The sequence below is a fragment of the Vicia villosa genome, linkage group LG6 (genome assembly GCF_029867415.1).
Source record: "Vicia villosa cultivar HV-30 ecotype Madison, WI linkage group LG6, Vvil1.0, whole genome shotgun sequence".
Taxonomy (NCBI): domain Eukaryota; kingdom Viridiplantae; phylum Streptophyta; class Magnoliopsida; order Fabales; family Fabaceae; genus Vicia; species Vicia villosa.
This window is the reverse complement of record NC_081185.1, coordinates 124,718,282-124,862,460: the sequence shown is the minus strand read 5'-3', so window position 1 is coordinate 124,862,460 and position 144,179 is coordinate 124,718,282. Positions and strand designations below refer to the sequence as shown.

The 144,179-nt window shown below is 35.6% G+C and overlaps 10 protein-coding genes, 1 long non-coding RNA gene, 6 other non-coding genes and 2 pseudogenes across 27 annotated transcripts; 14 read left to right on the top strand and 5 right to left on the bottom strand.

The window, feature by feature from the left end:
- Positions 1-8,056: 8,056 nt before the first annotated feature.
- LOC131612287 (uncharacterized) lies at positions 8,057-9,068 on the top strand. Its single transcript, XM_058884094.1, has one exon. The coding sequence runs from the start codon at positions 8,245-8,247 to the stop codon at positions 8,866-8,868; it is 624 nt and encodes a 207-aa protein (XP_058740077.1). The 5' UTR covers positions 8,057-8,244; the 3' UTR covers positions 8,869-9,068.
- A 28,523-nt stretch (positions 9,069-37,591) lies between these two features.
- On the top strand, positions 37,592-38,938 carry LOC131614595 (uncharacterized). The gene is made up of 3 exons (XM_058886159.1): positions 37,592-37,922; positions 38,250-38,801; positions 38,934-38,938. The coding sequence occupies exons 1-3, from the start codon at positions 37,592-37,594 to the stop codon at positions 38,936-38,938; spliced, it is 888 nt and encodes a 295-aa protein (XP_058742142.1).
- A 6,638-nt stretch (positions 38,939-45,576) lies between these two features.
- Positions 45,577-46,368, bottom strand: LOC131614594 (protein SRC2 homolog). Its single transcript, XM_058886158.1, has one exon. It carries the CDS (start codon positions 46,366-46,368, stop codon positions 45,577-45,579), a length of 792 nt encoding a protein of 263 aa, XP_058742141.1.
- Positions 46,369-53,112: 6,744 nt separating this feature from the next.
- LOC131612286 (DNA cross-link repair protein SNM1) lies at positions 53,113-56,752 on the top strand. Of its 2 annotated transcripts, XM_058884091.1 has the most exons (9): positions 53,115-53,815; positions 54,212-54,392; positions 54,537-54,776; positions 54,886-55,030; positions 55,199-55,333; positions 55,440-55,506; positions 55,637-55,714; positions 55,803-55,855; positions 55,983-56,746. In XM_058884091.1, exons 1-9 carry the CDS (start codon positions 53,227-53,229, stop codon positions 56,079-56,081), a joined length of 1,587 nt encoding a protein of 528 aa, XP_058740074.1. In that variant the 5' UTR covers positions 53,115-53,226; the 3' UTR covers positions 56,082-56,746. The 2 variants fall into 2 exon arrangements, with proteins under 2 accessions (XP_058740076.1, XP_058740074.1); XM_058884093.1 differs by lacking the exon at positions 55,199-55,333 and having other exon boundaries at positions 53,113-53,815; positions 55,983-56,752.
- Positions 56,753-58,940: 2,188 nt separating this feature from the next.
- LOC131609861 (uncharacterized) lies at positions 58,941-65,633 on the top strand. Of its 7 annotated transcripts, none has more exons than XR_009286337.1 (3): positions 58,941-59,065; positions 59,407-60,079; positions 61,366-65,633. It is a non-coding gene; the product is annotated as an uncharacterized LOC131609861 (long non-coding RNA). The 7 variants fall into 7 exon arrangements; XR_009286341.1 differs by having other exon boundaries at positions 58,946-59,065; positions 59,874-60,079; XR_009286338.1 differs by lacking the exon at positions 58,941-59,065 and adding an exon at positions 59,070-59,208.
- On the top strand, positions 59,564-59,714 carry LOC131615267 (U4 spliceosomal RNA). The gene has a single exon (XR_009287694.1). It is a non-coding gene; the product is annotated as a U4 spliceosomal RNA (small nuclear RNA).
- Positions 60,307-60,423, top strand: LOC131615272 (U5 spliceosomal RNA). Its single transcript, XR_009287696.1, has one exon. It is a non-coding gene; the product is annotated as a U5 spliceosomal RNA (small nuclear RNA).
- On the top strand, positions 61,093-61,209 carry LOC131615271 (U5 spliceosomal RNA). Its single transcript, XR_009287695.1, has one exon. It is a non-coding gene; the product is annotated as a U5 spliceosomal RNA (small nuclear RNA).
- LOC131615270 (U4 spliceosomal RNA) lies at positions 61,587-61,708 on the top strand (annotated as a pseudogene).
- LOC131615274 (U5 spliceosomal RNA) lies at positions 63,129-63,245 on the top strand. Its single transcript, XR_009287698.1, has one exon. It is a non-coding gene; the product is annotated as a U5 spliceosomal RNA (small nuclear RNA).
- LOC131615269 (U4 spliceosomal RNA) lies at positions 64,802-64,968 on the top strand (annotated as a pseudogene).
- On the top strand, positions 65,470-65,630 carry LOC131615262 (U1 spliceosomal RNA). The gene has a single exon (XR_009287689.1). It is a non-coding gene; the product is annotated as a U1 spliceosomal RNA (small nuclear RNA).
- A 1,017-nt stretch (positions 65,634-66,650) lies between the features above and the next one.
- On the top strand, positions 66,651-66,767 carry LOC131615273 (U5 spliceosomal RNA). The gene has a single exon (XR_009287697.1). It is a non-coding gene; the product is annotated as a U5 spliceosomal RNA (small nuclear RNA).
- An 11,223-nt stretch (positions 66,768-77,990) lies between these two features.
- On the bottom strand, positions 77,991-79,327 carry LOC131609859 (uncharacterized). The gene has a single exon (XM_058881675.1). It carries the CDS (start codon positions 79,116-79,118, stop codon positions 78,216-78,218), a length of 903 nt encoding a protein of 300 aa, XP_058737658.1. The 5' UTR covers positions 79,119-79,327; the 3' UTR covers positions 77,991-78,215.
- A 796-nt stretch (positions 79,328-80,123) lies between these two features.
- LOC131609860 (syntaxin-22-like) lies at positions 80,124-83,281 on the bottom strand. Its single transcript, XM_058881676.1, has 7 exons — positions 82,990-83,281; positions 82,793-82,886; positions 82,378-82,517; positions 82,017-82,085; positions 81,647-81,804; positions 81,436-81,536; positions 80,124-80,806 (listed from the first exon to the last, which is right to left on the bottom strand). The coding sequence occupies exons 1-7, from the start codon at positions 83,160-83,162 to the stop codon at positions 80,741-80,743; spliced, it is 801 nt and encodes a 266-aa protein (XP_058737659.1). The 5' UTR covers positions 83,163-83,281; the 3' UTR covers positions 80,124-80,740.
- A 6,933-nt stretch (positions 83,282-90,214) lies between these two features.
- On the bottom strand, positions 90,215-95,307 carry LOC131609858 (ATP-dependent DNA helicase At3g02060, chloroplastic). 2 transcript variants are annotated; one of them, XM_058881673.1, is made up of 13 exons: positions 94,592-95,307; positions 93,897-94,122; positions 93,489-93,734; positions 93,191-93,325; positions 92,977-93,101; positions 92,751-92,890; positions 92,512-92,582; positions 92,256-92,417; positions 91,870-91,956; positions 91,416-91,634; positions 90,963-91,319; positions 90,748-90,878; positions 90,215-90,618 (listed from the first exon to the last, which is right to left on the bottom strand). In XM_058881673.1, the coding sequence occupies exons 1-12, from the start codon at positions 95,179-95,181 to the stop codon at positions 90,777-90,779; spliced, it is 2,460 nt and encodes an 819-aa protein (XP_058737656.1). In that variant the 5' UTR covers positions 95,182-95,307; the 3' UTR covers positions 90,215-90,618; positions 90,748-90,776. The 2 variants fall into 2 exon arrangements, with proteins under 2 accessions (XP_058737656.1, XP_058737655.1); XM_058881672.1 differs by having other exon boundaries at positions 90,215-90,878; positions 94,592-95,306.
- A 5,704-nt stretch (positions 95,308-101,011) lies between these two features.
- LOC131609857 (histidine biosynthesis bifunctional protein hisIE, chloroplastic) lies at positions 101,012-104,699 on the bottom strand. Of its 2 annotated transcripts, none has more exons than XM_058881670.1 (6): positions 104,544-104,699; positions 103,149-103,322; positions 102,047-102,292; positions 101,843-101,938; positions 101,594-101,745; positions 101,012-101,472 (listed from the first exon to the last, which is right to left on the bottom strand). In XM_058881670.1, the coding sequence occupies exons 2-6, from the start codon at positions 103,290-103,292 to the stop codon at positions 101,256-101,258; spliced, it is 855 nt and encodes a 284-aa protein (XP_058737653.1). In that variant the 5' UTR covers positions 103,293-103,322; positions 104,544-104,699; the 3' UTR covers positions 101,012-101,255. The 2 variants fall into 2 exon arrangements, with proteins under 2 accessions (XP_058737653.1, XP_058737654.1); XM_058881671.1 differs by having other exon boundaries at positions 103,149-103,317; positions 104,544-104,696.
- Positions 104,700-119,386: 14,687 nt separating this feature from the next.
- LOC131612285 (uncharacterized) lies at positions 119,387-122,125 on the top strand. Of its 2 annotated transcripts, none has more exons than XM_058884089.1 (4): positions 119,387-119,937; positions 120,025-120,204; positions 120,343-120,973; positions 121,066-122,125. In XM_058884089.1, exons 1-4 carry the CDS (start codon positions 119,503-119,505, stop codon positions 121,830-121,832), a joined length of 2,013 nt encoding a protein of 670 aa, XP_058740072.1. In that variant the 5' UTR covers positions 119,387-119,502; the 3' UTR covers positions 121,833-122,125. The 2 variants fall into 2 exon arrangements, with proteins under 2 accessions (XP_058740072.1, XP_058740073.1); XM_058884090.1 differs by having other exon boundaries at positions 119,389-119,937; positions 120,343-120,841; positions 121,066-122,119.
- Positions 122,126-134,622: 12,497 nt separating this feature from the next.
- Positions 134,623-135,849, top strand: LOC131614593 (uncharacterized). The gene has a single exon (XM_058886157.1). It carries the CDS (start codon positions 134,623-134,625, stop codon positions 135,847-135,849), a length of 1,227 nt encoding a protein of 408 aa, XP_058742140.1.
- The last annotated feature ends 8,330 nt before the right edge of the window (positions 135,850-144,179 follow it).

Sequence of the window (144,179 nt, the reverse complement as noted above, 5' to 3'; positions counted from 1 at the left end):
GATAGTGATTTCTCATATCTAGATAGTGATTTCTATGTAGAAGTTGCACGAGGTAGTGATTAGAAGAAAAATTGTAAATTGAAACTGTTTAGGATTTTAACTAATACTATTATAGTGGATTTCCTTCCTGGCTTGGTATCCCCCAAATTAGGTGTTGTTGCACTGAACTAGGTAAATAAATTATTGTGTTATTTATCATTCTCAGTTTATTTCAGTTTTGATATTTGTGTTGTCTATGAACAGATGTTATAACATATGTCTTGATATTATGTGGTGTTAGGACATCACTCTTGACATTTATTTTGTAAGTGCCAGAGTTTCATAAATAGCAAAAATTATATTTGAGATTTGAAATATCTCATATTACCTTCCAACTCTACACCTCCTTCTTGATAGACCAAAGTAAATCTCCAAGATTACAAACTAAATCATTAAAGACAATATCATTCGTATGCTTTCATATACTCTAAATTAAAGCCAACCAAAAAATACCTTTCTTATCCTTCTTGATTTTCTTTTTCAAATTCCTTTTACTGATATTGAAACTTCTCCACGAAGGACCTTCCTTGCTCATTAGAGGAGTAACCTAATTCTTAACCTCGACCCAAACCTTCTGAGCTACAGGACAACTGAAGAATAAGCAGTCTAAATCTTCATCCTACCGGAAGCATAAGACACAAGTGGATTTATGATTAGTATCTAAAATTTCACTTATGCAAAGTTGATCTTTAGTTGGTAGACGATTTTAAAACATCCTCCGACCAAATTTTTGGAACTTGATAGGTACTTGGACTTTCTAGAGGCTCCTAAAAACTTCTGCTTGTTCCTCATCTAAGTATTCCTTGTTTTTATCAACATCTAAAGATCTGTAACAAGAGCTAACTGAGAACTTTTTCCTGTTATCATCCTTCCATTCAAAGTTGTCCATTACACTTTTTTGGCATATGCTCCACCAAGAGGTCTAGAAATTGTAACCTACAAGTCAAGATATCAGTTGACCAATCTCGACCTTGCTCAAACTGATTCTAGACCTAAACAGTATTAATCCAATGGCCCGTCTACTTAACAGTGCACTCTTGATTAATACTTCTAGAATGCAAATTAGGGTATCTATCCTTTAAGGCCTCCCCTCCACACCAAGTTGTTGACCAAAAAGGGATGTTTTTTCCATCTTCCAACCTGAAAATGACATTTCCTGTAAAACCTATAGCATCCTTAGTTGGCCTACCGCATAATCTGGCTAGGTCCTTCCACCAAATCGACTTTGTTTTTGTGCCTTTGATCAAATTTCCCTCCAAAATTATCTTTTCAATGTTGCCGTACATGGTTCTCAACAAAACAGACCAAAAAACTTCCTTTTCATCCAATTACTGCCACTTCCATTTACACAGAAGGGCCTTATTAAAATCCTCAATATTCTTAACACCTAAGCCCCCTTGAGATTTAGATTTGCAAATAAGATTCCACCTGACCAAGTGTACTTTTCTTTTCTCATCAGAACTTCCCCAAAGAAAATTTTGTTGAATTCTAGAAATCTCTTTCAAGACCTTCATAGGGGCCTTATAGAAAGATAATACAAAAATTAGAAGGCTATTTAAAGTTGAGTTGATCAAAGTGACTCTCCCTCCTTGATACCAAAACCTACTCTTCCAACTAGCCAAATTAGCTCTCATCTAATGAAGAATAGAGTTCCACATCTTGATTCTTATATGATTGGATCCTATGGGGATTCCAAGGAGCTTGAAGAGAAATTTTTCATTATTTCAATATAGGAAAGTTGATGTTGCTTGGATGAAATGATGATTCATGTTGAAACCATAGATCTTACTTTTGTAAAAATTTACTCCAAGGTCTGAAACTAGTTCAGAGCCTCTCATAATTGCCTTTAAACTCCACATATTCTTCCATATTCCTTATCCTATTAACTAGGTGTCATCAACAAATTATATGATATCAAAGGAGACTCTATGCTTTATTCCTTGGTAATCTCTTGCTTCATTTTGTTTTTTGACTAAACAGTCTTACCCTTCAACTACTAAAACAAAAAAGAAAAAGTGATAGAGGATCACATTGTTTCAATCCTCTACCAACTTCAAAGTCTAGAGTGGGACTACAGTTACTAGAACAGACATATGGCTAGTAAAAACACATGCTTCCATCCATTTAATCCATATTGGACCAAACCCCTTCCTCTTCAACATGTAACTTAGATAGTTCCAGCTCACTCCATCATAAACTTTCTTAAAGTCAACTTTAAAGAGCAAACACTCCTTATTTTCTCAAGTCGCTAAGTAAATAATCTCATTTACAACTAACACCCTCATCAAGCAATTTCCTCCCATGGACAAAATTTAATTGACTAAAGGAGATTAGATTACCAAACACCCTTTTAAGCCTAGAATCTAATAATTTAGCAAGAAATTTGAAAAGGAACCCTACCAAGCAAATAGGCCTAAGGTCTTTCAAACCTTGGGGATTAATGCATTTAGGAATTAGGGTTAAGAATGAAAAGTTTATGGCCTTGGTTAGCTTAGCTTTACCATGAAAATCTTTCACAAACCTTACATCTTATTTTAATAAACCCCGACAGTTCTTAATTAAACCAAAGTTGTAACCATCGGGGTTCATTTAGGAAAAAGGCTCGATGTTGGATCGAGCGTTATTTTTGTACATTTTTTTAAATGGTTGATTTTATGATAGTCTTGAATTAGCAATTAAATAACACAATAAGGACAAAGGAAAGCAGTAAAATTATTACACGTCATGGGAATGGGGGTACATTTTGTCGAATGGGGATAAAATAAAACGATTAACATACAAGTCCATTAAACAAGTAAACAAGTGAACTAATCATTCAATTAATTAATTAAAAATAGATTAAATCAATTAATTAAGCTAATAAAATTAATTAGTAAGACTAAAAAATTTTAATTAACATAATCAACGAACTAAAACAAGATTTAATTAATCGATTAAATGTAAACAACAAGGAGCTCATTGTAAGAAGGCTCAAGAGAAATCCAAGGGACCAGAAATAAACCAAAATTGAGTATCGAGTTTAGCTCTATGTTAAGCTAACTTATAGTGGATTCATGTAGGAATCACTTTAAAAGAAACCGGGCAAAAATATATGCTTACATACACGTTTGAAAGCTAAATCAAGTTTAAACTCCAAAATCGCAACGTAGTGCAAAAATACATCAACACAACTTGAATATATATAATAAATCAAAACTTAAAGTACAGAGAATTTAGCTCTATGTTAAGCTAGCTTAGTTTGGGTTTTTCATATTCACAAAAAGAGAATAAAAAGGACACGCATAGAGAAAATAATTGAGAGTGACTTAGACTAAAATACATATGTCGCATCGCTAGCATGTAAAATTTCTCTTTCATATATAATGCAGTATCAAATATGAAGAGAAGACATTTAATTAGGTTGGCATCTCTAACTCTAACCATATTAACAATATTTTCAAAGTTAAATATTATAAAAAATTACAAAAGCAAACAAACATTAAAGAGAGAATAGGTCAGAACTATTGAGAAACAAGTATGAGAGAAGAAAGTTCCACATTATTTAGAAAAGTAAAAGTTGAATACTTTATAAGTGAGATGATCAATACACCCATCATCTTAAATTCTTGGGTGAATATGTGGTGTCTCTCTCACTTGTTTGGGTGAGTCTATGACATTTACGTGAGTGTTTGACCCAATGTAAATGTTTCCTCTTCGTGATGATCTATCACTAGCATCAGAGTCTGGTTCGAGTAAGGGTATTATGGTAAAAATCTAGTAAAATTTTAAAAAAAATTGAAAAATCTGGTAAAAACTCGTAGGATTTTGAAAAATCTAATAGTGTATTTGAAAAATTCGGCAGTTCAAATCCGGTCATTTTTAAAAAATCCAATAAAAACTCATGAGATTCCCCAAAAATTCGGTCGAAACTTATAGATCCCCCAAAATCTAGTAAAAACTCATGAAATTTAAAAAAAAACTGGTAAAAGCTCATAAATTTTCCAAAAATCTAGAAAATACAATTTTTCAAAAATGTAAAATATCACTAAGGGTATTATGGTAAAAGCCCCACAATTGTGGGGTGTCAGGTCAATGTGTGGGATTGCAGGATAAAATCTCACCACGAACATACTCGTGATCTAATCATATATGAAGTCTAATAGCGTGTGGCCCAATAAAATCAATTGGCTATTGGCATACTCTAGTGACGTCAAACCGGTGATGTTAGGAGAAAAATGCCCTTTCTACAACTGCAGACCAAAGGAAAGTTATAAGAATTCGAAATAAGCGTAGACAAGACCTAGGATGCCACTTAATTGAAGAAAATGTGTGAAAAAGGATTGTTAGATAACTGGACGAGTTATATTTTACCATTTGTCTATTTGGACGATATTTTACAATAGAAGATTTTACACCTACAAAAACCTTATAAAGCCATATATAAGGGACCACAAACATTAAATCAAGGTACAGACAATTTTCTAACCTAAATAACTCTCATATATGATAATCACTAACTTTTGAGTTCGAGTTTGTAGGTACCACTCCCCTCACCTCATACTAGTGGGAGCCAGAGTTCCATACATATGACTAACTTCACGATCTTATGAATGATTCGTTACCAAAAGGATTGTTGGAAATGTCTATGGAAAAGAAACTTAGCATTCAGCCACCTATTCAAACATTATAATGATAAACCGAGGAAAAATTACTCATAACCACAACCGTCTAGGATATGTTGCTAAAGAAGTCGTGAAGAGAAATCACAACCATGAAGAGGGATTCACGATGTCCTCCTCAAATTCAGAGAATTAAATTCAACCTTCGCCAACTATTGGAACAATTTATGTCCTTCAACTAAACAATAAACCTCTTGCACCGATGAAAGAAAACTTAGATTCATGCTAAGGGAGGGGCAACAACGCATCTTCGTTTTTATTCCCATAGACCAGACGACAAATATTGAAAAAAAACCTACTGAGAGACCTGCTCACGGTGGTCAATAAACATTCCATAGATTTGGAGTTTTATAATGAATAACTCCAAAGAACGGAGATTTCAAGTCTTGACACTTCACCAAGACACACTTCTTGACCACCACCATATTAGGAAGACTTTTGATACAAGGAGTCGGTCCCTTACTCGAACTAGGCTCTGATACCATTGATGGATCAACATAAAGAGGAAACATTCACATTGAGTCAAACACTCACATAAATGTCAAAGACTCACCCAAACAAGTGAGAGAGACACCAGATATTCACCCAAGACTTTAAGATGATGGGTGTATGGATCATCTCACCTATAAAGTATTCAACTTTTACTTTTCTAAACCATGTGGAACTTTCATCTCTCATACTTGTTTCTCAATAGTTTTGACCTATTCTCTCTAAAATGTTTGTTTACTTTTGTAATTTTTTATAATATTTTACTTTGAAAAGATTGTTAATATGGTTAGAGTTAGATATGCCAACCTAATTTAATGTTTTCTCTTCATATTTGATACTCCATTATATATGAAAGATAAATTTTACATGCTAGCCGGCGTGACATGTGTATTTTATTCTAAGTCACTCTTAATTATTTTCTCTATGTGTGTCCCTTTTATTCTCTTTTTGTGATTATAAAAAAATGAGAATGATAATAGGGGAAAACCTGATTAGCGACATCTTCTAAACTGTAATCAAGATCTTCATATGCTTGTTGTTTCTAACAAAGAGCCTAGTTTACCTTCATCAATCTCGACAAAATCTTCTTGTGCGTGCTGTTCCTATGTCATTCCAAACCTACAAAGCAAAACTTAACAACTTGATAATACACACCAATATGAAGTTCTCAATATATTGGAATACTCTCTGGAGCTAGTTGCAAGTCTTTAACAACCTCAAACCTAAATTTGTTAGTTGTTTCAGCTACATCAGTGTAGCTTCTAAACTTACGCAAAGCATCACATCTTTCAATTCCTTGAATAGTCTTAACATGCTCAGTGTTTTCTGATATGAATTTTGATCATGGGCAATCTTAGCGTCACAGAGAAGAACGGGTTTTGTTTTCATATCCTTCAATTGATTCATAAGATCTAGGTTTTAGCAATTTATACAAACCAAACTAACCACCGAATATACTTCATACTCAGAACTTTTCTAAATGAAACTTATATAAATTGAAACGAAACTTTACAGCAAATAAATATCATATTTATAACTCCTCGCATAAAAACTTAACACGAACTGAAACAAAATGACACTTATAAAAATTCAAACGAAGCTTAACAGAAGATATGATGTTAACAACGGCACTCATAACAACTTAACTCTCAAGTCGCACATGAATACTCCGACCAAATCTCAGATCCGGCAAATACATACACTGAATCGCATCATCAACCACTTCCCCCTCCTCAAAACTCACAGATTCAAAATCTTGCAAGAATTTGGTTATTGTCCACCATCTCATTTCTCGTTATTCAAATATCTTCAACTGCCATATGAGATCAGACGAAGCTTCAGAACCAGATGAACATGAAAAATGATTTCCACCACAAAACTAAACCAACTATTGAAACAACTTACCCCAAACACAGTCAAGCCGCTATGAAGATGGAAGAACCCGACGAAGGTTAATGGTCAAGGTTAAAGGTAGAACAAACCTATGAGAGAGACAAGATGAATATCTGAAGCATGAGAGATGAGAAATGTATTTGTTTGATGGAAATGTATTGAAAGTTGAGAAAGAGTACTACTTGGGTAAATGCATGAACCTCTAGAATGGAGATATATTGAATTTGCAAAATGAAAAGAACCGCCACATGTATGAAAGAAATATTTTGATTGGTTCAGAGTAGTTGATTTAGTCAATTATATGAATGGGCATAATTTAGTGTAATTAATTTTTGTTAGGAAGAGTATATTAGAAAGATCATTAATATCCTCCATACTTAAGTAGATAGTTGACAAGGCGAGATTAAGGATTGATTGTACAAGACAACAATAAAATAATTGAACAAGGTAGGCAGAATTTAAAAAATGGACATTGAACTGCTACAATATATTTTTGTATTTCAATTTCTTTAAAAAGTAAAAGTTTCTATATGAATACAACATGAGATAATTTTGATTTGAACCATAGTTGTCCAAAAAATTTAGGAGATTTTTAACTATATTTTGAGAGGTTTGTAACTCCCGCAATCTCCTGTGTTTTTTGTAGTCAAATAAGATGTTGACTTTAAGAAATGTGGTGTGTCACGTCAGCTTTTGTTAGAAAAAATAGACAGCAGGGACCAAAAGTGTGGACGGTAAATATTAGAAGGACGATTTTTTGAAGAAATTTTTTTGAGAGATTAAAGGTAAAACATTCAATATTTAGAGTGACTAAAAATATATATGACCCTAAGATAAATTGGATCTCAACCAAATTTGAAAGAAATTTGATCATTTCAAATTTAAAAAAAATAATTCTTGTGGTGGGTCATTTCATACGGTCTTTTGCTTTTCTTTAAACAGAACTTCTACTAATGAATAGTGAAATTAATTTTCATAAATTAGTCGGTTATAAGATCGGATATCAAAATTAAAAAAATATATTGTGTCTGTATTTTAAATAACATAGCAACAACATATAAAATACAAGAACCACTTCTTGAATTAATAACATTAGTCTTTTTTTATTACAAAAAGATCATTAGTCTTAATCAACAAGGATGGGTTGTAGGGGAACACAACATTAACATAATTTTATATAAACAAAGGTGACTTGTGTCTAAACAGATGTCTTAGTTTCTTTGATAATTCCATTTCTTAACCAACCAATGAAGCTTCTATCTATTTTCCATGACAGAAAAACAACAGAACCAATGGGTCCCTTTGTTTGCTGTTCACTCTTTTTGCCAGTTCATAATTCAGCCGTTGAATTATTCTTTCAAAACGAGTATACACTTTAGCTGTACTTGAACTCAACAACACATCAACCACTATTACTACATTCTAACACTTCGTAACGTTACCATTAATTTAATTTCCTAAACCCTTCATTCGTTTTTTAAATACTTAATTTACATTTTTTAATAGGAGCGTTGCTGGGTCAAATTTGAAGACCATTCCATTTTCCTTAACTACTATATAATCCATACTCTTCTTCTTTAAAATTCTCACATTTTGTTTCTTTTCTTCCACGAGGTTCAATAATCTCAACCTTTTTAGAAAAACAACAAACCCGATAAATACAAAAATGGAGACACATTCATCTGTTGTAGCGAAAAGAATGTGGAATGTGTTAAGAATCGCGTTTTTTATGATGAGAAAAGGTTTTATATCAAAGAGGAAGATGATTATGGATATGAATTTGATGATGAAGAAAGGGAAAGTGCTAAGAAAATCATTGAGCAATCTAATGTCATCATCACAAAATCGTCACCGGAATAAAATCGGTGGTGGATTTATGGTGCATGATTATGAATTTTCTTGTAGTAATAGTCCAAATCCTGGTTATTTCAACCTCTCAAAACGTAAGCATCACTTCAATTTTCCTTGTATTAATTCTCCTGAGGTTATTGAAGATGAAACCTTACCTTGTTATCAATTGTCATCTCCACTTGAATTTGGAAGTGAAAATGTGTGTAAGGATAGTGTGGCTATTGTGCCTAAGACTCCTGAATATACATTCAATTTTAGGTTTGATTCATCTGAAGAGAGAAAAAGCCCACGTTTTTCTGTGAGGGTTTCTAATTATTCTGCATTGGAGGAAAATGAAGAGATTGGAAATTGTCAAGTTGATGATGAAGCTGAGGATTTCATTAGAAAGTTCTATGAACAGCTAAGGACGCAAAGCCGTGTGCAATTGCCGGGGTTTTGAAAAACAGCCTGCGACCGTGACCTCGAAATTGCGACATTAGTCGCGTTGAATTTTGTCCGAAAAATGCAGCATCAATCAATGTAACATTGTTATTATGATTGCAATTTTAAACCTAGTGAAATTGGAAATTTCTGTGATACCAAGAGATGTAAAGACAAATTGAATAAAGATATATAAAAATCTTATTTGTATTATGAAATGGAATGCTCATCATTGATCAACTAGTTCTTGGAGAGCATCTCTAAGAATATGTTCTATAAGAAATTTCTTTTTACTTGCGTATAATTTTTTTATATAAATTTTTTTTGCATAATTATAATTTTTTTTCATTGATTATTTTTTCCATCGATAAATGTATTGGTGAAAAGACCATCAAAAAATATAGATTTAATTATAGTATAGAAAGATCCCCTATTTTACTGATTCAAAAAATTAATTCTCTATTTTAAATTTAATTTTATACTTTTATACTTAAAATTAATTATTTAATATTTTTTAAATATAAATTATTTACTAAACATGATTAATTATCATGCATAAATTTTATATATATAAATATAAGTTAAAAAACAAAATCTTATTAATTATTATAAAAAAATATAAAAAATAATTAAATTTTTTGAATTTAAAATATATGGATTAATTTCATAAATCAAATCAAAACTATAATTTGACAAAAGTGTAACATATAATAAGTACTTGTTAAAAATATATGAAATTTATCAATTTAATAAAATATTTATCGGGACTTAAACAACTTTCAAAATTTTAGAAAATAACATAAACTAAAATAGCATGCATAAAAATTTTGTAAGACAAGAATATATCATTTTTAATAGAAATAAAAAAAAATAAAAAAATTATAAAGACAAAAATATATTTAACTCAAAATTAAATAATATGAATAAATAATTTTTTTATTTAACTTTTTCTTTGTATGTATCCGCAAAATTTTTGATGTGGAATTGTACCAGAAATCTGCTATTTAAAATCTACCTACAGACTTACCGGGTCTTATATTTGCAAATTCCAGCCACCTACCGGTCAGTACTTCACGTGTTGGTAACAGTCAGTCTACTTTTTTTTTTTTTTTATAAAAAAAATCCGTCTTCTTAACGCTTAATAAAATCGTGGTTGGTTGACAGTGTAAAACTTTTTTCTCTTTTCTCTAATGTTAAACTAAATCAATTAAATAAATTAAATATAAGAGAAAATATCAAAACTAAAACTTTTTGTATTTCATTGAATAAGTTCATTACATTTTATGAGAATAACTAGGAATATATTTTTTTAATAATTATGTTTTTTTTAAAAATATAAAACAAATTAATATTTAAAAAAAAATTATTCAACGTAACTAACTATTTGGAAGTATTTTTCATGTAGGCGCCATCTTACATGGCGACTCTTTTTTTTTTTTTAATTCAGTTACCTGTGAATTTGGCATTACCTGCGGAAATATTTAATGTTTGGTCTACAGGTAAATCCGCAGGTTGGATGACTCTGATTATTCAATATCTGACACAGGGGACCCTTCCCGAGGATACCGATCAGCAAGTGTCAGGTATTTGCGCCAGTTATCCACACTCTGGCCGAGAAGTTGCATTTCTTCTATTCGTCGTGGCCGTTTTGCCAATGGGGAGCCGACATACTTAGGTCATTCCCTATTGCGCTCGGACAACTCAAATTCCTAATTGTAGTTGTCGACTACTTTACAAAGTGGATTGAGGCAGAGGCTCTTACTTGAATATCCGCTGAAAAGGTATGTCGCTTTTATTGGAAACATATCATATGCAGGTTTGGCCTCCCCAAAGTTATAATAATAGACAACGGGACTCAGTTCGCAAGCGCCTCCGTGGTGAGCTTTTGTAAAGACATGGGCATACAAAACAGGTTCACGTCAATCGAGCATCCACAAGCCAATGGACAATCTGAAGCTGCAAATAAGGTTATCTTAGTGGGGCTGAAGAAAAAGCTTGATGAAATGAAAGGGTTGTGGGCGGAGTATTTGCATGAAATTCTCTGGTCATATCACACAACACTTCATTCAACCACACAGGAAACACCTTTTTAGCTTGTGTATGGGGCAGACGCCATGATTTCGGTCGAAATCAACACGCCAACCTGGAGACATGAGCATTTCAATGAAATCCTCAATGCAATAGAGCTTGACAACTCAACCGACCTGATCGAGGAAATCCGGGAAGCATCTCACATCAGAGAGATCGCGACCAAGGTCCGGCTAGCAAAAAGATTCAGCTTGAATGTCAGACAAAGAGGTTTCAACCGAGGTGATCTAGTCCTCAAGAAGGTGACAGATCCAACAAACAAAGGCAAACTTTCTCCTAACTAGGAAGGTCCGTACCGTGTTCGCCAGAAGTTGAATAATGGGGCTTATAATTTAGAGAATCTAGAGGGGAGGAGGTACCTAGGACTTGGAATGTATCCAACATTAGGATTTATTTCAGCTGAAATGTATGTAAGCGAACAATATAATTAATAAAATAAGGTGCACTCTTTTCCCTTGCAGTTGCAAGGATTTTTAACGAGGCACCCAAGTAATAATTTGTGTTCAACTATACAACTCGGTCAACCTCGTCAAGGCTCTCAAACCGTTCTCGGTGAATCCTTGCAAGGGGCTCTGAACCCTCAAGACGGTTAAGTCTCCGGACCTCTGCCCGTGTAACGCTCCGATTTTCGATATTTATTTTATTACGTAGTTGTTTGGTGTGTTTGGTGCTTAAACTTATGTTTTAATTATTATTATATTAGTTTAGTAATTATTTATAAGTAGTAAAATGATTAATTAGTTATTTGGGTCAAGTAGTGGTTAGTAATTGGGAGGGTGTGTAGTAAGCCCAGTAGCAAATTAAGGATTAGTGAAGGATTAATAAAAATAAAGAAAATTAGAAGGAATAGTTTCTTTTGGCAAAAGAATTGTGAAGAACGTAGAAACAGAGAAAGAGGCTAGGGCAAGAGAGAAAGGAGACTTCCACCATTGTTGAAGGATCAAAGCTCAATCCTAAGGTAAGGGGGGAGAATGGGCTCTTTAAATGGTGATAACAACATGAGAGGGTAGTGAGGGTTCCTTTCCCTCTTTAGGATTCATAATTTATATGTCTAATTCCTTCTTTGATGTGTGAATTGATTTGATTTGTATGATGTTCTTCATGACTAATGAGTATTGTATGATTGTGGATGAAATTCTGTTTGGATTGATGAATTATGATGTGGTGTTGGGTGTTGGTTGAGTTGTTGTTGTGCTCATAAGAGGAACTGAATCTGAATGTGAAACTGTCCAATTTGATGAGTAGGAATTGAGTTGTCATCATGTTAAAACTGATGTAGTATAATAGGTTAGTGAATCTAGAGGAAGGGAGTGAGTTAATGGGTGAAAATATGATGTTTTGGACCTGAAATCGCAGACTGGAAGTGATGAAAACGAGTGAGAACGAACTGGTGCGAGTGCAGACTTTGACAGACAGTTTTCCTGTCAGTTTGCGTATGATACGCGTATGGGTTGGGACCATACGCGTATGAGGGACACACCCAGGGGGCTATACGCGTATGATACGCAGCCCTGTCCCAGCATAGCACAACTTCTGGTGAAACGCGTATGGTACGCGTATGGAAGGGAGGCCATACGCGTATGGAAGAGTGATACGCGTATGGGAGAATTTTTAGTGCAAAACTGGTCCTGATGGTACGCGTATGGGACGCGTATGGGGAAGGGGCATACGCGTATGGGATAGCTATACGCGTATGGTTACGCTAGTGTGCAGAATTTTCCATTTTTGTGATTTTCTTCTAATTCTTGAGTGAGATGAATACCTTTATGAGTTCCTTGAATGGTAGGGCTTAGGTAAACATAGAGAGACTGTAAAAGTTATGCTTCGGACCTAGAATAATGTGATAAGTTTGTGTTGATTGTTGTGAATGTAACTTCAAGGAAATGAAATTATAGTTGCATGTTGTTGAGTTGGTTGATAGCCTAAATGGCAATGAGTTGAGGGCTGAAGCCTTGTGTTGTTGGGTTGTGTTGATTGGATGTTCATATTGCATACATATGTGGTTGAGGGCTTATGCTCTGTTGTTGGCCTGTATTGGCGTTGTTGAAGGCTTATGCCTTGTTATTGCCTCTAAAATAATGGCAATTGTTGGGGGCTTATGCTCTGTTGGTACCACATGCATGTAGAGTTGATAGTTGCATTTTCATTCATCTGATTGACTGTAAATGTTGTGTAACGATGTTGAGGTGTAATTGATGGAGTGAGAATCTGTTTATGATTGTGTTTGTGCGTGGTGTAGATACTACTCCTTAACCATGTGATATTTCACCGTGTATTTATTGAATGTAATTCTCACCCCTTTTCTGTTGTTGTGTCTGTGCTTCTTCGGGAGTACAGATAACCAGGTACCAGAGTAGTGCTTGGATTGTCGAGTGTTACCTGATCGAGTCTTAGGAGTCGCTCTGATACGTAACACGGGAATGTTGGGATACGCTGTGCTTTGTTTTCTTTTCAGTAAAATGTTAAATTGTTACGTATCTTGATTTTGACATTATTGTTGGACCACCTGTTTAGTGGATATGATTTATTTGTTGAGGCCGTGGTGCCATGAAAATTAATAAGCTGTTTTAAATTCCGCTGCAGTATTGAATATTCTATTTTAATGAGGAACAATAAAATAAAATGAATGTTTTAGTGAATTGTTTAGAAGATGTGACATCCTACTCGCATTACTCTGATTATTTATGTATTTATAATTCGTTATTTTCAATATGGGAAAGTGGGGTGTTACAATTGGTATCAGAGCAGGTCGGTCCGTCCGACCAAGTAGTTGAGTCGCTAACAAATCGAGTATGGTTAAAACTCGTCATCTAACTATGTTTCTGTTGCAGTGTTTAGTTGAAATGGCTGGGAGAAACGATGCTGCGATTGCTGCTTCTTTGGAGGCTATGGCTCAAGCTCTGGAACATCAACCTAATGCTGGTGAGAATGCTGGGTCTCGCAGTTTGGCTACTTTCCAGAGGGAGAACCCGCCGGTCTTCAAAGGCAAGCATGACCCTGATGGAGCCTTAGAGTGGTTGAAAGAGATCGAGAGGATCTTTCGTGTAATGGATTGTACTCAGGCACAGAAAGTTCGCTATGGGACGCATATGCTAGCACTCGAAGCTGACGACTGATGGCTAGCAACACGTTAAAGACTAGAAGCTACAGGTGAAGAGATCACTTGGGATGTGTTCCGAAGGGAATTTCTGAGAAAGTATTATCCGGAGAGCGTCCGTGGTAAGAAGGAAATTGAGTTCTGTCATACCCCAAAATTTGCCCACAATTTTTGAAATTATTTTCAAAATTGGATTTTATAAAATATTGGGTTCATTTACATTGACATCCTGAATTTTATAAATATTCGATTTAAAGTCTATTTTAAAATATAATAGTTTACTATTAAATTGTTATATTTTAATAAATAAAAAATGTTGACCAATGCTTCACATACTTTCAATTGGCTTTTTATTTCAAATAAATAACATAGCTCAGTTGGTTAAGAAGTAAGAGTTGCAAGTAAAAGGTCATGGGTTCAATTCCTGCTTGTTGCATTTTTATGTATTTTAACTTTTTTTTATCTTTTTTACACCTGGACGTACCTGGACACAAGTATGTCCAGATTCTTAATCTTGTGGATCAAGGAAGGTCCATGGGCCTCTAGGTTGGATTTTTTCCTTATTTAGACCGGTCTTGACCTAATTCCACCCTATAAATAGTGGCTCTCCACTCTCTCATTTTCACTAACAATTATCTAACATTTTCACAAACTTTTTCTAACACTCTTTTTAATCTCTTTTCAAAAAAAAATTTTTAAGATCTTGTTGTTTTGGCCGATGATTAACATATGAGGCCCCCCTATTTCCTTTCTTTGAATTTACTCAATTATTATTATTACTGTTTGATTTATTCATTCATTAATCAATCACGTAAAACTCTTATTTATACTTTTGTACATGGTTAGATATAAGAACAAATTGTTAATCAAGCTTCTATACGCTAAAATCTCACAAGCTTGCCATCTTTTTTGTACTTGTTAGGTGTTTTTTATATTTGTATCTTGTATTCCATTATTATATCAAAATTGTACGTCTAAGTTTCTCTTAAAGAAAATAGATTATTAGAATCCCTTGCCCATTCACTTACACGTATTCATTTGCAAGAAAGCTAACAATTTCCTTCAAAATCATGACTCCATCAAATGAATCATAAAAAGGGTAAAAAAAAATGTTCCAAACCTGTGGTAAGTAAATTGTTAATATTTTTAACCATAAATAACCCGAGTTTTTTTTTATACACTAACAATCTAACATTAAACTCCTCTAAAGAATTTTCAAGCTTTACATTAATTTTCAATCAAAACTCAATTCTAACAAGGTTCACAAACATGATATGAGACCAACAATAAATTCATATTGTAAAAATTTTTTGATACAGAAAACTGCACAAGTTTTGAATCATGGTTTTTATCATTCACTAGCATCACAAACAATATCATCATTTTCTCATGACTGGGTTCGCAACAACAACAACAAATCACTGCCGTCGCAACCCTCCGGATCCCCTTCCGACGACCACCACTGACCGCAAAGAGCCACCGACGTACGCCTAAGACACCGCCCGAGTATCCCTACCTCCGACGAAGCCTCGTCCACCAGCCACCGCGGATCCAATGCCGAACGACGCCCGCCTCACGACCGCGAGCGTGCCGCCCCTTGAGTTCGATTTCGACGACACCCATTTTGTGTCAAAGGGTATTATCTCTTTTATTTCTACGATTCTTTTATGTGGTAATTATGCTTGTAATTTTGTCTTGCTGCAAGGTGAAAACAAGAAGAAGAAAAGCCATGGAAGTTGAAAGAATAACAAAGATAAAAAGAAAAACTGAATCGTGAAAAAGGACTGCAGGGAAAAGGATGTATCTCTCACTCACTTTAGGTTTTTCTTTTGACTTGATGATTTGGGTTTGAGTGTGGCCCAATCCGATTTCATTTATGCACCCCACACCCGTGCGCTATACCCCCTCCTGAATTTATCTTTGGACCAAGTTAAAGGCCCAACAACTTTCTTCTTGACGCTTTTCTTTTATATACTTTTTGACCATTTTTGTTAATTAAAAATAGGTTTTGATTAGTTTTTTTTTAGGGGTTTAATATTTAAAAATCAATTTGACACTTAAAATTTAGTTAGATTCAATTAGATTTAATGGTATGTAATTAAATTAATTAATTAGATTAGATTAGGATTTAATTTTTGTAATTCACTTAGTAATTATGGTTCATATTAACTTTAGGTTAGAAGTAATTAAACATATTTTTTTTTCTTAATTATTTAATTTAGTTAGGTTAATTATTTTAATTTTAATTTCTTTTTTTTTAATTAATAATCATTAGAATTAGGAATTTTAATTAGTTTCAGACTCGAATTATTTTCCGATTTCTTCTCCCATCTCAAATCCCTTGTATGACGCGTGATTGTTAATTTTTCGATTTTTATTATGCTATTAGAATGTATATAGGTCGAATGTAAATATATAGTAAAACCCTTTATTTTCCCGCATTTTTAATTTCCGTATTTTTATTATTTATATTGCTTAGATGTATGCTAATTAGGGTGTGTATGGCAAGATAAATCAAGCGTTAGCTCACTAAAGAATACAAGATAAACTATAATCGAATCAAACACACGTTGCACGCACTCACCCTTAGGGTACGCCCCTCTTGGTTGCCTTCGATTAAAAAAAAAGAGGTCGCGTCCCTCGAAATATAGAGGTACCTATTAGCAAAAGTCCCTCGAATTAAAAAATCATCAAAGATCATGGTCCCTCGATGTTGCCTATAAATACATGGTCTCGTCCCTCGAATGGTCGCCTAACGAAAGATGATTGTCCCTTCGATATTGCTAAAGGTACCTCTACTTGTTGCCTTCAAAATGACCTCGATGACCCACACGTCCAATATAACAATGATTTCCTACTTCTATATAGTATGGGTAATCCTGGAAATCGTAAAAAGCATAGAAAAAGACCAGTTAATTAAGGTAGTTCTCGTAACCTGCCTAGCTCAATAAAAAACATCTTTTCAAAAACTTTTCCAAAGGCGAAGGCTACGCATTTACGCTAAAGTCCTTACGTCCCCTTTCAATTCAAAACAAACAAAACATGAGCTAAGCAAGTTAAGAGCCCGTAGATAACTACGGATGAAAAGGGTGCTTGCACCTTCCCTTTTCATAACTTACCCCCCGAGCCCGTTTCTTTTAAAAAGGGTCTTTTTCTGTACTTTTTACCCTTCCTAACATTGGACAAAATAAAAGTCGGTGGCGACTCATGCTCACCGCAACATTGTTGCATATTAAAAATAAAGTCAGTTCACCGAGTTACAGAACTGGCGACTCTGCTGGGGAAAAATTAAAAGAGGGGTTACCTTAGAGCTTAGTTCATATTTATATTGCTTGTTTGTTTTGTTTGCTTTACTTTTAAAGGGTACTGCTCGGGAATGTTCTTGTGTGAAAGATCCTACACCCGGATCTAGTGTACCTTAGGTATGTGGCATGAGACCAGGGAGACTGTACGACATGTATCGTTATGGTTGAACTGGTGGCCACCGTTAGTACGATGCTTTAGTTTGTTCTGATGACCCTTGAATGTGATTGAGGAGACATTTGGCTACCGCGTGGTGTCATGAGCACTAATTCGCCTTAGAACCTTAGTGAACTTGACTTTGGCCTATAGGAAGTAGCGAGATGGCTGGCTTTGGATTCCTGACTGAAGCCGGTTGATACTCGATGCTACACTCATTGAGATTGGACTCTAGGGATGTTTTTGGCTGGCCGATTGAGTGCCATGTTGAGATAATGCCCGCGAGAAAGATCATGGATATGAGCACCATAGAACCCGGTTACTATTGTAGGACAGGTTGAACCAACTAAAAACTTCAGTGGGGAGGGTACTTACATATGGACTTCATGCAAGCCTTTAAACCTAAGGCTACTTGTGTGACTTGTTTGTGTTTATTATCTAACCGTTTGGTTTCCTCGCAGGATTTGTTTATACCCTAACCGTTTGGTTTCCACGCAGGATATGTTTATACACTAACTGTTTGGTTTTCTTGCAGGATTTATGTGTACGTTAATAGCTTGAATTCCTTGCAGGATTTGTGTGTACGCTAACAACTTGAACTCTTTGTAGGACCTACTCATCCTCATTACCTAACTAACCTTTTTCAAGGATCTCAAGTATTTTGGGCGCGCAATTCCAGGTGCCATCATCAAGAGCCAGATTCCTATCAAGGGGCAAGAGGATTTATCTTCCTCTAGCCAGATGCCTTCAAACTCAAGGGTACAATTCCTATCAAAGGGCAAGGGGATTTATTTTCCTTTTAGCCACATGCCTTTAAGCTCAAAAGTATCGTACCCCGAATCAGAGGCTATGACCCACTGGATATGGTGAGCTTGATTCTTATAGAAGGAGGTTCAAAGACGAAATTCAAACTTCTTCAGAAAAAGCTGCAACCAAGTTCAATCTCTAATGTTGCAAACTGGATTCTATAAAGATCCTTGGAAACATTTCATATGCATTTGCATACATATTCATTGCATAACAGAATTTTCTCCCTAGAAATAATCTGCAGTTTTAGATACGAACGCTTGGTTTGTTTTCCACTCTGGGGCACTTGGTCAGTCGATCGAAGATTGTCAGCCATTCTAAACTAAGGTTCATAACCTAGTTGATGCAAAGGTTATCACATTCATACCTGCAATCCAAGTTTGAAGTCCTCCTTCGACTCAACGAGTTTTCTGAAGCAATAAGTCCATACGGAGAAAATCTCCTCAACTTTGACAATCTCTACATCATCCTGCATGTTCATGTGTAGTCTTTCTTGTTTTGATTCAATACTGTTTATATGCAATACTTGTTTATTTTTGAACTATAATAATGATGCATTGAATATGTTTGTCTTGAAAAAATCCATTCGCTCTCGCTCTAATATGTTTTTATTTGTGATACCAAAATCTCAGTGATAAAGCATGATGACTTTGAAGGGAGAATGACGAACATATAATACTCATAATCTCAAATGGTGTGCTTTCAAGTAAAACCCTGTTGATGATGTACAGGCATTGTTTCAAATTCCCAAACACTGGAGATATAAGGAAGTTAATCCCTTGTCAACCCCTTTGAGCCTTGAAGTAGGAGTTTCTATTCGAAAAAACCCTCACATTTATCCCAGGGGCAGGGTAGTGTTCAGTTAATCTGATCGAGCGTTCAAAATTCATCAGGAGTGCACATCTAAGGATACAACAATGGTTATCCTTCAAAAGGTTGAGGACAATAAAAAACAATGGTTATCCCTCGTCGACCAAGAAATGAGGTAGTCACAATATTTCCAACAAGTCAAAATACTCATGATCACACGGCTTGTTCAAAAAAAAAAAAGAAGAACGAATTGAAAAAAAGAAAAGAAAAGAAAGTCCGCTAGGTCAATAACTTGAAAGAAAATGACTTAGGCAAAAGTTAGGGCATCCCGCTGGACTTCAAACTCGGAATTCAAAAGAATTTGTCCAGGCAAAAGTTAGGGAAAAACGAAAGTATTGCAAAACAAAAGATCCTTAACAAAAGAGCAAAGTCGTGTGATCAGACACCAAATACAAAAGGTAAAGTGACTGTCATGTCCAAACACCTCATCGATTCCTCAGTCGTCTCAAACTCTTCTTGAAGTATGAATACTCGCATCGAGTTAACTGAACTTAGGTTGGAGAACATCACGAAGGGGGTGGGCACCAATAAAATTTTGAGCCTAAAAATCCTTTTCTTTCTAAAAACCGTGAACCTGACCACGTTACAACCCTCAAAAGTCCTAATTGAAGCAGGGTTAATTCGAAAGCATGTTGTAACGAGAATATGGTAAACCGAATCCTAGGAGTTTTGCTAAAACACTTGAGTTGGTATCACACTACCTTTCACGAAAAAATCGATGTTTTGACATCCTTTCAAAAGTTTTCAAAACTTCAAGACAAACATGCACTTTGCATTAGAATTATATTTCTCATACTAAACATTCTTTGCATATGAATAAGTACTTGACACCAGGAAAGTTTCCATCGTGAACTGTGGATGAAAAATTTAATCCTCTCAAGAGACAAGTTGTCTTCAGAACTCCGTTGAGTTCGAGCGAGAATATCTCAAATACTGATCACCCTCAGGGGCACAAAAAACAAAAAGTAGAATACCCTTTTGAGTAAGAATTCATATATCTGGGGCAATTAGTTCACGACTCAAAAACTCCCTCAGAAATGTTGATCAATCAGGGGCATTGTCCCTAAATTCATGATACTGGGGCAAATTGCTTATAACAGCACAAATATCAGGAAGCCCTCCCGACAGACAAAGTAGCTTCAAAAGTGCATCAAAAGGAGAAATATTTCCTATGCTTGACTCAGTCAGCTAAAAAGGGGCATGATGTATTAACACTCCATCTACCAAGGGCAATCTGACCACAGTTCATAGAATCTCTCAAAGGCACTGAACAACCAAAGAGGTTAGTCCATCACTGGGGCATGATGCATCAGTCACAAATCTCAGCAAAAGCTATTTGATTGTTAGCATCAGGTGGCGTCAATATCTATCTATCCTTCGAAGTTCTGGTTCCAAACATCTCAAGCGTTAGGTATACCAGGCTACTCATCCCAGGGGCAAGCAGACTTCCCCATGCAAAGGGACACATATGGTTAAGAAGATGTTTTTCAACAGCAAGTGACCCGGGGGCAATGAAAATTGAAATCTCGAGGGATCTTACCCACAAAGTTGTTTTCACAACAATATCCCCACAGAGTAATCCTCGAGGAGTTATCTTCAAGTAATCTCTTCCCAACAGAGACTTAGCTCCCCAACACTACAAGCTCTCTGATACAATCTTCTTCTCCAACAGAGTTTATTCAAACTCACTGTTCCCAGTAAAGTTGGCAGTCACAGTGGAAACTTGGTCAATTATCCATCTCTCTCATACCCAGTCAGGGCACATCAGGATCAAATCACCCCGAAGCGGTAATAAAAATCCCCAACTAGGACATTCTAAGATCAGGATGAAGAAAGATTGTCATCATCTCCTGCAGCATACAGAGATTTATTTTCTCAATCAACAATTGCTATACAAAGTTACTAATATGCTTCGACTATATAGTCTATCCTTGCATTATTCACACTACATACATAACATTCATCATTCTCGTTTATTTCGAGAATCTCATTACACAATACATGCATCATGTCATCGCATAAAACTAACTCTACTTTTCAGGTTGACCAATTGTCCAAGAAAATAGCATCAACAAAAAACCAATTTCTATCAAATATACAGTCTGGAAGCTTGAACCCCAGATTCTCAACAGATATGTTCCAGAAGCTTGAACCCCGGATAATCTGAAATCTACGACAGAAACGTTCCGGAAGCATGAACCCCGGACCATCTGAATTCTACGCCAGAAACGTTCCGGAAGCTTGAACCCCGGATGTTCTGAAATCTACGACAGATATGTTCCGGAAGCATGAACCCCGGACCATCTGAATTCTACGCCAGAAACGTTCCGGAAGCTTGAACCCCGGATGTTCTGAAATCTACGACAGATATGTTTCGGAAGCTTGAACCCCGAATGATCTGAAATCTACGACAGATATGTTCCGGAAGCATGAACCCCGGACCATCTGAATTCTACGCCAGAAACGTTCCGGAAGCTTGAACCCTGGATGTTCTGAAATCTACGACAGATATGTTTCGGAAGCTTGAACCCCGAATGATCTGAAATCTACGACAGATATGTTCCGGAAGCATGAACCCCGGACCATCTGAATTCTACGCCAGAAACGTTCCGGAAGCTTGAACCCCGGATGTTCTGAAATCTACGACAGATATGTTTCGGAAGCTTGAACCCCGAATGATCTGAAATCTACGACAAATATGTTCCGGAAGCATGAACCCCGGACCATCTGAATTCTACGCCAGAAACGTTCCGGAAGCTTGAACCCCGGATGTTCTGAAATCTACGACAGATATGTTTCGGAAGCTTGAACCCCGAATGATCTAAAATCTACGACAGATATGTTCCGGAAGCATGAACCCCGGACCATCTGAATTCTACGCCAGAAACGTTCCGGAAGCTTGAACCCCGGATGTTCTGAAATCTACGACAGATATGTTTCGGAAGCTTGAACCCCGAATGATCTGAAATCTACGACAGATATGTTCCGGAAGCATGAACCCCGGACCATCTGAATTCTACGCCAGAAACGTTCCGGATGCTTGAACCCCGGATGTTCTAAAAAACTACGACAGACATGTTTCGGAAGCTTGAACCCCGAATGATCTGAATTTTACAACAGATATGTTCCGGAAGCTTGAACCCCGGACCATCTGAATTCTACGCCAGAAACGTTCCGGATGCTTGAACCCCGGATGTTCTAAAAAACTACGACAGACATGTTTCGGAAGCTTGAACCCCGAATGATCTGAATTTTACAACAGATATGTTCCGGAAGCTTGAACCCCGGATGTTCTAAAAAACTACGACAGACATGTTTCGGAAGCTTGAACCCCGAATGATCTGAATTTTACAACAGATATGTTCCGGAAGCTTGAACCCCGGATAATCTGAAATCTACGACAGAAACGTTCCGGAAGCATGAACCCCGGATGTTCTGAAAAAACTACGACAGACATGTTTCGGAAGCTTGAACCCCGAATGATCTGAATTTTACCACAGATATGTTCCGGAAGCTTGAACCCCGGATAATCTGAAATCTACGACAGAAACGTTCCGGAAGCATGACCCCCGGATGTTCTGAAATCTACGGCAGATATGTTTCGGAAGCTTGAACCCCGGATGATCTGAATTCTATAGTAGATATTTCGGAAGCTCGAACCCTGAACATCTATCCCAGATATACGTTTGGAAGCTTGAACCCCAAACATTCTGAAGATCTATCATATACACACCCTGGGAAGCATGACTCCCCACTCAGCTAGATGGCATTTCTAAGCCCATCTCCGCTAAAAATCCCTGCATCCGCAAGGGCAAATTTCTTGGTATTCTAGTGTTCAATCCTCTTCCATCTTCAGATTTCGACTGGTATGCAAACCACTCTACATCCTCAGATTTAAGAAGATTGAACAGGGACAGCTGTCATACCCCAAAATTTGCCCACAATTTTTGAAATTATTTTCAAAATTGGATTTTATAAAATATTGGGTTCATTTACATTGACATCCTGAATTTTATAAATATTCGATTTAAAGTCTATTTTAAAATATAATAGTTTACTATTAAATTGTTATATTTTAATAAATAAAAAATGTTGACCAATGCTTCACATACTTTCAATTGGCTTTTTATTTCAAATAAATAACATAGCTCAGTTGGTTAAGAAGTAAGAGTTGCAAGTAAAAGGTCACGGGTTCAATTCCTGCTTGTTGCATTTTTATGTATTTTAACTTTTTTTTTTATCTTTTTTACACCTGGACGTACCTGGACACAAGTATGTCCAGATTCTTAATCTTGTGGATCAAGGAAGGTCCATGGGCCTCTAGGTTGGATTTTTTCCTTATTTAGACCGGTCTTGACCTAATTCCACCCTATAAATAGTGGCTCTCCACTCTCTCATTTTCACTAACAATTATCTAACATTTTCACAAACTTTTTCTAACACTCTTTTTAATCTCTTTTCAAAAAATTTTTTTTAAGATCTTGTTGTTTTGGCCGATGATTAACATATGAGGCCCCCCTATTTCCTTTCTTTGAATTTACTCAATTATTATTATTACTGTTTGATTTATTCATTCATTAATCAATCACGTAAAACTCTTATTTATACTTTTGTACATGGTTAGATATAAGAACAAATTGTTAATCAAGCTTCTATACGCTAAAATCTCACAAGCTTGCCATCTTTTTTGTACTTGTTAGGTATTTTTTATATTTGTATCTTGTATTCCATTATTATATCAAAATTGTACGTCTAAGTTTCTCTTAAAGAAAATAGATTATTAGAATCCCTTTCCCATTCACTTACACGTATTCATTTACAAGAAAGCTAACAATTTCCTTCAAAATCATGACTCCATCAAATGAATCATAAAAAGGGTAAAAAAAAATGTTCCAAACCTGTGGTAAGTAAATTGTTAATATTTTTAACCATAAATAACCCGAGTTTTTTTTTATACACTAACAATCTAACATTAAACTCCTCTAAAGAATTTTCAAGCTTTACATTAATTTTCAATCAAAACTCAATTCTAACAAGGTTCACAAACATGATATGAGACCAACAATAAATTCATATTGTAAAAATTTTTTGATACAGAAAACTGCACAAGTTTTGAATCATGGTTTTTATCATTCACTAGCATCACAAACAATATCATCATTTTCTCATGACTGGGTTCGCAACAACAACAACAAATCACTGCCGTCGCAACCCTCCGGATCCCCTTCCGACGACCACCACTGACCGCAAAGAGCCACCGACGTACGCCTAAGACACCGCCCGAGTATCCCTACCTCCGACGAAGCCTCGTCCACCAGCCACCGCGGATCCAATGCCGAACGACGCCCGCCTCACGACCGCGAGCGTGCCGCCCCTTGAGTTCGATTTCGACGACACCCATTTTGTGTCAAAGGGTATTATCTCTTTTATTTCTACGATTCTTTTATGTGGTAATTATGCTTGTAATTTTGTCTTGCTGCAAGGTGAAAACAAGAAGAAGAAAAGCCATGGAAGTTGAAAGAATAACAAAGATAAAAAGAAAAACTGAATCGTGAAAAAGGACTGCAGGGAAAAGGATGTATCTCTCACTCACTTTAGGTTTTTCTTTTGACTTGATGATTTGGGTTTGAGTGTGGCCCAATCCGATTTCATTTATGCACCCCACACCCGTGCGCTATACCCCCTCCTGAATTTATCTTTGGACCAAGTTAAAGGCCCAACAACTTTCTTCTTGACGCTTTTCTTTTATATACTTTTTGACCATTTTTGTTAATTAAAAATAGGTTTTGATTAGTTTTTTTTTTAGGGGTTTAATATTTAAAAATCAATTTGACACTTAAAATTTAGTTAGATTCAATTAGATTTAATGGTATGTAATTAAATTAATTAATTAGATTAGATTAGGATTTAATTTTTGTAATTCACTTAGTAATTATGGTTCATATTAACTTTAGGTTAGAAGTAATTAAACATATTTTTTTTTCTTAATTATTTAATTTAGTTAGGTTAATTATTTTAATTTTAATTTCTTTTTTTTTAATTAATAATCATTAGAATTAGGAATTTTAATTAGTTTCAGACTCGAATTATTTTCCGATTTCTTCTCCCATCTCAAATCCCTTGTATGACGCGTGATTGTTAATTTTTCGATTTTTATTATGCTATTAGAATGTATATAGGTCGAATGTAAATATATAGTAAAACCCTTTATTTTCCCGCATTTTTAATTTCCGTATTTTTATTATTTATATTGCTTAGATGTATGCTAATTAGGGTGTGTATGGCAAGATAAATCAAGCGTTAGCTCACTAAAGAATACAAGATAAACTATAATCGAATCAAACACACGTTGCACGCACTCACCCTTAGGGTACGCCCCTCTTGGTTGCCTTCGATTAAAAAAAAAGAGGTCGCGTCCCTCGAAATATAGAGGTACCTATTAGCAAAAGTCCCTCGAATTAAAAAATCATCAAAGATCATGGTCCCTCGATGTTGCCTATAAATACATGGTCTCGTCCCTCGAATGGTCGCCTAACGAAAGATGATTGTCCCTTCGATATTGCTAAAGGTACCTCTACTTGTTGCCTTCAAAATGACCTCGATGACCCACACGTCCAATATAACAAGGATTTCCTACTTCTATATAGTATGGATAATCCTGGAAATCGTAAAAAGCATAGAAAAAGACCAGTTAATTAAGGTAGTTCTCGTAACCTGCCTAGCTCAATAAAAAACATCTTTTCAAAAACTTTTCCAAAGGCGAAGGCTACGCATTTACGCTAAAGTCCTTACGTCCCCTTTCAATTCAAAACAAACAAAACATGAGCTAAGCAAATTAAGAGCCCGTAGATAACTACGGATGAAAAGGGTGCTTGCACCTTCCCTTTTCATAACTTACCCCCCGAGCCCGTTTCTTTTAAAAAGGTTCTTTTTCTGTACTTTTTACCCTTCCTAACATTGGACAAAATAAAAGTCGGTGGCGACTCATGCTCACCGCAACATTGTTGCATATTAAAAATAAAGTCAGTTCACCGAGTTACAGAACTGGCGACTCTGCTGGGGAAAAATTAAAAGAGGGGTTACCTTAGAGCTTAGTTCATATTTATATTGCTTGTTTGTTTTGTTTGCTTTACTTTTAAAGGGTACTGCTCGGGAATGTTCTTGTGTGAAAGATCCTACACCCGGATCTAGTGTACCTTAGGTATGTGGCATGAGACCAGGGAGACTGTACGACATGTATCGTTATGGTTGAACTGGTGGCCACCGTTAGTGCGATGCTTTGGTTTGTTCTGATGACCCTTGAATGTGATCGAGGAGACATTTGGCTACCGCGTGGTGTCATGAGCACTAATTCGCCTTAGAACCTTAGTGAACTTGACTTTGGCCTATAGGAAGTAGCGAGATGGCTGGCTTTGGATTCCTGACTGAAGCCGGTTGATACTCGATGCTACACTCATTGAGATTGGACTCTAGGGATGTTTTTGGCTGGCCGATTGAGTGCCATGTTGAGATAATGCCCGCGAGAAAGATCATGGATATGAGCACCATAGAACCCGGTTACTATTGTAGGACAGGTTGAACCAACTAAAAACTTCAGTGGGGAGGGTACTTACATATGGACTTCATGCAAGCCTTTAAACCTAAGGCTACTTGTGTGACTTGTTTGTGTTTATTATCTAACCGTTTGGTTTCCTCGCAGGATTTGTTTATACCCTAACCGTTTGACCCTCGCAGGATATGTTTATACACTAACTGTTTGGTTTTCTTGCAGGATTTATGTGTACGTTAATAGCTTGAATTCCTTGCAGGATTTGTGTGTACGCTAACAACTTGAACTCTTTGTAGGACCTACTCATCCTCATTACCTAACTAACCTTTTTCAAGGATCTCAAGTATTTTGGGCGCGCAATTCCAGGTGCCATCATCAAGAGCCAGATTCCTATCAAGGGGCAAGAGGATTTATCTTCCTCTAGCCAGATGCCTTCAAACTCAAGGGTACAATTCCTATCAAAGGGCAAGGGGATTTATTTTCCTTTTAGCCACATGCCTTTAAGCTCAAAAGTATCGTACCCAGAATCAGAGGCTATGACCCACTGGATATGGTGAGCTTGATTCTTATAGAAGGAGGTTCAAAGACGAAATTCAAAATTCTTCAGAAAAAGCTGCAACCAAGTTCAATCTCTAATGTTGCAAACTGGATTCTATAAAGATCCTTGGAAACATTTCATATGCATTTGCATACATATTCATTGCATAACAGAATTTTCTCCCTAGAAATAATCTGCAGTTTTAGATACGAACGCTTGGTTTGTTTTCCACTCTGGGGCACTTGGTCAGTCGATCGAAGATTGTCAGCCATTCTAAACTAAGGTTCATAACCTAGTTGATGCAAAGGTTATCACATTCATACCTGCAATCCAAGTTTGAAGTCCTCCTTCGACTCAACGAGTTTTCTGAAGCAATAAGTCCATACGGAGAAAATCTCCTCAACTTTGACAATCTCTACATCATCCTGCATGTTCATGTGTAGTCTTTCTTGTTTTGATTCAATACTGTTTATATGCAATACTTGTTTATTTTTGAACTATAATAATGATGCATTGAATATGTTTGTCTTGAAAAAATCCATTCGCTCTCGCTCTAATATGTTTTTATTTGTGATACCAAAATCTCAGTGATAAAGCATGATGACTTTGAAGGGAGAATGACGAACATATAATACTCATAATCTCAAATGGTGTGCTTTCAAGTAAAACCCTGTTGATGATGTACAGGCATTGTTTCAAATTCCCAAACACTGGAGATATAAGGAAGTTAATCCCTTGTCAACCCCTTTGAGCCTTGAAGTAGGAGTTTCTATTCGAAAAAACCCTCACATTTATCCCAAGGGCAGGGTAGTGTTCAGTTAATCTGATCGAGCGTTCAAAATTCATCAGGAGTGCACATCTAAGGATACAACAATGGTTATCCTTCAAAAGGTTGAGGACAATAAAAAACAATGGTTATCCCTCGTCGACCAAGAAATGAGGTAGTCACAATATTTCCAACAAGTCAAAATACTCATGATCACACGGCTTGTTCAAAAAAAAAAGAAGAACGAATTGAAAAAAAGAAAAGAAAAGAAAGTCCGCTAGGTCAATAACTTGAAAGAAAATGACTTAGGCAAAAGTTAGGGCATCCCGCTGGACTTCAAACTCGGAATTCAAAAGAATTTGTCCAGGCAAAAGTTAGGGAAAAACGAAAGTATTGCAAAACAAAAGATCCTTAACAAAAGAGCAAAGTCGTGTGATCAGACACCAAATACAAAAGGTAAAGTGACTGTCATGTCCAAACACCTCATCGATTCCTCAGTCGTCTCAAACTCTTCTTGAAGTATGAATACTGGCATCGAGTTAACTGAACTTAGGTTGGAGAACATCACGAAGGGGGTGGGCACCAATAAAATTTTGAGCCTAAAAATCCTTTTCTTTCTAAAAACCGTGAACCTGACCACGTTACAACCCTCAAAAGTCCTAATTGAAGCAGGGTTAATTCGAAAGCATGCTGTAACGAGAATACGGTAAACCGAATCCTAGGAGTTTTGCTAAAACACTTGAGTTGGTATCACACTACCTTTCACGAAAAAATCGATGTTTTGACATCCTTTCAAAAGTTTTCAAAACTTCAAGACAAACATGCACTTTGCATTAGAATTATATTTCTCATACTAAACATTCTTTGCATATGAACAAGTACTTGACACCAGGAAAGTTTCCACCGTGAACTGTGGATGAAAAATTTAATCCTCTCAAGAGACAAGTTGTCTTCAGAACTCCGTTGAGTTCGAGCGAGAATATCTCAAATACTGATCACCCTCAGGGGCACAAAAAACAAAAAGTAGAATACCCTTTTGAGTAAGAATTCATATATCTGGGGCAATTAGTTCACGACTCAAAAACTCCCTCAGAAATGTTGATCAATCAGGGGCATTGTCCCTAAATTCATGATACTGGGGCAAATTGCTTATAACAGCACAAATATCAGGAAGCCCTCCCGACAGACAAAGTAGCTTCAAAAGTGCATCAAAAGGAGAAATATTTCCTATGCTTGACTCAGTCAGCTAAAAAGGGGCATGATGTATTAACACTCCATCTACCAAGGGCAATCTGGCCACAGTTCATAGAATCTCTCAAAGGCACTGAACAACCAAAGAGGTTAGTCCATCACTGGGGCATGATGCATCAGTCACAAATCTCAGCAAAAGCTATTTGATTGTTAGCATCAGGTGGCGTCAATATCTATCTATCCTTCGAAGTTCTGGTTCCAAACATCTCAAGCGTTAGGTATACCAGGCTACTCATCCCAGGGGCAAGCAGACTTCCCCATGCAAAGGGACACATATGGTTAAGAAGATGTTTTTCAACAGCAAGTGACCCGGGGGCAATGAAAATTGAAATCTCGAGGGATCTTACCCACAAAGTTGTTTTCACAACAATATCCCCACAGAGTAATCCTCGAGGAGTTATCTTCAAGTAATCTCTTCCCAACAGAGACTTAGCTCCCCAACACTACAAGCTCTCTGATACAATCTTCTTCTCCAACAGAGTTTATTCAAACTCACTGTTCCTAGTAAAGTTGGCAGTCACAGTGGAAACTTAGTCAATTATCCATCTCTCTCATACCCAGTCAGGGCACATCAGGATCAAATCACCCCGAAGCGGTAATAAAAATCCCCAACTAGGACATTCTAAGATCAGGATGAAGAAAGATTGTCATCATCTCCTGCAGCATACAGAGATTTATTTTCTCAATCAACAATTGCTATACAAAGTTACTAATATGCTTCGACTATATAGTCTATCCTTGCATCATTCACACTACATACATAACATTCATCATTCTCGTTTATTTCGAGAATCTCATTACACAATACATGCATCATGTCATCGCATAAAACTAACTCTACTTTTCAGGTTGACCAATTGTCCAAGAAAATAGCATCAACAAAAAACCAATTTCTATCAAATATACAGTCTGGAAGCTTGAACCCCAGATTCTCAACAGATATGTTCCGGAAGCTTGAACCCCGGATAATCTGAAATCTACGACAGAAACGTTCCGGAAGCATGAACCCCGGACCATCTGAATTCTACGCCAAAAACGTTCCGGAAGCTTGAACCCCGGATGTTCTGAAATCTACGACAGATATGTTCCGGAAGCATGAACCCCGGACCATCTGAATTCTACGCCAGAAACGTTTCGGAAGCTTGAACCCCGGATGTTCTGAAATCTACGACAGATATGTTTCGGAAGCTTGAACCCCGAATGATCTGAAATCTATGACAGATATGTTCCGGAAGCATGAACCCCGGACCATCTGAATTCTACGCCAGAAACGTTCCGGAAGCTTGAACCCCGGATGTTCTGAAATCTACGACAGATATGTTTCGGAAGCTTGAACCCTGAATGATCTGAAATCTACGACAGATATGTTCCGGAAGCATGAACCCCGGACCATCTGAATTCTACGCCAGAAACGTTCCGGAAGCTTGAACCCCGGATGTTCTGAAATCTACGACAGATATGTTTCGGAAGCTTGAACCCCGAATGATCTGAAATCTACGACAGATATGTTCCGGAAGCATGAACCCCGGACCATCTGAATTCTACGCCAGAAACGTTCCGGAAGCTTGAACCCCGGATGTTCTGAAATCTACGACAGATATGTTTCGGAAGCTTGAACCCCGAATGATCTGAAATCTACGACAGATATGTTCCGGAAGCATGAACCCCGGACCATCTGAATTCTACGCCAGAAACGTTCCGGATGCTTGAACCCCGGATGTTCTAAAAAACTACGACAGACATGTTTCAGAAGCTTGAACCCCGAATGATCTGAATTTTACAACAGATATGTTCCGGAAGCTTGAACCCCGAATGTTCTAAAAACTAAGACAGACATGTTTCGGAAGCTTGAACCCCGAATGATCTGAATTTTACAACAGATATGTTCCGGAAGCTTGAACCCCGGATAATCTGAAATCTACGACAGAAACGTTCCGGAAGCATGAACCCCGGATGTTCTGAAAAAACTACGACAGACATGTTTCGGAAGCTTGAACCCCGAATGATCTGAATTTTACCACAGATATGTTCAGGAAGCTTGAACCCCGGATAATCTGAAATCTACGACAGAAACGTTCCGGAAGCATGACCCCCGGATGTTCTGAAATCTACGGCAGATATGTTTCGGAAGCTTGAACCCCGGATGATCTGAATTCTATAGTAGATATTTCGGAAGCTCGAACCCTGAACATCTATCCCAGATATACGTTTGGAAGCTTGAACCCCAAACATTCTGAAGATCTATCATATACACACCCTGGGAAGCATGACCCCCCACTCAGCTAGATGGCATTTCTAAGCCCATCTCCGCTAAAAATCCCTGCATCCGCAAGGGCAAATTTCTTGGTATTCTAGTGTTCAATCCTCTTCCATCTTCAGATTTCGACTGGTATGCAAACCACTCTACATCCTCAGATTTAAGAAGATTGAACAGGGGCAGCTGTCATACCCCAAAATTTGCCCACAATTTTTGAAATTATTTTCAAAATTGGATTTTATAAAATATTGGGTTCATTTACATTGACATCCTGAATTTTATAAATATTCGATTTAAAGTCTATTTTAAAATATAATAGTTTACTATTAAATTGTTATATTTTAATAAATAAAAAATGTTGACCAATGCTTCACATACTTTCAATTGGCTTTTTATTTCAAATAAATAACATAGCTCAGTTGGTTAAGAAGTAAGAGTTGCAAGTAAAAGGTCACGGGTTCAATTCCTGCTTGTTGCATTTTTATGTATTTTAACTTTTTTTTATCTTTTTTACACCTGGACGTACCTGGACACAAGTATGTCCAGATTCTTAATCTTGTGGATCAAGGAAGGTCCATGGGCCTCTAGGTTGGATTTTTTCCTTATTTAGACCGGTCTTGACCTAATTCCACCCTATAAATAGTGGCTCTCCACTCTCTCATTTTCACTAACAATTATCTAACATTTTCACAAACTTTTTCTAACACTCTTTTTAATCTCTTTTCAAAAAAATTTTTTTAAGATCTTGTTGTTTTGGCCGATGATTAACATATTGAGGCCCCCCTATTTCCTTTCTTTGAATTTACTCAATTATTATTATTACTGTTTGATTTATTCATTCATTAATCAATCACGTAAAACTCTTATTTATACTTTTGTACATGGTTAGATATAAGAACAAATTGTTAATCAAGCTTCTATACGCTAAAATCTCACAAGCTTGCCATCTTTTTTGTACTTGTTAGGTGTTTTTTATATTTGTATCTTGTATTCCATTATTATATCAAAATTGTACGTCTAAGTTTCTCTTAAAGAAAATAGATTATTAGAATCCCTTGCCCATTCACTTACACGTATTCATTTGCAAGAAAGCTAACAATTTCCTTCAAAATCATGACTCCATCAAATGAATCATAAAAAGGGTAAAAAAAAATGTTCCAAACCTGTGGTAAGTAAATTGTTAATATTTTTAACCATAAATAACCCGAGTTTTTTTTTATACACTAACAATCTAACATTAAACTCCTCTAAAGAATTTTCAAGCTTTACATTAATTTTCAATCAAAACTCAATTCTAACAAGGTTCACAAACATGATATGAGACCGACAATAAATTCATATTGTAAAAATTTTTTGATACAGAAAACTGCACAAGTTTTGAATCACGGTTTTTATCATTCACTAGCATCACAAACAATATCATCATTTTCTCATGACTGGGTTCGCAACAACAACAACAAATCACTGCCGTCGCAACCCTCCGGATCCCCTTCCGACGACCACCACTGACCGCAAAGAGCCACCGACGTACGCCTAAGACACCGCCCGAGTATCCCTACCTCCGACGAAGCCTCGTCCACCAGCCACCGCGGATCCAATGCCGAACGACGCCCGCCTCACGACCGCGAGCGTGCCGCCCCTTGAGTTCGATTTCGACGACACCCATTTTGTGTCAAAGGGTATTATCTCTTTTATTTCTACGATTCTTTTATGTGGTAATTATGCTTGTAATTTTGTCTTGCTGCAAGGTGAAAACAAGAAGAAGAAAAGCCATGGAAGTTGAAAGAATAACAAAGATAAAAAGAAAAACTGAATCGTGAAAAAGGACTGCAGGGAAAAGGATGCATCTCTCACTCACTTTAGGTTTTTCTTTTGACTTGATGATTTGGGTTTGAGTGTGGCCCAATCCGATTTCATTTATGCACCCCACACCCGTGCGCTATACCCCCTCCTGAATTTATCTTTGGACCAAGTTAAAGGCCCAACAACTTTCTTCTTGACGCTTTTCTTTTATATACTTTTTGACCATTTTTGTTAATTAAAAATAGGTTTTGATTAGTTTTTTTTTAGGGGTTTAATATTTAAAAATCAATTTGACACTTAAAATTTAGTTAGATTCAATTAGATTTAATGGTATGTAATTAAATTAATTAATTAGATTAGATTAGGATTTAATTTTTGTAATTCACTTAGTAATTATGGTTCATATTAACTTTAGGTTAGAAGTAATTAAACATATTTTTTTTCTTAATTATTTAATTTAGTTAGGTTAATTATTTTAATTTTAATTTCTTTTTTTTAATTAATAATCATTAGAATTAGGAATTTTAATTAGTTTCAGACTCGAATTATTTTCCGATTTCTTCTCCCATCTCAAATCCCTTGTATGACGCGTGATTGTTAATTTTTTGATTTTTATTATGCTATTAGAAGGTATATAGGTCGAATGTAAATATATAGTAAAACCCTTTATTTTCCCGCATTTTTAATTTCCGTATTTTTATTATTTATATTGCTTAGATGTATGCTAATTAGGGTGTGTATGGCAAGATAAATCAAGCGTTAGCTCACTAAAGAATACAAGATAAACTATAATCGAATCAAACACACGTTGCACGCACTCACCCTTAGGGTACGCCCCTCTTGGTTGCCTTCGATTAAAAAAAAAGAGGTCGCGTCCCTCGAAATATAGAGGTACCTATTAGCAAAAGTCCCTCGAATTAAAAAATCATCAAAGATCATGGTCCCTCGATGTTGCCTATAAATACATGGTCTCGTCCCTCGAATGGTCGCCTAACGAAAGATGATTGTCCCTTCGATATTGCTAAAGGTACCTCTACTTGTTGCCTTCAAAATGACCTCGATGACCCACACGTCCAATATAACAAGGATTTCCTACTTCTATATAGTATGGATAATCCTGGAAATCGTAAAAAGCATAGAAAAAGACCAGTTAATTAAGGTAGTTCTCGTAACCTGCCTAGCTCAATAAAAAACATCTTTTCAAAAACTTTTTCAAAGGCGAAGGCTACGCATTTACGCTAAAGTCCTTACGTCCCCTTTCAATTCAAAACAAACAAAACATGAGCTAAGCAAGTTAAGATCCCGTAGATAACTACGGATGAAAAGGGTGTTTGCACCTTCCCTTTTCATAACTTACCCCCCGAGCCCGTTTCTTTTAAAAAGGGTCTTTTTCTGTACTTTTTACCCTTCCTAACATTGGACAAAATAAAAGTCGGTGGTGACTCATGCTCACCGCAACATTGTTGCATATTAAAAATAAAGTCAGTTCACCGAGTTACAAGTTCCATGAATTGAAACAAGGGAACATGTCAATGACTGACTATGCTGCTAAGTTCACTGAATTGGCCAAATTTTATCCGTACTATGATGGAGAGGGCGCAGAGTTTTCAAAATGCGTTAAGTTTGAAAATGGGCTACGCTCTGAGATCAAGAAGACTATAGGGTATCAGCAGATCCGCGTTTTCCCTAACTTAGTAGACAGCTGCAGAATCTTTGAGGAAGATAATGCTGCTCACTATAAGACTGTCAGTGATAGAAGAGGCAGGCAGAATCAGCAACGTGGCAAGCCTTATGACACTCCAGCTGGCAAGGGCAAACAAAGAGCTGCTCCGGGCCAGAGAACAAGTGGGGGAGGTGCTCCTGCTCTGATTGTGTGTTTTAAGTGTGGGAAGGCTGGTCATAAGAGTACTTACTGCACTGATGACGTTAAGAAGTGTTTTCGTTGTGGCAAGACTGGTCATATGATGTCTGAATGTAGACATAAAGAAGTAGTGTGTTTTAATTGCGGCGAAGAAGGACACATTGGAAGTCAATGTCAGAAACCAAAGAAGGCACAAGTTGGTGGAAAGGTGTTCGCATTGACTGGTACTCAGACAAACACGGAGGACAGACTCATTAGAGGTACTTGCTTCATCAATAGTATGCCTTTAATTACTATTATTGATACTGGTGCTACTCATTGTTTTATCGCTGCTGAATGTGTTGAAAGATTGGGTCTTATGCTATCTTCGATGAATGGCGAGATGGTAGTTGAGGTTCCCGCTAAAGGATCTGTGACTACATCTCTTGTTTGTTTGAAGTGTCCGTTGTCGATCTTCGGCAGGGACTTTGCTGTTGATTTAGTATGTTTACCGTTAGCCGGGCTAGACGTAATTTTGGGAATGAACTGGTTAGAATATAACTATGCTCACATCAATTGTTATAACAAGACTGTGAGATTTTCAACTGCCGAAGAAGAAGAAGTTGGCTTAGTGTCGTCTAAGCAAGTACGACAATTGCTGAAGGAAGAAGTAGAGATGTTCTCGTTGATGGCAACATTGTCAATCGAGAATCAGAACATCATCGATGATTTACCGGTGGTAAGAGAATTCCCTGAAGTTTTTCCCGATGAGATTCCTGATGTGCCGCCAGAAAGAGGAATTGAGTTTACGATTGATCTTGTACCTGGTACCATACCTATTTCTATGGCACCGTACAGGATGTCCGCATCTGAGTTGACAGAATTAAAGAAGCAATTAGAAGACTTACTGGAGAAGAAGTTTGTCAGACCAAGTGTATCGCCGTGGGGAGCTCCAGTGCTGTTAGTGAAGAAAAAGGATGGAAGCATGAGACTTTGCGAAGATTATAGACAGCTGAATAAAGTAACCATTAAGAACAAATACCCGCTACCGAGAATAGATGATTTGATGGACCAATTGGTGGGTGCGAGTGTTTTTAGCAAGATCGATCTGAGGTCGGGTTACCATCAGATTAAGGTTAAAGATGAAGATGTTCAGAAGACAGCATTCAGGACAAGATATGGACATTATGAATATTCAGTGATGCCATTTGGTGTTACGAATGCGCCAGGAGTATTCATGGAGTATATGAACCGTATTTTCCATGAGTATTTAGACCAGTTTGTCGTGGTGTTCATAGACGACATTTTGATATATTCTAAATCAGAGCAAGAGCATTCCGATCATTTGAAGACAGTATTGCAAGTGCTGAAAGAAAGGAAATTGTATGCGAAGTTGTCCAAGTGTGAATTTTGGTTGAAAGAAGTTAGTTTTCTGGGACATGTCATATCTGGTAGTGGCATTGCTGTAGATCCATCTAAGGTAGATGCTGTGTTACAATGGGAGACTCCAAAATCAGCTACTGAGATCAGAAGTTTCTTGGGCTTAGCCGGTTACTACAGACGGTTTATTGAAGGATTTTCCAAGTTGGCACTTCCTTTAACTAAGTTGACATGTAAGGGTAAAGTGTTCATATGGGATGCACAATGTGAAGAAATTTTTGTGGAATTGAAGAAGAGATTGACGACAGCTCCGGTTTTGACATTACCAAACCCAGGAGAACCTTTTGTAGTTTATTGTGATGCTTCTTTGATGGGTTTAGGTGGTGTACTTATGCAGAACGGTAAGGTAATTGCTTATGCGTCGAGGCAACTGAGAATTCATGAAAAGAACTACCCTACACATGATTTGGAACTCGCTGCTGTTTTTTTTCGTACTAAAGATTTGGAGACATCATCTCTATGGTTCTAGATTTGAAGTCTATAGTGACCATAAGAGTCTGAAATACCTGTTTGACCAGAAGGAGCTGAACATGAGACAACGAAGATGGTTAGAATTATTGAAAGATTATGATTTCGGATTGAATTATCATCCCGGTAAGGCAAATGTTGTGGCTGATGCCTTAAGCCGGAAAACCTTGCACATGTCGGCTATGATGGTTAAAGAATTAGAATTGATCGAACAATTCCGAGATATGAGCTTGATTTGTGAAGTGACCCCGCAGAGTGTTAAGTTGGGAATGCTCAAAATTGATAATGAATTTCTGAACAGTATCAAAGAGGCTCAGAAATTGAATGTGAAAATGGTGGACATTATAGTTGGTTGTGGCAAATCCGAGAAGAGTGATTTTAAGGTGGACGCGCAAGGAGTGTTGAGATTGCGGAATCGAGTCTGTATCCCTGATGACAATGATATGTAAAGGATGATTTTAGAAGAAGGTCATCGAAGTAACTTGAGTATTCACCCCGGAGCTACTAAAATGTATCAAGACTTGAAGAAGATATTTTGGTGGCCGAGGATGAAAGAAGATGTGGCACGGTTTGTATATGCTTGTTTAACTTGTCAAAAATCAAAGATTGAACACCAGAAGCCTGCAGGGTTGATGCAACCGTTAGAAATTCCAGAATGGAAGTGCGATAGCATTTCGATGGATTTTGTAACAGGGTTTCCTAATACTGCAAGTGGACACGATTCAATATGGGTGATTGTTGATAGGCTTACAAAATCAGCCCATTTCATACCTATTAACATCACGTATCCGGTGGCGAAGTTAGCCGAAATCTACGTCCGAGTGATTGTGAAGTTGCATGGTATTCCCTTGTGCATTGTGTCGGATAGAGATCCGAGATTCACTTCTGATTTTTGGAAGAGCTTGCAAGAAAGTTTGGGTTCTAAGTTGAGGTTGAGTTCGGCGTATCATCCTCAGACGGATGGTCAAACTGAAAGGACTATTCAGTCTCTAGAGGATCTGTTGAGAGCGTGTGTTCTCGAACAAGGAGGCTCGTGGAACGCTCATCTTCCATTGATCGAGTTTACTTATAATAACAGTCATCATTCTAGTATCGGGATGGCACCTTTTGAAGCGTTGTATGGTCGGATGTGTAGAACTCCGCTATGTTGGCACGAATCTGGCGAAGGTGTAGTACTTGGACCGGAAATTGTACGAGAAACCACAGAGAAGGTAAAGATGATTCGGGAAAAGATGAAGGCTTCACAGAGTAGACAGAAGAGTTATCATGATAAGCGAAGGAAGGAGTTAGAATTTGAATCAGGTGACCATGTGTTTCTAAGAGTCATGCCTGTGACTGGTGTTGGTCATGCCCTGAAGTCAAAGAAGCTGACTCCACGACTTATCGGTCCTTATCAGATTTCAGAGAGGGTTGGTACTGTCGCTTATAGGGTGGCGTTGCCGCCTAACCTATCAAATCTGCATGATGTGTTTCATGTGTCGCAACTTCGGAAGTATGTCCCGGACCCATCTCACGTGATTCACATGGATGATGTGCAAGTGAGAGAGAATTTTACAGTAGAGACGATGCCGATTCGGATCACGGATCGTGAGATAAAGTCCCTTAGAGGTAAAGATATCCCGTTGGTGAAAGTAGTATGGACAGGGACTACCGGAGAAAGCATGACGTGGGAAATGGAGAGCAAGATGCGGGACTCCTATCCCGAGTTGTTTGAACGAGGTAAGATTTTCGAGGACGAAAATATCGTAAGTGGGGGAGAGTTGTAACGCCCGATTTTCGATGTTTATTTTATTACGTAGTTGTTTGGTGTGTTTGGTGCTTAAACTGATATTTTAATTATTATTATATTAGTTTAGTAATTATTTATAAGTAGTAAAATGATTAATTAGTTATTTGGGTCAAGTAGTGGTTAGTAATTGGGAGGGTGTGTAGTAAGCCCAGTAGCAAATTAAGGATTAGTGAAGGATTAATAAAAATAAAGAAAATTAGAAGGAATAGTTTCTTTTGGCAAAAGAATTGTGAAGAACGTAGAAACAGAGAAAGAGGCTAGGGCAAGAGAGAAAGGAGACTTCCACCATTGTTGAAGGATCAAAGCTCAATCCTAAGGTAAGGGGGGAGAATGGGTTCTTTAAATGGTGATAACAACATGAGGGGGTAGTGAGGGTTCCTTTCCCTCTTTAGGATTCATAATTTATATGTCTGATTCCTTCTTTGATGTGTGAATTGATTTGATTTGTATGATGTTCTTCATGACTAATGAGTATTGTATGATTGTGGATGAAATTCTGTTTGGATTGATGAATTATGATGTGGTGTTGGGTGTTGGTTGAGTTGTTGTTGTGCTCATAAGAGGAACTGAATCTGAATGTGAAACTGTCCAATTTGATGAGTAGGAATTGAGTTGTCATCATGTTAAAACTGATGTAGTATAATAGGTTAGTGAATCTAGAGGAAGGGAGTGAGTTAATGGGTGAAAATATGATGTTTTGGACCTGAAATCGCAGACTGGAAGTGATGAAAACGAGTGAGAACGAACTGGTGCGAGTGCAGACTTTGACAGACAGTTTTCCTGTCAGTTTGCGTATGATACGCGTATGGGTTGGGACCATACGCGTATGAGGGACACACCCAGGGGGCTATACGCGTATGATACGCAGCCCTGTCCCATCATAGCACAACTTCTGGTGAAACGCGTATGGTACGCGTATGGAAGGGAGGCCATACGCGTATGGAAGAGTGATACGCGTATGGGAGAATTTTTAGTGCAAAACTGGTCCTGATGGTACGCGTATGGGACGCGTATGGGGAAGGGGCATACGCGTATGGGATAGCTATACGCGTATGGTTACGCTAGTGTGCAGAATTTTCCATTTTTGTGATTTTCTTCTAATTCTTGAGTGAGATGAATACCTTTATGAGTTCCTTGAATGGTAGGGCTTAGGTAAACGTAGAGAGACTGTAAAAGTTATGCTTCGGACCTAGAATAATGTGATAAATTTGTGTTGATTGTTGTGAATGTAACTTCAAGGAAATGAAATTATAGTTGCATGTTGTTGAGTTGGTTGATAGCCTAAATGGCAATGAGTTGAGGGCTGAAGCCTTGTGTTGTTGGGTTGTGTTGATTGGATGTTCATATTGCATACATATGTGGTTGAGGGCTTATGCTCTGTTGTTGGCCTGTATTGGCGTTGTTGAAGGCTTATGCCTTGTTATTGCCTCTAAAATAATGGCAATTGTTGGGGGCTTATGCTCTGTTGGTACCACATGCATGTAGAGTTGATAGTTGCATTTTCATTCATCTGATTGACTGTAAATGTTGTGTAACGATGTTGAGGTGGAATTGATGGAGTGAGAATCTGTTTATGATTGTGTTTGTGCGTGGTGTAGATACTACTCCTTAACCATGTGATATTTCACCGTGTATTTATTGAATGTAATTCTCACCCCTTTTCTGTTGTTGTGTCTGTGCTTCTTCGGGAGTACAGATAACCAGGTACCAGAGTAGTGCTTGGATTGTCGAGTGTTACCTGATCGAGTCTTAGGAGTCGCTCTGATACGTAACACGGGAATGTTGGGATACGCTGTGCTTTGTTTTCTTTTCAGTAAAATGTTAAATTGTTACGTATCTTGATTTTGACATTATTGTTGGACCACCTGTTTAGTGGATATGATTTATTTGTTGAGGCCGTGGTGCCATGAAAATTAATAAGCTGTTTTAAATTCCGCTGCAGTATTGAATATTCTATTTTAATGAGGAACAATAAAATAAAATGAATGTTTTAGTGAATTGTTTAGAAGATGTGACATCCTACTCGCATTACTCTGATTATTTATGTATTTATAATTCGTTATTTTCGATATGGGAAAGTGGGGTGTTACAGCCCGCAACTCGGTTAACCTCGCCAAGGCTCTCGAACCGTTCTCAATGAATCCTTGCAAGGGGCTCTGAATCCTCAATAGGGTTAAGTCTCCAGACCTCTGTCCGTGACTTGGTCAACCTCGCCAAGGCTCTCGAACCGTTCTCGGTAAATTCTTACAAGGGACTCTAACCCTTAATCCGGTTAAGTCTCCGGACATCTGTCTGCAACTCGGTCAACCTCGCCAAGGCTCTTGAACCATTCTCGGTGAATTCTTGCAAGGGGCTCTAAACCCTCAAATTGGTTAAGTCTCTGAACCTCTGTCTGCAACTCTGTCAACCTCGCCAAGGCTCTCAAGCCATCCTCAGTGTATCCTTGCAAGGAGCTCTGAAGCTAAAGTCCATGCGTCCTCAGTGTATCGCTCACCAAGATGATCAATACCCCTAAATATGGTTACTTGGGTAGTTTTTTGAAATATTAGCTTCTTTTTTTTTTTAATTTGGTTATTTAAAAAAAATCTTCAATAACTAGTGGCTATTTATATAAGTTATGGAGTTAATTATCCTCTAACTAATTTTTGTTAACCAACTTAATCAAATTTTAATAGACTTTCCAAAAACAGTTACAGTGTTTTGGTTATCTCTAACACTCCCTTACAAACTCATAGTTAATTAAGGTAAATAACATTGAGTTTATTTTTCATATTTTGAAACATAATAGTTGACACTGGCTTTGTGAATGCATTTGTTATATGTGTTGAACCAAGAACATGGTAAATGTTGAGTTTGCTAGTTACTACTCTCTTACAAATAAGGTGGATATCAAGTTCAATGTATTTGATTATAGGATGAAATATAGGATTATGAGATGACATAACTTTTGAAGTATTATGACATGTTGGATAATTATACAACATAATCATGCACTACGTCAGACAAGATTCCTTATCATTAAGCTCATTTATAATTATTTGATTTGCACATACATACATTTAAGTTTTATAATTGTCTTTAATTATCTTACTCTATTGATGGTACCAAAATTGGTTGATAATATGTTTGATTATCAAATTTGTTGATGGTACCAAAATTGGTTGATAATATGTTTGATTATCGAATTTGTTGATGGTACCAAAAAATTTCGTGTACAAAATCATGCAGATTATACATACTGGCAACATCAGGATAAGCTGACCCTACACACCATTATCTCCTTAGTCGATCAAAGTATCATTACCATGATCGAGAATGTCACAACTTCCAAACAATAATGGAACATTCTTAACAAGATGTTTGCAAGCAAAACCTGCCCTTGCATCATGCATCTTAAAGAACGCTTGTCTCAGTTCAGCAAAGGTACACAATCGGTGGTAGGTTTATCTACAAGCAATCAAAGTTATGTCAGATGAACTAGCTATAATCAACTTTCTATTGGATGGTGTTGATATCATTATTCATACATTGAATGGCCTCGGATCTAAGTTCAAAGAAACCATTGTTGCTCTTCCTGCTCCTGAAAACTTAATTGAATTTCATACACTCCATGACTAGCTGATTAACTATGAAAGTCATCTCAAGAGAGATGAAGATGCATCTCTCATAGCATTTGCTCGTGTTGCATACAATGGAAAACAACACTACCAAAAACATGGTTACACTAATAATCACGCCACTTCATCTCAACAAGACAGATATGCGTCTCCTGGATCCTCCAAGAGAGTCACTTGTCAATACTGTGACAAGCCTGGACAAGCAACAAAAGTCTACTACAAACTGCATAGATACTCACCTAAAAACAATTTTGGCTCATCAGCTCATCATGCTCGAGCAAACGCTGCAACTCCAACAGATTGGATCTTGGATTTGGAAGATACACACAATCTCACCAATCAAATTGATAACCTTCATCTCCAAAGTAACAAGAACAAACATAATCATTATCGGTGATGGATCCACAATTTCGATAACTCATACAGGTAAGCTTATTATTCCTACCGAATTATATAACTTGCATCTACCTAAAGCTCTCCATGTTCCTCATATTTCACAAAATTTAATATATGTTTCATCTTTATGCCAAACTAACCCCATCTCAGTTGAATTTTTTCTAATCATTTCTTAATAAAGGATCTGAAAACAAGGGCATTGCTTCTCAAAGGATTGCATAAAAATGGACTCTACCACATACTGCCTCTTACCACCTCTCCCACTGCCTTCCCCATTATCAACTCATTATCCCCACTATGACATCATATCTTTGGTCACCCATAAGAAAGAACAATGAGACATATCTCATTTGTCAATAAAAAAAGACAAGTAAGCATCTATACCATGCATCTCATGTAGTAGTTCCAAGAGCCATAAGTTGTCATTTACTTTTTCTAGTATAGTTAGCAAGAGACCACTTAAAATTATTTATTTCGATATATGGGGTCTACTCCTATTAAGTCTTTATATGGTTACTTATATTACTTGATCATTTCATTAAATAGATTGTTGTATCCAATTAAAAATAAATCACATGTCTCAATTATCTTTCCTCAATTCAAAGTTATTGTTGAAAATTTTTTTAACTTACCTATTCTAGTGTTATACTCGAATAATGGAAGGGAATCTATCAAATTAAAACCATTTTTATCTTCCAATGGCATATCACATTACACCACCCCACCACATACACCTGAACTCAATGCTACAGCTGAACGAAAGCATAGACATATAGTAGAAACAGCATGTGCACCTATGCATCATGTTGAACTACCTAATACATTATAGTCATTTGTTTTTTGTATTGTAACATGCTTAATAAATAGATTATTCATCCTAAATATCATTATGGAGACTCCATATCAAGTACTACACCATACTCAACACAACCCTAACAATCTCCATTCTTTTGGATGTGTTTGCTTCCATTGGTTGAGTCCTTACAATAGCAATAAACTACAACCAAGAAACCTGCGTATATTCATAGGTTACTCACCTTCATAATATTCCTACCAATGTCTTAACCCCACCATCAACCGAATTTATACATCTAGATATGTCACCTTTTATGACAACCATTTCTCTTACAAGCACCTAACCAAACCAGCACCACATCCTATAGATCCTCCAAGCATCAACCACATTCCTCCAGACTATATAGTTCCTATTGAACCCATTACCAATACCAATACAAATCCAAAAACTCCTAAACCATAACCAACATAAATTCTGCAAGAAGCACCCTTAAATTCAGACACATCATCAGGTAATGACATTCAAATGTGTGGATAGAAAATATTTGGAAGATCATTCTTTGAAGGAAATTTTTAAAGAGACTAAAAACGAAATTGACAATATTTAGAGAAGAAAACTTATTTAACTCAAAAGATTATCACAACACTCTCTCCAATCAACACATCGTCCAACAACCTCCCTGCCTTCAACCTTTGAACCACTGCCTGCCATCGACCGTGAGTGGAGCAGTTGGAGAAAAAAATAGACACGTTTAAGATCTTTACACCAATTAGTGTACATATTAATATTTGGAAACTCAATGAACATCCATGGAAGAACAGGGCACAAAAACTCAAATGAATGAATAATGTGTTTGTTTTTAGGTTCATTTGAGCATCAATTGTTCCAAAACATTTTTTTGTGTGTAAGTTTATATATTTATGATTTAACTATCAACATATTGATGGTTGAACAACATCTCTATTCCTTCACCAACATCTGAGTGTCGGTGTCAGTGAGACAACAAGCCACTGATGGCTCTAATAGGGATTATCAACACGGAGAAGAAAGGAGGGGTTATGTTGATTCTATTTTTGTTTTAAAAAAAATGAGCATGTGTCTTAAATTTGTTGATTTAATTGATCAAACTAAGAGCATTTCCAATGGTGCATCTTACATTTGAGTTTTTTATGGGACCCACTAAGCCACATCATATTAAAAGAATTTATTTAATTTTAACTTTAATAAAAATCTGATATGGGTCCCACAACTTTACCTCATAACTTGATTTGATTGGGTACTACAATCATTTAGTTGTTGCATTGCAATGCAACTCTATTATGACATGGCAAATTTTTTAAATATTTAATTATTAAATTAATGGTAGAGGTGGAGAACTCAATAGAAGAAACTACTATTGAAGATGATCTAATAAAAATTGTTGAAAGGTAAAGTACCTTTCCCCGCCTTAAAGGCAGGTAAAGTACATTTCTTTAAGGAAGGTAAAGTACATTTCCCCGCCCAAAGGAAAAGAGACTAATATGTCCAAAGAGCCATCAAGACACAGCGTATGGAGGTCTCTCTAAATTGAAATTCGATGCAATTCAACACATATATTTATTTTTATAAATTCAAATAATAGAAAAATAAATATTTAAATACATTTAAAATTGATTAATTTTGTAATAAATTAACTAATAAGTAAAAAATATTTAACTAAACAAACAAAAATTAAGCAAAAAATATTTAATTAAACAAACAAAAATATGAACAAAACTACAAAATCTCATTCCCCAATGTAAAAAAAACAAACACAACCATGAAATTTTCTCAATTATCAAAAGTTATGCTTTCTTTCTACTTTACATTTTGGGCCAAATTATTTATGTCCAGCCCACTAAACTACTCACCAGCCCATCACCACCGGTTTTCAAAATGCGGGCCGGACTGCCAATAATGGGCCTCAGGCCCAATAGGTGGGTAAAGCCGCTCCCTCGGAGGAGGCGGAGGAGGATACGGATACATTGACGGCTGCGGCGGTGGATAATAATAATTACAATCTCCGGCAAACGGATATGAAACAGGCGGCGGCGCCGTCGCCGCAACAGGTGCGTAAAACGGTCCCTCCGGAACAGAATAACAACACGGTCTCTCGATTTCCGATATCGGATATTGCACCGGAGCAGGAGCACAATCCTCCGGAGTCAGAACAGGATATCCCGAGATTCTCCCATCGAGAATCTGTGACGATTGATTCTGAACACCCTCCAATTTATACGAAAAATCGAAGATCCCGTTCGGCTTTCCCTCAGCCGAACGAATCTCGTAACTAACAAACCGCGTGATACCGTCGACATCGTTAATCAGATCCGTTATCGGAACACGGCTCTGGCCTATGAATTTGTCCCCGAGGATGACGCCGTCGTGACGAAACTCGAAACAAATGAAAAACTCGGTTGGATCTGAATGTGAGGAGAGAAAAGATAAATCGAAACGCATGTCATGGTTCCATTCGGGGTTGGTTCCGTCTTCTTCGGGGTTTCTGTGTGTTGGTGTTCGTTGTTGCTGCGTGTTTTTTTCGTTGAGTTGGATTCTGGGGTTGTTGGAGGAGATTGAGGCTTGTGCGTAGAGGGTTAGTTTTTGGAAGAAGTTGAAGGCGTGAATGTCTTTGCATGAAATGAGCTTTAGGTTTATGAAACTGGATTCCATTTTGACGTTGGAAACGTGAGCTGATTTGGTGTTGTTTATTAATATTTTTTGTGTTTGTTTTTGTTTTGTTTGATTTGTAGGTTTTATATTAGTTTGATTGGTAGATTTTTTATTTTTGTGTGGGTAAGAAAAGCAACAAAGAAGAAAGTAGATGAAGGAATTGGTAATGAATTAATGAGTTCTTCTTTGTTGCTTCTGCCTATACTTCAGCGTTAAGGAATGTAAAGGAATTTAAATGTGAAGGTTCGTTAACTGTATACTGGCGTCGTGTGCACGGTTAGAGATATTCATGGGGGAGGTTGTATTAGGACCGGTATGTGGCTCATATCAATATCACTCGCTTCGTTTTCAATCTCTTTCTTTGTCCATCTTTATTGCTATCTCTTGCCACACGTACTGATGCATGTAATGTTTTTGGTGAATTCTTATCTACCCAACTTTTTACCTCCTATATAAAATGTTTTGAAAATAATAAATAATTATAATATTTAATAAATAATTAAATGTGTTAAGATTATATGGCATCATGTAATTGGTGGAAGGTACCCTACCCAACTTTTTGTGATGGGTAGGGAAGTTGTCCCCAATGTTTTTTATTAAACTCATGCGACACGTAGTAAAACATGAAGAGTATTTTTTTAGCTACAAAATATAGAATTAATTTTATTTTTTTTAGTTTTTTTTAAATGATTCTCGTTATAGGAAATATAGATTTATTTTAGATATTTTATCTTTTTATTTTAAATATTTTTATATTAAATTTTAAAAATATATATTTAAATTTAAGATTATGGTAAATAATTTTTATACAGGATGACATGTGAGCGTCTCTCGTTGGGCCTTTGACCAACCCAAAATAGTTGTGCTTTAGACGTGTCAAAAAGTGTCGAGCAAGGAGTCTTTTGAGTTCAAGTGGACCACCAACAACCAGGGAGAGCTCTGAATCCGGTCGCAAGAGATAGGTGTATTAAATGTTGTTCTTATTGTCCCATCGCTTCGTATGAATTAATACATGTGGCCTCTCATTTCGCATGCTAGGGTATTCGAGTGCACTTAAGAGTCGTTTGTATTTCCCATGCATAAATCTGATTGTTGATTTCCATACCCGTCATCCTGCAACTTGGATCTTTGATTGGCTTGACTCACTCTCTTATATAAGGGGGTTTGGTTTTCAAAAGAACTTTTTGTTCTCATTAACCCTTGGAACTTGCTGTTATCTTGTAACCTTGTTTCTCTTGCGAACAACAACAACCTTCGGGTCTTTTCATCGCCTTGTTGATTTAGGGCTTGTAGCTTTAAGCTATTGCGTCGTTTCAAGTTTTCTTTGTTATTTATGCACTTTTGACTTTTTCCTCTTTTTCTTCGAATATCTCTTTGTCTCTTTACCCATATATCGTATCTTTCCTTTCCTTGTAATGGCCAACCTAGGGAATGTTCTTGCAAATACGTTAAACGACTCCGATGGTGGAAATTCTTCGTCGTCATCTGAGGTTGACCATCCATATCTCTTAGGGTTTAGAAGTTGATTCTCAGGTTCATGACCCAAATGTACTCGGAGATAGCCCTAAGTCTAGTTTGGATTCTGAATAGAAAGGTAGTGATTCTAACGTAAGGAAGGTCGTTGCTCGTATTACCTATCTTTCTCAAACTTATTCAAATTTGGTTGTTGCTTTGGTTGCCCATGAATAGTGTCATGCCAGCTATTCTATTTGATCCCTTGGACGAAAACTAGAGGGGTAATAACATCTTACTTCACATGTTGCCTATAAAATATTATTAGTTATGTGTAATAACAAACTCTCCCTTTAGTCAATTTTAGGAAAATCAAAACATGTAAGATGTTATACAGATTCTTAATGACATTCTTCCAAATAAGTTTCATCTTATAAACAGACTAGCACAATAATTCCTTACAGTCAAAACATGTCGACCAACATGCATCAGAATACAACGAAGTTAGTAAAGAACATGTTAAAAATAAGGACCACACATAATAAGGGAACCACTTGCATAAAAGGAAGTGTGTTTTTATTCTCTCTATTTGCCACAAATTGACAAAGGATGAAGACAAATTATCCAACCCTTAAGGGCATACACATCGCAAAAACAAGAACACTAGCCCACACAAGGGCATAATAGAACATAACCATTATCTTGCCATACATATCGTTTTTAAGAACACATTATCAAAACAAAAAAAACAAAAATCTTCATCATCAAATTGCAAATCTTTCTCATCATTTTGACTAGCAGCCCGAGAAGTAGATACAACATCATCATTCAGGTTTATCATCTGGATAAGACCATCAACAACACTTTTCCTAACGGTTGAGGTAGCTATCATTTCTTGCAAGTCTTTTGACTTCTAGATAAGAACATTAAGAATATAGCATCTAACATCCCCAAACATGAGTGAGACTTCAATAATATGATCTCTGGTAGGCATAACAGATTCACCAAAATTCGAAAGGTTGGCGAGAAAAATGTTTGAGACATATTTCCCAGCAAAATGCTTGTAAATAAAATTCAGAGGACTCGGTGGAACACTAATAACATTATCTTCGGTCACAATATAAAGTTTTTACTTAATTAAAATACCACATATTAAAGACTGAAAACCAATGGAAATCTTAATGACAAAATAATGTACATGTTTCAACATTTGATCAAACACATGATCTCTAAAGTCAAAAGCACCCCTAGTTCCTATTTGGTAAAGTAAACTAGCAAGACTTGGAGTTATACCTGATCCATGAATTATCTATGCCCAGTTAGTAACCTTTATATTGTATATGATGGCATACTTTACACTCAAGTTGGAGGCGGTAAGCAAACCCTTGGACGACCAGTCATCATGGGTGTTACCACTAATTTCTTGAGTGGTTATCTCAATTGAGGGGACACGATCAACAGTGGTAAGTTTTCCTCCGCCCAGGTACTCATTGATAATGGTTGGAGAAAAACCAAAACAGTATCCACGAACATAGACTTCACTATACTCAAAACTCCTTGCATCAATGAAACATTTTGGAAGGTTTACAATGAATTCCCTTACGAGTCTTAGGTATAACGTACCAACATCGACCACATTCTTTTAAACATGTGTGTCATTCAATAATTCCATAATTTTTGAACACTTTTGGGCTTCTTTGGACATTTCTTTCTCTATGTGGTGTTATACGCCTATGGAGGACATACTTCCACTTTATGAAAATCTCCTTTGAATGGAAGGAAACATTTTTTAAAGGCATAACATGTACATTAACAGGCAGCTCCTTTCTACCTACAACTCTCTTGCTCTTTTTAGTAGTAGGGACCAATATGTCATTAGGAATTTTTGTAAGATCCTCTTAAATAACTTCCTTTTTAGGGAGCTTCTTCCTTTTCAAAATAACCCTATCCTCTATGGTAATCTTATTTTTTGCAGCTTTCTTTCTCATTTTATTAGATTTATTTTTCTTCAACACATATGCATTTTCCTTCAAAATTCTTTTTTTTTACTTTGAGTAACAGACTTCTTGGTGGTAGACTTCTTGGGCTTCAACACAAACTTTTTCTATTCAGATGTCTTATTGGACCTTTTAGGAGTCCTTTTGGAGGTTCCAACTTTAAAAACAACAAAAATAACTTCTTCAACATTGTTAGTGACATTGCATTTGACAATTGATATCTCATTATTCTGATCTTCATCAGACACATATTCTTCAGCTTCAACAAGACTTTCATGGATGTTAGAGACATATTTCTCTACATCCTTCTGATTTACCTCAGACTTCAACATGTTTTCTAAATGATTGTTAACATTTGTCAGAACATTTGTACTATTAGTTACATCACCTTCCACAATAACACCTATAATGTCATTGGAATCTTTACTCACATCTTTACAGGTGTCTTCCTTGCTTCCTTCAATTTTAACACCCACTTGGTTGTCTTCTTCATCCCCTTCATCGTTGTCTTCACCATCCTCGGTACCTTCTTTAGAGACATTTTCTTTATTCTCGTCAATATCGCCCTTAGGTGCATTTTCTTTAGTCTGCGAAAGGTCATATGCATTATTATTGACAATCTTTAAGACATCGTGGCCATCATCTTGAATGGCTTCAATTTACTCCTCACTAGACCCCTATTCTTTTATCATAGTTTCAGACATGACATTTTCAACATCACGAACAACATTCCTACAAATGAATTTTGGGTATATATCAACCATAGTTTCATTCATAGGTTTTTAGGAATAGTTCCTTGACTGAAGAGCTTGTCAATGTTGTTTTTTCTAAGTTCTAATTGGATTGTCACATGCATTAAGGATTCTAATAATTTTAGTAATATTGTCAAATTCATCAGCCATAACATCGTTAGTTCCAATACTAGGTTAAGTGATCCTCACGGGTTCAAATCCCAGAACTAACATTTTTGGTTTTTTACTTATTTTAAGCCACTTTTCATCATAGTTGGAATTCCAACTGTGGTGAAAAGTGGCGTCTAGTCATGAGTTTGAATTCCAGCACCGACGTTTTTTTATTTATTTTTAAGCCATTTTCACCCCAGTTGGAATTCCAACCGTGGTGAAAATTGGCATTTTTTTAAAGATATATAACACTTTTAATTCATTCACTTTTGCCCTAGACGTACTTAGACAAACTTCATTTTCTGCCTCTAAATTTATTCCATTTACAAAATATTATTCCTCCATTAAACCAAACTTGAAAACATCACTTCTTCCATAAATGAAACTAAAAATAATTTATTCCATTAACGAGTTTCACAACTCCATTGTCTCTTCTCCAAATTGAACGAGACATGGAAAATAAGGATTTAGCTTAGCAACGTTAGTTGTTATTGTTTTGTTAGGTAAAATATTCTTGTTTAATTATTCTATTTATTTACTTTGTTGTTATTTTTCTTCTTGTTGGTGTTGTTGTTGTCGTTGTTATTGTTATTGTTGTTGTTCTTGTTGTGTTAAAAATATCTAATATTATATATTGTGATGAAAGTTCAATTTAGTCAGGTAAAACATGTGGTAAAGATGAAAAATGTTGATTGATGTTTCACCATGGTTGTTTATTACAATTGTGACTATATGTAGCGCGCTTCCATCTTATTACCACGACCAATAGACCGTGGTTGTAAATAGCACACTTACAACCACAAGCTACCTCACCATGATTGTTCAATCGTGATTATATGTGTTTTTAGTAGTAGTGCCTATTCATCCTTGGGGTTGTGCCATCCGACTAGGATTCCTTATAGCTGATCCTAATGCTAAGTATTAATTAAGAGGAGACGCAATAGTCATTGCATTATCCATATACGTAGATGCATTAGTTTGTAGGTATGCCATCATTGCAGTTGGCATGCCTTATGAATATTCCCTGCTACAAGGGGTATCATACAACTTGGGAGAAAATAAGGTATATGGTCTCCTATAGTAGTTTGTGTAACCCTTGGAGTAATTGAAAAAGTGGTTGGTTGTTGTGGGGGAACCACCACCTCTAGAAACATCATTGAAACTGACCATTGACTTACAACAAGAACGGTTACTCCAACGGACGTTGAAGTTCCTGAACCACCAATCGTCGACTCGATTTGGTTGTTCTTCTACATTTGGAGCGTCGTTTTGGGAAAGGGAAGGATTTTTCGACGAATGACGAGTCATCTCAAGAACTTTACCACTCTCAGACGCATAAACACCCAGGCGTTGAAAATATTGCATGCATGAAGAACAAAACAATCAATAAAAACATAAACACTTTTCTGCAAAAGTTTAAATTTCTTGCAAAAAGGGTCCCACAAATCACACGTTTTAGTTTACTAGTATTTTTAGTAAACAAATCACACGTTTTAGTTCACTTAAGAGATTAAGTTCAAAAAAATCCTAAGGACAATTTGTACAAAATAGTTTTAAAATAATCCTAAAGACAATTTGTACAAAACAGTTTGAGAAAACAGCTTGATAACTTAGCGTTTGAATGTAGAACAATTGGATAGAAATCTCAAGAAGTAAAATGCAGAAGCTTGAAAGGGTGAATTTAATGAAGAGAAACCATAAAAGAACTCTAGTAAAAATGTTTAGGTTAAAAGTGAGACGCAGATTCATACATTTCTCACAAATTCTTTATCTCTTTAACTTGGATGTTTGAATTCTATAGAGAACAACAATGCAAAATGCGAACCTCAGGCACATCGACGAAATCCACTTATATACTATGTACATTAATAATTTTCGACAACAATCAACTCTCTAGCACTCGATACGTACATTATTACGTGGCCTTTTGTCATCTTCTTTGCTTCCACGTATCTTCAGGTCCTCCAATTGTCCTTGTCGAGAATCAATTTGCCCATTGTCGAATCCTTATGATTTTGGCATCGAAAATAAGATTTGGCCACCTATGCTTAGTCTGTGTATTTATATCACATCCTCACTCTTGTCGAATATGCTTGAGTCGAAAATCACATACTAACACCGAAATTCAAGTACACTTGTCATATTTTAATTGATAAATAATCATAAATAGTTTACACCATACATAAACAACTATAGGTAAATTTTTTCCAAAAATAAATCTACCCGATAAAATAATGAATTTCTTTTAGATAAAGTTGTAAAATTATTTTCCATAGACTATTATCCCCTAATTTTAATGTATCAAATTAGTCTTACTACTTCACTTTCTTTTCTATATTTTAAAAATAACTCAATGACTAATACTACTAAAAAGCATAAGACAATTTAAACATTTTACTATATTTCAGATACTAAAATCGGGAGAAAAATAATCATTAATTGTTCTTCCCGCTGGTTAATTTAAAAAACTAAATCCCCTTTTCACTTTCAATGCTTTTCGCGCCGGTATGAAAGAGACGTCGTTATCCACCGCCTCCCCTCCACCGGAGTTAGAAGACGGATGCTCACGTCACGACGGCGACCGTTACGACATAAACGACGAAGGCGCTTCGTCCGATATCCTTTTACTGGACGATGAGGGCTTCCCGTCACAACTCCCTGGAGAAGACGCTTCACCAAACGAATCTGAGAAAAGCAGTTTCGCCGCCGATTTCTACCGCTCCGGATCCGATTGCTCGTCTCTGTTGACACCAGACGTTAACCGACACAGAGACCTCGCGCTCACGTTCACGCCTGATTCGTTATCTTCCGGGAAGAAACTGAAACAGGCCAATTTGTTTCAGATTTGGGGATTCAAGAGAAATGTTGCAGTTGGTTCTGTTGAATTTGAATCCAAACAAGGTGGTTATTGTGGTGATATAGGTGAGGGAAGTGTTTCATCTGAGAAGAAGAAGATTGTTACACCTGGAAGTTGGGGTTCGATTTTGGGTCACAAAGGGAAAGTGATTGAGAAATCAAATTCTTCTAGCAAGAGAAAGAGTTTTCATGGAGAGAGTAGGGTTACACGATCGTGTCCATTTTATAAGAAAATGCCAGGTGAAATGGAATTTCTTCTATTTTATTTGTAGTTTGATGCAATTTTGTTACTTTTTTAGGTTACATATGAATGACGCTTAAACATCTGACACGATACCGACACTAACATGTAAACACGGATAAAGTAATTATAATACAAAAGTGATTGAATGTTGCTACATGTGTCAGTATCGTAGAATTGGGCACTCGGGCATGCCTTCATACTGAAGTGTTAATGTTACATAGCTTAAAGCAGAGTTAAATCTTGAGTCGCTTGTGTTAGACTAGATGATTGTGTGAGTGCAGAAAATCTAAAGAACAGATAGCCAATATTTACACGTTGATATGTTTTTTTTGGTTTGTTATGGGAAGAAAAAACTGTGTAGTTTCTGAAGTTTAGTCTATTTGCCGATGCAGGAACAAACTTCACAGTTGATGCTTTTCGTTATGGATGTGTTGAGGGGTGCTCGGCTTACTTTCTTAGTCATTTCCATGCGGATCACTATGGAGGTCTTAGCAAGAAATGGTCACATGGTCCCATTTATTGCACTCCTCTTACCGGACGGCTAGTTAAAATGTGTCTCTATGTAAATCCTTCGTAAGAACTCGGAAACTCTTCTATCTTCTATGCCTTCTGTTTAGATTACTTATACGAACCGAAAAATCAAAGTGCACTTGATCATGATTTTTCCTTTTCCATTTCAATAAAGTGATTAGTTTTTCATACTATTTGTTTGTATAGGTACATATGCCCTTTGGAATTTGACACTGAATATGTGATTGATGGTGTCAAAGTGACTTTGATAGATGCTAACCATTGCCCTGGTGCAGCTTTGATTCACTTTGAGCTCCCAAATGGACAATGTTATTTGCATACTGGGGACTTTAGAGCTTGTAAAATGATGCAAGACTACCATCTTTTTGTTAATAAACGTGTGAATGTACTATATCTCGATACTACGTATTGCAACCCAAAATACAAGTAAGACACTGGTCATGTTAAAAATTTGAATAAATTTGTCATCTGGTTACTATATATTTGGCTCTTTAAACATAAATTGATGGTTCTTAGTACCAAATTTTTGCTTCAGGTTTCCTTTCAAGGAAGATGTACTAAACTATGTTGTCAAAATTACAAAGAACCACCTCAAAACGCATCCCAGAACTTTAGTGGTTGTTGGGGCATACAGTATTGGCAAAGAATGTGTATATCTTGCAATTTCTAAGGCACTCGGGGTAAGTGTGATTTTTTTGTTCTCTAGAAAAATTTCTGTTAAGAATTATCAGGTGCCTCTTCATGGGCTGTAGATTGTTTTTGCACCCAAATTATACATGGCTTTAGGGTTGTGTTCTCCTAGACTGTTTGATTCATTATTACATATCTGTGGCTCTTACCCGATTCAGGTAAAAATCTATGCAAATTCTTCAAGAAGAAGGATTTTGCTAGCTTATGATTGCCCTGACTATTCAGATAGGCTCTGTACAAATGGAAATAACACCCTTCTCCATGTTATGCCCATGTCATCTCTTAGAATTGAGGTTAAACTTTGTGCCGTTACATTTTAATATAAGAAGTTTATGTTTTTCTTATAATTCTATTCTGTTATCTCTTAATTCACCATCCATATCTTTCTTGTTGCATTAGACTTTGAAGGAATATTTGAAAACCTACAAGGACCAATTCACATCAGTATTAGCATTTCGTCCAACCGGTATGTTACCAATAATTTTAATGAAAATGACTTCTTGATCGTCTTCGTATTTTTTCAAGTATTCTCTAGAGAGGCTATTTGTGCGGATAGAGTAGTTCTAGTTTTGATGCTATATCTTTTGTATTCTCAGGTTGGACTTTTAGTGAGAAGATAGGCAATGATTTGGAACTAATTAAACCTGTTTCCAAAGGAAATATCACGATATATGGTAAGATTAAATGTGGTTCAAGGGTCACACTTGATATAAAATACGAAATTGCTTACGACTCCCTTTTCTCCTTTTTCTTTCTTTCTAGGGGTTCCCTATAGTGAGCATTCCAGCTTCACAGAAATGCGAGATTTTGTTCAGGTCCGTAACTGAATATGATTATTACTTTTTTTATACACATTTGATAACTTACTTTTTTATGGTATCTGTATAGTTGCATTATTTTCTGTCTTGGATTTTAAGCGGATTTATCTTTATCTTCCAACAGTTTTTGAGGCCTGACAAGATAATTCCTACTGTGAATGTTGGCAATGCTGCTACTCGAGAAAAGATGCAATCTTACTTTCGAGACTGGTTGAAGGGATAAAGTCCTCCACAGTTCTTTAAAACGATCGATTTTATAATGAGATTTTCTCTTAAAAACCAATTTATGGAGACTTCACCTTTAATGTTGTTTGAAGAGAATACTGACAAGAAATCCTCTTCCCTTAACTGTTATGATTGCATGCTTCATCAAATGGTGGTGGTTTTCCTAAACTTTTATGGTTGAGTTTCATCATTCTTCCCAATTGTCGTCTCTGCTAAAAGTTTCCTTGGAAGATTCTACTCCGCAGGATATGCAACAACTTTTCCTCAACCAAAATAGAAAAATATACAATGAATTGTTGTATTGTACTTAGGCAATTAAGCAACTTGCCCATTTTGAACATTCTTACAATGATGCCAATTATTTAATCCCAAATGAGGCTCAGATAGTAATTGTAGGAGTTCTATTGTATAGAACCTTGTTATATTTATGGCTGCTTTGGCTAAAGTCATTGGTATGGGGTGGACTTTTTATTTTATAGAATTTTGAGAAAAACACCATTAACATATAAACTTCTTTTCTATATTCGTGCTTCGAAATTTTATGACTATTACAAGGGTAAGGCATATAGCTTGGATTTTGAGGCTTTTAATTTCTTAATGTTTTAAAACGGAGAGTTTCTTGGGTATTTATGATATAAGGATCTCATAAACTTCAAGGTGTACTAGAATACTACCTCATAATTACAATGCAGAACTTTAATTTGACAGTCGGTATGCAAATTCATTGAAGCATATGTTAGCAAACTCCTGGTAGTTTTTCCGGCCATCACTTGATTTTAATATTCATAGATAGAGTAGCCTCAAAGACAGCATCCGAGATATAGAGTGCACCACAACTACAACTAATCATATTAGAAGACAATTTATAGATAGAGTAGCCTCAAAGACATCATCCGAGATACCGAGTGCACCACAACTACAACTAATCATAATAGAAGACAATTCAAATTCAATATGAGTAGTTTGGATTTCAATTTTGGGACATAGTGTGACAGAACATCGATTTTAAAATCCGAATACAACATACATATTTTATCAACATAAACGAGGTGATCCAAAGCAATAATTATTGTAACACATATTATCTAAAATTTCAACTCCCTTTGTTCATTTTAATGCCAAAATACAAAAGAATATTATTTTGAAGGAAAATTTTTGAGGGACAAATGGAAGGAGAATATTATGGGATTTTTAAGAAAAAATGTGTCATGATCATGAAAAACATGAAGAGTGATACGAAGAAACGAAAAACACAATAAGGGGGGTTGGATTGGATTTTTGAACAAATTAAAAACTTATGACACATTTGGTTATCCTGATTCATTTGAACTCAAACTACTCCACTCCATCCTATTAAGATGATTTCGCCTCTCTCTTACGAGGTCTTAATCCACTAATCAAAACGATGACTACAAAATCACTTAAACTACTGTTTAAGTCTTCTCAAGAACAACCACAATCCGGTTTTCTTAAGGTAACACTTATACGATTACAACTTTGTGTTTAAAGAATTGCTTATAATAAGCTATATCACAACTGTGATGTGTACATAATTTTAAGCGCAATATATAAATATGAATACAATAAAATGATAATGAAAATTTAGAGCTCTTGAACTCGTGCGTGCGTAAGTTATCTTTTTCTTCATCGATGTCCTCTTTATATAGTGTGAACTTTTTGATCCGTTGAGAGACAACTTTTCTTGTTTTGGAATGTTTGATGAATTGTTGATTAATGTTGTTTCCAAAAATAAAGATTCTGCCCGCTGTAATTAATTTTCAACCGTTACGAGATGATCTTGTATTTGACGATTGTAACGTTAGATCTTCTGATCATCAGAGATTTCTTTGCAGCTTTTGTTGGTGCTTGAATCGTTTTAAATAACAGATTTTATGACCTTCTCATTTGTCTTCAGAACTTCTTGTTCTTGTAAACTTACTTTGATCTCTAGAACTTCTTGTGCCTGTATACTTCTCTCAACGTCCATAACTTCTTATTCTTGTAAATTTCTCTCAATGCAGCCTTCTGGTTCTGAGAAATCACTTTTACATTCTTCAGAACTTCTGCAATTTAAACAATACGATTAGAGTGCATATTTGTTCTTATTGAAAATTATGAGTTTGTTATCATCAAAACTCTTTCGAAGATGTAGAACCAAATATGTTCTAACATGATGTACATGCAAATGTAAAGTGACAACCAAATTCATTTTCATACTTGAAATTTCGGATATTAATAGTCAGACTTTGGTCGGAGATTAAACTTCAAACATATTTTTAACAAAAATGGATGTATCTCAATCATCAAGTAATTTTGATGTAAAATGAATGTGCTTGGATATTAGAATACAAACTATATTAATGACATTTTAAATTTGCGTAAATGTATGATCACTACATGGGATATACTAAACAGCACCATTGATGAATCACATGAACTAAAATGATTAAAAGATGAATCAAAATAAGCACACACTCCACTTATGGATGCATATTTTGTAGTCATTAGAGTTTAATTTCTTAAAAGACTTTTTTACTTGATCTTTCATGCTCCGTCCGGTTCAAATCCATTGCCATGGTCTAAGAATGCATGGGTTTAAAGATACAAAGTCTAATAAACCAATAGGTGTGTGACCTACTGGTGAAGTCTTACGTCTTGAGACTATGCTCCTCTCAAAACCTCAAATTAAATAATAGCATGATATTGAATATATGTTTTAAACGTTGTAATCCAAAACACTTTTACTCAAATCAATTTCATAAAATATATTTATATATTATATAATTTCAATATAAGGATCATAAGTAACAATATTAAAATCATTGTTGTTTTGAATATAGTTACTACGTGGCAAGTGGTAAATCACAAACGAAAATAGTAAAACACTTTACGAAACCAACAAATAGAGGGAAAAAATAAATAGAAAAGGCAATATGGAGCGCGAAGCTACAAGATTCTTCCATGTTTTCTTTGTGAAGCAAGGTAAACAAATCTCATTCCCTTCTCAAAAAAATCTATTTCTTTCTGATTTTTTGGGCGTTTTTATTCGGGAATCATTTCGGAGCAGCGTTTTCTTGGACTTTGAAAATCATAATCAAAGCACTATCTGATTATTACAAAATAAGGTGTATAACTTCATAGACCATTGTTGTCTTGATTTATTGATTATAATGATTTGTTATCTGTTGATTACTAGTGTTCTGGTGATGGTAGTTTATGCAATTCCATGTTTGCTATATTCACAATCAGTGTATACAAACCCAATGTAGAAAGTTTTTGAATATGTTAAATCTCTCTCAACTTTATTTTTTTGCATGTATCAGTTGTTGCCAAAATTCCCCCCACCCAGGTTTGTTGTTTAAGGAAAAGAATGTCGAGTGGAGACTTTGCAAGCAAAATTTCCCAGTCCCACATTGCTAATGAGAGAAATTTGATGACTTTCAAGATATATAAAACGAGGTTTACTGTTTATTAAAAAGTATCTTTGCGCTTGGGGCAATGACGCAGCTAATGAGGTTCTAACCGAGGCGCGTCTATTGCTGGTTGAAAACTATTTCCAAACCCCCTCTTAGGCTTGAGTTCAACTTGAGCCTTTGAGAATTTTTGAAAGGACTCCCTTTGGGGTAAAGTCCTACAAATTTAGTTCAATTTTCATCTTAGTTTTCTCTTACACTACTTTTTCCATATTTTATATTTTAAGCTGTAACAATATAAAGATTAATATAACTCTGTTTTTGTTTCCTGTTTTGAGTTTGACTTATTTGAATGTCTTTCTTCTGTTTACAAGCAGTTTGAAATTTAGGCTGTGAATAGCTGGTGAGTGAGTTAAGCTAGTTGTCAACTACTGTCAACATGATACCTAATTTTTTAGGAAGAGAATCCATAACTGTACTTGGACTTTCGTTTACGTGTATGACATGAATGAGTGTTTGGTTAATGGGCCAGATTCTTGCGGTGAACCTTTTCGATTGAGGAAAAAATCCAATTGATGATAAGGTGAGTTCTTATTCATGTTGTTTCATCTGCTATGTTATGTTGAAATTCAATTGTTGCTAGATTGAATTTTTAGCTATTAAATTTGCTGAAGCCATTGTCTTTGGGTTGATGTTGTCACCAGAACAATATATATCTTTTGGGTCAAGATGAAATTAATTAGTCCATGTCATTTTTCATGTCAATGTTTAGACGAATGTTGTATGATGACACTGGATCATATAATTAGTCCCTGTGTGATGATGACAAAGCGAACTATTCTTTCGCCTTTTACTAAAGAATACCGTGTCAGCATCATATTTAGCGGCATGCGCTAGTTTTTGGAAGAGTCCTCTTTTTTGAGGGCTCGGCAATTTTAGTTCAATTTTGTATTTCACATTCTTTGCAAGTCTTTGCAATTTTATATTTCACATTCTTTGCCAAGCCTTATAGGTAGGATTGAAAATAATTCGCTTTAGCAGGATTCTTGTATTATGGATTTTGTCTAGAGGATCAAATTGAAAGGAATTTGAGAGATAAATTGACATTGAAGATTGATTATGCAATCAACTTTTCAAAACACATATTGCAAGTTACAACGGAAGAAAGTGTTTATATAACATGCTTGTTATCAACTAACTTGTGAAACTGAATTCTAACTACGAATGCTGAGTTGGGTGGCTCAGTCTGTATACTATGTATGCTTAAGCATCCTGGTGGGGTATCGTTTGTCTCTTGGGTCAACATGAAACTACTTTGGCCATGTTATTTTCATGTCAATATTTGGCCGAAGAAAGGTTAGATTAGCTTCGGTCAGGATCTATAAAGTTATCAGCTTATCTTGCACTCGTCCTTCACGATTCCATCAACACTGTCTTTGTCTCCCAAAGAATTTTCCACTGAAAGGGTCTTCAAATATTGAAAAAGTAGGGTAAATTGAGGGGGTCTGTAACGGAAGTCCCACATTGTCTAATGCATAAAACAAGCTAAGCTGCTCACATACATAATGAAAGGACCTCTATTTCAAACATTCACGGAGCCGTGTGATGATGACATAGCGAACTATTCTTTCGCCTTTTACTAAAGAATACCGTGTCAGCGTCACATTTAGCGGCATACGATAGTTTTTGGAAGAGTCCTCCTGATTGAGGGCTCTGCAATCTTAGTTCAAGTTTGTCTATATTTGGCTCTCATTTAGATTTGATCATTTGTGTTGAATTTTAGTTTTGTTTTATCATTTGATTTGATTTTTATCTTTGAATTCTCTTTGCTTATTTTGCTTACTATTATGTTATGTTTTTTGGTTTCAGTTGCGATTGACTGACGTTCAGAATTATACTTTGAAAATGTATTGAGAAACTACAGAGATCAAGTAGCTGGATAAGTTGCTTGCATTTTGTATTTTCTGTTGGGAGTTGAAGATTGTCAATATGTGGCTGGATTAGAAGGCAGTAAAATTCAAGAACTTTGGTACTGGTTTAGTGATTGGATTTTTTTTACTATAATATTATGTTTTGCTGTAAATATTTGCTTGTCTGGGCTTGGGACACCGACGCAGCTAGTGAGATTCTAACCGAGGCACGTCTATTGCAGGTTGAAAACTATTTCTAAACCCCTTATTAGAGGTAAAGTCCTACAAATTTAGTGAGCTAAGCTAGTTGTCAACTACTATCCACAATGATTCTTATTTTTTTAGGTAGAGAATCCGTAACAGTAATTCCAGTCAGAATTTATAAAGCCATCAGTTAATCCTGGACACATCCTTCACAGTTCCATAAACACTGTTTTTGCGTCCTAAGGAAATTTCCATTGAAAGGACCCAAATGCTGGCTAGGTGAGTAGAACCAACTGAGAACCATCATCTACAGCTGAAGATGATGCCCACAACATGGAGACCATTCTTGGCGTTAATCATACTCTCATCACACGGTCATGATTCATCCACCAGACTTATGTTCTCATCTCCTTAGAATTCAAGGACACAATAGTATGAGCCTATAGTACAGATCACGATCAAGTAATATGATTGTTTTTTATATAACTCTTGCTTGGGATTTATTTATATAATTTTTTTTTTTCAAATAAGTCTTGTAATTTTTCCAGATTTTGATACCATAAAAAGCAGCTCTGGTGGTGTGATAGGAAGCTATTCCTACCAAGAATATGAAATTAGAGTTTTCTACACTAAAAGGGGAAGAACACTAAAAGTAAATAAAAGATAAAGATAAACTTTGATTTCTTTTCTTTGATATTCTTTAATGTGTCATAGACACTACATATATAGTACTCCTAATGGATAAATAACTAAAAGCCCAAAAGCTATTTAAAAGCCCAAAATATCTTAAGAATATTCTAGAAAATATAATTTCCTCTAATACATCAAAATACTAATAAAACTAATAATAAATTATTCTATTAAGCTCCCTATCATGGTGTTACGTTTATTGAGTTGTCTCCTTCCCACAGAAGCTGTTGCTTTTTATTCTCCAAGTGAAATCTGATGTTTGGCTGTAGCTCGGTCTGTGCACCCTATATATATATGCTTAAACAAATGATGGAATAGATCGATTAGCTCCATACAATTCGTTTGTTGCAAGGTGAGTTCTTATTCATGTTGTTTCATCTTCTATATTTGCGTTGAAATGCAACTGTTTCTAGATTGAATTTTTAGTTATTAAATATGGTGAAGCCATTGTCTTTGTGTTGATGTTTTCATCGAAACAATGTATCTCTTGGGTCTCTAGATGAAACTAATTTGTCCCTGTTATTTTTATGTCTATGTTTGGACGAATGTTGTAAGACACTAGATCATATATAGGTGTTAGATTAGTTTTGGGTCAGGATTTATAGTCACCGGCTTATCCGAGACCCGTCCTTCACGATTCTATCAACTCTGTCTTTGTCTTCCAAAGAGTTTCCAATGAAAGCTTCATATGTCTATTCATTGGAGAGGGTAGAAAAGGTAGAGGTCAAATGAGTGGGTATCTGACTAAAGTTCCACATTGTCTATTGCATTAAAAAACATAGCTGATCACCTATAAAATGAAAAGACCTCTACATACGATAGTCACGAAGCCGTGTGATGATGACATAGCGAACTATTCTTTCGCCTTTTACTAAAGAATACCGTGTCAGCGTTACAATTTGCGGCATGCGCTAGTCTTTGGAAGAGTCCTCTTTATTGAGGGCTCTGCAATGTTAGTTCAAGATTCTAGTTCACATTCTTTGCCATGCCTCATAATTAGCGGGATGCTGGCATTATGGATTTTATGTAGGATCAGTAGGTTCCATGTTATGATTGTGGCCATTAACAAGCACAGCTCAGTGCTATTCTGAGCTTTTATACTATATTAGTGAATGAAACTAAACAAAGTGTTTATATACAAGCTTGTTCTCAACTAACTTGTAGAACTAAATTTTAACCACAAGTGCGGAGTCTGCCCAGTTGTAAGAACCTAATCGGAACTGATTTCTAATCTTGATGATATGTTCGGCCCAGTTGTAAGAACCTAATTGGAACTGAATTCTACAGTTGTAAGAACCTAATTGGAACTGAATTCTAATCCTGATATGTTCGACAGTGGCTCAGTTGCTTAAGCTTGATATGTTCTACACGGTTCAAGGATTAGTCTCCGTATACCAACAAAAAGAAGTTTCTATGCAATTTTTCCATGCTACTAACATGTTTCATTACAAGAAACTTACATAGTGGCCTCAAAAGGCAAATTTAGATCAACTGAAGCCGAAAAAGAATAAAAGTATAAAACTACAGAATCTCAGTTGCAACATATGCAGAATAAATATAAACTCACAAAGGAATTAATAAACAAACTTTTGTTAACTGAATCAAAAACACAAGAGCTCAGTTGCAATATATGCAGAATCTTTTGCCAATTTCGATATAGAAACATCAATTAAGACAATAGAGTCAGTGAGATGCACTTAACTACAAAATTCTGCTGTGGTCTTATTACCATCAGGTAATTTAACGTGTATTGAATTTGTCGTTTTATATGTAGAAAATATGTCCAAAGTAGAGCATATGTGGAAAGTAGTTCCACTATCGAAAATCCATAAATCTAATTATCCGACTACATAATAATACGAAACAGATTTGATACCTTGTGTGGAGATCACTGTGAGGCAACATCTGTACTTAGTGAATGAAACTGAACCAGATAGAGGATAAAATTGGAAGAAATTTGAGAGAGAAATTGACACTGAATATCAATTATCTATTCAGCTTTTTAAAATGCATATTACAACTTAAGAAAGTGTTTATATACAACCTTTTATTAGGCATGACTAAAAATTTAAGAAATATAAGGTTTCTCCACAATTGACTTTTAGAATTATACTTAATTCTAGTTCTGCTCCTACACCCGATGGAAATCTAAACTATCTCCTTTTAGATGAAACCAGGTTATCACTCTTCGGTTAAATTTTCACTGTATGCACCTTAGAAGGGTTATCACTCTTCGGCTAAATTTTCACTGTATGAATCTGAGAGTATCTGTAGCTAGGCACTCTGTCGTGTATATAACTGCAACTGGGAGTGGGAAATGTACTGTAAAACTAAAGAGACCAAGTAGCTGGATAAGTTGCTTATAATATTTTTTGTTGGGAGTTGAAGATTGTCAATATGTGGCTGGATTAGAAGGAAGTAAATTCAAAAAATTTGGTACTGGTTTGGTGACTGGATTTTTTTACTACTATAATACTATTTTTTGCTTTAAATATTTGCTTGTCTTTGCGCTTGGGGCAATGACACTGCTAGTGAGATTCTAACCGAGGCATGTCTATTGTTGGTTAAAAATTATCTCCAAACCTACTCTTAGGGGGTAAAGTCCTATAAATTAAGTTCAATTTTAATATTTGTTCTAAGAAGTACTTCCTTTGGTCCTATATATAAGAAAAAGTTTGCCTTTTAAATTCATTGAATAACTAATGTATTTGGACAATATATAAATTAGATATATTGATTATCCAATGAATCTAAAAAGCTAACTCTTTCTTATAAATAGGACCAGAGTAGTAAAATAGCCCGGTCATTAAACCAGTACCAAATTTTTTGAATTTACTTCATTCTCATCAAGCCACAAAAAAATCTTCAACTCCCAGAACTGCTTGGTTTTCTCTTCGACTACTTTTTCCAGACTAAAAACATTAACTTGAAACAAATAAAGATTGATATGAAAGATAAGATTGGATCTCAGTTAATTTCATAATGAGAGCAAAATTATACATGTAAGTAACTGTACTGAAAAACAGGACAGTGATGAGTATCTTTCACAAAAAGAATGCCGACGCTGATACTTAAATTGTCTCGTGTTATCATAGTCCCGCATCGGAATTGTTAGAGAGAATAGTATGGAGCATCAAGTATAAAATAGAAGTGTGTGATTCATTATAAGTTACTTACCTGGATGGGGTCAATGGGTGATCATGAAGGCCCATGGCCTAGGCTAGTGACCTCCATTGCACTCAGGAGGGGCGCTAGCCTAAGGTCTACCCAAGTGGTGGAGCCTACATCATAATTTGTTGCTGTGGGGGCTTGCGTTCGCGCAGCCCCTCATAATTGAGTTTTTAAGGATTATTTTGAAACAAAGCTAATTGTCAACTACTGTCCGCATACTTAGTTTTTTAGGGAGAGAATCTGTAACAGTACTTCCGTCATTATGTCTTGAAGATATTTCCATTAATCGCAACATGGTGAACATCCTAGACGCTAATCACACGTCGTGATTCATCCACTAAACTTATGTTCTCGTCTCCTTAGAATTCAAGGACACAATAATCACATTCAAGTAATATAATCGTTTTTTAACTCCTGCTTTGGGATTTATTTATATAAAAATGCTTCTAATATGTGTTAGGTTCTATCTTTACTGATTGTGCATATCTAAATGATGATTCAAGTGTATGTTGTTTACAAGCAGTTTGACATACTGATATTGCACTCTCAATTTCAATAAACAAAGACAAAGTTATCCTTATTGAGTTGTCTCCTTCCCACAGAAACTGTTGCTTTTTAGCTCGGTCTGTACACCCTATATGCTTGAACAAAAGAGGGAATAGATCAATTAGTTCAATACAATTCTTTTGTTGCAACTTGCAAGGTGAGTTCTTATTCATGTTGTTTCATCTTCTACTTTTGCATTGAAATTCAGTTGTTGCTAGATTGAATTTTTAGTTATTAAATTTAGTGAAGCCATTGTCTTTACATTAATGTTGTCATCTGAACAACATTTCTTTTGGGTCAAGATGAAACTAATTTATCCTTGTTATTTTCAATTATTGGAAGAATGTTTTAAGACACTGGATCATGTAAAGGTGTTAGATTAGATTAGCTTCGGGTTAGGATTTATATTGTCGTCAGCTTATCCAAGACCCGTCCTTCACGATTCTATCAACGCTGTCTTTGTCTTCCAAAGACTTTCCAACGAAAGCTTCATTTGTTTATTCATCGTAGAAGGTAGAAAAGGCAGAGGTCAAATGAGTGGGTATCTGACTAAAGTCCCACATTGTCTAATGCGTTAAAAAACTAAGCTAATCGCATATAAAATGAAAGGACCTCCTCATTTAACAATCACGAAGCCGTGTGATGATGACTTAGCGAACTATTCTTTCGCCTTTTACTAAAGAATACCGTGTCAGCGTCACTTTTAGCGGCATGCGCTAGTTTTTGGAAGAGTCCTCTTTATTGAGGGCTCTGCAATGTTAGTTCAAGATTATGGTTAACATTCTTTGCCAAGCAAGCACCGATTGTAATGTACTTTGTGAAACAGGTCCTGAGATTGTATTTCTTATAAGAGAAGTTACAGTCGGTAGTTTGTGAAACAAGTCTAGAATAGGAACTTGAGAGAAATGATTCTCTCTCGTTCAGTTACAGGAATTTGAGAGAAATTGAATATCAATTATGTATTCAACTTTTCAGAATGCATTTACAACTGAAGAAAGTGTTTATATACAATCTTTTTATCAACTAACTTGTGGAACTGAATTCTAAATGTTGAATCGGACATTGGCTCAGTTGATCACGCAGTGAGTACTGTATGTTATGACTGTTTATAGTGCATGCATAACCTTGTTGCCTTACGTCAGCACACAAAGGTAAAGCCTCTTTGTCTTCTAAAAGATTCTTTTGCATGCTAAAGACATGGTAGGTTTTGATGGTAAAGCCTCTTTGTCTTCTACAAGATTCTTTTGCATGATAAAGACATGGTAGGTTTTGATCAAGAAAATAGTGAGATCGTTAAAGACTTAAATAAAAGATGGAATATATCGTTTTGCTCAATACAGCTGTTGCAAGGTGAGTTCTTATTTATGTGCTCCTCTGATGCAAAATGAATTTGTGAGTTCTTATTCGTGTGCTATGTTCGCGTTGAAATTCTATTGTCACTAGATTGGTAGTTATTAAGTTTAGTGAAGCCATTGTCTTTGTGCCGATTGTAGTCATCAGAACAAAATATCTTTTGGGTCAAGATGAAACTACTTCGTCCATGTTATTTTCATGTCAAGTTATTAGAGCCTACATACACATAAGGACAAATAAATAAGAAGTTAAATTAATGAATATGATTCATTCATGAATCGATGGTGAATTCTTACGAAACACTATCGTTGGTTACAAAAACATAATTCGTCGTAAGCTATGGTGCATATAAATGTTCTATAAATCGAACCCTTCTACAAGTGATGGTCAATCATTCTTGTGTTCTCAAAACTCTACCCACTAGGATTATGGATTATGAGTATGTTTTCTCCTAGGCTTCTGTTCATTCACAACTAGCATTTTAGATAGAAGACTCACGTATTGCAGGTTTTGTTCGTGTGGACTAGGTAGGTGTGTTGTCATTTGTCTAGCACTTGTGATCAATCAATTTAGACAATCAACGGTTCCACGCGACAAGATGTAATCAATCAATCAATCTTTGACTCGTGACCATTTGTAAAGGATTCATCACAAAGCAAACTTTTGTATTTTATCTGTTGCGTTTTCTTTGTTTACTCGCAATTTCCGTTAAGTGGTAACAAAGTGACTTGGTAACAAAGTGACTTACAAAACCATGGATTGGTCATTGGTGACTACATGCTTTTAGATGATTGTGAATCGTATGTTGTCATGTTTGTTAAAAAAATGAATCTGTTAAAATGACACATTTATATGTTTAAGAAATATGTGTTGTCTCCTTTCAATTAATGTGAATCCGATATACACTATTGGAATTGAGGCGTTCTAATAAAATCAAAATTGAGGCGTTCTAATAAAATCGGTATGATTCATTATGTATTAACATGATTTGATTCTGCATACTACTCATGACAATTGTACATTTGAACAAACGGTTTTGTATTATTCTGTTGATAGTGCGACAATTCAAATGTTGATACTGTGTCGTTATTCAAACGTTGATATTGCGTTTTATTCAAATGTTGATGCCCATTATCAATTTTCATGTCAACTGCTGATAACATGTCATTAGGGTTTGAGTGTTGATATCTATTATCGATTGTTGATACAAAAAATTGTGTTAGCAAAACATGATTAGAGGCAATGAAAAATGATTTTCAACATGATTAGAGGCAATGAAAAATGATTTTCTACAAGGTGGAAGTGTTCACTGAAATGAAAAAAAAAATATTTGAAGCATTTACTTGTACCCTTACAAGGGGAGTCTCCCCTTACATATCATGAAACACAGCTTTAACTGTTTCGTCATCAAAAGTCAACCATAGGCATAATATAGACTAACAATTAAAATTGAACTTCCATAACAACAAGGACCGTAGTATAGATCAATAGTTAGATGTTTTTTGATACACAAGATCCTCATTAAGAGGCATCAAAAGTCAACCATAGGCATAATATAGACTAACAATTAAAATTGAACTTCCATAACAACAAGGACCGTAGTATGGATCAATAGTTAGATGTTTTCTGATACACAAGATCCTCATTAAGAGGCAGGTGTAGAGCATGCTTCCATCTATGGGGGAATTATGATATGAATATAATAACTAAAGCTTTGAGGGAGAAAGAAAAGATTTTTAGAACATATTTTTTCTTAAGCACACAAGAGAATTTATTTGTGATTTCTTGATGAAAATATGTTACAAGAGTGCTCCTTTTATAGTCAAGAAGGGCAAATAGGACAAAAGCAACACTATTCACAAACATGACATTCTAAATTATATGAATGCCTTTTACGACACACTTATCCCTTATGGATTACATTATTGTAGTTTTATTATACAAAAAGACAAAAGTTACTATTCATGAACATGCTAGAGATTTTTGAAGGACACTTGTTCATTTATTGTGATCTTTAATGGACACTTGTCCATTTAGTCTTTGAAAATGGATTCATGAGAGGGGAACATATTCTGATCGGATAAATTTCCATCAGAAAAACAGTCTCCATATCGAGATGACTCACTCAGTCAGATGTCATCCATCATGTAAGTGTGATCCGCTAATCTCGTATTAGCTTCTAACACCCGACCTTCAGAGAATTTAGCTTCCATTGGCGAATCTGGTTTTTCCTGTGTAGCTTGGGCCGAGCTTTCTCCAATTTTTGGTTTTTTAAACTTTTCATGATGTATGAAAGTTGAAGTATTATCGTAACTTTTTGGATCATAGAGATTGATGCAGTTAACATACTCTAATAATTCCCTTGTGACTTTTAGACTGGGAGGATATTCATCAATGGTTTCCCATATGTGAACATAACTCTTGTAATTAAGCAGCTTTGTTGTAGGATCTGTCATATAGGGCCCGTGTAGAAAGAAAACAGACTTGAGTTTGCCAATATCTTTTGAAGATAATCTTCGTTCTGTGACCTCGTCCATGACTGGTTTTAATTGATCTCTCCACCATTGTAATGGAGAGTACCATTCAAGAGTAGTCCAAATCAAAGACTTGTGTTTCTTAGGGTCCATTATGTGTTGATACATGGCCTCAGTGGGAATGAGAACAGGCATATAATACAAACAGGTGGCACACCAGATATACCACAAATGATTCTTTGTGAATTTAGTATTAGGGTTTATCAAGATTGGTAGGAGAAAAGGTGTATTTGGGAAATAAGGGCTATGATCTGGCAGTTTATTCCTTATGATCTTTGTCATGTAATAAAAGAGATTGTTCCTGACATACTGTTTGAGCTGAGACGGTGAAGAAGACATTGTTATTCCTGGAGGAAGATTCTTTATTGTGGATGCACGGGTTGGTAGTGGTTTGACCATAAGAATTAGAGGGAAAGTGTGCTTGGCCGTGATGATTTGGATGGGTTTCATGGGTCGAGATAGTAGATCAGGGATTACGTACTGGGTTCCTTTGATATGTTTTACAGTGAAATCATATCTGGAAAACCAATCTTTGAGCCTGAGAGTTTGAGGATCCGGGGGCATCTTATTTTTGAATTCAAGGATCTTAGAGGATGAAGAATTGTCCATCTGGACTTCAAATTGGTAGCCTCTCAGGTGGAAGTCAAACTTTTGGATTCCCATTTTTACTGCGAGGTCTTCTTTGTAGGTGGTGTGATAATGTTTTTAAACTTCTTTGATTTGGCCACTGGCATATGACCACAATAGTATATTTTCCCTTCGAGTTCTTCTATCAGAACTGCTCCCCAATAGTAATCACTGGCATCAGTCTGTAGAATTCTTTTGCCATTTCCAGGGATTTTTCAGTGCAAGAGGAGTTTGTGCGATCTTCTTTAAAGCGTTCACCGCCTCAGTTTGTTGTGTTCCCCACGGTGGAGGTTTTTTCTTCAGCATTTGGGATAGAGGACTAGTGTACCTCGCCAGTTTCGGCAGGAAATCCCGGATATAATTAATTATTTCAAGAAATTGTTGGATTTGTTTGACTGTGAGATTTTCATCATGAAAGTTTAACAATTCTTGAGCAAAATGAGGTTGGGGTTGGTATTTCCCTTGGGAGAAGTGCATGCCTAAAAAATCAATTTTTGTCTGTCCTAATTGACTTTTCTTTTCAGGGAGCATCATTCCATGTTGTTGGGCTATTTGAAGAAATTGGCACAATAATTGTTTATGGGTTTTTTTTATCTTTTGAGAATAAAAGCACATCATCAATATAGATGAGGATATTGTTGAGGATGGACTCAAAAATTCTAGTCATGGCCTTTTGAAAAAGTGATGGTGCTACCTTAAGCCCAAATGGTAACACAGTCCACTGGTACTGAGCGTTAGGAATGCAAAACGCCGTCTTCTAACGATCCTCGGGATTAATACCCAATTGCCAAAATCCTGACTTAAGGCCGAACTTAGAATAAATATGAGCATCTTTGATGAAAATGTTTAAGGATGATGCCTTTGGAATGGGAAATTTATCATCCTTGAGAAAATGATTTAGAGGTTTGTAATCAATTACTAGCCTCTTTTTTCCCCTCAACTTTTCAGACCTGTTTTCTACATAGAATGCTTGGCAAGCCCATTCTGATTTGGTGGGTTCTATGAAGCCTTGTTTGAGCAGCTGGTTGCATTCTTCCCTAGCTAATTTTTAATCTGAAGGACTCATTCCAGGATGAGTGGCCTTGGTTGGATTAACATCTTCATTGAGCTTGAAGGGAAGTTGAACGAAGAAGTCTTTATTCTTCCATAGAGGTTTTGGATGTTGGAATTTTTCATGGCTATCTGCACATAGTTTGAGAAGCTTGGTCTTGATTTCTTCATAGCCAGCAGGAATCTTAGACAGTGAATATAGCTTCAATATCCCAGAATAGGATTTGAATTTGATTCCGGTGGGGAGAGTCTAAAGTTTACTTGCTGCTGAGTAGACATCCATTCCTACCACAATATCTTTGTTAGGGAGATTACTGCCAATGACCTTGGTCCAGACTATGCAGTCCGGGAAAAATTTGATTCCTATTTTTTCCTTGGTCATTAAGTTTGTCTTGAAAACTTTTCCATCTGCTGCTACAAAGTATGCGGCATGTGTCTCCCATGATTCTGTTGGGAGAATGTTGGGATTCATCATTGTAATTTGAGCTCCAGTGTCCATATAAGCTATAACCTTCTTCGGACGAGAATACTTTGTTGCAAGGACATGAACTTCAACACAAGGAAGTGGTGTAGTAGGAAGGGAACTGCTTATCTCTTTCAAGGAGTAAACAAGGAGATATTTGTCATCTTTTGACTCTGAAAATGATGCTTCATCAGACGAAGAGTCTTGAAGGGCAAAGACCGATTCTTCATCAGCCGAGCTTTGTTCAAAGTATAAAGATTCCAAATCTCCTTCTAGAGGCTGAAGAGAGTTAATCAGTTTTGCAGCTTTATGGGTATTATTAGGACATTCTTTAGAGAAATGCCCCTTTCTCCCACAGATAAAACATCTATGATTTTTCCCTTTTCCTCTGAAAGGCTTTCTTCTAAAGAACTTCACATCCTTTCTTTTCTTTCCCTTGAAGGTCCTGTGAGATTTGATGTGTTTCTTATATTTCTTTTTTGTTGTACAACTACACCTTTTGTCTTCACATTTAATCTCCAGGTAGGGCTTCTTACATGCTTGGGTGAACTTTGACTTCTGTTCTATCACTTCTGAAAATTGGTGATGAAAACTACAAAGCTTTTCAAGTGCTTCTAACGTCACCTGGTGAATCTGTCAAAGACTCATGGTTTTAATATCCTTTTGAGCTATGGCTAACATCCTATGAATTTCTGGCTGGAGTTCTTGTGGTAGGGAGGATACATAGGTATTCTTGAGACTAGGGTCATTGTATCCATTAAGGACGTAATACCTCTGTGCCATCCTGTGATAATATTTGTCGAGATCCTTTGTTTTGAGAGAACAACACTTCATCTCAAAGAATTCTTGTCTGTTTTTCCTATTAAATATCTCCATGTCACCGATAAATTCTCGGTGAAGAACTCCAAGAACATTAGTTGTAGTCTCTAGACGATGTAACTCATCTTGTTTGAAAGCTCCAAGATTGTGATACCATTCTTTCATAGTGCCTGTCATTCTTCAACAAAATTCTTCAATGATCTTATAGCTGTCCGCACTTGTTTTCATCATTTGGGTGTCAAGCCAGGCTCCAAATTCAAGTAGTCTCTTTCTTCAACGGCTCGGTGGTATATCACCAAAGGTGAACCAAGGACCGCCATTTGGTTTAGTCCTTTCAGGGACTAGGGTTTCTTCAGGAGTCTCTTCTTCAAAATAAGATTCTTCCTCTAAAGCTTTGAGGGAGAAAGAAGAGATTTTTATAGCTGTCCGCACTTGTTTTCATCATTTGGGTGTCAAGCCAGGCTCCAAATTCAAGCAGTCTCTTTCTTCAACGGCTCGGTGGTATATCACCAAAGGTGAACCAAGGACCGCCATTTGGTTTAGTCCTCAAGCAGGTAGCTTTCCCCTTTGTCTTGAAGGTTGAGTTAGTGGTAATTCTGGCAGATTTTGGTCTGTAGGTTGTAGGTATGTATTTGGCTTGGTCTGGAGATGGAGAAATATAGGCGGGGTAGAAAGGAGAAGGCCTTTCTAGTTTTTTGAAAAAAGCAGGAGGGTTAAAGAACGAGTTTTCAACTGGCTTGGGCTTTCCTTTATGAGAGGCTCTTAAGAAATCATCTATCTCTTTTACTTGGCCTTGTAGACTTCTGATTTCTCTTTCCTTTTGGTCAAATGTTTTGCCAAAAGTTCTTTCTTCTAACATCTGTCGCAAATCTCGATCTAGCTGGGATACTTGGGCTTTCAGGATTCTGTAATGTTTTTGTATTTTTTTGGGATAAGACTATGAGGTTCTCATTAATTTCGTCTATTTTTTTAGCAATTTTATATACCTTTTTGTCAAGGTTTTGGAGAATTTCATTTTGAGAAACCATATTTTCCGATTGCCAATTGAGAACTTCTTTAGCTTGAGTTAATGGTTTAAGTTTCCCATCAGGCTAGACTTCACTCGGATGAATGAAGGGCTTAGAAGTTTTTCCTGTGATTGGATCCATCTTTCTTTCCAAAGCTGGAAATTTCTGGTCGTACTCCTGAGTTACGGTGGAATACATAAAGCAAGGAATTGGCTGAGCAACAGCTGGAGAATGTAGTGGCTTACAATAGTCTGCTGGTGACCATGTAATAAGAGTTGGATCATCGGGTGGCAACAACCCTTCTTTCCTAAGAATTTTAAGTCCTTCCTCATAGATGCATACAGGTTTCTTTTTCCCATGAATTCCTACCCATGGACCATTGTCTGGATCAGATCTCCTTTGGGGAGATGGGGAGGGTTTACACCTTCCCTTTTTCTTAGTCTTGGGAAGAATGATATCTCGGTCAATATCATTATCGTGCATCCAACAGTCACAATCTGGGTCGCACCTTGTTGGATCAACATCTCAAATGAAGTGGTCATCTATTTTATCAGTGTATATGGGTTTTCCTTCTGTTGTAACAGCATAGACAGTACACCAGTCTTCTTTGAGAATTGGTTGAATCATCATTGTCTGAAAGATCGGAGATATCGAGCTCGATCCTTCGTCTGGCTTCTTGAAAATCGTCTTGACCCTCTTGTCAACGGATCTTCTAAAAGTAGCTTCTTGAGATTGGATAGGTCTTTTGTCAGCATGGAGTCTCTCGTAGTTGGTTATTCATTCAAGGGGAATTAGTTGAGTTAATTCTTCCCTTGTGATCCTTCTTGGAATCTGAACTATGGAGGGCATGTCTTCTTCTCTGTTGGTGACAACTAATAGTGAATTAGAAGAGCATCCTGAGATAGGAAGATCTATCGAGTGATTTTGTAAGAGGTATATTATCTAGTGAAATAATTATTAAAACCTTAATCCTTTTATTTTAGAAATTATTAAAATAGCATCGGTTGTCGCGCCTTTCTCTCGTTATTTTATATTATTAAAATAAAAGGGGATAATAACCATCAAATTTAAGTTGGAGGGTTGAAATGAAGAAAGACATAAGATGTATAAAGTGATGCAAATGTCCTACTCAAACTAAAGGAAAAGTTTTATCGGACTGCGGTAAAATTTACGATTTTGTACGAGACAGATAGTTGAGTAGTTAAGTATTAGCACAAGAATAAAATAAGTGAAACAGAGATAGGATGTTGCAGTGGATTGTGTGGTAAGATTCAACAAAATAAAATTAAAAATGAAATTATTAGAATGTTGGGATATCGCCTATAATAGAGAAAATTGTGAAAAATAGACTTATATGATTTGAAAATATATAAAGAAGGCCTGTAAATTTAGTTAGAAGAGTATATTAGATGGAGAAGACAAACTATTCAATAAAGAGAAAGATTCAAAAAGATTATAAGAAAAGTTATTGAAAAAATCCCAAGATTAATGATAGGTGGGATAAAATTTAGTTATTGTTCTATTTTGTTTGTACAATTAACTTTTCTCATCTTATTCTCTCGTAGGTAAAATAAATATTTTCATTAATATATTTAAGACAAGAAAACAACATCAGAAAGTAAAAGAAAACAATCATGAATATCAAAACTTGGAGAAGTATGATTGTTCATAGGTTTAACTAATGTTCTCATTGACTCGAGGGAACAATTGCACTAGGGGTGATAATCATATCATTATAATTAACCATTGTGAGACTTTTTGTATGAAATAAATATTAAGAAAATAAAAATTAATCTAATTTTCTTTTGAGAGGATATTATTTATATTTATCAAACTAAAGATAATGATATGATTATTAGTTTCTACCCACAAGAAATGTTATTATTTTTCAGAGCTTGGCACTGCCGCATCACAGTGATTCACACTTAGATTAAAATTTACACCAGAGCATTCAGTGGAAAAGATGTATCACACAGGCAGCCTAGTGATCATCAGGATCTGGACAGAAACACATGTCTCATATGTAGTGTTGTTCATGGTACACTTCGTGAGAAAATTGAAACTAAATCAAACAAACCATATTAAAATTTACTCTAACTGAACCGAACCGTTTCAATTTATTAAAAACCGAACCGAACCAAAATCATTGGTTTAATATACCGTTTCAAATTTCCAAATCTTTTGTGACCCTTTACTAGCTATGATATTTGGTAAAACCTGAGACATCGACATGCCATCGTATTAATAATATGGAGTACAAGACTACAAAAGACATATTTTTAACTAAAACCCAAAACCCGTGTATAATTTCTCGTCCTTAATTTAACATGCGAAACCATGAAAGAATAGGTTGATTATCTACATTGTACATTAATCATCTAGAAGTCGGGGACAAACATTGAACAGAGCTATAAGTTTGAGCTTGAGGTCCAGTGTTTTAAAGTATAATGATAAATTGTATAGTGTGAACCTATGCTTCTATCATGTAACGAGTACATAATCAAATAATTCAAACTGTTTTTGAGTCTTTACTTGCTTTGATACCCACTACTACATAAGTAAACTGCAACATATGATTCCAGAATAACCTAAGACCAAAGAGAAAATAATGGCAGATATGACCTTAAGCTGGACAAATCACTAAGAATGTATTTGGTCTGACGTTTCAAAAGACCAAAATGCAAACTTTTGCTGAAACCATAGTCTGGTATATTTTAAATGCAAACCAAACATGTACTAATTCCATGCACTTTATATAACTTGACAGTCCATGAAAGATTAGCCACAGTTATCCATCTGAAAGGATTGTTAAAGAACACAGAACCCATGATTCCAATTATGTTCATTTACCCACCAAATTGGATATATTTATCAATATTTTCTGTATGAAGCAGTCATATACCCCAAGCTGGCTCAACCACGACTGTAGAGCACGAGCTCTTCAAAGTTCAAACACTACTGGATAGTACAGTTTTATCTCCACCAACATATAACACACATCATATCTTTTCCTCCCACAAAAGCAAAAATAGATGGGGTGCAATCTCACATTTATGCTATTGTGAATCTTAACTGTCTAGCCTTTATCGAGCAGTTCACATTTTAACTGCGTGTTTTGAACCCATTTTGCCTAGTCAAATTATGAACTGTCCAATTTAAATTTAAAGACTTAGACTAAACAATTTTGTTGTCAATAGCGTAGCAGGGGTACAAGTTTGGCGTGACACTTTTGGCCTGCAAGCCCCTGTCAGCAATGACGGTGAAATTACAGTCCCAAACTACTATGGCGCCCACTAATACAATTTTGGGGATAGATTCCTCAAACTATTATTTGAAACCGTTGTCTTTTTTAAAATTGGAATTTCAATCTGAACCCTTTTAAGATTAATGTTATGTTCTTCATTCTGATATATTCTCTCACTAACTATCGCTCCATTCATGTTCCTACTTTTAATTCATTTGTGTTATTCTTCTTCTCTGCTTAAGTCTTTTTACTCAATACTTTAGGTTCTTTAACAATTACGTACCACGATCTTTTTGATTTTGTGTATTATTCTATTTTTGAATATTTACGCTTACTTTGTAAGCTAGTTTTAGTCTTTGCAATTGCGGCTATCCCAATATCTGCTATAGCATTTTAGGAGGTCGGTGCTACGCAACACTATCTAAGATTAACAACAAAGCTACATCAACGAGTAATTATGGGATAATCCCAACTGCAGGGAATCAAGGTCCCACAAAAACACAATCAAATCTTAAGTCTCATGACAATATTAGTGAGACGCGACAGAGAATCTAGCCATTATCAAAATTTTAGAGTCACAATTAACTAAATTCAAAAGCTCCAATCAAAAACTAGATAAGCTATAATATGCGAATGCAAAACAAATAGTCCAGCAAATGAATTGCCCGAGTCCAACAAGAAAAAGAGAAGTGCAATACAGTATAACCAGTAAAATCATATCTTAGATAAGAATACGCACTACACCATATCAAAGTACAATCAAGCCAATTGTTGAAAAGGAAAACAAAAAACTCAGATAACAGGTTCCATATCAATCATTCAAATGCTTCTTAAGGAATATGCAACATAAGTAATTAACAGAAAAAAATCATAAAGTAGCCAGCAACTAGACCGTGATCTCATTCATTATCATTAAATAAGCATTCGATGTATATTCACAAAGTCCCTACATTTCTGATGATAACAATTAACAACACATTGTAAGTAACTCTGCTCACAATCCCAGATTATACCCTACTACAATAGCGAAAACCAAATAAAACTCAAAAAAATGAAGTTTAAAAATAAAATCCTAATAAGAGCAAAGAGAAAGATAAAGATTCAAGCCTGTGTTCCAGCCAAAGCTTTCATCTGAATATGATTTGAATCCGTAGGCGAAGTCGTAGCAGTAGGCAATGCCTCATAGGATCCAACCCTTCTAACAGTCCCAACAGTAGTGGCAACAGCAGCATAAGCAACCAAAACAATGATCATAACCAGCATTACATGAACAACAAAAGCCAGATCAAGAATCGCCAGCGCGCGAAACTTAGACTCATCGAGATCACACTGCGTCGATCCTTCGACGCCGTTAACGACGTCGAGGAGACGATGACAGCCTTCCGGGATAAACGCTTCGGCGTATAGAGAGAGTCCGGTCTGAAGAGCCCATAGTCCTCGGAGACAGATGGATGCGGCGAGTGCGGCGTCAGCGGGGTAGAGACGAGGGAAACAAGCGAGGAGGAGACAGAGGAAGGAGGAGAGAGCGGAGAGATTGGAGGAGACGGAGTCGCATTTGGCTTCGAGGGCGGAGTTTTGGAGGGAGGAGAGGGAGGTTTGGAGGGAGGAGTGGAGGAGGAAGAGTAGAGAGAGGAGAGAGAAGGAGAAATCGGGGGAGAGGGGGAGAGGGAGGAGGAGGGAGATGGAGAGGATTAGGAAGAGGAAAAGGAGGGAGGCGGATTGGAGAGAAGTGAGGCGGTGGACGGGGGTGGCGCCTTTGATTAAGGGATCGGAATCGGTGGCGAGGATGAGGTGGTGGATGATGGCGATGGAGAGAGAGAAGATGATGAAGTAGAGCTGGATTGGGCGGAGACGGGGGTGGTTGGAGGAGGGGAGAGGGTGGTAGGGTTTGGATGTGTAGGTGTGGGGAGATTTGAGGTAGTTTAGGGTTGTGAGAATGAAGTGGTAGAGACCTAAGGAGAGGAGTGCAGAGGATGATAATGCTTGGTATAATAAACTTCCCATTTTGATTTGGTGATGATGATGGTGGTAGTGTTTGGAGTAGTAATGAGGAGAAGAGATTGTGATTGGTGGATTGATTATTATTTGTTCTTTCTTTGTTTTTTGATTGAAGCTTGGTCAAGTGAAACAAACAAGAGAAAGTGATGATGGATCATTCTTTTGGATCTTCATTTTCTTTTCATCATTTTGTTCTCTCTTTTTTTTCTACCAAAAAGTAGTGCAGAGAAAGTGGCAAGTATTTACGAATCTCAGTATATTTTATTAATGTTATATTAAATATTTAAATAAATAAATATATACAAATAAATAAATATTCAGATTTTTTTTAAGGAGTTTTTTATATATATTACTACCTCTATCCATTATTAAAAACTATCTTAACTTTTTCTTTTTATCTATTTTTATAAGACTCTCCTCACATTTCATTTTATTATAAATATATCTTATATTTAAGGAAAGAGGTTGAATTAAATATATACATTGAAGCATATAGTTACTTAAATATCAAAAGGAGAGGGATTCAAAGATGAAGATATGTAAAAAATAAATTAAAGAAAATTTTGAGGGAGTCCATTACCAGTTACCACCCATAAGTATAGTAAGTGTATAACCATTTAATCTGTATTTTTTTTGTCTTGACTTTTTAATTCTCTAAAAAAAGAAGCTTGGAACTTAAGTAAACAATGACTAAATTTAAACACAAGCTCACTATAAATAAAAAAATTATCTATAGACGAAGTGAAAATAATCACTCACACAAATCTATCTATAATACCGAAGTTCAAATCTTAGTAAAAACATTCAATTTATTAATATCAGCTTTTTACTAATTGAACCAACCTTAGTAATAATATTCAATTTAATAATTAATTGAACCAACCTTAGTAATAATATTCAATTTAATAATTTTTATTTTTTACTAATTGAACTAAGTATGTGTTTGGAGATAAAGGAAATCACGGTGAAAAGTCACGTTAAACTAGAAACTACACTTAATTGCTTCTTGAAATCACGGTAAAAATGATTGTGAACGCACGGTGGCGGTGATTCACTGGGCAACCAATCAGAGGCTAAGATTTACCTCACTATAAATCTTTAAATAAATTCAATAAATACACTGTCTTATATCACAATTTCATTATAAATTTCTCAATAAATCTTTATTTATATCTAACAAAAACAATATTTTTTTCCTGTTGAAATTGGATGCGGCTCAAGAAGGGATGTCAAAATACACACAAACAGTTTGCTATTAAAGAATTTGGTTATTTGGTGTACAAAATTTCCATTGCAAACTAATATTTCAATAGCAACAACAAATTCAATATTATAAATAGATATAAAAATACAAGATAGTTTTTCCTAAAATTGCTATACATATAAGTCATTTCTTCCAACTTTCACTTGCTAATGTTCACTTAACACATCAAACTGCTGGCTACTGGACTTGAAAAGGCCGCAATAACACTCTTTTAACACATTTCTTTTGGTCCAAACAAACACACTTCACACCACAACACATTTGGACACCAATAGAATATGAGGAGATTCATCAATTTAAATCAATCTTGAAAATGTAATAATGAGGGAGTAAAAAATTTGTCCAACTTATTGTTCATTCCAAATTAAACAAGGAGTACAATGAGTACGATGACCAGGACTGCCACAAATATTAAAAGCATCCACCAACACTGCAATGTAAGAAAAGTTAAATTGAAGTTATATATCAGAATGGTCTACTTACATGCTGGTGATTATATAATAGTTTAACTGAAGTTATAAAGTAGAATTTAAATTATGATGTTATATAAAGTCAGATTCTCTAAAAGGTCATATTAGATCTCAAAATATAACTTAATTTCAAAGACCTGTTAGCTTATTAGTCTATTGACGAAAGCGGGTTTCTCTAAAAAATAGAGTAGGCTTTTAAACAAGCTTTCAAGCTTTCAGACTGTGTTAACCTTTCAAAAAGGCTAGACCAGACTTTAAAAATGAGTTTACGACAGGTGATTTGTTAGACTCAGGCCAAACAATTTCATAGTAGGAAATACTCGAAACTTACAAAGTCTAGCATACTCCCTCCCCTACATACTACCCTTGCATGGCATCTTTTCAAGTTTGACATATTTAGCTATAAGCAGCAAATGAAATTTGTGCAGATGTTATGTATGACATGACAAGAAATAAGGGAATTTTACATGTGTAGTATGCAAATAATGCGATTCGTAGGATCTATTAGATAAAACAATCATATTCTGGAAATAATTTGCAATATCAAGCAGTAAATTGCCAGCATTATATTAGAATCGTTATGACTCACCCATTTATTTTTGGATTTCACACTTTTGGAAGCTTTGGCAAGCTGGACCTTACCTTGAGCTGTTGCACCAGCAGAAGTATCTATATTTGATTGAATGTCATCTGCCAGAATGTCGCAAACAAAATATGAATAAAAAGAATAGCTAAATTTTGTAGCAACAAAAAGCAAGCTATATATATATTTCTATTATGTAGAATGGTAATTTTTTTACCAATAACAATCCCCTGATCATGAACCAAAACAGCAAGGTCCTTGAATATTTCATTTGCTTCTCCAATTTGCTCTTCTATCTCTCTAAGACCCTGATCTCTTTCTTCAATCATGGCTTCATTGAAGGATATTTCATTATCCAATAGAACTATCTCTTGCCTGCAGTTTTATTTCAGTGATCAAGCAAATCAGACCATAAAATACTATCTCACAAATCTTTCTGAAAAAAAACAAAAGTTAAATAAGCCAATAATAAGCTATGCATCTTTGTATTATAATGATACAAATTGTTTACAAATTTACAATAATAAGATTAAGATTGAATAGAATTCAATTGGTCCCGGGAAATAGCTGTAATGTTGCAGACTAACCTCATCTGCCCTCTGATAAAAGGTTGGCTTTCGGGGTCTATCTCAATCGATTCATGACCAGGGCCAGAGCTGCTTACAAACACACAAATGATATAGGAAAGCTCAATATTTGATAATGAAGATAAATAAGGTAATCTGAAGGAGAATCAGATACAAAAAGTAGGTATAATTTGCTGTTCATAGTCCCTATAAAATCACCACTCATCAACATTTGTCTCTAAATACTGAGTCTCTATCGAGATCACAGAAATTAAAAATGAATGAAGATTTTACAGGAATTAAACTTGATCATCATGATTTCTTATGCACTAAAAACATAATTTTCCCAAATTAATTTACATCTATACAAAGAATGGTTGACCTTGTTGGTAAGTTAGAAGCAGGGGCAGCCGGAGTGTAAGTTGATTCACGCTCAGAAGCAAGCTGTTGAACTTTCTGAAACTCTTGCAATGTGGTTTGGAAATCTCTTGCCAACTTAGCATCTTCAATTTTCTTACTAGTCTGCTTAATCAAAGTACAACAAATAATGAGGGCATAACATAACCAACATTCAACTTTAGCTAGCAATCCTAATTTTCAACCACGAAAAAGATACAAACAAATTCGACAACTAAACACAAACCCAAAGAGTGACCTAGTCGGCGACCCAACCATCAATTTCTTCAGTGACAATTTTTTCAGAAACCGTAAAACAACGTGATATGATGAATTTGTGTAATCAAAATTCAAAGTCACTCATGAAAAATTTAAAAAAGAGAGAAATGAATGAAGCATACATTGGCATTAGCATCACGATTAGTTTCAGGCAAGGATTTGAGTTTGGCAGATGTATCCTTCACAAGCTGCAATATCCTCTGTCTCGTATTGTGCCTACAAACCATAGCACAGTGATGATAGAATAAAATTAACCAAAACTATATATAAAAAAAGGTAAACTCAAAAAATTAACCTAAAATACGAAACGTGAACTTACAGTTTCTGACGGTGCTCTGGAGTATCTTTAACGGTTCCGACAGAGTCAACGAGTCGCCGGAAAGTACCGACGGCGGTGTTGATCTGGAAAATTCCGGCAGCGACGGCTTGCGATGGCGACTGGGTTCGACGGGAAGGAGGATTTGAACCACTTTGAATATCTTGAAAACTCATGGTTGAAGTGATCTTCTAAATTCGTGAAATGAAAATGTGAAATGTGAATTATTGTTTGAATGAATTGAGTACTCGAAAGTAACGACTGAGCACTGTCTAGTCCCTACACCTGACCTGTCTTTGGGTCGTTAAATTAAAAAGTTAATTAATTCAATTTGTATTTTTGAATAAAATATCTCTAATATATAATTAATTATATAACAATTTTATTAAAATTCTCTCTTCTAAAGAAAAATTAATATATTTGGGATACCTGTTAAGTTTTGCAAGTGATTAGTTTTTTGTAATGCCGTGAGAGAATAATGTGTATATTCTTTCCTTTCGCATAATAATACTAAAAAAACAAAAGATAGTTGTAGTTTTATATTTTGAAGCGTAGTACTAGTAGTCCTAGTTAATAGTTAGTTGGTAGAAAGAGGAAAATGAAATTGGTTAGAGTTGTCCTCCTTCTACTGCGTGTAACGTGTTGCTCGTGGGAGTGTTCTAGAGTTCCATTCCTTTATTTATTTCTGAGGATGGAATGGAATGTGTAGTAGTAGGTAGCCCCTCCCATTCTTTTTCATATATACACGTAGCTCCTTTTTAGTTTAAATTTTCTCTAATTTTGTAGTTTTTAAATAGTTTAATGTGATTATAATATTGTTTTGAATTGGTCAAACGGCCCAACAAAATTGGTCAAATGTGAAACCTCAATTCAGAGTTTTTACTTGTTTAAAGATGACGAATAGGTAAACACTCGACAAAAGACTATACACTGAAATTCGGTGTTATGCTCATCATAGTCGTTGGAATCAATCCAATGATTTTTAGTACTCTGCGCCGCGTTCATTGGGACAGTTTTAACCATTGCTTATATATAAACATGATCGGGCGATATAACTAGATATGATTTCATTCATTCTTGCAAGTTACATCTCTCTAATCTCACTCCTTAGACATTGAAATGCTGACATTGAAATGCTAACTTTGCAGGTGCACTTCATTCTCTGCCCATCGGAGATTCTTGCCGTCAGACCAGAGAGCTTCTACGGCGGCCTTCCTCAATACCTCACCAATTCTCATGTTCCAAGCCGAAATATTGGTGTTGTCTGTGGGAATAGTTTTGTGATTCTTATGAAATCCTACGATAAATTCATCTGATCTTTTTCATTTCGCCACCACAACTGTTTCTATTAAACAATCATATTACTTTGGATTTGCATAATTGTTGTCAATGGCTACTTCAAACTCGTTCAATCACTCGTCATAGAACATCTTATATAGATATATCATCTTTTACTTCGTCAATTTTCATCATATCCTCGATAACTGGAGGGTTATCATGTGCAAAGGAACCGACCAAAAAACCCCACAAGTACATTGGCTTCGTAATCAAAGGAGAAATATGAAGAAAGGAACTTAGAAGACGAAAAACTCATTTTAGGGTTCCGACCAAAGTAGTCTATTATGAGGTGTTAAGATTCTTGATCGATGAGAGAAGTTTATGTGGCATCATGTATTCAATTATCTTCGAAGAATCGGAGTTTAAAATAGGAAGATTATCACCTTACAAAGGGGACCGATTTGCATGCGCTCAATGACTTTATGACATGCCATTTAGGAAGTATAAAATTGATGGTCTCTTTTGGAGAAGGAAGAGATATAAGGTGATAGACATGCAAGTTCTTGGTTATCCTACAACAACCCCCATCAAAAGAGGAAGGTAAAAAGCCTGACATTTCTAAACAAAGTCGGTTAGACATCAACACTATAGATCCCAATGCGCGCTTATATGAAACCATGACAAATGATGAGCAAGACTTCCAGAACGAGGAAAGAAGGAAGATCCCAAGGCCAACTTCAGAAGGAGAATTTATAGTCATCTAATTAGATAAAAATATAACCATAATAGTATTGATAAGAGTCGGCCTTCCTTACTCCGTAGAAAGAGACCTCATAAAGTACCTCAAATCCAATTTCGACCTCTTCTCCATTTTTCTGAATGTGATTCCCGACAATGATCCTAGCGTGGCTTGTCATCAGTTAAACACCAACCCCTCGATCTGGTATGTGGACCAAAGGAGACTCGTCAATCCTCCAAAAATTTCGAGGCTACTAGGGACACCGTTTAAGGGGTTCTTTAGGATAATTTTATTTTTTGAACTAAAGTACTTTGAATGGTTGTCCAATATCACCCTGGTTACGAAAACGTCAGGCAAATGGAAGATGTATATTGATTGTTAGAACAAGATTTGGTTCTGCAATAATATCTCTGAGTTTTGATGATAACAATGATTATGTTTGTATGATCCATTTTGGTACTCTAATGTTTGTTATTTTGAGTATTTAACAAACAAGTTCTAAATCTGATGAAAGACAGTGCCAAACCATCAGAAGAAACCAAGTTCCGTTTCTGCGCTACACAAGTTTTGCTGAGCAGTAGCAAACCACTTCAGAAGACTTTGAAACTGTGACTCTGATACGCTATCAAAGAAACCAAGTTTTGGAGATCTGAAGACAAAAGTTCCGCGGAACAGTCCAGATGCTGAAGACTTATTTTTTGAAGATAAGGGGTACTGAAGACCAAGTGCTGAAGACTCTCAAGACGAAGTTCTGCAGACTCTGAAGACTTGAAGTTCTAATGACCCAAGGTTTATTCTCTTTCTTCTAACTCATGCTCATAAAACGCCTCTGAAGTCTAAGAAGAATAGAAGATAATATTATGTGGTACAAGATATAAAGTACAAGCAAATGTTTCATTCCACTACCATGAAAGGACAGACGCGTCGTACAATCTTGTCTCCCACGTTGTTCAAGCTGCCAGCTTTCTGGAAATTCTAGAAATTCCCTCCAACGAATATATTATTTTACTTGGCTGTAAATAGGCTTGAAGACCAAAGAAAAAGTTTGCTCATTTCACACATTCTTGAAATATTTTTCATAAGCTCCCTTATTCTCTTTTGTCTATTACTCTTAAATTACTATTTACTTCAGCTTGTGCAGAAGCATTATATTGTAAACAAAATCTTTTCAAACTGTAGTTTGATTGTGCCTTAAGGGACCAGTTGATCAGAATGCCTTAAGATTAGTGTGTCTTAGAGTGTGTAAGTGAGTCACTCGTGGTTAGCTTGTGCATTGTAATAATCTTGAGATTATTGGATTAAGACCTTGTTTGATAAGATAAGGCAAAATCACCTTGGCGGGTGGTCTAGATTAGCTTGATATTTTTCAAGTGAACTAGTACAAACATACCTTGTTCTTTACTTCTTGCATTTTTATCTTTCTTATCAATAGTGAAGTTTTTAAAAGGGGATTTTCTTAGAGAAGAGTTGTTTTTAAAAACCCTGTTCAAACTGCCCTTTCTAGTGTTTTTCACACCTTTAGTTGGTATTAGAGCTCCGATTCTGAGTGATAAAAAGTTTGAATTTTTATCAAGCACTTAACAGTGTTCAGTATCGATCCATACTTTGTGAAAAACAATGGCTAAGAAAATTGTCGTTGTTGATATTAAGGATAGAGATAAATATAGTTCAAAACCTTCTATGCTTGATGGAGAAAATTTTAAGTATTGGAAGCACAAAATTGAAACTTACTTCATGGCTTTTGATTTGGATCTATGGGATTTGATAGTTTATGGCTACAGTTATCCAGTAGATGATAAAGGTATCAGAATTGCAAGAAGTGCAATGTCAGATGATCAAAAGAAGGCTTACAAGAATCACTTCAAAGTTATGTCTATTCTATTATCTGCTATTTTCCACACTAAGTATGAGAAGATCATAGATAAAGAGACTACAAAGTCTATTTTTGATTCTCTTAATATGACTCATGAAGACAATGTTCAAGCTAAGGAAACAAAGGCTCTGGCCTTAATCCATAAATATGAAGCCTTCAAGATGGAAGATAATGAATCTGTTGAAACTATATTTTCAAGATTCTAGATGCTTGTATCAGGACTCAAGATTCTGAACAAAGGATATTCTACTTCTGATCATATCAAAAAGGTTATTAGAAGTATGCCTAAGAAATGGAGACCGATGGTAACTTCCTTGAAGTTGTCCAAGGATTTCAACAATATTATTCTTGAGGAACTAATATGTTCTTTAAAAAGTCACGAGATTGAACTTCAAAAAGATGAACCTCAGAGGAAAGGTAAATCTGTGGCTCTGAAGTGTAGGTCTAAAAAGACAAAGGCTTTTCAAGCTGAAGAAGAAAAATATGAAGAATCTGAAGATTCAAGTGAAGATGAACTATCTCTGAAATCCAGAAGGATAAGTTAGATATAGAAACATAGACAAAGCAAGTTCAGAGGACCAAAAAGAACAAAAGGAAGATCTGAATCTTCATCTGGTTAGAAGAAAGCTTCTGAAAAAATAAGTTACATGTTACGAGTGCAAAGAGCCTGGACACTACAAGAATGAATGTCCAAAGCTCAAAAAAGACAAGAAACCTAAGAAATTTTTCAAAGCTAAGAAGGGTCTCATGGCAACATGAGATGATTCAGAGTCAGAAGAGGAAGATTCTGATGAAGAATATGCAAACGTGGCCCTCATGGCTAAAACAATCACAAGTGAAGTCATCTCAGAATGTGAGCCGACAACAGAGGAGGAGTCAGACTCTAAAGACAAAATAGAGGAATTGTCTTCTATATCACACACTGAACTTGAATCTTGTTTATCAGAAATGATGAAAAGACATCACCTTCTTCTCGGTAAATACAAAACTTTGAAAAAGAAGTTTGTAGTTGCTTCTGAAGACTCTGCTAAGTATGAGCAAGACAATTATGATTTAAACAAAAAGGGTTTTGCTTTAGAAAAATCAAATCTTGTTCTCAAAAGTAAAGTCTCAAAGTTAGAAGAAGAGATTACTTCTATAGCATCTGTTACTGATGAAGTAATTATATACGATAGAACTTTTCAGCATTTATTAGCTAAAAGCATATATAGAAGCAAAATGGCTTCAATGATCTATGGTGTTAGCAAAAATGGAAGTAGAGGCTTGGGATATTCAGGACCATCAAAGAAAATAGATGAGACTCTGATTGTTCTACCAAAACCCCTCTCTGACATTTCGTGCTTGTTGGTACTGAACTGAAATATTCTGAACAAGAAAGTTCTGATTTTAATACATCACAACCACAGACACAGAAGGAAACTTCTAAGCCTAAATATCATGCACAAATTCCACTTGTTTATGTTTTGGCACAAGAGTCCAAACGTGTCAGAACCTCTGGAACTACTAACAAGAAAGGACCCAGAAAGTGGATACATAAGGATGAGATAATATATGTTGCATATATCCTTGTCAAATTTTTTTACTTTACTTCTTTTGTATGCATTTTTTTAGCTTTTACCCAGTTTTTATATCCAATTCAAACACAAAAAACCATTTTAAACTTAACACTAAGTTCTAGGATTTTGTAACTGATCCTGCAAGTTAACTTTAATAAGAGACTAGAGATTATTTTCCAGAAATCTATGCAAACAGTGTCTCCCTCCTAAAAGGGCAAGGAGACTCAAAGGCCTTTGCAGGTATATTATGTTATATGGTGGTTACAGCTTTCCCATGGGGGCGAGAAGTCATATACAATGGTGTTTTACTGTGGTTTTAGGAGTCTTGCTCACGTGAGGTGAGAGGCTCTGGAGATAATTGGCATGATTAGGTATAAGTGTATGGGTTATGGTCAGTATTCGTTATGACCATGTTAAGTGTTATGCTTAAAGGTGTAATGATCTCTCATCTTCCTAGGGGGAGAGTATTTATAAAGGCCTTTTGAATCTAGGGTTTGAATAACCCTGAGTGACGACAACAACTCCCCTCTAATTAGGAGAGATTATTGACCATATATCTTTAAGGAGTTAGTGAAAACTCCCCTCCCTTGACTAACGTCCTTACACGTCATTTTATCCCCAGGCGAGTCTCCAAGTTATCGCCTGGGCGATACGATTCTCGGGCGCGAGTGCCCTAGTTTAGGACTATCACAAATATAACACTACATCTTTTAAAATATTTTTAGGTGATTTCATAAAATCAAGAGAGGGTTTTCAAGAGTTTTAAGTATGTGTGTGTGATTTTCCTTTGTAAAATCAAAAGTTAGTCTCATATCTTTACAAACACTAATCACTCAACATAGATAGACGAGTTTTCACACTTCCTCTCTCTTACAATCCTAAAGCGTCAGATTTCTTATTTCATTATCTTTTACTTTTAACATTTATCTTTCATTATCTTTTACTTTTAACATTTATCTGTAACCTTGAAACTTCTTCTAATAAAGCTTGAGATAACTCTACATAAGAATCTCTGCCATCAGAAAGTTAATGTGTTTTGAAAGAAGTTAATTTCCATATAATTCCAAAAGTATTTTTAGATTTTTATAAATTGACTCTTTACCACTAAGAATGGGAAGGGGAATTTTTCTTTTTCTATTTTGTATGCTCATATTCCTACCTATCGTGAGATCACGTTTAACTACGAAAAAGTTCAAGCCATATTACTGAACTAGACGTGGAAGCAACCTCTATGCACCATCCAAATTTAGAGTCCCTCCTCCCTTAAATGCGATATTAGATGGTTTAAAATTAGAGAAAACTTAATAAAATTAAGGGTTAATAAACTTTTTGGTCCCTCTAAATATTGCAGATTTCGTTTTTAGTCCCTCGAAAATTTTCCTTTAAGAAATCGTCCCTCCAAAATTTTTCGTCTAAATTATTGGTCCCTAACGTCAAATTTGCTAGAGATTAGCTACGACTTTAGCCACTGATTAGCTACGAAATTTGACGTTAGGGACCAATAGTTCGAAAGAAAAATTTTGAAGGGACGATTTCTTGAAGGAAAATTTTGGAGGGACTAAAAACGAAATTTGAAATATTTAAAGGAACGAAAAAGTTCATTAACCCTAAAATTAAAATAGAAAAAAATTGATATTTATTAGTTTTGGGTGAAAGATTATATTTATTCACGCACCGTGATAATAATTATTCATTAATTGAAAATTTGGGATATACTAAAACTTATTATATAAAATAAACTTGCCATTTCAAGAACTAACAATAGAAAATTTCTTAACAACATGCTACAAAAATGCACCATTCATCAATGCTCCAAATCTTTACATTAAATTTCTCTATATCAGATAACTAATGAAATTAAAGACAACAAAAATGTGGTAATAGAATGCTCTACTCCTTGACATATACAAAAGGTAAATTATGGACATTTTGGTTAAAGTTTTACTGGATAAGAATTTTAGGCCATTATAATGTAACTCTTGAAAGTGAAGTTGATTTATGAGGCAAGATTTAAGCTAATCAAGTCGATACTCGATAACTATTCGCCTTCTTGTATTTCCCGTCCATGTCCTGTATAATGCACGAAAACCAGAAGCACGATTTTGACAAAACCAACGAGCTTGCAGCTTGTAAGGACCATACTATGGCTCTGCTCTGATTGTCTCAACTTGTCCAGATGTCTTGCACTGCAAAGACAATCACGCGATACAAATCTTGTTGTGTCTACCATGATTAGTTTGCGGCCGGTAAACATAGTAAATCCGCTCCATGTTTGTAAAATATGATGTATGCAATGAGTTAAGTATCCAACTTACATGTCGGTAGGATCGAACGGGTGAAGAAACTAGTACTTTATGAGGGAAGCTAGTGAAGCATGAAGTTCAGCCATGCAATTAAAGGTCCAATTAAGAAGTTGTTCTTTCGGTAGCTCTAGTAGAAGTTCAGCCTGCACCAGAAATATAGAAGTCGAAATACAAAAGTAGTTGATAAACGTCACTGATTAGAAAAACCGAGAAACGGAGATAGTTACCTTAATTTGGTTCCCTTCAAAAACCAATGAATCTTTATATAGATCCGATGTCATAGATTCTGTCATCATCTTGAAAATCGTTTTAGTCATGTTTGTTTTCATACACACTGTCTTCCCTGAAGAGTAAATTTTGGTTACCCCGATATCAGCTGCCATTCTCCTCAAATAAAGCATCTTTAAGATCACCTCCATGGGTTGAGGCTCTTTGCCATATTGGCGGCGCAAATTCTCGGTAAATTGCATCAGACTCCAGATGTCTTTCTCAGCAACTTGCTCGGCCTCGTTTATTATTTCCATAGGGTTCTCGAGATGATTTATGTATTCAGAAGGAAGGTGCGGATTGATATTTAAGTCAACCTAAATAACAAAGAAGAATAAAACACATCATCTGTAATGTTAACGTTAACACTCATTTCTTTAATCCACTTGTAATTTGTTCTTGAATATGCATACCTGCACTGAGTGATAAGGAACTGATACAACACGGTGATCTTCAACCTTGGATAAACTCTCAAAGAGCATCTCAAAGAAAAGATCAATGCCGACATTTCCAATATCTCCTGTTTGTTGCTCCCCGAAAATAGTACCAAAACCTCTTATACCCATGTCTCTCTCAGCTAGTTGGAAGCCTTGACCAAGTTCACGACATTCTTCAAGGGCTACAAGTCTCTCCTATAGGAAACCACTAAGGAGATGTTAGTTTTAGCCTTTTAGGCATAATATTGCAACAGTCCTCGATGTTTCAAATAAAAGTATAAAGTTAAGTTTAGAAATAATACTCTACTACTCTAGTAGTATATGGAATACACTTTGTTGCATGATATTCATTTATCGTTTCTGATTAATTGAGTTTTTCTTCATGCAATATGTTTCAGAACTAAAAGCTAAAGATTGATCAGAAACATACCAATGCTTGTTCAGAGAGCAGCTTCTTATCAGGATAAAATAAGTATGCGTATGCTTCCTTGTCTGCTCGCCCAACCCTTCCACGCAACTAACAGTGTATTGAAAACAGAAAAAATTGCCAATATTAGTGAAACATAAATAAATGATCAAGTCTTCCTTTCGTTGTTCCAAGAAAAATATGAGACACTTGAGAAATCCCAGCCTCCTCACTCTTTCAGTTAGTTGTTAGGGTTGTGTTTACCATATCCCAAATTCCAAGACATTGCATCAAAACACATTTCAAACATAATAACGATGATCAATTCTATACAAGGCTTGGAGTCAACAACAGAAAATATGATCAACATCTTTAAAAAAGAGTTTGGATAAGATTAGGAAGAACAAAACCTGATACAACTGCGCAAGACCAAATTGTTGAACATCCTGAATGATGATAGTGTTTGCATTTTGAATATCAAGCCCACTTTCAACTATATTTGTGCTGATAAGGATTTTTATTTCACCTAGAGCAAACTTCTCCATCGTATCCTCTAATTGCTTCGAGTATTGCTGCACAAGAAATAAACTCAAACTAGTGCATAGACAAAATATCATTATTTGTAAACTAAGTATGCGATAATACACGTATACTTTTGATAAATACCTTCCCATGGGCAACGGCTATTTCCACATCGGGGAATGCCTCTTGAAGAAACTCCATTGCTTCATCAAGTCCTGTAAGAAAAACAATTGTTGAGAAGCCAGAGTCAATACTATAACAGAGGCGCATTAATATTCTTATTGGCACCACTTTTTTGTGTGATTCGACAACAACGATTAGACTTGGATGATAAACCAATATAAATATGGATCTCTATTCAGAAATGATCAGCTGAGAATTACCTTTAATACGTGGAAGAACATAAAAAACTTGACCACCACGGTCCAGCTCATACTTGATGGCTGATATTGCGTTTTCCTTACTGAATGAAGAAAGTTGAGTCTTTATAGGAACTCTTTCTGGCGGTGGAGTTGAAATTAAACTGAAAATAGAAATCAACGACAGAAATTACAATTGTATTTTACCTATGCTCGCAAGATAGTTCAACTTTATGGAAAGGTTTGTTACCTAGCATCACGAAATCCTGTCAGCGCTAAATAAAGAGTCCGTGGAATAGGAGTTGCAGATAAAGTAAGTACGTCGACGGAAGTTTTAAAAGAAGCAATCCTCTCCTTCTGTTTGACACCAAACCTCTGTGGTGCGATAAATCATTGCGTAATGAGGGGGAGAGTTACAGTATAATCGCAAGAAGTAAAATATTTATTGCAGATATTTTGCAAACCTGTTCCTCATCAACCACAAGCAGGCCAAGATTGCTATAAACAACACGGTTTCCAAGGAGTGCGTGAGTTCCAACAATAATATCTAGGTCACCATTCTTAATCCTTTCCAAGTACGTTTCCTTCTCTGATTTGGTCTGCAAGTAGAGTGAATAAGTGAAATGGTTGTAATTGGTATAAAAGTGAAGTTTACTCACAAATATCCACCTAGAAGAACTAGAAGCATTTAGCTATATTTATTTAACCGTGATTATGTTGCCAAAACTATGACTAAAATGTGAAAAATAATCATAGTCATACCTGAAACCTGCTTAGTAGTCCAACTTTGATATCAGGATATACAGAAAATCGCTCTGAAATAGTATCAAAATGTTGCTTTGCTAGAACTATTGTCGGTGCAAGAACCATTGCTTGTTTTTTAGCTGCAATAACACAGTGGATAGCACGCAGCGCGACCTCGGTTTTACCAAAACCAACATCTCCACATATTAATCTGTCCATTGGAGTCTCTCGCTTTGTCAAATCATTTTCAACATCAATAAAAGCCTGCAAGAATATATGCAATTGGAAGAGATGATATAACAAAATAATCATCACATAAACATACAATATCAAAATCGAAACAAGTAATATGAAGATGTGAACTTCAATGTATTTAAGTAACCAATCCCTTTCGACCAAAACACATAGCATTTATAATGACGCCACCTGTTTCTGATCCGGCGTAGGTTCATAAGCAAATTTTGCTGCGAATTCAGCCACAGCGGGACTTCTGGGATAAGGAGGCCTTCTTTGTCTAAGCCTATGCAGATAGAGTTCCATCAAGTCAACAACCATTTTCTGTATGGCAACCTTCCCTTTAATCTTTCTTTTCTCCCATGCACTAATATCATTCAACTTGCTCAATGTCCTAGGCTTTTTGCTTTCATTTGGACTGTAAAGAAAAGCACACCCCAAAGTCCACTCATCAATTAACAAAATCATTCATATATTATTGAAGCAATTCAAATTCCTATTTAACCATCTTCTAAAGTTCAACAAATTAAAAAGAAGTTAATAGTCTTTTTTGTCCCTAATCCAACAGAACCAAACCCACCTTCCACTAGCAAAGCTTTGTATGGTCTAACCCAATACAAGAATTGTTAGCACTTAGTGGGATTCGAACTGAAACCTAGAGAGGAACACACTCTCAAGACTCAAACCTTCACTTACAGGTCAACCCCTGGGGTCTCTTTGGTCCCTAAATGTGTAAGGCACCGTCACTAATCACTATTGTCCTAGAATGCATCAAAGTTACAAAATAATCTATTGTCCCTAAATGTGTAAGGCACTGTCACTATTGTCCTAGAATGCATCAAAGTTACAAAATAAAGATTAATTTAAGGATGAAAAAGAAAACTCACAGACAATATCTATATAGCATTTTAGAAGCTTGTTTAGCAGGAAGCTTAGCCATTCCATCAGCATACTCAATGAAAACATACTCAATATGTTCAGTCGAATTCTTCGAAACATCCAATTTAATCCCAACAAACCTCCCAATACCAACTTTCTTATGCACAACATAGTCCCCAGACCGAAGAGTATAAGGGTCCACCTTATAACTAATGGTACCATCTTTAGCCTCTCTATCACCCTTAAGCTTCTGAAGCCCCCTCTGCTGTTGCTCCTTAACCATTTGTATATACTTATCAGCTTCTTTAGCGTCCATAACCGTCCTGGAAACCTTCCTTTCGCTATACTCGCGACGAATCCTGTCGTTGAGGACCGCAATAGGGTCGTTTTCAGGGTCGATTTTGGAGGGGGGAGGAGGGGCATAGAGTCGTTGAGTGTGGACTGCATTGAGAGGTGGGAAGGGTGGTAGGTTTTTGAAGGTTTTGCGGTGAAGAGGGTGGTTGAGGATGAAGAAGTTCTTCCATGGTTTTGGGGAAGAGGTGAGTTTGGTGAGGAAGGGTGTGGGAATGGGTTGAGGGGTGGAGAGGAAAGAAGCCATTGAAATGAAGGTGATGGGTGTTTGGGAATTCAGTGTGGCATTGGAAAGTTTGAGGCTTTGGAGAAGATAACAGAGATGAAAATGGAGGTTTTTGAGAGGTTTTGTTTGGAATTTGGACCAAGAAAGAAACTAAATATCTTACGCACAACACGCAACGGATAATATTGCAATTCAGTCCTTAAAGTAAATTATTTTTTAATTTTCTACCCCTATTTCGCATTGATTCTTCTTTATTTATACTACTTGTCAATCATTCAAATAAGGAAAATTCTTAGGTGGACACGGACCTAAGAAATTGTTTTAACACAACCAATTATATAATTTTAATTAATTAAAAAATAAATTAAGAATTTTTTCTCTCCTTCATAGTCTCAATCACACTATGAATCTAATTAAAAACAAAATTAAAATAAAAATAAATTAAAAATTATTCTCTTCTTATTGGTTGTGCACTTGTGCCTAAGAATATAGATATATGGTCGTTTCCATGCAAGAATTGCTCATAATAAATAATTTCACCTGGTCTTTTAATCAAATTTATTCTAGATTGTAAATATTTATAAAAAAAATATTTAAATCTATCTGATTCTCATATTAGTTGTTTACTCATATTAGTTCTTTTAAAAGTTATAGATATTTTTTCAAATGTTATAGATTTTTTTATATATAGAGATTTAATTGATAGTAAGTGAGTACTATAATAACTCAACATTTTTTTTAATATCAAACATAATATACTAAAAAAAGAAAGGTAAATTTTAAAGCTTAATAGAAATATCCACAAAACACAAGAAGGGTTAGGAAACTACTAACAATAAACAAGATATAACATAGAACAACAAACAAGACAAACAATCAAACGACGTTATTGAGGAAGGGATCGTCCAGAATCAGACTGTAGCTATTAAGAACTAACTCGCTACTCACACGTTAAATCTCAAATCAACCAGATCAATGATCAATAGATTAGGTCTCCTCAAAAGAGAAACAGAAAATTCACCACTAATTTTTTATTGGATAATAGAGTTGTGAACATTTTAAAATATCAATCATCTTATTGAACTATTTGACAATGTTCTATAAAGTTAATCATTAATTTAGTAATAATTTATCAATTGATGTTGGATGAAATAAAAATGTGTTTTAAAAATATATTTCTTAGGTCACTTTGAAAATAAAAATAAAAAATCTCTCAAATGTAAGATCGTAATTTGATGTATCTCTATAATGAGTCGTTATTAGAAGATAAATGCCCTTAAAATAAATTGGTCAAAGGAGTTTTCAATGTGCACATGTTAAAAATTGAATAGAGAGTTTGGTATAACTAAGCTTAAAATATTGTGTGAAGTGTAAAATTTTAAAAATTCAATAAATTCCACATGGCCAACACACTCTAATAATAATCATATAGGGGAGGGTGATCGTTTAGGGTGTGCCCTTAAGGGATATGTAATTTTGTAAACAAGAGACAACACACATCTCTAATAACAGTCACACGCGTCGTTGTCTAGTCAATTTGACTTAGTTCGATCGTTTCATTAATTTCCCACATGTTTTCTAGATGTTTGACCAAGCTTAATAAGCATCATTGAGCATACTTTGATCATAAGTACTAAATTCATTAAAATCTATTAGAAAAACCTTTTATTGTATACTCAAGGTGTACATCTTGCTTTACACATCTTCAGTTAATTTGCACTAAGGGTTCATCAAAGCTGCAAAGTATTGCTGCAAAACAAATCAAATTTCTACCTTTGGTACCCTAATCTTTTTAGGTCCTGGTGCATTAGTAGCTCTAATAGGTTTAGAGTTATTACCTTTAAACCTTCTTAGTTTATCATATAAAAACAACTTTAAGTTGCCAAAATTATTACATAAAGAGCATTTATAAATAGGACGATTCAATTTCTTCCTATTATTGAAACATTTACTATGTGATCTATTTGATTTAAACCATAATCCATTTTATTTAAGGAAATTATTTGATTTGATAAAATCAAATTTAGGTTTTCTTTCCCCTTAGTAAATTTACTTAGGGTTTCATGTAAATTATTCACTTCCTTCTTCATTAAAACACAAGTTTCACAATTATTAGCTTTGTTTCTAATATTAGCGTTTTCATACTTTAATGGTTTCACTGTTATTCTCTAGAAATTCAATATAATACTTAAGCTCTACAATGCTCTTTTCCATTTTATCATGTTTCATGATTAATTTAGCATTCAATTTAAATAATTTCTTGAACAATAAAGTTGTTACCTCCCAACCATCTTCTTTGTCAAAGACTTACAAACAAACATGTTCATCTTCTTCATCAGATAATAGATATGAAGGACCTTTGAACATTATCCAAGAGGTTGATTCTTCAAGAATTATTTGTGATGTTGAATTTATAAAGATATGCCTTGTTGAGACTTCCTCCTCATTTCTTCTTTCAAATATTCCACTAGATAAAGCTTATTCATCTTCTTCGTTGATGGAAGAAAATATTCATTTTGATGAAGTTTCTTTGTTGTTAGACGATAAATATTATAAGGATAATTTGTCTACCGATATTGTTTTGTCAATTGAAACCATTATAGTTGACTTTCGTTCTTCTTCAAAAGAGTTTATTGATGTGATAATGATTCTTTTAGGTTTCTTGAGCTTATTCATTCATCTTTCAACAGTTGAATCAACTCGTTAATTTTTTTGAATATTTATTTCTTTCTAGATTTTTCTTGGAAATCATAAACATTTTCATCTCTTGATTTAAGGATTGAATCATATTTCTACTTTGAATTCTTAACTCTTAGATATTTATTAGTTATAAAAGTTCTAACATGTCTTCCAAGATTTCCAATGGTTGAACACTAGTTATGAAGATAACATTCACATTCATCTAGCGTTTCAAATTATTTGTCGTATGTGTTGATTCCCTCTTGTTTCATACTTGGAGAGACTCCATAGATTATCTCAAAAGTGTCTCACACTTCTTTGTCAGAATTATTATCATGGACATAAAAGAATTAATTTTTACTCAATGACGTAACCAACAAGTTGTTTACCTTTGAAATCAAGTTGGAACTGTCTTTTTTGGTTCAAAGAAAATCAGGTTTATCTACTACTTCACTATTAATACAGTGAGTAGGGATAAATAAACAATTGACTATAGTTTCTCATCATTGGAGATCAATACTTTCAATGAAAACTTTAAATCTAGCTTTACATATATTAAATCTGTCACCATTAAATGATGGAGGTGTGTTTAGAAAAAAACCTCTTATTATAAGAAATGTTTGAAGTCATCATTCTGCTGAGACAATCAGTCTTTAAATAAGAGTTTGGCTTTGATACCACTTGTTAGACATGTAACTCAAAACACAAGAGTGTGTGAATTGTGTAGATTTAAAAAAAAATTGACTAAAAAAAGTCTTTGCAAATATCAGAGTTTAAATTACAATTACACCCTTACCTAGAATAATGATAATCACTAAGCACAAGAACACTCTTAAAGCACTAAGGCAAAAAAAATGTGAGAAAAATGAGAGAGTTATAGTAAAAGATGGGAGAATGAAAAAGTAGGATTACAGTTTTTTTTAGTGATTTAAATTGATAGAGACTTTGTATTTATAGGCCGAAACGTGACTTAAATTTGGAAATAATGCATGGGCGAAATGAGTGTCATAATAGATTAGGCCGAGCGATTATTACATGTGAATAATTGATTGTTTAAACGATAAATGAAAGATTTTGATATTTAATCATTGCCAATCATTAAGAGATTGTTCTAATCGATTATAGGTGTTACAAAGTGAAAATAATCCATTAGAGCACTAGGGCTAATCGATTATTCAGTTGTAAAACAACTCACAATTGATCAAACAATTTCATAATCAGTTAGCTAGATCTTAAAAATATTTTTAGGTGCTCTTAACAAAATAAGAGAGACTCTTCAAAGGTTTTATGTGTGTGTGATTGTGTTAGTAATTCCAGAGGTATTTATGCCTACACAGGACACTTGTCACTCAGACATATACAACCAGACGAGCTTTCATACTTCTTCTCTTCATAATTCTAAAATTCAAGTTTTGGCATCATTAACTTTGACTTTAGAATCACATGAGAACTTTGAATCTTTAGCTTGATGAGACTTGAGATGTCTTCAAGTTAATCACGATCATTAGACATTAGAGAGACCAAACCACCTGAGAACCTTGAAACATGAGTTTTCACTTGAATGTCATTGGACATCAGTGTTGAATTCAAAGAGATAACTTGACTCTTTAAGTAGAGCATCTTCGATCACTTGAGCTATCTTCAAGAGATAAGGACTTTACTAGATATCGTTGGATATTAGGTGCTGTCATCATCAAAACCGAACACTTAATTGTAGTTTTGCTATCAACAAATTTCATCACCTTTAATCATTTTGATAGTACTTGCAAGCACATAGATCCACATTGTGTTTATGCACAATCTTACAAACGTTTGACTTTACTTCTAAAAAACTTTTAAAATTCAAATGGAGGATTGTTTAAAATTGAATGGAGAGTTTGGTAGAACTTGACAAGAAATAAGCACAAGTTTGAACTATTACGCGAAGTGTGAATCTGAAAAGTTCAATAAATCACACATTGAAGGAACAACACACTCTAGTAAAATTTATATATTGGATGGTGAACTTTTAGGGCGTGTCTTAACGGGTAGGAAATTTTGAAAATGGGAGACAACACTCTTGTCATGACCATCATATGTGTGTGCAACCGCCGTTGTGTAGTCGTCTGACTCGATTAAGTTCGGGCTTGGGATGGACATTAATTTTTGTAACCACAATTGCAAAAAAATAATTTAACATTAATTTTTTAATAAATGCGATGTTCTGATCCGTTTCATTAATTTTTCACACATTTTCTGTGCGCGTAAACATTGAAATGTTTTGAAAATGTGTAAGAATTTTATTTTGATCTTGACCAAGTAAATCTAAAATGTTAATCATGCAATTGTGTCCATGAAAGATGTTTTTTGAAACTTAGAAATAGCATATTTCAAGCATCCTCAATTTAAAAACCAAACTCCTATATCATACAATACTTATGACACATTTTTCAATCGTGAAGATGACCACCACTTTCTCCATATCAACTAGTATATAAATGTAGATTGCTTCAATAAACTTCATTAACAAACAGCTAGCTTGGAGTAACTTGTGAAATTAACCAACAAAAGCAAGCTTGGTGTAACAATGAATCTAAAAGTCAAGAAAATGATCCAAATTATTGGGATGCTTATGCTGATTTCAATATCAACTGCTCAAGATGTTAGCCAGATAGGCCATCTGGGGCAATGCCTTGGTAAATGTGGAGATGATGTTTTTTCTTGTGTGGTTGGATGTTACGGTAAGAAGGTTGTGAATTTCTTGGGTTGTGCTATGAACTGTGGAGGAGCTAATGCATTGTGCATGACCCATTGCACAAGTACTGTTATTCCTTCACTTTCTCCTAACCCAGATCCACTGTCATAATCTGTTCATCTCTGCTTCTAATTTATCAGGGAATAATTTCAGAGAAAGTATTGTTGAATCATATTCAGACCGCAGATGCAAGCGTGCATACTTGTCTACTGTAATCTGCCTTTTGGCATGTAATAACTATATTATGGCTATAAGAATTAGTAATTGTAGATCCACTAGCTTTTTCTAAGAATGTATCTGTAAAAGTGGCTTAATAACAATGATTAAAATATCAATATAATTATTTAAAAACATAACATTTAATATGTAATTATTTAAAATCACATGCTTTTCACTTATTCTTGAGATGACAGTATGGAATCAAACAAGAGTCAAAGCTAAAATCAATAAATTAACAGCATTACAGGAGTAAACAGGTTTTACAATCTAAGTTAAGCAAATAAAGACTAAGAGGACAAGAGAAGAACAACTCAGGCAGGGTATTACAGACCTGCAGTTTGCTTTATGTGCCAGAGTTACCCCTAGGCTGACACAGTCACACGGCAACTGCGTATCTTGTACATCCGAATATGACACCAGAAGCTAAATATGTTGTTTAAAATACAGACTTGACAAAGAACATTCAATTTTCCACCGGTTTCTGGGTTGTGCGACTTTTCTTTTCCTCAATACCAGACTTGGAAAATCTCTGGCGCAGAACCTGCAAAACATCTTCTACTTTAACATCTTTCAGTGCCAACAGAACCATTGCATGATAGAGTACATCAGCCATTTCTGAAGCAGTGCGTGACTTGTCCTCATTATTCTCAAGTGTTTGACACAACTCATTTGCTTCTTCTCTGCAAGTAGAAATACAGTTACAATCAAAGTGAGAGGCGTTAAATAGTTCATCTATTTTCTCAAATGTGACTTATTGTAATAAAATTTGAGTTTCAAGGAAACACTTTTAATATACCATACCTGATTTTAGAGCACAGTAACTTATCATTAAGCAATAACCGCTTTGTCCATGAAGGCTTTCCATTTTCTTCTTCTACTAACTCTGCCTTACGCTGGGAAATTGTTGACTCTAATGCATACAGAGAGGTTAATGCCAATTTGTTTCCTTCAGCCTGTAACAGATAACCAAATCAATTTAAATGTTGCTGACCTTTCTCACAAGGAACACAGGAGTCAATGACATGCTAGTTTTAATTGGTTGAAGCAAACCTCTTCCTCTTTTAACAAGTCAAAGACTGGTGTATAGTAGCATGTTTCAGCCCCCGTGTGGCAGGTAGGGCCATCAGGTTTCCCAAGGTAGATTATCTAAGTTGTTACCAAGGAAAAAGAAAAGGTACTCAACATTCCATAACAAAAAACTGAAAATGTAAAAAGATAAAAAAAGGTCAACGGAGAAAAGTGGCGAGAGCTTACAGAATCACGGTCACAATCAAGAAAGACGTCATGGACATTGATAAAATTATTGGAGGTCTCTCCTTTGGTCCACAATGATGATCTTGACCGGCTAAAGAATGTGGCCTTGCGAGAAGATATTGTTGTAGCCACAGCTTCTCTATTTGCAAAGCCTTGCATTAGTATGGCACCTGTGTCAACATTCTGAGCTATTGCCACAGCCAAACCTTTATCATCCCATTTTACACCGTCCAGCAATGAGTCTGCCTGACAAAAGTTTAGCTTTTTAATATGAAAACAAGAATTTATAACATCAAAAAGAACATCAAGAGAGATAACGAATGAAAAGAACAAGTGCCATGATATTTCATAAGCAATCAAATGATGATTTGATGAACATTCTTGCTAGTATTAACGGCATATTTACAATAACCAAAAAAGTGTAAAGTATTTAGAGCATTTTCAACCAAGTGATGAAAGGGAAAAAGTTACAATCATGTGACAGACCAACTCCATTTAGAAATATGCATGATTACTATAATAGATGCTTATGCAGTCAATCATTTTTTAAAATCAAGAGCAAGGTGGATGCTTGTACAAGATACTTCTACACAGTCTAATTATCAATAAAACCAAATGCAGAGTCACATTGCATGTTCACTACCACTAGATAATTTATAACAGGAAATCCTAGGCCTCGTATATCTGGAATGGATAGTAAGCAAAAGTGGTAATTCCTCTGTTTGCATGCATTGGTGTCTCAAAGGACTTGTTTATTCTTATACTAACAATATCTCTCAGACAGTAACATTTATAACCAGGTTAGCGGATGTTCACGTGTTAACAGTTTATACAAGCCTGTGCATGAACCTTGTTCCTGATTTTTTTTATATAACAGTGCACACAACAAATCATACTGATACTGTCTTTTTCAAGGTCACATTGATAAATTCTAACATGAGATCTAACATTTAACATCAAGGCCAAACATTAAAGTAAGGAGAATGCACTGTAATTAGTCAATACACCTTACTTTTTTCAAGGGCTCTAATTGCTCGTTATCTAAATAACCAATCAAATGTCCAAATCTAAGAAAATAACTAGTTAGATCACCTGAAAGTACCTTAGGGTCAGATGTGTGCATAGAAGCAAAAGCTAAGTGGTTGGTCCTGTAACCGCATCTGGGATAGCCATGGCTAGAAAAGGAGAGATTGCACTTCTGGAAACCTCTGGCAGATTGAAGCATGTGAACGTTGGAAATAGCCATTGAATTGGAACGCCTCTTAGAACCACTTGACTTTGCAATTGTAAAGAAACAAACAACTTTTTGTTAGGAACCAATTCATAGAGCCTTAATATAGGACCGTAGCCAATCATGGTAAAAAAAAAGTCTATAAACACTGTGCACTAAGGCTGGCCTGTGGGCCTTAAGTTAAACAAAATTAAATTGGATGGCTGAGCCCACAATTAATTTTGTTCAATCTAAATATTATGAATAAATACATTCCAACATCTAATCCTAAGATTCTTCTGCAAGTTATCAGCATTCTATCAACAAAGCTCTTTCATCTAAGGGGCAACATAAGAATGACTAAAAGCAAAGAAAATGAAATTGAAGTAAAACTTGCACTTAAAAATCAGAGGAAACATGTCAGAGAGACTACATACATTTTTTTCCCATTAATATGACCCAAAGAACTATGAAGCACGGACACCCCAAACAAGACATTGACACTGACATGGCAACACCGGTGATAATTTGAAAAAATGAATAAAGTAAATGTAATCACAAGTGTCGGTGTAGGTGTCCGACACGAACACAGACACGCCTTTTTTCAAAGGTGTCGGTGCTACATTGCCAAAGAGTTTGCAGAGCTTTTCATTACACAGACCTCTACATATATTATCAAATTCAAAACTGCTACAATCTCGCAAACTTCTAGGATCTACACCTCCCATTGCGCCAATTTCTTTTAATGCCTAGTTGCCCTCCCTTCTCTTTCACTCCTATTACTCACATTTTCTTATCCCCTTTAGCCAACTATAACTAACATTATGGGTTACCTAACAGTATGATTCCAACAAAAATTGCACCGATTATGGTTTCAATGACAAGATTTCAGCAGTTATGGTTTTAACCATAATAACTATCTCCAAAATTACTTTTGTACCGAAAATCACCTATTCAACCATAACTACCTCAAATGAAAATAAAATTAGTAAATTACATTCATAACTTAAAACTAAAAATTATGACCATGAAACATTGAAATTTGAAACTGAATCCGAGGAAATGAAAATATCGACCATAACTATCGCTATTGCAGCAGCCACTAGAAATTGAAAATTGAAAACCAAAGAGCACAAGAAATTGAAAACTGAAAACTAGGGAGCACATTAATGGTTTCTTCAACAACAACAGTGTTAACAAATACTACTAAATAGTATTCCATGCCAGAAGAAATTTCAGAGATTAGAGCAATTAGCAAATGGAGAAGGAGAATAAATTAGCAATTACCAAAGAAAGAAGAAGGGAGGAGAGACGCCAGCACTGTCGTCAGAGGCGTGTGCGGTAATGTGGTGGCCGGCCGGTGGCGTGGCTTGCGTTTTCGATTTTTCCCCTTTTCGTTTCTCCTGCGTGGGATTTCTTCAGTTCACAGAGTGTGAGAGGAGATTTTATAATGGTAAAAATATCCTTGTTAAAATTTAATAAAAACGAATTAACAAAAAATTTTAGTGGTGGAATTGAAAATTTTAATTTGAATAGAAAAATATGGTAGTGTATTTTGAAAGTTCGATATTCACTTTTACTATTTTGTTAAAAAATAAATTTAACACATGGGTTTTTTTTTTATAAATTCGATATTTTTTATGATTTTTTGAATTTTTAAAAAAATCGATATTTTATATTCAATAAGCAAAAACAATTTGTTAACACTATTGAATTTTTTAAAAAAATATTGTAGTTTATTGGATTTTTTAATAAAAATCTTATATTTCAACATTTTTCAATTTTTCTCACAACTTCTGCTTCACTACATTGTCGTTCTAATCTACTACATCTAAGTCAGGTTCATTCATCCCTCATATTTGATATGTTTCTCATTTTCTGACACTTTTAATTGTGATGACTGCATTTTCCAAATAGGTTATAGTTATAGGTTATATGCAATATAGATGATGTATTTGTTTTATCCTAATTAGATTTGGTTAAAATTTTAATCTTTTGAGCTTAAGGTTCGTAATACATGATCTTTTTGATTATGTGCAATTCAAAATTTGAAATTCAGACCATTAATCGTGATAACAAAATCCAGATTTCTTTGTTTTGAATTTTGGTTTGCTATTACATTGTTTTCACTTTGATGATTATGGTATACATTTTTTTTGTTTGATTGCAAGAATAATGATTGACAACCGACAAAGTTTGAGACATGGTAGAGTGACCCAACATGTTTTAGTGCGTAGGGACAAAGCTTGACCCCATGACATGCGGTTGGAGAATCGTCGTTTATTGTCGAGGGATCGTATTTTCAGAGTCATGTATATCTGATTCATTACGAAGCATATGTTGCTCTATTGCGTGTTGTTGTACTTGAAGTTGAACTTTTGTTATTATGCTTGATAGAAATTAGAGGTTAAAGATGAAGAGTGGGGGAGATAGAGGTTGGAGATGAAAAAAATGGAGGTTGGAAGTTGGAGATGAAGAAAAAATACGGGTTGAAAATGAAAAAAATGGAAGTTGGAGGTTGCTAGGTACCGAATTGTGTTAATAAGTAGTATAGTTTGGGGTACCTTTCGATTCATTTTTTAGCATTTTCGTATTAATTCCTTTTGTTTTGATACATATATTTGAAGTTTAGTTAATCATGTTTATATTTCCTTTTCATCTTCTTTTTAGGTAATTTTATTTCAGGTTTTGTCTTTTTGGAACTTGGAGCTTTGAAGAAGAGATGGATTTAAAGAAGAAAAGATAAAGTTTCTGAAAGCTTCAAGGGCGCGTCGTGCACTGGTAACGCGCGTAGCACGGTCTGGGATATTTTCAAGGCCTCTGGCAGAAGGTAGCGCGCTTGGCGCGGAAAGGAGGGCGCGTGGCACGTTTTTGGACGGTTTGATCAATTAATGATAGCGCGCTAGAGGGCGCGACACACGCTTTGCAATATTTAACTTCTCTACAAATAGATCAGATCAGTTTTTTTGAGAGGCTAGACACTTTTGAGAGCTGAAAAGAGCAATATTGCACTGTTGCATAATATAATCGAAGATCATGAGCATTAATAGTCGAGAGATCACCTTTGATGCTTGATCATCTTCATCTCTTCCTTCTTGTGCAAGACAAGATGTAATCTTCTTTTCATTTTGTATGTTTTTCCTTTGATCATTGTGTATGAACAAGTTACTAATCAATATAGATGATATAATGTGCTTTATCTTGGATTTATATGGTTTAAATGTTTATGAAATATAACTTTTATATCTTGACCTAACTTATCATCTATCAAAGACTAAGTCTAGACATGGATTTAGTGTTTGATATTCACTTTGTATTAGTTTATAAATGTTATTTGTCTTGTTTGATCGGTTGAGAAATTATTGGTTGAAAAATACAGTAAAACTTGCTATACCGTTTCGGACACGGACTATATAGACGAACGATACGTGATAATATTGATTGATAACTAGTTCATATGCATGATTAGTAGAAGACATACGAATTAGGTTGATGAAATCAAGTCTTGATAGTTGATACTTCTTTAAACCCTTAAAACTTTCCTTTATTTACTCTTTGCTACTAAAAACTTGTGAATGAACTTTGACAAAACCAAACCCAAAGTAACTCTAGCTCACGACACTATAAATTATAGAATGGCGGTAATATCTCATCAATCCCTGTGAAAACGATAATTAAAAGGTACTCAAATATACTTTTAACAGAGGTTGAAGATGAAGAAAAATGAAGGTTCGAAATTAAATAAAAAATAAAGGTCCGATATGAGAAAAATGGAAATTGGAGGTAGGAGATGAGAAAAAATAAAAGGAGGTTGGATGTTGGAGAGGGAATGAGAAAGAAGAATATGAACTTGAATTTTTGTTTTTTTGAATTTAGTCCTTCTAGACCACGTCCACAAAACGTTAACGTCAAGGATTAAAACCAAGTGGATATTAAAATTTAAGATTCATTTAAAAAAAATACGGAGACGAAAATAAAAAACATGTTAATTAAAGACAAATCAACTATTTAAACCTTTTAATTATTATTCATTTTCTCAATTTTTAAAATAGTAAAATACTATTTTTTTTAAGGATTTAATGGATATATGTAAAATAGTTTTACATGTCATCCAATAAAAAACCATCAATCTATCATATTATTAAATATTTTTAAAATAAAAGAATGATTTAATTAAATGCATGGTTCTGATTGATTGATAGTGTAAAAATATTTTACAATTTCGTGCATCACTCATTTTCTCTTCTTTCAAATTAAAAAAAAAGGTTAAGTATACTTTTGGTCCCTATAAGTATCTCAAATTTCATTTTTAGTCCCCATTAAAAAAATGACATATTTTGATCCCATAAAATTATTATGCTTGTAGTTTTAGTTCCTACTATGTGTATTTTTGAATGATTATTTTACAGGCATGTTTAGAACGTTATAAAAAGTTCTTCGGAAAAAAAGAAACTTAAAATTTGATTTCTAAGTTGAGATTTGGTTTACTTTTATCATTATCTTTTGAAATTTAAAAAATTCATATATAATTCTTCTCATTATAATTTTTTTTATAATTTGGTAAAAAAATATTTTATAATATTCTAAACACGTAAAATTCAAAAATTTAAAATTTTAAAGGTATTTAAACAGTTTTCAAAATTTTAAAAAATAACAGGGACTAAAACTGCATGCATAAAATTTTTATAAGGACTAAAATAAGACTATAAATAAAATTTGAGATATTTGTAGGGACCAAAAACATACTTAACCTTTAAAAAAATTGATACAAGTTTTTTTAAACATTATATTAATAAAACTAATTAATTTAACTATTAGAAAATTAAAAAAGAAAAGTGAATATTTCTTCAAAGACAACCTTTCTCCATTCACTTTAATATCGTAATATTTTTTTTTGTAATAATAAGTATTAAAAAAAACATAAATAACCACGTTTTAGAGAAAATTACACAAATATTCATGTTTTATAAAACGTTAACATGCAATAATCAAGTGAAATGATGCCTCCATGTAATTTTTTAAAGGATGCGTGAAATGAGATGGCGCCTAAGTGTATTTGAAAATTGCAAATCACATGTACCTAGGCCCAATCTTACTTGACTGTTGCATGTTAACGTTTTCTTGAAACATAATTATTTGCATAATTTTCTCGAAAATATGATTATTTGTGGATTTTTTTTTCAATCATACAATATAATAAAGTAAAATGAGATTTTTGGCAATTTTGACAAGTGTCACAATTATAGAGAGCTTACTATTTTTAAATTTTCTATTAATAGAAAACTTTCTATATATATCTTTAATTTATTTTTTAATTATTTAATTTATCAGTTCCTAACAACTCTATTTTTTATTTTGTTATTTATTAAAAAGAATAATTAATAGTAGTAATTAGTAACTTGGGAGTAGCAATAACAAAACCCGTTTAATTTTCTTCATTTAATTTTTTGTTGATAAATTTTATTTTTTATTATTAGATAGGATAAAACTTATGTAAATTTGTATTGGTGTTAAATTTGTTTTCATATTAAAATATCACACCTGAATTATTTTTTTAAATTTGTTAACTTTATTAATTAAAAACTATAATTATAAGTACCCAATATCCATTGTTTCTCATTTTTCAATATACGTGTTTCAAATTCATTTTTGATTTCCCATAAAACTATCATTAAAACATAAACAATTAATAGAATTATTGGAATTAATCAATCAAATGCATGATACCAACCAATTTTTACGGCAAAATAAATTCTCACGTTTAACCATTGTGTTTTCCAACTAATTCCTTGGCTTTTGGTTTTCCTCAGTGTTTTAAAAACCGGACCGGCCGGTTGGACCGGTTGAATCGGTAACCGGTCTGGTTCAATAGTCGGATCGGATATGCCATCAAACCGGTGGGAACCGGTGAAAACCGGAAAAACCGGGAAAACCAGAAAACCGGCGGTTTAATTGCTTTTTTGTTTTTGTTTTTTTTTTAAACTTTTTTTTTAACATTTCTTTTAAACTTTTTTTTTATTATATTTAGTAGTGTATTACTTAAATAGCATTCTCACATAGTTTTTTTCGTTAGTGACAAATTAAAAACTTTATTGTCTATTTGTTATATTTGCTAATAAATTTTCTTAAATAGCATAAACATATTGAATTTTATTTGATTTTCTTTTTAGGAGGATCCTATTTTGAATTAAATTTGGTACACATTGAAGTTATTTTGTTATAAACTATTCAATTAGATTATGTTGTAATTAGACTTTATTTAGATTATGTTGTAATTAGACTTCGTTTGCAATTAAACTTTGTAATTTTTTACTATTTTATTATGTGTGATATATTTGTTTAAAATTTGAATTTAAGTTATGAAATTGTGAATTTATGATATGATATTTTTAAAAAATTTAAAATCTAGTTATATTTTTTTAGAGACTGAATCATCCGGTTCGACCGGTTTTATACCTATATAATGACAGGTCTATTCAACCGAGTTATCCGGTTTAATTCGGTTTAATCCGGTTTGGTCGTGCGGTTCGACCAGTGACCCAGTGATTCGACCGATAAACCAGTGACCCAGTACCCTTACCGGTTCGATGACCGGTCCGGTTTTTAAAACACTGGTTTTCCTTCCCACAGAATCCAAGTCATTCATTGATTTTTGTTTGCATTCTCAAAAACAATCCCTTAATCCACCTATAAATCACACTTCATTCATCTCTAAAATCACCAACAATATTCCCAACTAATCCCTGCTCAAATTATTCACAAACCTCTCCCTCAAATCCGCATAAGCCATCACCAAATTCGCCATATAATCTATAGAACCCGACTACACCCTCACCTTCAACAAAACAATAGAATCTCACCTTTACCTCTAAATCCTCGATCTCTCTCATACCAACACCGACGCATCGACCAAATCGCAATGCATCAACAGACACACGCACAACTAACAACACACTCAAAGCCTACCACAACCCACAATAGTAGCCGCATAACACATCAAATCCAGAAATGTGACCCGCATGAGGAAAAATGAAACGAAGAAGTTTCAAGAGAGATAGAAGCAGAGAAGACCACAGTGTACCTGATTTGTGTTGTCTCCATTTAATTTGTGGTTTAGATTTTTGCATTCTATCATTTATGTAATCTGTAATGCCTCAAAAATTAATGAAAATGGGGAATTTGGAAACTGATTGGGGTTAGGGCTTTTGTTTGCATCATGTTGTTTGAATCATTATTTTGAGGCGTGTTTAAGTTGTGTATGGTTGTTTTGAAAAGCAGTGATACATGGGAAGGGGGATTCAAAGATTGCAAGATTTGTTGTTGTTGTTGTTGTTGTTGTTGTTGTTGTTTTCTTTTATGAACAGAGAGAATCAATGAAATCAAAAAAATAGGTGAGAAAAAACGATTTCAAGAGACAGAGAGGCTTGAGGAATTCAATTTAGCGAGTAATCCTTTGAGAGATATATATTTTTTATTTATTATTTATTTTCTTTATAATATATATAAGACCTTCAAATTATGGAGGAATAAAAACTGCACTTTAAAAATTTCCCAAGTATTGACAATTTATTCAATTATTAATACCCATTGATAATTTTTTGGGTTTAATGGATATGCACTGACAGTGTAAAATAGTTTTACATTGTCATCCAATAAACAACCACCAATTTGCCATGTCATTAAAAAAATTTTAAAATAAAAAAATGTTTTAATTGGATACATGGTTGTGATTGGTTGAAAGTGTAAAACTATTTTACACTGTCTGTGCATCACCTATTTTCTCTAATTTTTTTATCTAATTTATTTTAGGGTTTAATGTGTATTATATGTTTTTGTGTATTCAATGGGTATTAATAATAATTAGTGAATATTTTTTTATAGGCATAATTAGTGAATATTAATTAATGAAATTCAAATTGATTATTTCTTTTATAATGGATTTAATTAATGATATTTAATTTAATTTTATCTTTTAAAATTTGTTTCGACCTATAATGAAAAATTTTGTAGAAAAAATTTATTAACGAAATTCAATTTGAGTGCGTTTTAAAAAAAATAATTAATCAATGAAATTCAATTTTATTTTGTTTTTAAGAATTTTTTTTACCTACAACAGAAAATTATTTTACCAGATTATTTTGTTTATATGATATATTTGATGGAAAATCATATACGATAATTAACATAATTCCTTCTAATAAAATCTAACCATTTAAACTTGATTTTGATGCTAAGTACAATTGCACATTTTTTCTAATATGTTTTAATAAGAAATAAGGTAATTTATTTTTATTTCAAATCTAATAACTAACAAAAAATATTTCTTTAATTTTTAAATTTAATTATATTAAAGATTAACATTATTATTTAATTTGTAAAATATACACGTTCAAACATGCACTTTATAATATATGATTATACAATCATTAAATATATATTATATTTGTTATTACTAACTATTTTTACTACTTCGATATATATTTTGTTTATAATGAAGTTTTAAAATATTTGTTTGGAATATTATTCTATTTACATGTTTACTTTTATAAAAGAAAAAATATTATTTATATTCGATTTTTTTATATTAATATGGTATTTGAGTTAAAAATGTGATAATAATAATAATACACTTTTAATATTAATATTGTAAAAAAAACAATCAATGTTTATAATACACATTTATTATTATTTTTTTTTATATTATTATTACACATTTATTACTATTATTTTTGTATATTATTATTATTACACATTTATTACTATTATTTTTTATATTATAATACACATTTATTACGATTATGATTTTAGATTTTTCTAATGAGTATTTATTAGGATTTTAGACATAATACATTTTTAAGTATTATATTATACCTTATAAATACAATAATGTGTTTCAAAATATAATATATGTCTAAATTGTATAAAATAATACTTGAATATTTAGCATAAGAGAAAAACTAATATAATACGATGAAAGAAAGTTGATTATATTAATATATAATAATTAAAAGAGAAAGATTGAATAGAATAGAGATAAAGTTTAATGAGATGAGAAAATTTAATGAGACAATATAAGTATTAATATATATTTTTAAAATTAATAATTATGCGGATCTAATGGACCACCCCCCGCCCATTTGGGTTAGCCTAAATGGGAAGCAGACTTTTTTAGGGCTGGGCTAAAAAAGTCCTGAAAAATATGGACTCAAATTTTAAAGCCTAAGTCCTATGATTTTTCGAGCCTAGCAGGATGGCTCATATGGACTAGGCCATTTTGAGAGCTCTAATTACCATACACATATTGAATCATTATAATATACGAGCGTCAAATGAAAAATAATAATTATTTCAAACTAAATAGGAAAATTTCTAGAACTTTTGCTTTAAAAAAATTAATGCTTTTATTTTTACCATAAAAAATCATAATTGTTTTATTAAGTTCTAACACAAAAATTGATGATAGAAAAACTAAATATCATTTAAAGTTATATCAATCCACTTTTGTAATAGATAATAACCTCAACTAATCTAGGATTCTAAAAAAAAATTAAAAAATTATTATTTTGACATACTAATTTTAAATTAATTAAGACGTTTTGACATTTTAAATCTTATAAATTATTTCAAACAAAGAATAATAAAACTAAATTGTTTTTCAAAAACTAAATCTCTTCAAATCATAACATACTATAATTATTTAAACTTTTAATTTCTATAATTTCTTTGATTGGATTCTAATCTTTATCATTTTTTTCACAAAAACTATAAATATATAAGTTTTCTAAATTAAAATTGATTTCATATAGGTTGTTTCTCAAAAATAAAGGTCATCTTTAAAATGAGATCTTATTTATTTATTTCATATCGATCAACTTAAAAAAAAATCGTTTTAATTTTTTAATTGATATTATATATTTAAAGATTAAATGATTTTTTTTTATAACTTACAATTTTTTTTAACAAATTCTATTCTTTTTAAATTGGCATCATAATTTAAAAAATGTTTTATAGTTAAATAAATTAAATTTTTAAGTTATAAAGATATTTTTATAAACAAAATATAATTTATTATTGATAAAAAAATTGTGTGCAACTAATAACAAAGACAGATTATAATGTAATATAATTTAATATTTCAATTTCCAAGGCTTAAATACGCAGATTACCGAGATAAAGTTACTATTTTAAAGTTTTAACCTTTGCCCTAAGGACACTGGTTAGTATTTCCCTAACTTTATCTGAGGGCACTGGTTAGCATTTCCCTAACTTTATTTATAAATTATAAGTAATTATAAAATATTTTTTAGTATAAGAAACTTTATCCCGTGCCTCGCACGGGTAGAGATACTAGTACTTAATTATTGCAAAAAAAAAAATTCTAATATCGTATTAAAAAAGTGAAAAAAATGGTGAAATCTAAAATGAGGGTTTAATTAAGTCCCTAATCAGTGACACCCCTAAAACATACGGTTAGATTTCATCAACGGTTCAAAGTTATTATAATTAAAAATGAAAATATTTGCACATTCCCACACAATTATTATCTCCCACAATAACTAAAATTTGTAACTTCTCTTCTTATCATTTATTATTATTAACCTCCACTTGAAAACAAAACACTGTGAACATTTGGATGCAGTTAATATTAGTGTATAAATGATATTATTATTTTTATGACTCTATTGGTTTAGATATCTCGGAAACAATTTATCTTCATAATTGATTCTAATTTTTTTCCAGCAAAATTAAGGATTGTTTAGAACAATACACAATTTATTTTTTGTAAAATTTAAAAAAAACCATAAGAACACCATTTCTTCTTCTTCTTAATGACACCCACAACTGCTGTTATCTAAAATTTCCATGTAAAAACAAAGCAATCAGATCTTTGTAAATGAAATTCTCATTTTGTAATTAGAAATAATTCTAATCGCAATTCTATATAATTTTTTTGGTTCAAAAAGCATAGAAAATTTGGGGGAAGTTGTTAGATAATTAAATTAGTCCTATTTACCTTTATTATTTATTACTGTTTATTCAATTAAACTCAGTCAATATTGTTTCTTTATTTATGCCTATAATCATGGCCTGTATACCATGTTAGTGGCTTTATGGAGAGGTTTTAGTAAATCTCTAAAACCGTCTTATTCACTCTGTATAAAAGGAAAACATCAGTTAATAAAACAAAACAACTTCTTCAATATACACAGCCCTTATATGGTATCAGCCGCTGATCCATTTCTTGTCAAAAATCAAACACCATGGCTGCTGAATTTTCAACCACCATTGCTAACCCAAACGACGGCGCTCGCCCGTTCATCATTGTGCACTTCACCAACGCAATAAAACTTACCACTTCAAACTACATCACCTGGAAGTCGCAAATTCAGGCGACTCTCACCGGCTATGACCTTTTCAAGTTCCTCAACGATGACCACCCTGCTCCGCCTACAACTGTCACTGCCAATAACGTCACCACACCCAACCCGACGTTCACTTCCTGGATGCGTCAGGATAAACTCATTTATGGCGCTCTGGTTGGCACCCTCGACACCTCCGTGGCTCCGTTGGTAACTCGAGCCACCACCTCCAAAGAAGCATGGGATATTCTCACCCGCACCTATGCCAACCCATCAAAGGGCCACATTAATCAACTCAAAGCCAAGTTGCGCTCGTCAACAAAAGGCTCTAAGTCGATCACTGAATACATTCAGTCGATCACTTCAACTGCCGACCTCCTCGCTTCGCTCGGCAAACCAGTTGACAATGACGACCTTGTCTTCTTTGTCCTCCAAGGTCTCGACGGAAATTATCAATCTATTGTTGATGCAATCAAGGCACGGGACACAACCATCAATATTGACGACCTTCACGAGAAGCTCATCGTCAAAGAACTGGAACTCCGCTCTGCAACAACCAACTCCGGCGTACCAGCAACAGCCCTGAATGCACAGTCTCGTCCTCGAAACAATCGGCAACGCCAACTACAGCCATCCAACAACCCGCTGCCATCCAACCGCTCACCTTCCACTCACTTCCGCCCTCCTCTCATGTCCCCCCCGCATCACGCCCGACCCTTTCTCGGCAAATGCCAATGGTGTCGTGAAACGGGTCACGTTGTTGCCTACTGTCCTCTATTCCGCCAACAACATCCGGCTGCTCGTCCTCCAACAATGCCAAACAATACTGCCCCTCAACCCCCACCTCAAGCTCACATTGCCAACACTTCCTCCACCTCTCACAACTACATAGTCGACAGCGGTGCAACGCACCACGTTGTCAATGATCTCGACCGACTCTCCCTGCATTATCCCTACAAAGGTCCGGACGAACTATTCATGGGCTGTGGTGAAGGTTTGCGAATCACTAACTCTGGAACTCTTTCACTTAGCACTTCTGCATCTATGTTTAATTTACCAGATACTCTCTGTGTTCCACAAATGACCAAAAACATTATTTCTGTTTCTCAACTTTCAAATCAAAAGAACTGTGCTATTATTTTCTTACCTCACTCTTTTCATGTTCAGTGTCTCAAAACAGGCAGGATTCTTCTTAATGGACCTTGCCGAGACGGCTTGTACGTGTGGCCCACCTCCTCTCCTACCGTTCTGTCTTCGTCCCGCAACTCCAGCCCACTATGGCACCACGTGTTAGGTCATCCATCCGCTGCTACATTTAAAATCATTCAACAACAAATTCAGATTAGTTCCCCTACGTTTGAACAATCTGATTGCACCTCCTGTCAATTACATAAGAGCCACAAGCTCCCGTTTCACAATTCTAGTCTTTGTTCAAATTATTTTCTTGAAATTATTTTCTCTGATGTATGGACCTCTCCAATATTGTCGTATGATGGATTCAAATATTATGTAGTTTTTGTTGATCACTTTACACGATATTCTTGGATTTATCCCCTCAAACGCAAATCCGATGTCCAAAACACATTCATTAAATTTCGGTCACTTGTCGAAAATTACTTCAGAACAAAAATCAAAATCTTTTATTCTGATAATGGCGGCGAGTTTATTGCTCTACAAAATTTTCTAAGTCAAAACGGAATAAGTCACTTTACTTCACCACCCCATACTCCCGAACACAATGGAATCTCTGAACGTAAACATCGCCACATAGTCGAAACTGGTCTTGCCCTACTAACACACTCTGGTATGCCACTTGAGTTTTGGCCTCACGCCCTTCTCACCGCGGTACATCTCATCAACCGACTTCCATCCCCAACACTACATAATCGATCACCTTTTTCTATTATTTTTAAACAAAATGCAGATTATGCTAAGTTAAAAAGTTTTGGTTGTTTGTGTTTTCCATGGTTAAAACCATACACTGCTCATAAATTGGAATCCAGATCTGTTGTTTGTGTTTTTGTAGGTTACTCCACCACTCAACATGCCTACTACTGCATGGACCCGAAAACCCGACGAGTCTACACCTCAAGGCACGTCAAATTTGTTGAAACAGAATTTCCATTTCGGCAACAACCCAAAACCACACAAAATCCAAACCAGCATACAAATTGGACCACCATACAACTACCCATCCTCTCAACTCCCAGACCACCTCCCTCTCCGTCCCAATCGGCCTCATCATATCCTTTTAATCCACTTACCCCAACTTCAGGCTCACTACCCTCCACTAACAACCCACCCAATTCTCCAAGTCCAACAAACTCAGCAAGCCTCTCTCAAACAAATCCACCTATATCTCCATCATCCTCTGTCTCCAGTCCCTTGACTGCTACTCCCTCTACCTCCCTTTCATCATTCCCAGATCCACAATCAACACCACCACCCACTCAAATCATCCCGGATCGTGGCATCGTCACTCGATCCCAAAACAACATATTCAAACCCCTCCACAAGATGAACCTATCAGCCACTCCCCATCCACCCATTGAACCACGAACCATCACTCAGGCCCTCAAGGATTGAGCTTGGCGGGAAGCAATGCAAAAGGAATATGATGCCCTATGCGCCAACAATACATGGACACTAGTTCCACCCCACCCCTCACAAAACTTGGTTGGTAGCAAATGGATATTTCGAACAAAATATCGTCCAGATGGTTCCATTGATCGTTTAAAGGCAAGGCTCGTCGCAAAGGGCTTCTATCAACGCCCCAGATGGGACTTCCATGAGACGTTTAGCCCTGTGGTAAAACCGGTTACAGTTAGGGTCATTCTCACGTTGGCTATCTCTAAGGGTTGGCGCTTGCGTCAACTCGACATTAACAATGCTTTCTTGCAAGGTTCTCTTTCTGAGGAGGTGTACGTATGCCAACCGCCGGGCTTCACCGATCCATCTCATCCCGACCACGTGTGCCGGCTCAACAAGGCCCTGTATGGTCTTCGACAGGCACCGAGAGCGTGGTACACTGAACTACGCTCATTTCTACTCCAAATTGGCTTTGTCACCTCTGCTGCAGATGCGTCACTTTTCATCCATTCCAGTGAATCAATCTTTCTTGCCTTATTGGTATATGTAGATGACATCATCGTCACCGGGAACACCGACACAGTCGTCACCCAACTCGTTCAACGCCTTGCTGGTCGCTTCTCCCTCAAGGATCTAGGCACACTATCATATTTCTTAGGTGTTGAAGTCATCCCTCATCATTCTGGAGGCCTGTTTTTGTCCCAAAGAAAATATGTTAGTGATGTACTCATCAAAGCTGGCATGGAGGATGCCAAACCAGTCCCAACACCACTCTCTGCATCAACTCCCCTACTCAAAACAGAAGGTGAACCACTTCCCTCACCCACCTATTATCGTTGTATTGTTGGCAGCTTGCAATACCTCAGCTTAACTCGTCCCGATGTTGCATATGCCGTCAACAAACTGTCCTAATTTATGCAACATCCTACCTCATCTCACTGGGCTGCTCTCAAACGCCTGCTTCGGTACCTTGTCGGAACTATCGACAAGGGAATAATCATTTCTCCCAGTCCATCCACAACATTACATGCCTTTTCCGATGCTGATTGGGCTGGTGACAGGGACAATTACGTCTCCACAACTGGGTTTATCATTTATCTCGGTTCCACCCCTATCTCTTGGGGCTCCAAAAAGCAGAGAGCAGTAGCTCGTTCCTCCACGGAAGCCGAGTATCGAGCCCTCGCAGACACCGCATCTGAAGTTCTTTGGCTACTGTCCCTCCTCAACGAGCTCAAGCATCGGATCCACCAACCTGCCATATATTGTGATAATATGGGCGCCACCTTTCTCTCATCGAATCCTGTATTCCACTCCAGAATGAAACACATCGCCATCGCCTATCACTTTGTTCGGGAGAATGTGCAACGCGGTGTTTTCCGGGTAACCCATGTGTCCACTGGCGACCAGCTCGCCGATGTTTTGACAAAGCCTCTCCACCGTCCACAATTTGAGTTCATCATCAACAAGCTCGGACTTTCCCGACGGCCGTCCGGCTTGCGGGGGCGTGTTAGAGAATTAAATTAGTCCTATTTACCTTTATTATTTATTACTGTTTATTCAATTAAACTCAGTCAATATTGTTGCTTTATTTATGCCTATAATCATGGCCTGTATACCATGTTAGTGGCTTTATGGAGAGGTTTTAGTAAATCTCTAAAACCGTCTTATTCACTCTGTATAAAAGGAAAACATCAGTTAATAAAACAAAACAACTTCTTCAATATACACAACCCTTATAGAAGTAAGAAGAAAACATTATATAAAAGTCAAATTTATTTTCTATTTCTATCATCAGATATAATGATCAACAAGAATTCCACAAATTTATTATCAAAGTAACACATTCAATATTCATCGTATCATAGTTTTAAAATGTTATTAATTATTGTGTTTTGTTTCAAGAGATTAAAAATAAAAGGAGAAGTTACATGTTTAGTTATATGGGAAGAAAATTGTGTGTGAAATTGTACAAATATTTTTAATTTAATTATAATCGATTTGAAGCATTGATCAAATCTAACAGTATTTTTTAAATGGTTCATCGGTGAGGAACTTAACTAAACCCTCACCCCTAGATTTCACCCAAAAAAAAATAGGACAAATAATTTTTTTTCCAAACTGAATTTTAAAGAAATAATTTTAGCTTTTGGGGCAACGCAGGAATTTAGTCCTTAGTGGCCACTCCTTACTACTACTGTTCCTGAGTCTCATCAAAGAGAGAATCTGACTCAAGTCGCAAAGGTCGAGGCAGCATTACAATAGACACAAACGTTACTAGCATTATTCTACTTCAAACAATGATCACTCAACCCTCAACATCAAAACCAACGTCTCTCTCCACCACCACCCTTCTTCCTCACTCACCACCTCCCACTCTTCAACCAAACAGCCCAAAACGAAAAAGAGAAATGTGCGAACCACCACAACAAATCACCACTCTTCATTCCCCTTCAACCCTTTTTCAAATTCACCCTACTACCCCTGAAAAATCCACTCGTTTCTCTCCTAATTCAAACCCTCTTAACAACAACTGCTTCAAATGTCACCAACCAGGTCACTGGGCTTCCGTTTGTCCCCTCAAATCCTCCACCAACACCAACAGTAAACCCCATTCCAATTCATCTGCTTCCAAACAGATACACTGCCGTTGCGGTCACGGTTTCTGTGACGTTAAAATGGCTCATAGTGATAAAAACAATGGGAGATACTACTTTCTATGTCCCATCAAAAGGGTATGTTAATGTTACTATCATCTTCAAGTTTCGATTTTTAATCATTATTTTAACCTTTTTTGTTTTTATGTGTGTGTATTTTTCTAGGGTGCACGTTGTAGTACTTTTGTTAAGTGGTGTGATGATCCCATCAATGAGAGTGATTTGCAGCCTCCTTTGATTAAGTATCCTGCGTGTGAATGTGGAGCTGGAGTTTGTAGAAAAGTGATGGAAACAGAAGAGGGTTCTTGTAGGGTCAAATCCTATTTTGCTTGTCCCATTAAACAGGTACTATAATATCATGTTATGTTTTGTTATGTTTGTTTTCTTATATAATTTTATGTTTGAAACATTTGATGTTAATTAGTATCGCGGAGAATTGTGGTTAAAAACTAAGAAAGCTTTGATGTTGTTGATGTCTAACAGAGTCATGGATCTTGTGGTTTCCGTGTGTGGGAAGATGAACTACTCAATACCGCAAGCATTGATGAACTCGTCAATAACACGGGCGTTGTTCCTATCCGACAGAGCAAGCAAAGATCTCTCAATGAATTGTTCAAGGGAGACCAAACTGATACTGATACAGCTGTTAACGACCCGCCTAATGATTTGGCTGATGGTAGTGATTTGTTATTAACGACTAAAAGGATGAGAATAACAGATAGTTCTGAGAATCCTTCACCTGTTTCTGGATCTGAGATTCTAGAGGGAAAAAGTGGGGAATCATCTATAGAGGAGGCAAGTTCACAATATGTTGGTTTTCCGGAAATTGAGTTCGAGGATGATCCAGAATCAATAAACTTAGCCTCGTGGGCGGCAATTGAGGCTGAAGCTTTTCTATCATCACGTATGACGACACCGTCACGGATCAGTTGTCGACAAAGTTTATTCCAAAGCGACATGTTGGCTGCTGATGCATCATTAGGTACTATCTTCATATGTGGAAATTATCTTGATCTTATTGCAGGTTCTTATCCAACGGGTTGGTTAGGTCGTCTTATTTTCTTTCATCCAACTCAAAATTTGAAATCCCCTCAACCCAAACCGTTTTTCTGCTGTTAGTATGATTTCCTTAATTTCATTTGTTTCTATTGTGTCTACTTCAATTTTGCATTATCCGCATCCTTTTTGTGTCTCCCATCATTACAGGTATTTTTCCATCGCTCGATCCAATAGAAGTTCCTAAACAAACAAGTACTCTTAATAGCCAAAGTGAACGCAACGACCTTGCTATCAAGACTCCTAATCAATCTACCCAACTTTCAACAGATGTAGTGAGCCTCGACAGATCACAAGGAAGTGACAGCCAGCTAAAAGCACGAAGACAAAGAGAAGTCGCGTTATTTACACAACAGCGGCTTCTCAAAGATCTAGAGGATTTGGATTTTCACCAGCATGAATCTATGAGAGAGGCAGCGGAAGCCACTTTTTCTATGTTATACCTTTTAGGATTTGAGTGTAAACGATTTTCTGACTATGTATGGAACTTCATCAATCTTGCAACTTCTATGGCTGAAATTGACGAGTCCATGAAAAACTCGCCTACGTTGGAGGACCACATTAAATTCCTGGAGGAGGAGAAAGCTAGACAGGCTAACATCAAGGATGATTGTATGAAAACCGAGGCTTTACTCGGGTCATCCAATCAAAAGAGAAATCTGCTTCGCGAAGAAATTGCTCGTCTTGAGGCCATGGTCATTGAAAAACGAAACGAGTTGAAAATTTGCGAGTTGGAGACGGTGAATGTAGAGACTCAGCTTGACAATTTAAAAATAAGAATGTTAGAGGTTGACGTAACCGTAAAAGATAAAGTTCGACAAGCAGAAGCAGCAAGGAAACAAATTGCAGAGAAAGACAGAAAGCAAATTGAAGCCATGGCAGCATTGGAGAAGGCTAAACATGAATTGGTAAATTAGTTAGAACTTACAACAACTGAATGATTGTAAAGTGAGTGTAGTAGAATAAATTGTGTACTTGATCTCATCCTTCTACCTTGGACTATGCAATGTGAATCTAACAGTATGTAAAATGTGTTATAAGTAGGTTTTTGTTTTTAGCATTTGCAATTTGAAAGAGGTAACAATTCTTTAGTAGATGTTGTCCAAGAAGATTATCCTTAAGAAAATTCAGTTGAAACTCCTTTTGTTTATGCCTCCAATTCATAGTGGATTGAAATCAAGGACGGAAATGTTAAAAAAAACTATCATTTGTTTGTTTCACCTTTATTAACTTATTCAAAAATTAATGTGGAACTAGTGTTGCAACAACTTCTCCTTCTTCTTCATACTGCACTGCAGCTTCTCTTGCTCTGTACTTTTCACCGCCATTGATACACCAATGTAACTACTTCTATTAAGTATTGTAGTAGCAGTATTAGTGACGTTTCTGTTGCAGAGATTTTGAGGATCAAAAAGTTGGTTCCCTCTCTTCAGTTTGCATATGTACAAGAAGTGGTGATATTATTGGAAGAGATGGTGGTATTATTTTTGATTTCATTTTTAACAGCCACGTGGAATTTATTTATTTTTTAAATTCTTATATTAATTTTTTTAATACTTTTTTTGTATTTATTCTATTTTACGTTTTTTAAAATTATTTTTATTAATATTTTTTAGGAATGATTTTTTTTAATTATTAAAATATTAAGTTTTGGGACTAATCCCATTTTTATTTAAAGTCCAGCCCACTTAGTGTTTCAGTGTGTTCAATTTATTAATAAGCTGACAATCGGAAGAAGTGGATCCGAAAAGGTGTTGAATCGGTTGCGAGAATGCGGTGGGTACGATGGAGCGGTGAGCGATTGGCTGCGATGAGTTGGTGTTGTTGTGAAGCGGTTCTGATTTACGTGAAGCAGGGGGAGTGGCGAAGAAATTGTGTGAGCTTCAACAGAGATTTAACCATCACTAATGCACTAGTGGGTTTGATAGTGATAGAGGTGTTGTTGTTGTGTAGTGAAGAAGTTGAAGCAGACAACTACCTATTTTGTATCTTCAGTAATAGCAACAACTATTATACTTTTAGTCCCACATCGTTTGATAAAAGAACAAAACTAATGTTTATATACCAATCAACCATATCCACTTATGAATTAAAAGAAATGTGAGGGGAAGTGGACAGCATGGCAGTCTATTAAATTCATATGGTCTTTGACCCAAATGTACTATTTTGATTAAAATTCCACGTGGTATTTCAAATTAAATATAAAATAAATTAAAATTCCAGCTGGACTGCCATGTCAATAAAAAATGGAATCTAGACTGAAAAATGGAATCTAGACTGCACGGGGGCTATATCCACGGAATCTAGAAATTATGAGAGTGGTTTTAAAAAAAAAATCTTTTACAGGAGCTTAAACCTAATCTCGCTAATATTACAGGGTTTTTTTTGTATATTTAACCCTATAATATAATATGGTCGGTGCTTCAATGGCCGATCCGTTAAAATGATTATGTCAAAAAGGCATAGGTTGGACGAGCGTTCATGTGTAGTGTAACACCCCATATTTTCTAATTTTAATTTGATTAGAAATTAAATTATTATTTGGAATTATTTAATATTTTGTTGAGTTAATTGAAGGAATTATAGAATATTGACCTTTGGGCCAAGTGTGGTATTTAGTAATAAAGGGGGTGTTAAGTGTTGAGCCCATTACTAAATTATGTTATGTTTTCATAAAACAAGAAAATAAGAGGAAATTGAGAAATAGAGGAAGAAAACCTAAGAGGGAGAGAAGAAGAACTCATGGGCAAAAGCTATTTTCGCAACCCTTTGGCAGCCTTCACAAATCATGCCATAACTCTCTGCTCGTAACTCCAAATCAGGTAATTCTCGAAGATTCGGATTCTACACGAAATTTCCTTCGATTTGATATAATAATTCGTGTCAGGGAGGTTCTCGATGAGGGAGATAAGCGAGTTTGAAGATTGGGAATTCTTGCTGAAAGTGAAGAAAAGGGCTTACGGGTTTGATGGAGAAGAAGAGGAAAAGTCCAGATTCTTGGCTAAGGTAAGGGGGGACTCTTCCGATTAATATCTATTATCGAGTTATGGGTAATAGGACTGATATAGATATATTATTTCATGTCAATTGAGTCGTATGATAGAGTTGGGATTTTGGGAATGCTTGTTGATAATTATCTATTTTGATGAATTCCATGAATTTGGTGCTGTATGATGTTTGATGATGCATAATATATGTTATATGTGTGTATGATATATGTTGTGTGGCTGTTTTGTGGTGTTTGATCAACTTGAATCGATTTGGTCGAGGTTGAGGAAATTGGGATTCAGGTTCGTATGCTGTTAATTGCGATTGAGATCTCTGATTTTTTCCAGTTGGCGCCGCGAAGGTAGGTTGGCGCCGCGAAGGCGTAGTTCTTTTCTCGTTTCGCGCCGCGAACCGTTGTTTGCGCCGCGAAGGTGTGTTTTCTATTCGTTGCGCGCTGCGAAAAATGTGTGGCGCCGCGTGCTGCTAGTAATCTTTGAAAAGTTTAAAGATGCATAACTTTCGAACCGTTGGCCTGTTTTAAGTGCCGTCTCGAGCAGGATGAAGTTTACGAAATATTCTTTGTGTTATAATAATAAAATGAGCAGCATCTTGAATTTATTTTATTAACATTTGCTTGTTTTGATGTATGATGTGTTGTGGATATATATGATAAGATGTAACGATACAAGCTATGTTTAAAACATGATTCATGTGATGATTTGTTGTTGGTATGATGAATCTTATGAGATAGTTTTGTGATGATGTGAGTATGATGTGAATATCTTGTTTGTTGGATGGATGATGTATTGTTGACATATATGATGAAATGTGACAATATAAGATGTTGTTTTGAAAAACATTATGATGTGATGATTTGTTGAGAATTATATGATGATGATTGCTTTGTTTGGAATGATGTGGATACATGTATGTTGTTTCTTATTAATGATGATGATTGATATGGACACATGTATGTTCTTTAATGATGATAATGATGATTGATTGTATTTGAATGATGCTAATGTATATAAACATACTTTGATTATGATGATGACGACGATGATGATGATGAAATGAGTATATGAAGATGTTACTCATTAGACTTGACGATGGTATAAGTATGTTCATGTATGTTTGCATTCATTCATATTCATTGATGATGATTTATTCATGATGATGTGTTGGATCAGTAAAGGGCATGATTCCCATTGTGTGGAATTTGTGCTGGCAGGGCCGTATCTTGATGATGTTGGATCGGTCATGGGTTATTCCCATTTGATGATGTTGGTACCACATGCATAGTGTCAGTTGCATTCATATGCATGACTTTTATAACATGATTGGATGTATTCTAGTGTTATAAATATTGATGATGTGTTGGTTGATTGTTTTGTGATGATGAAACTTGTCTGGATGTCTGTTTATGAAACAATTGGGTGAATGATGTAACTATGATGTGTTATTATTTATGATTCAATAACATTTGTTAATTTGAATGAGACTCACCCTTACTGTTGACATTTTCAGATTTGCGAGTAGCGGCTTTTGGCTTTGGTGAGGATAGCTCATAGGCCAGTTTGTTTAAGTATAGCGTCGGTGTCATGCTCTGATATTGTAACACTGGGGAACGCTAGTTTAGAGTCTATGATGTTACTCTATTGTGTTGTTATTGTATTAATTTTGTGGGATATTGCATAGATGATGTTATGCTTATCCGTATGATGAATATTCCATTGTGTAAAAACATGATTTTGTTAAATTGATGATTCGTTCCTAAGTGAAGCATGACAATTGATTTATGATAGATTGTTTTAAATTGAATTGTGGCACCCTTATTTTCATGTTTTACTCTGAATTGTTTTATTAATTTCCGCGGGGTTTAGAAGGGTGTTACAATAGTGGTATGCTGCAATAACATGTGAGCAAGGCAAATGAAACACTTGAAATTTTCCAAAACCACATGTCAGTTTCCTCAAATCAACATTGTAAGTACCCTTTGGTCGACCATGGTTTTGGTTTATTCTTTCGGCCACCATAAAATAGAATCGCTCTCGGTCGATCCAGTATTTGGTCGTCCAAGGCCGGGCCGAACCCTTACTAGTCATGTTTTTTTATGCATGCATGCACTTGTCACCTCATGCAGAGTGTTATCACTTCATAGACTGGGTAGCATTAAGAGTCACCTCATATTGGACAATAGGGTGCAACCATTGTTGCATGCTCAACACTTGTTAATCCAATGGACAATAGGATGCATCCACTTTGACTATAAATTCCACTTCTCATTGTAATTCCAAATTCATACCATCTTCTTGAAGGTGAAGAAAAACACAAGAAAGACGGGGTTTGAATTGGGTTTTCAATAATTTTCCCTTTCCTTAATTTCTTACGCGGAAGCTTAAGGAGCTCATGTTTATCAGAATCTTTCTATTATGATTTATCAGAAGCTTAGTGTTTCTCAGAAGCATTAAGCTTTCTTCGAAACTGGAGTCTTATTATAGCTTCTGACTAAATAATGATCCAAAAATAATAAGCAGAAGCAATCAACACTCGATATATCCTGGTTCACTTGAGAAATTCTCAAGCTAGTCTAGTCCATCCTTCTGAGGTGATTTTGCCTTGAACTCAAGGTCTTAATTCACTATAACCAAACTAATTACAATTGCATGGGAAATTACCGATGACTAACACTGCACAGGAAACCGCCAGTGACTCACAATACAATGCACAAGCTACCCGCAAGTGACTAACACCCCTGCACAAGCTATCTGCAAGTGACTGACTACAAAGAAATGAATCGTTCAGTGATCTCAAAGGATATAACGTTCATTTACCCCATTAGAGTTTTGAACTTCACTCGGTCTTCTAAGAGGATTTCCACAATGACTCATTGCTATTGTCTTCTTGAACTTCTGATCTTCACTCGATCTCTCAAGGTACCATCAACATACAATTGATAGGATTCGTGTATACATGATTGCTTCTCTTAAGAAGATTACACAATTAATCTAAGCACATATGGTTTAACATAATTCTGAGCAACAACTCTTATGTTTAAACAATTTACATGAAGAATTCTAGAACTAAAACACAATATGAGTAACAACTCTTGTGTTCATTACATTGTTCTACAAAGATGTATGTAATTATATGTTGGATAACATCTTACAGTGTTTTTTGTTCTTCATCTTCTTTGTCGAGCAAGTTACGAGCAATAACTCATTGCTTCAATTGATCTCTATCAAGATGTATGTGATTAGAGTTGAGTAGCATCTTATAGAATATTCATTCTTCATCTTCTTTATTTAGATCGGCTTCAATCATCATCTCCATCAGCCGTGAATTAGCACCTGCAAGCATATTCATCAAACAACAACAAAATTCGGAAGTGCATTTTGTCATACCCCAAAATTTGCCCATCTCATTTCATCTTCAAGGGTTCAAGGTTCAAGGGTTTATTCAAGCAACATTCTCCTAATCGAGGGCCTCCTAAATTAGGGTTCGCATTTTATCAAAGGAGTTTGAATCTCTAAGGCCTCCAATGGATCTCATATAGCTCATTAGGGTTTAAAACATATCCATGTCAAAAGTCAAGCTTCAATTCCAAGGATTGCTCATTCAAATGCTCAGATGAACCACAGTCGACTAGTTTGACCTAAAAGTCAACTATGGGCGAAGTACAGTCAAACTTCAAGATTCTTGGTCAACATCAAGCATGTGAGGTTATATCCATCATTTGATCAAAGATTGATCATGATCCATTAATAAAAACTCAGAAATGAACAAATTCAAAAGGTTCAAATTAGGGTTTTTATAGGAAAAAGTCAACTCAACTTTGACTGGTCATAACTTTCACATGGAGTATCAAAAAAGTCCCAACCAAAGCCTATTTTGAAGGAAATTGAATCCTCTACAACTTTGTCTCTCACAAGCCAAGGCCAGAAATGCTTCATTTGGGAGATATGGTACAAAAGATTATAGGTCTTTTTCAAAGGTCAACTAAAAGCAGTTTTTTGTCAAAGGCCATATCATTAAGATAAAATCTCCAAATGAAAAATATGTTCCAAAGGGGCTTGTAGAGGACATCTTGAGGTTTCCAAAAAGTCATAGAACTCTCTCATATCCTAAAAATTGAGGGAGATATGCCGTGTCAAAGTTGGTCGATTTTGGAGGCAATATGTGAAACAAAAGTGGTTCAAAATGGATATTTTTGCAAATGGGCCTATCTTGTTATGACCCAAACTTCATTATAAGGTTACTAAGAACCTCCAAATTCAAGGCCACGACCATTGGATTTTTATTATAATTTTAGTAAATTTTTATTCATTTTAAACATAATTTAAATCAAGATAAATAAAGGAAATATGGGAGATTTGATTTAGCTTTGATTCCCAATCATATCCAGTCATCAAAATACCATAATTTTGAATAAATTTCGCAGCAAGGGACAATGGAGAAAGATGATTCATATTTGACTCAATTAGGAAAGATTTTATAGCTAATTTCAATCAAGTTTTAGCCAAATTTTCTATCATCAAAGGGCAAGATTTGATGGGATTTTATGCAAATTTGTTGACCTAAAACCCTCCCACATATATATTGGAGATAATCAGAAGCTGAGGGGGAGTTTTTTTGGGACAGAAAACCTTATTCATGGAGCAAAAAAATCGTGAACCATGAAGGAGTGGTGGATCGAGTTGCAACCTGTTTCAGATCAAATAAAGAGTTCCAATCGAATCTTCGTGGCCTCCTGGATGTAAACCGATCCTCATCATCGACCAGAAGGCGTGGGAACGTGTTCCCATGTTCACGTTTTTTATGTCAAACATGTTTTAATTCGTACTCGTTCATGAAGGGATCCTAAAGTGTTTTTGAAAATATAATTGTGTTTCTAACATTGTTTGCAAGCTATTTGGGCCACTCAATTGAATTTTTGCTGCAGGTTGAGGAAATCACCATTGCTAGGGTTCTTAAGCTCTGATTTAGGGGTTGTCAATTGGAGACCAAATTAGTCTGAATCGTTTGCGTTTTCATGCTCAGGAGATATGATTTGATGCATCTGAATGACTAATTGGGATTTGTGTGCATCGTGTGACGAATTTGACATTTGCAGACCTATGGCAACGTGCAAAAACCGTGGGTAAAGGTTTGTCTAATTTCTGAAATCCAGCGAGGAAGAAGAAAGATCCTGGGCGCGAATTGGGTTTGGTTTAAATTTCCTTAACGTGATTTCCATTATATTTATGTCGTTTCATGATAATATCACTAAACCAATACAGCGCAGTTGGCGAATGTATGCTTGTGACATGCGTGAGGGCCTGGGTTTGAACCCTACCCTCGACGTGTTATTTTTTAGTAGCTTGTATGCTTGGGTTGTTTGCAGATCCTACGAGTGCTGGCTCATGGTGACATACGATACATCCTCGTCCCAGGACCATCAGATCTCCATAACATCCGATCCAACGCACCATGGATTGGAGGTGACCCTCATGGAGATGCTACATGCAGCCAAAGCCAGGTTTCTTTATAGATTTTTTTATTTTAATTATTTAGATTAAATTAATTGTGTTTAGTTTAGTTACTTTATTTTAATTAGGATTAAGATATAAAATTAGGATTAGTTAATGACTAGGGTTAGGATTTTTCCCAATTATTCGATTATTTGGATTATTCGACTTAATTGATTTAATTAACTTTAATTATAAAAATCACAAAATCCTAGAAGATCGTTACCAAGGCATTAGGGTTTGCCCAATTCCACTGGCCATTTGGCCAAAGTATTAAGATTTAATTTATTATCCATTTCGACTAAATCTATTGGTCGCGATGGGTAATAATCGACCATTTAATTAATTAAAATTCAAGTAAACTTATTTTGCTAAATGGTTTTAACTAAATCTATTGGTTACGATGATTAGCATTTCCTCCTTAAAAATTCGTTATTATTTTTAATCAAAGCTATTGATTATGAGGGGTAACGATGAAATTAAATAATTAAAATACATCCATTTACTAAAAGTGATAATCGAATCAATCGATTAGAATTGCCAGTAATTCTTTATCAATCTGTTAATTATGGTGATTAAATCTATTAGTTATCGTGATTAATAGAACAAACTAAAATCAGGGTTGTTCGCCCAAATCTTAAAACACTCCTTCAAGCTACGGATTTTCATCACTTCGATCAGGCAACTCAAAATGCCTTGCAAACCACAAAACTCAAAACTACGATAAGGTAACTCAAAATACCTTCAAACCACTTCATATCAAATTCTAAGGCGTACAACCCTGCCCCGAACTACGTAGACTCTGACCCTCCATAAGGAGGTACGTAGGAACTTGGCAACAAGGCGAGTCCCCTTTCTCAAAACTCTAATCAGGTTCAAACTTTGCCTTTAACCCTATTAACTTTCTGTCATCTTTCTTTATTTTAGCCATAAACCTTGATCTTAAAATGCAAACCTTAGGAAAGGGTTGAGGGTGCCTAACACCTTCCCTCGACCTGCATATAGTATCTTGTAATTTCTTCAGCCTTTCATCTTGAACTTTCTTCTGGACTCAGATTTGTAGATAAACAACGTTTGAATTTCAGAGTCAACAACTTGGTGCAAAGCATCTTCTTGTCTTCTGACTTTGAAGATCTTTAAGCGTGATACCATTCAGAGCTTCAAAGCTTCTGCTTCTGACTTCATGTTCTTCTGATGCTTTACAGTTCATGTTCTAATTTTGCTTGACCATCTTTTGATGTCTTGCTAGAGCATGTTCTAATGTAGCCATCCAGAACCTTCTGAGTCAGTGCTTCTGAGCGGTGATTTGTGCATACTCTTTATATATTTTCTGAAATGGAAAATGCAAAGGATTAGAGTACCACATTATCTTATACAAAATTCATATATAATGTTATCATCAAACACGGAATACTGATCAGAACAATTCTTGTTCTAACAATCTCCCCCTTTTTGATGATGACAAAAACATATATAATTGATATGAATCTGTATCCAGAATATCAGATGAACAAAGACAATTACACAGTTATAGCATAAGCATATAATCAGAGTGTGTGAATATGTCTCCTCCTGAGATTAACAATCTCCCCTTTGAAGGTGTTTGCATGTTGGCTGCATTATTGGTAAAACATACCTGGTTGATTTTATATATGCAGGTTGCATATATGTGTGGAGCTAATACAGGTTTTGTAGTGAATGTCATGATCGATGTCATGACATCCATGTGTGACAGCAGGAGCTGTTATTGTTTATTAATTGTGTTTCCTGATTTATCCCTTTTATCTGTTTAGGAAACTTTTTATTGAGTGCTGCAAATTTCGTTCAGAAGATCCTACTGACAACACATTGTGTAACAGGCAGTTGGCGTGTGAATTAGGTTAACTTTGTTAACCCTAATGTGTTTCTTAAAAAGCCCAAGGGCCAAGACTGCATATAAAAAGGACTACAATCCTAATTTGGAACGCAGGCAGAAGATTTTATATTGTGAAGAACGGTTGTTCTGTAACTGTCTCGTGTGATCCACGCTATTATCTTTGATGATTGCGTTGGAATTAATTTGTGTTTTTGTTATGTCACTCTAAGATTTTAAGCACGAGTGTGTGTCTCTTTATTGAAGCTTTTAAGCAGATCAAGGTATGTTTTTGAAGAGTGTCTTCTATCTATAATTGTTTATTGTTTATGTGTAATCACTGTTGTGATTGAGGGGGAGTGGAATGGAGATATTCCATATCTAGGTAGAACCTAGGTAGAAGGGTCATTGGGTAATGATTAAGTGAGAAGTTGTAAACGGGGGAGTTTAGCTTTGAATTGATACTACTGATAGTGAACTTCATCCCTGGCTTGGTAGCCCCCAGAGTAGGTTGTTTGAATCGAACTGGGTAAACAATTCTGTGTGTTCTTTACTGTTTTATGTTGTTTTGTTATTACTGTCTATGCTGTACTATTGTTGATGTCATAACATCCAGTTTGACATCGAGCGTGTGTTACTAGAATTTTCAATTGGCATCAGAGCAGGAACCCTGCCTGTTTACATCTGGGTGAGATCTAGGGATAACAAAATTCTGGTACTATGGAGAAGGAACTGTTAGTGTTAAGAAACAGACCACCTATCCTGGATGGATCTAACTATGACTACTGAAAACCTCGTACGATAGAAGTCATTAAGTCAGTGGACAACAAGGCCTGGAGAGCTGTTGAAAGTGGATGGAAACATCCTGAGAAAATTATGGAAGATGGAACCACTGTTCGAATTCCTGAAACTCAATGGAGCAAATCTGAAGAAGAGTTAGCGTTGGGCAATATCAAGGCCCTTAGTGCACTGTTCAATGGTATTGACAAGAACATCTTCAGACTTGTATAACACTGTGAGCTGGCTAAAGAAGCTTGGGATATTCTCAAAACAGCACATGAAGGCACGTCCAAGGTAAAGATGTCGAGACTTCAAATACTTACCACTAAGTTTGAAAATCTCGAGATGAAAGAGGATGAAACCATTTATGAAATTTACATGAATGTCCGCAAGATTTCAAACAACTCAGCAGCCTTAGGTGAGAAAATGACTGAAGAAAAACTGGTAAGGAAGATCCTCAGATCACTGCCTAAGCGATTTGATATGAAGGTAACTGCCATAGAGGAAGCTCAAGACATCAGCAACATGAAGCTGGACGAACTTCTTGGTTCTCTCCAAACCTTTGAGTCAAGCATCTATGAGCCTGTTGAAAAGAAGAACAAAAGCATTGCGTTTGTCACCAACATAGGTGATAATTCAAAAGAAAGCAATGGTGTAAGTGATGAGAATTTATCAGACGCCATAGCCATGCTTGGAAAACAATTCAACAGACTTATTAAAAGAGTTGATCAGTAGTCCAAACCCAATGTCAAGAACATTTCCTATGACATCAGTCAGACATATGACTCAAGCAAAAGGTTCAAAGCTGAGGAGAAGCCCTATCTAGGGAAAGGGGTTCAATGTCATGGATGTGAAGGATTCGGACACATTAGAGCTGAATGTCCTACCTACCACAAGGATCAAAAGAAAGGACTGACTATTACTTGGTCTGACGAAGACTCAGATTCAGAAAAAGAAACTGCAAAGCATGTCACAGTTTCAACAAGAATCTATGAATCTGATGATGATTCCAGTGATGATGAGCTAACCTTTGATGAACTAGCTGCCTCGTACAAGAAGTTGTGTAGGGAGAATGCTGAAGTTTGCAAACAAGTGGAGAAGCAAGAGGTGGTCATAAGAGAACTAGAAACTGAGAAGATTAAACATCTTGCAACCATAGACTCCCTCAGTAGTGAAGTAAGCATATTGAACCACAAATATGATCAAATGACCAAGTCATTCAAAATGCTGAACAATGGATCTGATACTCTAGAAGAAATTCTGGAATCTGGACAAAGATCAAGAGACATGTCTGGAGTGGGATTTGTGGCTAAAGAGGAATTAATCTCTGGACTCAGGAGGATAGAATCCAAGACGTGTGTGACTAACCAGATGTCAATCCAAATGTCACAACATCAAGGAAACATAAGAAGGAGGCACTCAAAGAAAAGGTTCCAGAAATGGAGGTGTCATCACTGTGGAAGATTTGGTCACATAAAACCATTCTGTTTCAGACTATTTGGATATCCAGACCAAACTCAACAAGTCAAACTTGATCATGATACTTGTAACAGGAAACAATCTGGGATAGCTAAAAATGTTGCTCTAATAACACACACTTCTCTAAAGATGCTAGCAAAAGAAGATTGGTACCTTGATAGTGGTTGTTCAAATCATATGACCGGGAGGATGAACTCTCTAGTAGATCTCAAATTGGAAGGAAATAACTATTTAACTCTGGGTTATGGAGATATAAGAGAAGTCAAAGGTGTTGGGAAGACAGAAGGGGTGGGTATACCTAATCTAAACAATGTTCCACTTGTACAAGGACTGGCAGCAAACCTTATAAGCATCAGTCAATTGTGTGATGAAGGATTTAATGCTAGGTTCACCAAAGATGAGTGCATCATCACTAATGAAGCAAATGAGGAAGTCATAAAGGGATTTAGATCTAAGGATAATTGCTATCTATGGAAGCCTGACACACCTGTCCACCCCTCTGACTACTCCATGATCAAAGAAGAATTAAAAGTGTACCATCACGAATTTGATGAATCTAATGAGTCTGATGAATCGGATAAAGAATCCTATGTTGGTGATCTCACTATAAGTGAATTGTCTACTGGTTTTTTTGAGACCAGTCTAATGAATGAGAAACTGTGTGCAAAAGTAAGGGAGTACAGAAGTATCAATAGATTTCAGCCAGAAGAAAGAGTAAGCCTTGTGATGGACATTACAGATCGGGAAACAAAACTGGAAAAGTCAAATGTGAGCAATGATCCTAAAGGACTGTCTGAAAGCAATGTCATAGAGAATGTTGCATCAAAATCTAAAGACAATGTGACAGAAAAGGGTATGTTGGGTATCTGCTACCAAAACTTATTATAGCAATTAACCAACGTGAGGGAATACTATTTGGGCTTTGTCAAAATCCATGTTTTGAAATTTCCCTCACTCAGTGTGCATATAAAGCTCCCTTGATCCCCTAGTATTTTAAAGACGGCAAACCTTCCTAGTAGTTCTGCTAGCTACTCTCTGAGGTTGATCTACTTCTATTGCTCTCACAAGTGTGAAACAAGTTCTGGTTCTCTAAGGTTCAGAATGTCTCAACAATCGAATGATGAATCTCCCGTTTCAGACTCAGCAACACCGGAAGAGTCCTCTAACCCTAATAGGGTCCTTAAGGTTGTCCCTTTAAGGACGATTAGTAGTGATGAAGTAAAGGCCACAAAGCCTAAAACGACTCATGCAAAACAACCCAAGGAGGGTATTCACAACAAGGGTACCAAATCCCCAGCATCTGCTACCATGGAGGAACTTACTAAAGAAGGATCCAACTATGTCGATAGCGCAATTACCAGGATTGTTACTGGTATTCTAAAGGAGAATCATCAAGTGCCTGGAATATCTATTCCTCTTCAAACCATAATGACTGATCCCCTCAATAACACCAGTAAAGCTGAGGCTGTTCACACCGTTGATAGTGACCTAGAAATCAACAAGGATGAACAAGGGTTTATTAAGAATACCAATGTCACCGAGGATGTCAATGACATTGACAATAATAAGCACCCTAAGGCTAATACTGAAACTGATACTAATGTGGTAGACTTAGATGAGTACTCTGACGACAAATTACTTACCTCCTTGAATCCGAGTGTAGCCAACAGGCTAATGACAAGAAGAAAAGGCAAAATTGTTGTCCAAGGATCACCAAAAAGGAGCACTCAAGTGAACAACCCTGCCAAAGACACTGTCAAGAAGAAGAGTACTTCTGCAGGTCCTGTCAAGAGCAAAGCTGTTACCAAGAGTAAAGGGGTTGGTCCTTCAAAATCTTGGAGCAGGGTCATTCCAAAGAAAAGAAAAGAGCGGGAAATTGTTGAACCTGAATCTGATGTTGAAGTGAATGTCCCTGACATTCCATCAAGGAAGAAGCCTACAACCAATAAGCTTGCTGCTAGCATTCCTGAAGTTCCCATTGATAATGTGTCTTTCCACTATGCCTCTAGTGTCAGCAGATGGAAGTATGTTCTCCAAAAAAGATTGGCTGTTGAAAGGGAATTGGCTCCAAATCCTCTTGAAAACAAGGAGGTCTTAGAGCTGATTCAAGAAGCTGGACTGCTAAAAACTGTGTGCAATCTTCCCAAATGTTATGAGAAGCTGGTCAAAGAATTTGTGGTAAACCTATCTGAAGATTGTGGCAATAGAAAAAGTGCAGACTACAGAAAGGTGTTTGTAAGAGGTAAGTGTGTATCGTTCTCTCTTTCTGTGATTAATAAATTCTTGGGAAGAACAGATGAAGCTCAAACTGAGCTGGAACTGAAGTAACAGACAACCAAGTCTGTCAAGTGATCACAGCCAAGCAGGTAAAAAGCTGGCCCATGAAAGAGAAGCTAACCGCAAGTAAGCTAAGCATCAAGTATGCAATGCTTCACAAGATAGGAGTAGATAATTGGGTTCCAACAAATCACAAGTTCACTATCTCAACTGTGCTTGGTAGATTTCTGTATGCTGTAGGAACAAAGGCAAAGTTTGATTATGGAGCATATATTTTTGACCAAACCATGAAGCATGCTGGAAGCTTCAGTATTAAGGGTCCAATTGCCTTTCCATCCCTCTTGAGTGGTATAATTCTGGATCAATATTCAAACATTCTCAATGAACATGATGTAGTGTGCAAAAGATAAAGTCCCTTGGCCTTCCATTACAAATTGTTTCAGGGAAAGCATGTTCCAGACATTGTCATGACATCAGCTGAAACTTCCAAATCTGGAGCATCAGTCAGTAAATCCGAAGTCATAACAATGCTAAAAGAGACTTGCAGAGAATTGGAATCTAGAAAAATGTCTCTTGAAAAAATGATACGTACTTTAGAAATGGATGAGAATGAGAAGTTTGTAGATACTGAAGAGATGGAAGAAAAAGATGATCAAGAATTGGAAGAAGAAAGTGCTAGTCCAGCTGATGACTCTGAGAAAGAAAGTTCTGCAGACACCTCAGCTGGATCTGACTCTGAGTAGTAATTGCAACTAGAGTCTAGTGTGTTTATTTTTGTTTTTGTTTGATTTGTTCTTTTGCATTTAGTTCCGTCTGTTTTATGTTTTTTTCGGTCAGTTTAAATTTTTGGACTTATTTAAACTCGTTGAGAGAGGAGTTTTCTTTTGGCTTTGGCAACATTTCTGGCCAAACAGGGGGAGAAGTAATATTTGTCACCCCAGAACAACAAGAATGGTGGTTGTGTGTGATTAACAATTCTATTTGCTTATCTTTGTGTTGATCTGTTTGTGCTTGTGCTACTCTTGTGGCTGTCTGTCTGTTTTTGTCTGAGCACTGTGTGCATACTGGTGATGTATGCTGTTTGTTTGTATTAGCTTGTGTTATTGTGTTTTGGTTATCCGCTGCAAGTTTTTCTCTGGTATGGTGTAACAGGTTGTTTTAGCCAAAAATTTGCCAAAGGGGGAGATTGAAGGTGTTTGCATGTTGGCTGCATTATTGGTAAAACATACCTGGTTGATTTTATATATGCAGGTTGCATATATGTGTGGAGCTAATACAGGTTTTGTAGTGAATGTCATGATCGATGTCATGACATCCATGTGTGACAGCAAGAGTTGTTATTGTTTATTAGTTGTGTTTCCTGATTTATCCCTTTTATCTGTTTAGGAAACTTTTTATTGAGTGCTGCAAATTTCGTTCAAAAGATCCTACTGACAGCATATTGTGTAATAGACAGTTGGCGTGTGAATTAGGTTAACTTCGTTAACCCTAATGTGTTTCTTAAAAAGCCCAAGGCCCAAGACTGCATATAAAAAGGACTGCAATCCTAATTTGGAACGCAGACAGAAGATTTTATATTGTGAAGAACGGTTGTTCTGTAACTGTCTCGTGTGATCCACGCTATTATCTTTGATGATTGCGTTGGAATTAGTTTGTGTTTTTGTTATGTCACTCTAAGCTTTTAAGCACGAGTGTATGTCTCTTGATTGAAGATTTTAAGAAGATCAAGGTGTGTTTTTGAAGAGTGTCTTCTATCTATAATTGTTTATTGTTTATGTGTAATCACTGCTGTGATTGAGGGGGAGTGGAATGGAGATATTCCATATCTAGGTAGAACCTAGGTAGAAGGGTCATTGGGTAGTGATTAAGTGAGAAGTTGTAAACGGGGGAGTTTAACTTTGAATTGATACTACTGATAGTGGACTTCATCCCTGGCTTGGTAGCCCCCCGAGTAGGTTGTTTGAACCGAACTGGGTAAAAAATTTTGTGTGTTCTTTATTGTTTTATGTTGTTTTGTTATTACTGTCTATGCTACATAATTGTGGATGTCATAACATCCAGTTTGACATCGAGCGTGTGTTACTAGAATTTTCACCCCTGAAATTAATACTAGAAGAATTTATAAATAAAAGACTTCCCTGAGTATTTTTCCATTTCAGTTGAGACTTTCACTTAGAATAGAACTTCAGAATATTCAGAGCTTCCATTGGACAGCTGCAGAGCTTTGAATTTCCCTTTGTAATCAATTGTATCAGAGCATACTTGATTTTGTCAGAGCATGCTTCTTGCTTCTGATTTTAAAGCTTCAGAGCACTAAGCTTGCTTCAATTCTCTAAGAGCTTTAGAATTGCTTTTCCTCATGTATTTGCTTCTCATGTTTGTCATACCCTAATTTTTGACCCCCCTGAGATGACATATCTTCAGGATTTTCATCAAGTCAAAGCAAGTACCCAGAGCAGCCTGGCATTCAATCGAGGGTGTTCAAAGACAAGAAAACTCAGGCAAAGGATCAATCAATAGAGGGATTAGTCTCTAACACAATCATGAGACTCAAAAGCCTCATTATTACACCTATGATTGATTAAGACACCCAGTTATCTAAGTACAGGATTACTCAGATCAACAGACTAGGGTTTGGAGCCTATCAAGGACTAAAATCAGGGATCACTCTTGGGAAACCCTAAAAAGCCCCAGGGAACCATTCAAAGACATCAACCATCTTCAAATAACTCATATGACAAGATCCACTGGACATTACACCTCAATTCAAAGTCTACAGTCATTATTTTCACATGGTCGACAAATTAGGGTTTTGACCTAATTCACCAAGATAGTTGACTTTTAATCAGGGCATGGATCCAAAACTCAAGACATGATTCAAGAATCTCTACTACCTCAATATAATCCATTTACATCAATCCTTTGAGGAAAAGATCTTGCTTCTACACAAAAGCCCAAAAATTCACTTTGTCAGGGAAAAGTCAACTGTGAAGGATCATCATTGACTTTTAAGGTTTTTGGTCAAAAAATGACTTTCAAAGATCAATATCATCAATATATGGATATTAAAGTCATTTGACCAAAGAAATTCAAAGAAATTCATCAAGGAGCAAAAAGTCGGGAATTAGGGTTTTTGAGGGCATGGTGAGAACTCAAAATTTCACCTACACAACTCAAAAAACTTCCAACATGAAAGTTGTAGATCTTGCAAAATAAAACAACATCTTACAAAGGAACTTTTTTCAAAAGATCAATCATTTATGAAGTTTTGGAAATTTTGAAGTTTAGGTCATAAACACTTAGAAATTTTTCTAAGTGTTTTAACCTAGTTTTCATCCAACTTTGGGCTCATTTTTCACAAATTTCCCAAATGATTCTGAAGAAGACATAAACTAATGATTTGAAGTAGATGTTTAGGGCTTTCCAAATTGTGTTCAACCTTCTCCAAATTCAATTTGAGCTAAGAGTTATGCTTGTTCAAAGTTGGCCTCATGAAGTAAAAATATAGGTCATGGACACTTTTGGACTTTGCAAATTTTGTGCAAATAACCTCTCTTATGGATGCTACACGACCCATAACATGTCTGAAACAATACCATGCATTCATTTTCACCATGCCATAAGAATTGAAGAAGATTCTAAAAACAAGAACATGTGATTATGTAATGATTACTTTTGTGAATTTATGGCAAATTGATGAATCACCCAAGGAATCTTCTCATCAACCAATTGGAGCTCACTTTGCATCTGAAATGTCCCCTAAGATCAGATAGAATCAATGGATAGGGGAAGCTAGCCCGAAAATGCATCATTGCATTTTGGAGATTCTTTGAATTTCTTCATGGCTAAGAAACCAAAACTCTCCCATTAAGCAAGCTCACACTCTCACTCAGTACTGAACCAATTGCCTATAAATAGAGGCCTCATTCTCATTCAAAAAACACACCAAAGCAACCATATTCCTTGCTTTCTCTTTCTCTTCTCATGTTCATTGTTTTTCAAAGTTCTTTGGCAAGAAGAATCGATTTCTTCAAACCAGAGCTCATCTTTGGGAAGTGAACATTCTAACATCTCAAGGGAGGTCATTTGAGGTGATCCAAGCACCTGGATCACTTCTGTAAGTGGAGGAACACCATTGTTGCTCTCACTTTGGAGCATTTGCAGTTGGAGGTCCATGGAGTAATTCAGGAGGTTCTGAGCCAAGCCAATCATCCAGGCACACTCCTCAGGTCATAGTGAAGCTAACCAGATGTCTGCAGCTCATCTGTAACTCAAGAATCAACACCCTCCATGCTCACTTGAAGCTGAAATCGAGGGAGGTCCATAGAACAACTCAGAAGGATTCAAGCTCCAATAAGCATTCAGTTAGCATCATTGAGTCTCAGGGAAGCTATTGAGATCATTCATTCAAGCCCAGGTGCTCTCTATCATCCTCACGACCTCCATTTTCAGAGGTAAGTTTCTGAACTTCACCTCTCTAATTTAAGCACTCTTTGTGAAATAGCTCGATTCTATCTTGTTCAGCATCATCAGAGGATTGAAAACCCTCTATCATCATTCATTTATCTTTCAGTATAGTCATTTAATTTGATTTTGAAATTTTAGGGTTCTTCACGATTTCTGGTAAATTAGTTAGATGTAGTTAATATTAATCCATGTTAGTTACATATTCAAAATCGTGAGTGAATTTAGAGCAAGTTTCATGTTTACATCGTTGCAAATAGTTGAGAAACGAGTAAGTTCAGAAATTCAAAAATGGAGAACTTGAGGTTGAAGACGAAGATGGTGAAGCGCGCCATTTTTGAAATCTCAGGGCAAAGTTTATTTTATTTTGAGTGATAGGTGTTTTATAAACGACTGAACAAACTTGCCCCAGTGGCCACACATACGCCCTTAGTCTCATCATGCCTCAAGTCTGGGGTTCGAATCCCCCTCGCCCCAGACTTTTTGCTTCATTTATTTTTCAATGTTTTGCCACTTGTTTGAAAATATAATAAGTTGGATGTGCATCTTAAACAAACTGCGCGCGTAGCCCAGATGGTGGGTGTTTTGGCCAATGACTTGGAGGGCGTGAGTTCAACCCCTCTAGGTGACAAAACCATTTTTTTTTATCACTTTTCACACTAAATTTCTTCACAATTTCACACAATTGATTCACCCATCAAATTAAATCATTTTCACCTCATTTTTCATACACCTATTATTTAATATATCTATTTTGTGAATAGTCAAAAAAATCATAAAAATATTATTTATTTCATATATTTTTATTAGGTTTAAAATAGTTTGTTTTAAGTGTTTTCTTAAATACTTTAAATACATATATTCACTTTGTTTTAACCTAATCATTTTGTAAATAAAGTTTATGATAAAACCCTAATTGTTTAGGTCTTAATTAAGTAAAAATCTTTATTTTTACTTTGATTAAGTTGACTTTTGTCAATATTCAAAACTGTTTTCAATCTCTAATTAAACGGATGATTAAGGTTTTCAAACAACAAAACCTTGTATCATTCCAAATCATTTTCAAATTGCTTTTACACCAGTACTGTAAAGTACTGGGCCTCTAATAGAGTGTAAGTCCCAAAAACCTTCTCTTCTTAGCTTGTTTTCAAAACTGTATTTTCAAAATCTTCTTTCTGTTTTCAAAACATTCTTCTGGTATTTGAAGGGCATTATTCCCGGTGAAACTCTTCAGATACCTATGTGACCTTTGTCCATCTTCACTTCTTCTGTTTTCAAAAACCATTAACTGTTTATTATATATATATTCAACTGTTATCAACAAAACAACAAAAATTACTGTTGAGGCTTTGTACATACTTCTTCAAAGGCCTCCACCCCATCCAGGTTAGGCTTTACAAGCTTTCAATTTACAGTCTTTATTTAAATTACTGTCAAATATAGAACTGTGCATATATTAGTTTAGAACTACGTTTGAGTATAAACCTTAGGACAGTTAAACTATATATATATTATAGGAATATGACCTAGGATTGAGAATGTCTTCCCGGTGAAGGCTCTTTCCTAATTAGAGATCTGTAGTTCAAACCCCCAAGATGAATTATTCCCGGTGAAACATCTTGGCAAAAACCTTAGAATCCAAATAAATAGGACACATCCACCCAAAGAGGAATTATTCCCGGTGAAACCTCTTACCCATTTGCTTAGAGCCAAAATAAGTTCAAAACTACATAGCTTTCTCTTGTGCTATAACAAGGACCCTCGGTTAGCCTCCTCTTGGGCTTTGTACAAGGACCCACAGGCTTCTTAAAAGCATTTCCAGCTTCCTCTTGAGCTTGTATACAAGGACCCATCAGGTTTCTTATAAACATAGGAACAGGTCTTTAGTCACCTTTTAGCCTACCCTGGTGAGTTTCTTCCAATTTAAACCAGACTTTAAACAAGCTAAGTTTGTCTCAATTTTGCATTGAGTACACCTTTTGGAATGAGAGACATGGACAGTCTCTGTCACCCTTATCTTCATCAATCTTCCTTAGCAGAGTCTAGGATCCATGCTTTGGGTCATCCTCAGCATTGAGTCAGCCTTCATCTTGGGCTTTAAACAAGAAGTCTCCATTAGATAATCTTTCTGCCATTCATTTCAATAAAATCCCTGGAAAGGGTTAGCTTCCACACATTCTTTCATTTTCAATAAAACCCCTGGAAAGGGTTAGCCTCCAAAGTCAATAAAAATCAATCCATCATTTCAACAAAACCCCTGGAAAGGGTTAGCCTCCAAAGTCAATTAATAAATGTCAAAAAATAAAGATTCATTTCTCTTAGGAGATAATTTCCCCAAAAGAGTCAAAACCCCTGGAAAGGGTCAGCCTCCAAAAAACATGATAAAGTCAGTCTTTTAACAAACAATTTCTCCAGCTGAGTCAAAATCCCTGGAAAGGGTTAGCTTCCAAAGAAAAACAGTCTTTCAATAAATAAAATCTCCTCAGTAGAGTCAAAACCAACAAAAAACAGTTAGCCTCAACCTTGGGCTTCATACAAGGCACCCAAACAATAAAACTCCCCTGTCAAGAGTCAGCCTCAACCTTGGGCATTGTACAAGGCAGATAATAGAGTCTCCCCAGTGAGTTCTTCATCATTCAGTAGCCACAACCTTGGGCTTTGTACAAGGCAGATAAACCATACTTTCATGTGTCAAAGATTCCTAACACTTAGGATCTTTCCCCATATAGTCATCCATACTTAATTCATTTAAGAGTCCGCCACAACCTTGGGCTTTGTACAAGGCAGAAAATAATGTTTCCCCTAGCAACAGTCAGCCACAACCTTGGGCTTTGTACAAGGCACATAAAATAGAGTCATTCATTCAATTATCCTCAACAGTTAGCCACAACCTTGGGCTTTGTACAAGGCACACAAATAGAGTCTCCCTAAGTAGAGTCAGCCTCAATTCTGGGCTTCGTACAGAACACAAAAATACCCTGTAATTAATTCCCAGTGGAGTCATCTCCCAGAGTCAATAATATTAATAAGTCATTCAAAAAAGCCTCAAGCTTGGGCCTCATACAAGCCAGCTAAAGTCAAATCTTTTATACAGTAGATAGACATAGCTTATCTCTATAGAGAGATATTTTTACTACTCTACCACATTCAAACAAACAAACATTTCAATTTCAATTTCAATCAAAGTCTCCCATTTAGGACTCTGAAAGACATGCTCTGGCACATCCCCAGACTTGTACACTTTCCCTAATTTGGACGAGCATCTTTCTTTCATTTTAGAGGCATCTGACTGGCATACTTGCACACACAAGTAAGGTCCCCCTCTTGAATGAAATGAATCCAGTTATTCTGTCACTCCTTTAAATGTTTGTGGTAGGATAGTACAAATACCTCTCTGTAGAGATGATTTCATGTCTCTTTACTGTAAACAGAGATTTAATTCCAAGCTTCAACCTTGAGCTTCAAGCAAGGCACCAAAAACAATTAATTTCCCTAGTTAGTTCCCCGAACTACATTAAGCTCTGACTTCCACTAGGGATATGTAGGCATGAGGTTCACAAGGAATCTCAGCGAGCTAATAAAATACCAAAAATAGTCAGTCTGTCTGTCTGTCTGTCTTTTCAAATCAAATCAATTCCTTCTCCTAACACAAAGGAGAAACTTTCCCAATCATTAGCAGCAAACACAATCACAATGACACAGAGAAGGTTCCTGTAGAGTACTACAGATATGTAGGGTGTTTAAACACTTCCCTATGTATAACCGACCTCCCGGACTCCAGAATTTCTAGTCTAGGTGAAATCCCCACACTTAGCAAACTCCTAGGGTTTAGTTGAGATCTTTTTTCCCCTTTCCTACTCGTAGGACAAATAAGAAAGTTCGTGTGATATCGTAGGAAGAACTGAAATAAAATTCAT

Bases quoted from the DNA above. Each gene is read 5' to 3' on its own strand.
- LOC131612287 (XM_058884094.1), top strand. From the start codon at position 8,245: ATGGAGACACATTCATCTGTTGTAGCGAAAAGAATGTGGAATGTGTTA.
- LOC131614595 (XM_058886159.1), top strand. From the start codon at position 37,592: ATGTATCAAGACTTGAAGAAGATATTTTGGTGGCCGAGGATGAAAGAA. The intron at 37,923-38,249 runs GTATTCCCTTGT...AATCTGGCGAAG, and splicing joins AGTGATTGTGAAGTTGCATG to GTGTAGTACTTGGACCGGAA.
- LOC131614594 (XM_058886158.1), bottom strand. From the start codon at position 46,368: ATGGAATCCAGTTTCATAAACCTAAAGCTCATTTCATGCAAAGACATT.
- LOC131612286 (XM_058884091.1), top strand. From the start codon at position 53,227: ATGAAAGAGACGTCGTTATCCACCGCCTCCCCTCCACCGGAGTTAGAA. The intron at 54,777-54,885 runs GTAAGACACTGG...TTTTTGCTTCAG, and splicing joins TATTGCAACCCAAAATACAA to GTTTCCTTTCAAGGAAGATG. The intron at 55,715-55,802 runs GTAAGATTAAAT...CTTTCTTTCTAG, and splicing joins AGGAAATATCACGATATATG to GGGTTCCCTATAGTGAGCAT.
- LOC131609859 (XM_058881675.1), bottom strand. From the start codon at position 79,118: ATGGGAAGTTTATTATACCAAGCATTATCATCCTCTGCACTCCTCTCC.
- LOC131609860 (XM_058881676.1), bottom strand. From the start codon at position 83,162: ATGAGTTTTCAAGATATTCAAAGTGGTTCAAATCCTCCTTCCCGTCGA. The intron at 82,518-82,792 runs GTATGCTTCATT...TTGATTAAGCAG, and splicing joins ATCGTGATGCTAATGCCAAT to ACTAGTAAGAAAATTGAAGA. The intron at 82,086-82,377 runs GTCAACCATTCT...GTTTGTAAGCAG, and splicing joins GCTTCTAACTTACCAACAAG to CTCTGGCCCTGGTCATGAAT.
- LOC131609858 (XM_058881673.1), bottom strand. From the start codon at position 95,181: ATGGCTTCTTTCCTCTCCACCCCTCAACCCATTCCCACACCCTTCCTC. The intron at 93,326-93,488 runs GTATGACTATGA...CTCTACTTGCAG, and splicing joins GACTACTAAGCAGGTTTCAG to ACCAAATCAGAGAAGGAAAC. The intron at 91,320-91,415 runs GTATGCATATTC...TTTGTTATTTAG, and splicing joins TTCCTTATCACTCAGTGCAG to GTTGACTTAAATATCAATCC.
- LOC131609857 (XM_058881670.1), bottom strand. From the start codon at position 103,292: ATGGCTATTTCCAACGTTCACATGCTTCAATCTGCCAGAGGTTTCCAG. The intron at 102,293-103,148 runs GTACTTTCAGGT...AACTTTTGTCAG, and splicing joins TGCACACATCTGACCCTAAG to GCAGACTCATTGCTGGACGG. The intron at 101,746-101,842 runs GTTTGCTTCAAC...TATCTGTTACAG, and splicing joins ACTTGTTAAAAGAGGAAGAG to GCTGAAGGAAACAAATTGGC.
- LOC131612285 (XM_058884089.1), top strand. From the start codon at position 119,503: ATGATCACTCAACCCTCAACATCAAAACCAACGTCTCTCTCCACCACC. The intron at 119,938-120,024 runs GTATGTTAATGT...GTATTTTTCTAG, and splicing joins TTCTATGTCCCATCAAAAGG to GGTGCACGTTGTAGTACTTT. The intron at 120,974-121,065 runs GTTAGTATGATT...CCATCATTACAG, and splicing joins ACCCAAACCGTTTTTCTGCT to GTATTTTTCCATCGCTCGAT.
- LOC131614593 (XM_058886157.1), top strand. From the start codon at position 134,623: ATGTCTCAACAATCGAATGATGAATCTCCCGTTTCAGACTCAGCAACA.